The sequence below is a fragment of the Oncorhynchus mykiss genome, chromosome 15, assembly GCF_013265735.2.
Source record: "Oncorhynchus mykiss isolate Arlee chromosome 15, USDA_OmykA_1.1, whole genome shotgun sequence".
NCBI classification, from domain to species: domain Eukaryota; kingdom Metazoa; phylum Chordata; class Actinopteri; order Salmoniformes; family Salmonidae; genus Oncorhynchus; species Oncorhynchus mykiss.
In genome coordinates this window covers 74,653,209-74,797,387 of record NC_048579.1, presented here as the reverse complement: position 1 = coordinate 74,797,387, position 144,179 = coordinate 74,653,209, and the positions used below count along the sequence as shown (strand labels likewise).

At 46.1% G+C, this 144,179-nt stretch overlaps 3 protein-coding genes across 12 annotated transcripts in view; 1 reads left to right on the top strand and 2 right to left on the bottom strand.

Annotated features, from left to right (window-relative positions):
* LOC110514334 (E3 ubiquitin-protein ligase Mdm2-like) overlaps positions 1 to 22,941 on the top strand; it is a 23,167-nt gene extending 226 nt beyond the window's left edge. Inside the window, exons 1-11 of one of the 2 annotated variants that reach the window (XM_036945384.1) lie at positions 1,246 to 1,454; positions 1,576 to 1,665; positions 1,770 to 1,844; positions 4,507 to 4,640; positions 7,595 to 7,644; positions 7,846 to 7,904; positions 12,173 to 12,242; positions 14,893 to 15,056; positions 15,992 to 16,147; positions 16,407 to 16,478; positions 21,926 to 22,941. In XM_036945384.1, coding sequence (XP_036801279.1) covers positions 1,588 to 1,665; positions 1,770 to 1,844; positions 4,507 to 4,640; positions 7,595 to 7,644; positions 7,846 to 7,904; positions 12,173 to 12,242; positions 14,893 to 15,056; positions 15,992 to 16,147; positions 16,407 to 16,478; positions 21,926 to 22,528 — 1,461 coding nt within the window. In that variant the 5' untranslated portion in view covers positions 1,246 to 1,454; positions 1,576 to 1,587 and the 3' untranslated portion in view covers positions 22,529 to 22,941. Of the gene's footprint in view, positions 1 to 1,245; positions 1,455 to 1,575; positions 1,666 to 1,769; positions 1,845 to 4,506; positions 4,641 to 7,594; positions 7,645 to 7,845; positions 7,905 to 12,172; positions 12,243 to 14,892; positions 15,057 to 15,991; positions 16,148 to 16,406; positions 16,479 to 21,925 lie in introns of those variants that run through there. The other variant, XM_036945385.1, reaches the window with a different exon arrangement.
* Positions 22,942 to 26,949: 4,008 nt separating this feature from the next.
* On the bottom strand, positions 26,950 to 50,710 carry LOC118938858 (NLR family CARD domain-containing protein 3-like). 8 transcript variants are annotated; one of them, XM_036945375.1, is made up of 12 exons: positions 50,572 to 50,691; positions 49,251 to 49,334; positions 49,023 to 49,076; positions 45,902 to 46,140; positions 43,339 to 45,139; positions 42,394 to 42,567; positions 41,601 to 41,774; positions 41,309 to 41,479; positions 38,512 to 38,682; positions 31,769 to 31,942; positions 31,090 to 31,136; positions 26,950 to 28,365 (listed from the first exon to the last, which is right to left on the bottom strand). In XM_036945375.1, exons 2-12 carry the CDS (start codon positions 49,259 to 49,261, stop codon positions 27,791 to 27,793), a joined length of 3,591 nt encoding a protein of 1,196 aa, XP_036801270.1. In that variant the 5' UTR covers positions 49,262 to 49,334; positions 50,572 to 50,691; the 3' UTR covers positions 26,950 to 27,790. The 8 variants fall into 8 exon arrangements, with proteins under 8 accessions (XP_036801270.1, XP_036801271.1, XP_036801272.1 ...); XM_036945376.1 differs by lacking the exon at positions 50,572 to 50,691 and adding an exon at positions 49,785 to 49,925; XM_036945377.1 differs by lacking the exon at positions 49,251 to 49,334 and having other exon boundaries at positions 50,572 to 50,710.
* A 3,195-nt stretch (positions 50,711 to 53,905) lies between these two features.
* Positions 53,906 to 140,239, bottom strand: LOC110517153 (carboxypeptidase M). 2 transcript variants are annotated; one of them, XM_036945382.1, is made up of 9 exons: positions 139,975 to 140,234; positions 139,393 to 139,579; positions 116,012 to 116,109; positions 101,431 to 101,600; positions 72,389 to 72,576; positions 67,445 to 67,615; positions 65,096 to 65,248; positions 60,085 to 60,233; positions 53,906 to 56,899 (listed from the first exon to the last, which is right to left on the bottom strand). In XM_036945382.1, exons 2-9 carry the CDS (start codon positions 139,553 to 139,555, stop codon positions 56,645 to 56,647), a joined length of 1,347 nt encoding a protein of 448 aa, XP_036801277.1. In that variant the 5' UTR covers positions 139,556 to 139,579; positions 139,975 to 140,234; the 3' UTR covers positions 53,906 to 56,644. The 2 variants fall into 2 exon arrangements, with proteins under 2 accessions (XP_036801277.1, XP_036801278.1); XM_036945383.1 differs by lacking the exon at positions 65,096 to 65,248 and having other exon boundaries at positions 139,975 to 140,239.
* Between the last annotated feature and the right edge of the window lie 3,940 nt (positions 140,240 to 144,179).

Sequence of the window (144,179 nt, the reverse complement as noted above, 5' to 3'; positions counted from 1 at the left end):
AATAACTTTAACCGTGTGTTATTTTGACATGTAATTTGTACAACCACTTTATTTTATAGCTAACGTTTGAATAGCATTAGCCACATGCTACAAGGCCTCTCATCCTCGTGTTTTCCTGTTGGCTAAAACGGGAAACCACTAGTAAGGAGTTCACGTTGAATAGCTAGACGTCGACACATAGTAACGAAGTTGTTGTGGTAGCTAGTAGTACGGCGACTAAACATGTAATGTAATGTTAACCTAGCAAGAGTGTCGTCAAAAAAAACGTTTGTTTTTCTATCTGGTGGTGTCGTAGTTACCCATCTAAATACAAAATCAAAATACACATGAAGATGCCTCAAAAAAAGTGCTGCCTGGGTCAGCGACTTGCCAGTCAACGTCCGGACTATAGTAGTTCCTCGCTCAACAGTTTTATTTTTGGCGTAACGTTAGTGGTTGTCACACATGTATTGTAAATACCACACATTGAATATAGCTAGATATAGCTAGCTACATTTGACTGTAACGTTGATGTTATTAATAAGTTATCAGATATACTAACTTGTCAATATTGCACACTGGTCTACTTTTACTGGCTTGCAGAGTCCCACAACTGGGTCGTGGGTCTTTCCAAGCTGTTTGTCTTCATTTTGTTTTGACAGATTGATAGGAAACTATCCCATTTGGTTTGGTTGCAATAAAAGGATGAGGATTGAAGTGTAGGTAACGTTACTTTTCGCAGGTCAGTTTCTTTCATGCGATTGAATAACATTGATGGGTATCTGCAACAGAGAAACTAATCTCAACATGACCAAATGTTAGATCAGATAAAACATTATCAGTGAGTCCAGATGTCAAACCCCTCTTAATGTTAGTGACTAATCGTTACTTTGGCTTTAATCCCATACTTTGTAATTTCATATCCACGGTGGTAACGTTAATATCCAGTGGCAACCAGCTTTCATGTCCAATATTTCAGCTGTCAACTTGCATGGCTCTTCCTTTGTTTGGAAAAGCAATAGCTAAGGGAGTCAGTTAAGACGAGACACCCTTCCTCCAACCCTGCCCATGTCAGTCAAACAGCTGATTATTACACAATGCAGAGCTGTAGTAAACTGGGACATGCCCGGGCATATCCAACTCTAGCGGCTAGCTCAGCACTAAGGGTGGAGGCGGATGCACAGACGCAGGGTGACCGCTAGGTGTGCTCGTCATATGCTAAAACATGTTACGTGAGGTTAGTTATCTAGTTTCAACCATACGGCGGCTGCGCCCAATAGCATCCTGGCGTTAACAGCCGGAGCAGTGCTAGTCCTGACATGTCTCTCTGTGCCTATTTAAATCCGGGGGAGACGGGGAAGTGGTTCCTAACGCTACCAGCCGAGCTGAAGCACTTTATGTACAGAATATGAAGGGTGTATTATAGAGGGGGTGTATCAAGAACATCTCATTAGTACTTCTATTTATTTATTTAGGTAAACTTGTTTTTGTCTTCCGAAGCTTTACCTTGACATTGTATGTAATTGTATACTTTTATAAGGCGTTTGCATGTTCACTTGGAAATGAAAATGTATTTTACCTCCTACTCTTCGACAGGTGAGAGACAGAATGGCAGAGAATTGTGAGAGAATGTCAGAATGGCATAGAAGCAGTTCCCAAATAAATACCTTGGACAATGAGAAACTTGTAAGTATCAATCTCTGTCTCTCTGTCACACTGTTTAAGTCAGTCATTTGTTTACAGTTACATAGAATGTAAAAAATAATGTTTTATGTGCTATATTTCCACAGGTACGACCTAAAGAGAAACTGCGCGTGTTATTGCAGCAGGCAGGTGCAGACAAAGACGTTTTCACCATGAAAGAGGTAAGAAGTGACCTGACAGCTTATATCCTGCTGGCTTAACTTTAGTTAATCAAGATATTGTTCCAGGAAGCAGACAGAGGAAACCTTTTTAAGATCCTCAATAGACATTATCTCACAGACTTTTCAGTTTCTGTAATTATTTTCTAGTCTCACATTTTTTTTTTTTAAATAAAGTTTTTTTTTTCCACATTTAAATATTTAATGTGGTGAATTTCCAATTGCAGTATATCTTAGAGTTTACTCCTAGAATAGTGGATATTAGTTCCTAAGGGGGGGGAAACTCACTCTTAATTTGTCGTTAGCAGCCAAACTACTGGCATATAGATTGTGTAGGTGTTTCTGGATTATTCTCTGCATTGCTGGATTTAAACACTAGTTTCACTATTGATTGTCACTTTCATAAACTAAGCACTGCATACGGTAGATGCTGTCACATACTAGAATGGCTTTTGACTTGGTTCTATTGTTTTCCCATTGATATGCTGTTTTACCTACTCTCGTTGATTGAACTGATTGTAGTGTCTACTGAGCTAGAATACAACTGCACTGTCATTTAAGAGCTATGATTGGCTAGCAGGCAGGCCACCTTGGTTTGAGGACACGTCACACAGCTTTGATGAGACACGTCAGAGAGGGGGGGGGGGGGGGGGGGGTCTGTCTGTGTGAGAGTCTGAGTCATAGAGAGAGACTGGTGATTATCTTAGTTAGAATGTTAGAACTGGTGATTATCTTAGTTAGAATGTTAGAACTGGTGATTATCTTAGTTAGAATGTTAGAACTGGTGATTATCTTAGTTAGAATGTTAGAACTGGTGATTATCTTAGTTAGAATGTTAGAACTGGTGATTATCTTAGTTAGAATGTTAGAACTGGTGATTATCTTAGTTAGAATGTTAGAACTGGTGATTATCTTAGTTAGAATGTTAGAATGTTCAGTCACCTCTTGACCTCTACTCTGACTCACTGGGGTTCTAACGGACCTCTGGAATGTCTAACTAGTCTGGGACTCCGTGTTTGGCTCCTTCCTCTCTGTTGTTCATCAGAGAGACAGAGTTATCTCAGAGAGAGGGAGGCGCTCCTCTGATGCTTTAGTTTATAGAGTGTATGGGAGTTCTGAACTTTTTACTGGTCCACATTGATTGCTGGAAAATGTGTTTACAGTCTGTGTAATCTGCTTTTATGATAAGGAACTGATGTCTTCATGCCAGTGATCAGTCTATCACAATAGCCTCCTGTCAACTAGAGAAGTATATTGGGTGGAGTCCTATACTTCTACCCAGTGCAGTGATCATGTGTCTATCAGTTGCCTGTCTAAATTGTGACCCAGAATATTCTGGATCAGTATGGGATGAGTTGTATCACCTAGACTGAGACAGGACAGTCTGGATCAGTATATGGAGGGTATCAACTAGACTGAGACAGGACTGTCTGGATCAGTATATGGAGGGAGGGTATCAACTAGACTGAGACAGGACTGTCTGGATCAGTATATGGAGGGTATCAACTAGACTGAGACAGGACAGTCTGGATCAGTATATGGAGGGAGGGTATCAACTAGACTGAGACAGGACTGTCTGGATCAGTATATGGAGGGAGGGTATCAACTAGACTGAGACAGGACTGTCTGGATCAGTATATGGAGGGAGGGTATCAACTAGACTGAGACAGGACTGTCTGTATCAGTATATGGAGGGAGGGTATCAACTAGACTGAGACAGGACTGTCTGGATCAGTATATGGAGGGTATCAACTAGACTGAGACAGGACTGTCTGGATCAGTATATGGAGGGTATCAACTAGACTGAGACAGGACTGTCTGGATCAGTATATGGAGGGAGGGTATCAACTAGACTGAGACAGGACTGTCTGGATCAGTATATGGAGGGAGGGTATCAACTAGACTGAGACAGGACAGTCTGGATCAGTATATGGAGGGAGGGTATCAACTAGACTGAGACAGGACTGTCTGGATCAGTATATGGAGGGTATCAACTAGACTGAGACAGAACTATTGTTGGTACAGTCTTATCCTGAGATATTCCCAGGCTTCTCCTCTTGACCCCTGCCTGTACCCCCTGTTACTCTCTCTCTCCTCTTGACCCCTGCCTGTACCCCCTGTTACTCTTTCTCTCCTCTTGACCCCTGCCTGTACCCCCTGTTACTCTCTCTCTCTTCTTGACCCCTGCCTGTATCCCCTGTTACTCTCTCTCTCCTCTTGACCCCATGCCTGTATCCCCTGTTACTCTCTCTCTCCTCTTGACCCCTGCCTGTATCCTGTTTCTCTCTCTCTCCTCTTGACCCCTGCCTGTACCCCCTGTTACTCTCTCTCCTCTTGACCCCTGCCTGTACCCCCTGTTACTCTCTCTCTCTTCTTGACCCCTGCCTGTATCCCCTGTTACTCTTTCTCTCCTCTTGACCCCATGCCTGTATCCCCTGTTACTCTCTCTCTCCTCTTGACCCCTGCCTGTATCCTGTTTCTCTCTCTCTCCTCTTGACCCCTGCCTGTACCCCCTGTTACTCTCTCTCCTCTTGACCCCTGCCTGTACCCCCTGTTACTCTCTCTCTCTCCTTGACCCCAGCCTGTATCCCGTTACTCTCTCTCTCTCTCGTGTGTGATGTGCTGTGGTGTTGACCTCTGACCCCTGTGCTGTCTAATTTGTCAGGTGATATTCTACCTGGGCCAGTACATCATGAAGAAACAGCTTTATGACATGAAGCAGCAACACATAGTGCACTGTGCTGACGACCCCCTGGGGGCTGTACTGGGAGTGGACAGCTTCTCTGTTAAAGAACCCCGGTGAGGACACACACACACACTGCACGGTGTGGACATCTTCTCCATCAAAGAGCCGCGCACACACACTCGCACAATAACACACACAGCTTGGGACGGACAATAAACCCCCAACACACACCCTGTTTGCTCGGCTAACATGCAGGCCTCTAATACAGTCCCTCTACACAGTCTCTAATACAGTCCCTCTACACAGACTCTAATACAGTCCCTCTACACAGCATCTAATACAGTCCCTCTACACAGTCTCTAATACAGTCCCTCTACACAGACTCTAATACAGTCCCTCTACACAGCATCTAATACAGTCCCTCTACACAGTCTCTAATACAGTCCCTCTACACAGTCTCTAATACAGTCCCTCTACACAGACTCTAATACAGTCCCTCTACACAGCCTCTAATACAGTCCCTCTACACAGCCTCTAATACAGTCCCTCTACACAGACTCTAATACAGCTCCTCTACACAGACTCTAATACAGTCCCTCTACACAGCCTCTAATACAGTCCCTCTACACAGCCTCTAATACAGTCCCTCTACACAGACTCTAATACAGTCCCTCTACACAGACTCTAATACAGTCCCTCTACACAGCCTCTAATACAGTCCCTCTACACAGACTCTAATACAGTCCCTCTACACAGACTCTAATACAGTCCCTCTACACAGTCTCTAATACAGTCCCTCTACACAGTCTCTAATACAGTCCCTCTACACAGACTATAATACAGTCCCTCTACACAGCCTCTAATACAGTCCCTCTACACAGACTCTAATACAGTCCCTCTACACAGACTCTAATACAGTCCCTCTACACAGACTCTAATGCAGTCCCTCTACACAGTCTCTAATACAGTCCCTCTACACAGTCTCTAATACAGTCCCTCTACACAGACTCTAATACAGTCCCTCTACACAGACTCTAATACAGTCCCTCTACACAGCATCTAATGCAGTCCCTCTACACAGACTCTAATACAGTCCCTCTACACAGCATCTAATACAGTCCCTCTACACAGCATCTAATACAGTCCCTCTACACAGTCTCTAATACAGTCCCTCTACACAGTCTCTAATACAGTCCCTCTACACAGCCTCTAATACAGTCCCTCTACACAGACTCTAATACAGTCCCTCTACACAGCATCTAATACAGTCCCTCTACACAGCCTCTAATACAGTCCCTCTACACAGCCTCTAATACAGTCCCTCTACACAGACTCTAATACAGCTCCTCTACACAGACTCTAATACAGTCCCTCTACACAGCCTCTAATACAGTCCCTCTACACAGCCTCTAATACAGTCCCTCTACACAGACTCTAATACAGTCCCTCTACACAGACTCTAATACAGTCCCTCTACACAGACTCTAATACAGTCCCTCTACACAGCCTCTAATACAGTCCCTCTACACAGACTCTAATACAGTCCCTCTACACAGACTCTAATACAGTCCCTCTACACAGTCTCTAATACAGTCCCTCTACACAGTCTCTAATACAGTCCCTCTACACAGACTATAATACAGTCCCTCTACACAGCCTCTAATACAGTCCCTCTACACAGACTCTAATACAGTCCCTCTACACAGACTCTAATACAGTCCCTCTACACAGACTCTAATGCAGTCCCTCTACACAGTCTCTAATACAGTCCCTCTACACAGACTCTAATACAGTCCCTCTACACAGACTCTAATACAGTCCCTCTACACAGCATCTAATGCAGTCCCTCTACACAGACTCTAATACAGTCCCTCTACACAGCATCTAATACAGTCCCTCTACACAGCATCTAATACAGTCCCTCTACACAGTCTCTAATACAGTCCCTCTACACAGTCTCTAATACAGTCCCTCTACACAGCCTCTAATACAGTCCCTCTACACAGACTCTAATACAGTCCCTCTACACAGACTCTAATACAGTCCCTCTACACAGACTCTAATACAGTCCCTCTACACAGACTCTAATACAGTCCCTCTACACAGACTCTAATACAGTCCCTCTACACAGCATATAATACAGTCCCTCTACACAGCATCTAATACAGTCCCTCTACACAGTCTCTAATACAGTCCCTCTACACAGCCTCTAATACAGTCCCTTCTACACTGTCTCTAATACAGCTCCTCTACACAGATGCTAATACAGCTCCTCTGGTTCTCTAAGACATAATATGGCCTCTAACTTCTAATACAGACTCTGGCCTCTAATACATACTCTGGCCTCTAACACAGCTCCTCTGGTCCTCTAATACAGCTCCTCTGGTCCTCTAATACAGCTCCTCTGGTCCTCTAATACAGACTCTGGCCTCTAATACAGACTCTGGCCTCTAATACAGCTGCTCTGGCCCCCTAATACAGCTCCTCTGGCCTCTAATACAGACTCTGGCCTCTAATACAGCTACTCTGGTCCTCTAATACAGCTCCCCTGGCCTCTAATACAGACTCTGGTCCTCTAATACACGTCCTCTAATACAGACTCTGGTCCTCTAATACAGACTCTGGCCTCTAACCTCTAATACAGACTCTGGTCCTCTAATACAGCTCCTCTGGTCCTCTAATACAGCTCCTCTGGTCCTCTAATACAGCTCCTCTGGTCCTCTAATACAGACTCTGGTTCTCTAATACACATCCTCTAATACAGACTCTGGTCCTCTAATACAGACTCTGGCCTCTAACCTCTAATACAGACTCTGGTCCTCTAATAAAGACTCTGGTCCTCTAATACAGACTCTGTCCTCTAATGCATCTCCTCTAACCTCTAATACAGCCACTTAATATGCTGTCACCTGTTGCATGTGTTGGCTCAGATGTGTACTGATGATTCAAAAATAAGTTACTGATGTGAGCAGCCTTCTGTTTGCTAAACAAATCAGAGAAGTCTGATAGTGAAACCGTTTCACTATGCTAACGTTAGCCTTGTGTGTGTTTTTTTGTTCTTTTTCAGAGTTCTCTTCGCTATGATCACACAAAATCTCCTAGCAGTGAAAAATCAAGGTGCTTTTAACTTTTCTTTCGTCACTTCTATTGTCCTGTAGTTTCTAGTTGATATACATCTCTCTTTTTGAAAAAAAAAAAAACATTTGTACGCTATGCAGTTCAACGTTGCGTAATGTATTGGGCTGATAAGACAAGTGAGGAAGTCTAGTCTATTCTGATTTTTAAAATGTAGATGTTTCTATTTTTTTTCCTTTTTAGAATCCCAATCTGTCTTCACGGAACCCAGGAGCCAGAGTGAACCGGATAGAGGGCCTAAGGTAAGAAGACCTCATAAGAAAGAGCATCTATTCATTGTATTTCTATGGTAGACACATTCAACTAAATGAAGGGAGGTGGGAAACAAGAGCATGTGATTGGTTGAAACATTCCAGTTGGGGGGGGGGGGGGGGGGGGGGGGGGCATTGCTATAATGTTGCCGTACTAGATGGCAGCTGTTTTACAAGCTAGAGCACTCAACTTTGCTATTTTGTAATTCTTTAGTCGTAATTATAAAAATAAATTCCCATGAATTGTTTCCGCTGTAATTTATTACAGCCTTTTGAACATCAGTTCCGGCTTCAACTCATCTGTCCTGGGCTCTTTCTGTAAATCCAACTCATCTGCCCCGGGCTCTTTCTGTAAATCCAACACATCTGCCCTGGGCTCTTTCTGTAAATCCAACTCATCTGTCCTGGTCTCTTTCTGTAAATCCAACTCATCTGCCCTGGGCTCTTTCTGTAAATCCAACTCATCTGTCCTGGGCTCTTTCTGTAAATCCAACTCATCTGTCCTGGTCTCTTTCTGTAAATCCAACACATCTGCCCTGGGCTCTTTCTGTAAATCCAACTCATCTGCCCCGGGCTCTTTCTGTAAATCCAACACATCTGCCCTGGGCTCTTTCTGTAAATCCAACTCATCTGTCCTGGGCTCTTTCTGTAAATCCAACTCATCTGTCCTGGTCTCTTTCTGTAAATCCAACTCATCTGTCCTGGTCTCTTTCTGTAAATCCAACTCATCTGTCCTGGTCTCTTTCTGTAAATCCAACTCATCTGTCCTGGGCTCTTTCTGTAAATCCAACTCATCTGCCCTGGTCTCTTTCTGTAAATCCAACTCATCTGTCCTGGTCTCTTTCTGTAAATCCAACTCATCTGTCCTGGTCTCTTTCTGTAAATCCAACTCATCTGTCCTGGGCTCTTTCTGTAAATCCAACTCATCTGTCCTGGTCTCTTTCTGTAAATCCAACTCATCTGTCCTGGGCTCTTTCTGTAAATCCAACTCATCTGTCCTGGGCTCTTTCTGTAAATCCAACTCATCTGCCCTGGGCTCTTTCTGTAAATCCAACTCATCTGCCCTGGGCTCTTTCTGTAAATCCAACTCATCTGCCCCGGGCTCTTTCTGTAAATCCAACTCATCTGCCCTGGGCTCTTTCTGTAAATCCAACTCATCTGTCCTGGTCTCTTTCTGTAAATCCAACTCATCTGTCCTGGGCTCTTTCTGTAAATCCAACTCATCTGCCCTGGGCTCTTTCTGTAAATCCAACTCATCTGCCCTGGGCTCTTTCTGTAAATCCAACTCATCTGCCCTGGGCTCTTTCTGTAAATCCAACCCAATTTTACAGGCTGCCCCTTGAGAGAACTTTTGGGTTTGGCTTTTGTAGCCCCTAGTGTTTAACCAGGGCTGGGATAATGTGAATGTTGCATTGACTATACAGTGTAGCTGGTACTGTCTGATACTTGTGAGATCTGTTTAGGACAGTTTGGTACTGTCTGATACTTGTGAGATCTGTTTAGGACCGTTTGGTACTGTCTGATACTTGTGAGATCTGTTTAGGACAGTTTGGTACTGTCTGATACTTGTGAGATCTGTTTAGGACAATTTGGTACTGTCTGATACTTGTGAGATCTGTTTAGGACAGTTTGGTACTGTCTGATACTTGTGAGATCTGTTTAGGACAATTTGGTACTGTCTGATACTTGTGAGATCTGTTTAGGACAGTTTGGTACTGTCTGATACTTGTGAGATCTGTTTAGGACCGTTTGGTACTGTCTGATACTTGTGAGATCTGTTTAGGACAGTTTGGTACGGTCTGATACTTGTGAGATCTGTTTAGGACAGTTTGATACTTGTGAGATCTGTTTAGGACAGTTTGGTACGGTCTGATACTTGTGAGATCTGTTTGTGGTGGAACGCGTGAAAAGTGCATGTACTTTCAGAGTAGTTTGTCGAGCTCGTCATAGGTGGGCTGGTAGCTACTGGTCGCTGGCTATCGACCTATTGGAGAGCACTGCCCTAGAGCCACTCCAAACTGCACACCGCCCCAACCGATGTTCCCTCTGGGTTTTTTTTATCACTGAGCAAATCTCAGGTCTGATGAGCACAAACTTGAACGTTGTGACAATCCTGTTCCTACTGGATAACTTATTTGTATTGCTTTTAATCTTTTTAATGAATTTATCTTATTAACACTTTGTTCTAGCTAGCTATTTGTGTAGGTAGCTATCAAGTAAACGCAATGACGCTTACTGTAAACATTGAGGCATGCACCTGCTTTAAGTTACAGTTTTAACAGTGGCCAAGTAGGCTACTGTGTCTGTTTGATCCTAATGTAGTCCTACCTGAGTGGCCTACCATCAAAAACAATGGAGAAAATTCATCCCATAACATTTTAATATGGAAATAGCTGTTATATCTTTCAGCGGACAGTAGCAGCCAATGTTGTAGTGTTCAACGTAGACCTACATTTCATGAGACTTTTGAATAGAAAAAACCATGCAGGGCTTGACCTTTAACCTGTTTATCCATTTGTCCTTCAGACAAATGAGGTGACTGAATATTGTGTTTGATGCAAGAAACCACTTCACAAAATAAAATGCATTATTATTCCTATACCATTTACTACAGAGAATCAGATACATTATACTACCCTCTGCCTATTGGCTACTTAGCTTATTCAAACCTGTCTCAAAATACAACACTGCCCCTTTAAGACAAAAAAAACAAACAGATTTTTACCTGACTGGCTTTTTGAAATATGTCTAGAAATGTACACGTTTTGTGCTCTTGTAGGAAGCTATCACTCCCCTAATGCTGACTACTAATGATCTATAACTGGGCTAATAACTGACTAACTAGAAAATAATATGAACAAATGTGCACAGGTCGGTCTCGCTTGGATCTCAAAACAAGCGCATCTACTCACGACCGCTCATGCTGTAAACACAGTCCAGTTCATCTACTCACGACCGCTCATGCTGTAAACACAGTCCAGTTCATCTACTCACGACCGCTCATGCTGTAAACACAGTCCAGTTCATCTACTCACGACCGCTCATGCTGTAAACACAGTCCAGTTCATCTACTCACGACCGCTCATGCTGTGAACACAGTCCAGTTCATCTACTCACGACCGCTCATGCTGTGAACACAGTCCAGTTCATCTACTCACGACCGCTCATGCTGTGAACACAGTCCAGTTCATCTACTCACGACCGCTCATGCTGTGAACACAGTCCAGTTCATCTACTCACGACCGCTCATGCTGTAAACACAGTCCAGTTCATCTACTCACGACCGCTCATGCTGTAAACACAGTCCAGTTCATCTACTCACGACCGCTCATGCTGTAAACACAGTCCAGTTCATCTACTCACGACCGCTCATGCTGTAAACACAGTCCAGTTCATCTACTCACGACCGCTCATGCTGTAAACACAGTCCAGTGAATGGCACAGATCCATATATGGCAATGGTCTATTTGCATATAGGCCTACTGCAGCTCTGATTGGTTATGGCTCACCGGCCTGAGTCGTGCCTGTCAATGCAACTAGAATCCTACTCATTCTGACCACTTTCTAATTTTCCACTTCTCTTTGGCAGTTGTAAATAAACAAATAGGAATGATTAGTAGCATTTTTAAAAATGTAGACTATTTAACAAAAGTAATTGCGAGCACATTAAGATGTTTTGATGGTATTTCAGTCTGCTCAACAGACGTTTCTCACGTCTTTCAATTCTGTATTTCACCACTGCTTTCCCGTAGTTAAACCACGTAAGAGAGCAGCCGAAGTCTTCTGGAAACCTTGGTTTACAACCCGTCTCAAAAATTGTTGTATAGCGGGGTGGGCCACCGTTGCTAAATGAATATAGGGGGAAACACTTCTCCATCACACTCCATTTTAAAGAGTTACAAACAGACTTGTAAATCAAATCTAATTTTATTGGTCACATACACATATTTAGCAGATGTTATTGCGAGTGTAGTGAAAAATGCTTTGTGATCAAACTAATTGCCTAGCTCTGGGTCACAGACATAAACATACTCGACCTCAAGTTGAACCAACTTTAGTTTTTGTTGCAGAGGGATGTTTATACTGGCACGTGTTCCAAAGACTGTCTCCCTTGGAGCTTCTGATGCGGGTTTTTTTCCTGTGATGTCATTTTAAGTGGTAGCTGTGCCTGAGTGAGTTTTATAGACAGACCCCCCTCGGTGTCCTGGTTCACTGGTTGATTTCTCTTAACGGTTCCTTCTGTTTAATCTGTTTTACAGGAGACGGACTCAGACTGTCATTCATCATCTACCTCAGAACGCAGGAGGAGAAGGAGGAGTAGTGACCCTGGTGAGTGTCTGCCTGTCTGTCTGCCTGCCTCTCTCGGTCTGTCTACCTCTCTGCCTGCCTGCCTTCCCCTCTGTCTGCCTTCCCCTCTGTCTGCCTGCTTCTCTGTCTGCCTGTCTGCCTGCCTCTCTGTCTGCCTGCCTGCCTCTGTCTGCCTGCCTGCCTGCCTCTGTCTGCCTGCCTGCCTGCCTCTGTCTGCCTGCCTGCCTGCCTCTGTCTGCCTGCCTGCCTGCCTCTCTGTCTGCCTGCCCCTCTGTCTGTCTGTCTGCCTGCCCCTCTGTCTGTCTGTCTGCCTGCCCCTCTGTCTGTCTGTCTGCCTGCCCCTCTGTCTGTCTGCCCGCCCCTCTGTCTGTCTGCCTGCCCCTGTCTGTCTGCCTCTCTGTCTGCCTGCCCCTGTCTGTCTGCCTGTCTCTCTGTCTGTTGTTGTAGTACTCCAGCAGTGTGTACATAAACCTACACCTACTAACTACACCAGTCCTGCTCATGTGGATCTGTGCTGTACCTTTTCTCCTGGATAAATACTGTCATGTCAGGCCTCATGGCTTCATGTGTTGCACAGTCAAGTCTGTTGGGGAAGCAAAGACCGAGTTCTGGAATGATTAGAACCCCAGTCCCTTCTAATGGTTCCGTAGGAACACTCTGGTCTGGAGGCTGTGGAGAATGCATCAAAGCATAGAACCCCAGTCCCTTCTAATGGTTCCGTAGGAACACTCTGGTCTGGAGGCTGTGGAGAATGCATCAAAGCATAGAACCCCAGTCCCTTCTAATGGTTCCGTAGGAACACTCTGGTCTGGAGGCTGGGGAGAATGCATCAAAGCATAGAACCCCAGTCCCTTCTAATGGTTCCGTAGGAACACTCTGGTCTGGAGGCTGTGGAGAATGCATCAAAGCATAGAACCCCAGTCCCTTCTAATGGTTCCGTAGGAACACTCTGGTCTGGAGGCTGTGGAGAATGCATCAAAGCATAGAACCCCAGTCCCTTCTAATGGTTCCGTAGGAACACTCTGGTCTGGAGGCTGGGGAGAATGCATCAAAGCATAGAACCCCAGTCCCTTCTAATGGTTCCGTAGGAACACTCTGGTCTGGAGGCTGGGGAGAATGCATCAAAGAATAGAACCCCAGTCCCTTCTAATGGTTCCGTAGGAACACTCTGGTCTGGAGGCTGTGGAGAATGCATCAAAGCATAGAACCCCAGTCCCTTCTAATGGTTCCGTAGGAACACTCTGGTCTGGAGGCTGTGGAGAATGCATCAAAGAATAGAACCCCAGTCCCTTCTAATGGTTCCGTAGGAACACTCTGGTCTGGAGGCTGGGGAGAATGTATCAAAGAATAGAACCCCAGTCCCTTCTAATGGTTCCGTAGGAACACTCTGGTCTGGAGGCTGTGGAGAATGCATCAAAGCATAGAACCCCAGTCCCTTCTAATGGTTCCGTAGGAACACTCTGGTCTGGAGGCTGGGGAGAATGTATCAAAGAATAGAACCCCAGTCCCTTCTAATGGTTCCGTAGGAACACTCTGGTCTGGAGGCTGTGGAGAATGAATCTAAGCATAGAACCCCAGTCCCTTCTAATGGTTCCGTAGGAACACTCTGGTCTGGAGGCTGTGGAGAATGCATCAAAGCATAGAACCCCAGTCCCTTCTAATGGTTCTGTAGGAACACTCTGGTCTGGAGGCTGGGGAGAATGTATCAAAGCATAGAACCCCAGTCCCTTCTAATGGTTCTGTAGGAACACTCTGGTCTGGAGGCTGGGGAGAATGCATCAAAGAATAGAACCCCAGTCCCTTCTAATGGTTCCGTAGGAACACTCTGGTCTGGAGGCTGTGGAGAATGCATCAAAGCATAGAACCCCAGTCCCTTCTAATGGTTCTGTAGGAACACTCTGGTCTGGAGGCTGGGGAGAATGCATCAAAGAATAGAACCCCAGTCCCTTCTAATGGTTCCGTAGGAACACTCTGGTCTGGAGGCTGTGGAGAATGCATCAAAGCATAGAACCCCAGTCCCTTCTAATGGTTCTGTAGGAACACTCTGGTCTGGAGGCTGTGGAGAATGCATCAATGAATAGAACCCCAGTCCCTTCTAATGGTTCCGTAGGAACACTCTGGTCTGGAGGCTGTGGAGAATGCATCTAAGCATAGAACCCCAGTCCCTTCTAATGGTTCCGTAGGAACACTCTGGTCTGGAGGCTGTGGAGAATGTTTTCAGATGACTTCTCTTCACAATGAGTCTCTTCAGGCCCAAAAAAGCAGCCTGCCGGCCTCCACACACACACACAGACACCACAAAGACGCGCCTGTTCCCTGTTTCCTAACGGACCAGGGGAGAATCCACAACAGTCCTAGTCTTCATGGATTGAAACTGACCATTTTTTAAAGGACTGTGGTTTTATTGCTCTTAGCTACTGGTCGTACCTCAGGGCCCAGTACCCAACATACGGCTGGCTGGCTATAAACAAATCCTCCATGTCTTGTGAACATCACATATTCATTGTCATCAAGGGAGAAACAGCTTTGTTGAAGACTTGTCCGTATTGTTTCTATATGTGATCGGATGCACAATATGCTTCTCTAGTTTACCGTCGGAGGAGAAATGGCTTATTGGAAATAAATTGTTAAAAGTAAAACCACTGCTCAGACCCTCTCTGTTCTATTCCAGAGGGGACGTCGTCGACACAAGAGGAGGACGGGTGTGAGTCCAGGAAGAGACATAGGTCAGACAGCTTGTCTCTGACCTTTGATGACAGCATGTCCTGGTATGTGATTGGAGGCCTGAGACGAGACCGGAGGAGCAGCGAGTCTTCAGTCTCACACAGTAACGCTGTGAGTAGCCTCCTGTAACTCTGTGGGGGAGCCTCCCGTGACTCTGTGGGGGAGCCTCCCGTAACTCTGTGGGTCAGCCTCCTGTGACTCTGTGGGTCAGCCTCCTGTGACTCTGTGGGTCAGCCTCCTGTAACTCTGTGGGTCAGCCTCCTGTAACTCTGTGGGGGAGCCTCCTGTGACTCTGTGGGTCAGCCTCCTGTAACTCTGTGGGGGAGCCTCCTGTGACTCTGTGGGGGATCCTCCTGTAACTCTGTGTGGGATCCTCCTGTAACTCTGTGGGGGAGCCTCCTGTAACTCTGTGGGGGGATCCTCCTGTGACTCTGTGGGGGGATCCTCCTGTGACTGTGGGGGAGCCTCCTGTAACACTGTGGGGGAGCCTCCTGTAACTCTGTGGGGGAGCCTCCTGTAACTGTGGGGGAGCCTCCTGTAACTCTATGGGGGAGCCTCCTGTAACTCTGTGGGGGAGCCTCCTGTAACTGTGGGGGAGCCTCCTGTAACTCTGTGGGGGAGCCTCCTGTGACTCTGTTGGGGATCCTCCTGTAACTCTGTGTGGGATCCTCCTGTAACTCTGTGTGGGATCCTCCTGTAACTCTGTGGGGGAGCCTCCTGTAACTCTGTGGGGGAGCCTCCTGTAACTCTGTGGGGGAGCCTACTGCAGTACAACTATTTACCCTGTCAGACTGTAGTTCCACCAATCCTAAATAAAAGGAGGGTGAGATCCTAAACTGGGCTACAACATTATGCAGATGAAGGAATGGGATTATTAATTCCTACACATTCAGACGAAATGTTTCACATCTAGTGTGTGACATCGGTTTGTTCAGTACTTTAGATTCTGAGTAAAAAAAAATGATGACTGTAATTTGTGAATCTTATCGGCAGCAGTGTAAGTCCCATGTTACTGAGCTCTCTCTCTCTCTCGTCTCTCTCAACAGGAAGTAGGTTCATTGGTCAGTGACGCGGGTGACGATGTTCTGAGCCAGGATCTGGGCTCAGACTCTGATAACTTCAGCGTGGAGTTTGAGGTGGAGTCCATCGACTCGGACGCCTACAGCGATCCCGAAGAGGCTTCAGTGTCTGGAGAGGACGAGGTCTCGGCTCACTGTCTTTTCAACTGTGTGTGTGTGTGTTTCCGCTGCATTTATTTAGCTGTGGTGCACCACCACACCAACATAAAGCGGACCTTTTCGATGGTTCTAAAATTATCACCGGGGGGGGGCATGCTCCCGGACCCCCCGAGGAAACATTGGTGTGTGTGTGTGTGTGTGTGTCATTTCAAACAGCTCCCTCTAGTGTCCTGGGGTCAAACAGCAGCGGTTGACTCCCTGTGTGTCTGTCGTTCTCTCACAGGTGTATGAAGTCACCATCTTCGAGGCAGAGGACGAGGACTCGTTCGATGACGACACTGAAATCACGGAAGCAGTACGTTTCATATTACCCATAATGGTGCCTGTGGTCTAATCTAGCGGTGGTGTCTGTGGTCTAATCTAGCGGTGGTGTCTGGTCTAATCTAGCGGTGGTGTCTGGTCTAATCTAGTGGTGGTGTCTGGTCTAATCTAGCGGTGGTGTCTGGTCTAATCTAGCGGTGGTGCCTGTGGTCTAATCTAGCGGTGGTGCCTGTGGTCTAATCTAGCGGTGGTGTCTGTGGTCTAATCTAGCGGTGGTGTCTGTGGTCTAATCTAGCGGTGGTGTCTGTGGTCTAATCTAGCGGTGGTGTCTGTGGTCTAATCTAGCGGTGGTGCCTGTGGTCTAATCTAGCGGTGGTGTCTGGTCTAATCTAGCGGTGGTGCCTGTGGTCTAATCTAGCGGTGGTGTCTGTGGTCTAATCTAGCGGTTTTGTCTAATCTAGCAATGGTGCCTGTGGTCTAATCTAGCGGTGTTGTCTAATCTAGCGGTGTTGTCTAATCTAGCAATGGTGCCTGTGGTCTAATCTAACGGTGTTGCCTGTGGTCTAATCTAGCGGTGGTGTCTGTGGTCTAATCTAGTGGTGCTGTGGTCTAATCTAGCGGTGGTGTCTGTGGTCTAATCTAGCGGTGGTGTCTGTGGTCTAATCTAACGGTGTTGCCTGTGGTCTAATCTAGTGGTGTGGTCTAATCTAGCGGTGGTGTCTGGTCTAATCTAACGGTGGTGTCTGTGGTCTAATCTAGCGGTGGTGTCTGGTCTAATCTAGCGGTGGTGTCTGGTCTAATCTAGTGGTGGTGTCTGGTCTAATCTAGCGGTGGTGTCTGGTCTAATCTAGCGGTGGTGCCTGTGGTCTAATCTAGCGGTGGTGCCTGTGGTCTAATCTAGCGGTGGTGTCTGTGGTCTAATCTAGCGGTGGTGTCTGTGGTCTAATCTAGCGGTGGTGTCTGTGGTCTAATCTAGCGGTGGTGCCTGTGGTCTAATCTAGCGGTGGTGTCTGGTCTAATCTAGCGGTGGTGCCTGTGGTCTAATCTAGCGGTGGTGTCTGTGGTCTAATCTAGCGGTTTTGTCTAATCTAGCAATGGTGCCTGTGGTCTAATCTAGCGGTGTTGTCTAATCTAGCGGTGTTGTCTAATCTAGCAATGGTGCCTGTGGTCTAATCTAACGGTGTTGCCTGTGGTCTAATCTAGCGGTGGTGTCTGTGGTCTAATCTAGTGGTGCTGTGGTCTAATCTAGCGGTGGTGTCTGTGGTCTAATCTAGCGGTGGTGTCTGTGGTCTAATCTAACGGTGTTGCCTGTGGTCTAATCTAGTGGTGTGGTCTAATCTAGCGGTGGTGTCTGGTCTAATCTAACGGTGGTGTCTGTGGTCTAATCTAGCGGTGTGGTCTAATCTAGCGGTGGTGTCTGTGGTCTAATCTAGCGGTGGTGTCTGTGGTCTAATCTAGTGGTGCTGTGGTCTAATCTAGCGGTGGTGTCTGTGGTCTAATCTAGCGGTGGTGTCTGTGGTCTAATCTAGCGGTGGTGTCTGTGGTCTAATCTAGTGGTGCTGTGGTCTAATCTAACGGTGGTGTCTAATCTAGCGGTGGTGCCTGTGGTCTAATCTAGCGGTGGTGTCTGTGGTCTAATCTAACGGTGTTGCCTGTGGTCTAATCTAGCGGTGGTGTCTGTGGTCTAATCTAGCGGTGGTGTCTGTGGTCTAATCTAGTGGTGGTGTCTGGTCTAATCTAGTGGTGCTGTGGTCTAATCTAACGGTGATGTCTAATCTAGCGGTGGTGCCTGTGGTCTAATCTAGCGGTGGTGCCTGTGGTCTAATCTAGCGGTGGTGCATGTGGTCTAATCTAGCGGTGGTGCCTGTGGTCTAATCTAGAGGTGGTGTCTGTGGTCTAATCTAGCGGTGGTGTCTGTGGTCTAATCTAGTGGTGGTGTCTGGTCTAATCTAGTGGTGCTGTGGTCTAATCTAGTGGTGCTGTGGTCTAATCTAGTGGTGTTGTCTAATCTAGCGGTTGTGCCTGTAGTCTAATCTAGCGGTGGTGCCTGTGGTCTAATCTAGAGGTGGTGTCTGTGGTCTAATCTAGCGGTGGTGCCTGTGGTCTAATCTAGCGGTGGTGCCTGTGGTCTAATCTAGAGGTGGTGTCTGTGGTCTAATCTAGCGGTGGTGTCTGTGGTCTAATCTAGCGGTGGTGCCTGTGGTCTAATCTAGAGGTGGTGCCTGTGGTCTAATCTAGCGGTGGTGTCTGTGGTCTAATCTAGCGGTGGTGCCTGTGGTCTAATCTAGCGGTGGTGTCTGTGGTCTAATCTAGCGGTGGTGTCTGTGGTCTAATCTAACGGTGATGTCTAATCTAGCGGTGGTGCCTGTGGTCTAATCTAGCGGTGGTGCCTGTGGTCTAATCTAGTGGTGGTGTCTGTGGTCTAATCTAGCGGTGGTGCCTGTGGTCTAATCTAGTGGTGGTGTCTAATCTAGCGGTGGTGTCTGGTCTAATCTAACGGTGGTGTCTGTGGTCTAATCTAGCGGTGTGGTCTAATCTAGCGGTGGTGTCTGTGGTCTAATCTAGCGGTGGTGTCTGTGGTCTAATCTAGTGGTGCTGTGGTCTAATCTAGCGGTGGTGTCTGTGGTCTAATCTAGCGGTGGTGTCTGTGGTCTAATCTAGCGGTGGTGTCTGTGGTCTAATCTAGTGGTGCTGTGGTCTAATCTAACGGTGGTGTCTAATCTAGCGGTGGTGCCTGTGGTCTAATCTAGCGGTGGTGTCTGTGGTCTAATCTAACGGTGTTGCCTGTGGTCTAATCTAGCGGTGGTGTCTGTGGTCTAATCTAGCGGTGGTGTCTGTGGTCTAATCTAGTGGTGGTGTCTGGTCTAATCTAGTGGTGCTGTGGTCTAATCTAACGGTGATGTCTAATCTAGCGGTGGTGCCTGTGGTCTAATCTAGCGGTGGTGCCTGTGGTCTAATCTAGCGGTGGTGCATGTGGTCTAATCTAGCGGTGGTGCCTGTGGTCTAATCTAGAGGTGGTGTCTGTGGTCTAATCTAGCGGTGGTGTCTGTGGTCTAATCTAGTGGTGGTGTCTGGTCTAATCTAGTGGTGCTGTGGTCTAATCTAGTGGTGCTGTGGTCTAATCTAGTGGTGTTGTCTAATCTAGCGGTTGTGCCTGTAGTCTAATCTAGCGGTGGTGCCTGTGGTCTAATCTAGAGGTGGTGTCTGTGGTCTAATCTAGCGGTGGTGCCTGTGGTCTAATCTAGCGGTGGTGCCTGTGGTCTAATCTAGAGGTGGTGTCTGTGGTCTAATCTAGCGGTGGTGTCTGTGGTCTAATCTAGCGGTGGTGCCTGTGGTCTAATCTAGAGGTGGTGCCTGTGGTCTAATCTAGCGGTGGTGTCTGTGGTCTAATCTAGCGGTGGTGCCTGTGGTCTAATCTAGCGGTGGTGTCTGTGGTCTAATCTAGCGGTGGTGTCTGTGGTCTAATCTAACGGTGATGTCTAATCTAGCGGTGGTGCCTGTGGTCTAATCTAGCGGTGGTGCCTGTGGTCTAATCTAGTGGTGGTGTCTGTGGTCTAATCTAGCGGTGGTGCCTGTGGTCTAATCTAGTGGTGGTGTCTGGTCTAATCTAGTGGTGCTGTGGTCTAATCTAGCGGTGCTGTGGTCTAATCTAGCGGTGCTGTGGTCTAATCTAGCGGTGGTGCCTGTGGTCTAATCTAGCGGTGGTGTCGTGGTCTAATCTAGCGGTGGTGTCTGTGGTCTAATCTAGCGGTGGTGTCTGTGGTCTAATCTAGCGGTGGTGCCTGTGGTCTAATCTAGCGGTGGTGCCTGTGGTCTAATCTAGAGGTGGTGTCTGTGGTCTAATCTAGCGGTGGTGTCTGTGGTCTAATCTAGCGGTGGTGCCTGTGGTCTAATCTAGAGGTGGTGCCTGTGGTCTAATCTAGCGGTGGTGTCTGTGGTCTAATCTAGCGGTGGTGCCTGTGGGCTAATCTAACGGTGATGTCTAATCTAGCGGTGGTGCCTGTGGTCTAATCTAGCGGTGGTGCCTGTGGTCTAATCTAGCGGTGGTGCCTGTGGTCTAATCTAGCGGTGGTGTCTGTGGTCTAATCTAGCGGTGGTGTCTGTGGTCTAATCTAGCGGTGGTGTCTGTGGTCTAATCTAGTGGTGCTGTGGTCTAATCTAGTGGTGCTGTGGTCTAATCTAGTGCTGGTGTGGTCTAATCTAGTGGTGCTGTGGTCTAATCTAGTGGTGCTGTGGTCTAATCTAGCGGTGGTGCCTGTGGTCTAATCTAGCGGTGGTGTCGTGGTCTAATCTAGCGGTGGTGTCTGTGGTCTAATCTAGCGGTGGTGTCGTGGTCTAATCTAGCGGTGGTGTCTGTGGTCTAATCTAGCGGTGGTGTCTGTGGTCTAATCTAGCGGTGGTGTCTGTGGTCTAATCTAGCGGTGGTGTCTGTGGTCTAATCTAGCGGTGGTGTCTGTGGTCTAATCTAGCGGTGGTGTCTGTGGTCTAATCTAGCGGTGGTGTCTGTGGTCTAATCTAGCGGTGGTGTCTGTGGTCTAATCTAGCGGTGGTGTCTGTGGTCTAATCTAGTGGTGCTGTGGTCTAATCTAGTGGTGCTGTGGTCTAATCTAGTGCTGGTGTGGTCTAATCTAGTGGTGCTGTGGTCTAATCTAGTGGTGCTGTGGTCTAATCTAGTGCTGGTGTGGTCTAATCTAGCGATGGTGTGGTCTAATCTAGTGGTGGTGTCTGTGGTCTAATCTAGTGGTGCTGTGGTCTAATCTAGTGGTGCTGTGGTCTAATCTAGTGGTGGTGTCTGTGGTCTAATCTAGTGGTGGTGTCTGTGGTCTAATCTAGTGGTGTCTGTGGTCTAATCTAGTGGTGTCTGTGGTCTAATCTAGTGGTGTCTGTGGTCTAATCTAGTGGTGTCTGTGGTCTAATCTAGTGGTGTCTGTGGTCTAATCTAGCGGTGGTGTCTGTGGTCTAATCTAGCGGTGGTGTCTGTGGTCTAATCTAGTGGTGCTGTGGTCTAATCTAGTGGTGCTGTGGTCTAATCTAGTGCTGGTGTGGTCTAATCTAGTGGTGCTGTGGTCTAATCTAGTGGTGCTGTGGTCTAATCTAGTGCTGGTGTGGTCTAATCTAGCGATGGTGTGGTCTAATCTAGTGGTGGTGTCTGTGGTCTAATCTAGTGGTGCTGTGGTCTAATCTAGTGGTGCTGTGGTCTAATCTAGCGATGGTGTGGTCTAATCTAGTGGTGGTGTCTGTGGTCTAATCTAGTGGTGTCTGTGGTCTAATCTAGTGGTGTCTGTGGTCTAATCTAGTGGTGTCTGTGGTCTAATCTAGTGGTGCTGTGGTCTAATCTAGCGATGGTGTGGTCTAATCTAGTGGTGTCTGTGGTCTAATCTAGTGGTGCTGTGGTCTAATCTAGCGATGGTGTGGTCTAATCTAGTGCTGGTGTGGTCTAATCTAGCGATGGTGTGGTCTAATCTAGTGGTGTTGTTTCAGGACTACTGGAAGTGCTCAAAGTGTGAGGAGTTGAACCCTCCCCTCCCCCGAAACTGCAACCGCTGCTGGACGCTAAGAATGGACTGGTTTCCCGATTCTGACAGCAACTCTGCTGCCCCCAACCTCAAACCCTTACCCCCCAAGCCTACCCCAGCCCCGACAGAGCCTGACGAGACCGAAGGTCTGGATGTCCCAGACGGGAAGAGAGCCAGGTCGCCCCTTCCCCTCCTCAAAGACTCCCAGGAATTGATGTCCGTCTCTGGCCCCGATTCCCAAGACTCGGCCTGCTCCTCCCAGCCCTCCACCTCTTCTTCGAACTCCAACGGCGTGGGCTCAGGCTCGTCCTCTAGCGCCCCCTTCAGTCAAGAAGTGATGGCACCAGACTTGGAGCGTTTCAACAGCCTGGAGGCTCACCTCCCCGCCAGCTGCCTGGAGCCCTGCGTCATCTGTCAGACCAGGCCCAAGAACGGCTGTATCGTACACGGACGCACAGGGCACCTCATGGCCTGTTACACCTGCGCCAGGAAACTGAAGAAGAGGAACAAGCTGTGTCCCGTCTGCAGGCAGCCGATCCAGTCTGTCGTCTTAATTTATCTCAGCTGAGGACGGCTATCGGCTAGACTGTGCATTCCAAATAAGCAGTCTATTCCCTTATGTAAGTGCACTACTCTCAACCATGGTCTCAATAGGACTCTGGTCTAACGTAGTGCACTATATAGGGAGTAGGGTGTAACCCTTAGCTACACAACTCCCTGTTCCTCAAAAACAACTTCAATCCTAAATGAATAAATAATATGTTTTAATTTTGTTTATTTGGAAGTGATTTTATTTATGAACAAGAGTTTGTTGACTCTTATTAAACAAGGTGCCTGTTGTTGTTGTTATTGTTGTGTTGATTTGGGATTGATTTATAGTGTTCAGTCAAATAGCCTTTCTAGTTTTTCAAATGGATCAAATTCTCTTAGTGGTGAAATATTCAATATATTTTATTAAATAAAGAATGTCTAGCAAATTAACAGAGATGTACATTTGGTTTTTCTTAGTTTATTTTCACCTCGTCTTCCCTCTATTCTACACAGATGATAGTGTTTTATATAATTGTATCGATAATGACATGGGGTTTAAACTACGTGAAAGTCAAATGTCTCAATAAAGTTCACCGGTAGAAAGAGACGTTTGTTGTTGACTCTGTCGACAAGAGAGCGAGTGGGTAGTGGTTGCCAGGGGGACGACTTTTCATTTAAATCTTCAGGAAACATGTCTCAACCTGTCCTCTCGTCTAGCCCCATCCATATCTATTGCCCCTGGTGACAACTTGCCCCCCCCCCCAGTCACTATGGTAACCTATTCCTGTTTCTAGTGCACAACTATAAACCAGGGCCCATGGGGAGCCATTTGGGTCACAAGATGACACTAAAACACTGCTCCTTTCTCAAGTCTCAACCCAGGCAAGACGACTAACTGAAGTTTGTAACATTTAAGGCTGTTTATGCCATTGGAGTGCCAAATAGACATTTAAGGCTGTTATTCCATTGGAGTGCCGAAGAGACATTTTGAACAATATTAAACCCAGGTTTTGATTTATATGGGCTAACATGTATTTTGGTTTGCTGTGATTCTAGTTCTTTTGGTAGTTAAACCTTCCCCTACCTGACAAGCCTCCAATCTAGTACTAAACCTTCCCCCACCTGACAAGCCTCCAATCTAGTACTAAACCTTCCCCCACCTGACAAGCCTCCAATCTAGTACTAAACCTTCCCCTACCTGACAAGCCTCCAATCTAGTACTAAACCTTCCCCTACCTGACAAGCCACCAATCTAGTACTAAACCTTCCCCTACCTGACAAGCCTCCAATCTAGTACTAAACCTTCCCCCACCTGACAAGCCTCCAATCTAGTACTAAACCTTCCCCTACCTGACAAGCCTCCAATCTAGTACTAAACCTTCCCCTACCTGACAAGCCACCAATCTAGTACTAAACCTTCCCCTACCTGACAAGCCTCCAATCTAGTACTAAACCTTCCCCTACCTGACAAGCCTATAATCTAGTACTAAACCTTCCCCTACCTGACAAGCCTCCAATCTAGTACTAAACCTTCCCCTACCTGACAAGCCTCCAATCTAGTACTAAACCTTCCCCCACCTGACAAGCCTCCAATCTAGTACTAAACCTTCCGCCACCTGACAAGCCTCCAATCTAGTACTAAACCTTCCCCCACCTGACAAGCCTCCAATCTAGTACTAAACCTTCCCCCACCTGACAAGCCTCCAATCTAGTACTAAACCTTCCCCCACCTGACAAGCCTCCAATCTAGTACTAAACCTTCCCCCACCTGACAAGCCTCCAATCTAGTACTAAACCTTCTGCCACCTGACAAGCCTCCAATCTAGTACTAAACCTTCCCCCACCTGACAAGCCTCCAATCTAGTACTAAACCTTCCCCCACCTGACAAGCCTCCAATCTAGTACTAAACCTTCCCCTACCTGACAAGCCTCCAATCTAGTACTTCTAGCTATAATGGATTTCCCCTCCACAGTGATCTTAGTCTGGGTTGTCATGGTTTCCCCTTCACAGTGATCTTAGTCTGGGTTGTCATGGCTTTCCCCTCCACAGTGATCTTAGTGTTGGTTGTCATGGCTTTCCCCTCCACAGTGATCTTAGTGTTGGTTGTCATGGCTTTCCCCTCCACAGTGATCTTAGTCTGGGTTGTCATGGCATTCCCCTTCACAGTGATCTTAGTCTGGGTTGTCATGGCATTCCCCTTCACAGTGATCTTAGTCTGGGTTGTCATGGCATTCCCCTTCACAGTGATCTTAGTCTGGGTTGTCATGGCATTCCCCTTCACAGTGATCTTAGTCTGGGTTGTCATGGCTTTCCCCTTCACAGTGATCTTAGTCTGGGTTGTCATGTCTTTCCCCTTCACAGTGATCTTAGTCTGGGTTGTCATGGCTTTCCCCTTCACAGTGATCTTAGTCTGGGTTGTCATGGCATTCCCCTTCACAGTGATCTTAGTCTGGGTTGTCATGGCTTTCCCCTCCACAGTGATCTTTGTGTTGGCTGTGAGAAGTATTAAATGTGTCCTGTTCTACTAGTGCTGAGGAATCCCAGGATTTGTTATCTCATATTAAAGACATGTATTTATGGCAACGTCATCACTTCTTCTTCTTAAATCATTGCAGAATCAGTAACTGTCTAGTTCTCCCTGAAGAAGGTGCCTCCCCCTGCTGGTAAAAAGGTGCAATTACATTGTTCAGAATCATCATCCATCCACCAACACATACACCTGGTTCAAGCAAGGTAAATAACTTGCATAGAGACGTTATATTCAACTCCCCTTGGTAACATTTGAATTGGTCCACATTGCAGTTATTCCTTACTTACCACTAAAAAACGAAATGATAAACATCAGAAAATAATTCCTGGCCCAAGGGACATCCGCTGAACAGAACATTAGGAACATCTTCCCATTATTGAGTTGCAAACCTTTTTTTGCCTTCAGAACAGCCTCAGTTTGTCGTGACGTGGACTCCACGAGGTGTCGGAACACGGGCCGGCATCCCTGTGCAACATGATCATTCCAATGCTTCACACAGTTGTCAAGTTGGCTGGATGTCCTTTTGGGTGGGTGGACCATTCCTGGCACCTACTACCGTACTCCGTTTAAAGATGTCGTCTTTCCCCATTCACCCATTGAATGGTACACAATCCATGGTTTCAGTTGTCTCAAGGCTTAAAAATCCTTAACATGTCACTAGGCTACCTGCCTCTAACCATTAGGCTACCCTGCCTCTAACCACTAGGCTACCCTGCCTCTAACCACTAGGCTACCCTGCCTCTAACCACTAGGCTACCCTGCCTCTAACCACTAGGCTACCCTGCCTCTAACCGCTAGGCTACCCTGCCTCTAACCGCTAGACTACCCTGCCTCTAACCGCTAGGCCACCCTGTCTCTAACCGCTAGGCCACCCTGCCTCTAACCGCTAGGCTACCCTGCCTCTAACCGCTAGGCTACCCTGCCTCTAACCGCTAGGCCACCTGCCTCTAACCGCTAGGCCACCCTGCCTCTAACCGCTAGGCCACCCTGCCTCTAACCACTAGGCTACCCTGCCTCTAACCACTAGGCTACCCTGCCTCTAACCGCTAGGCTACCCTGCCTCTAACCGCTAGGCTACCCTGCCTCTAACCGCTAGGCTACCCTGCCTCTAACCGCTAGGCTACCCTGCCTCTAACCGCTAGGCTACCCTGCCTCTAACCGCTAGGCTACCCTGCCTCTAACCGCTAGGCTACCCTGCCTCTAACCGCTAGGCTACCCTGCCTCTAACCGCTAGGCTACCCTGCCTCTAACCGCTAGGCTACCCTGCCTCTAACCGCTAGGCTACCCTGCCTCTAACCGCTAGGCCACCTGCCTCTAACCGCTAGGCCACCTGCCTCTAACCGCTAGGCCACCTGCCTCTAACCGCTAGGCCACCCTGCCTCTAACCACTAGGCTACCCTGCCTCTAACCACTAGGCTACCCTGCCTCTAACCACTAGGCTACCCTGCCTCTAACCACTAGGCTACCCTGCCTCCAACCGCTAGGCCACCCTGCCTCTAACCGCTAGGCTACCCTGCCTCTAACCACTAGACTACCCTGCCTCTAACCACTAGGCTACCCTGCCTCTAACCGCTAGGCTACGCTGCCTCTAACCACTAGGCTACCCTGCCTCCAACCGCTAGGCCACCCTGCCTCTAACCGCTAGGCTACCCTGCCTCTAACCACTAGACTACCCTGCCTCTAACCACTAGGCTACCCTGCCTCTAACCACTAGGCTACCCTGCCTCTAACCACTAGGCTACCCTGCCTCTAACCGCTAGGCTACGCTTCCTCTAACCACTAGACTACCTGCCTCTAACCACTAGGCTACGCTGCCTCCCCATCTAACATTATACCTTTGTGTAACGGGCTAGTCCATAAACAACCTGTGATATATTATTATATCTACATTTCATTTGTAATTACAGGAACAAAAGTGAAGAAACTTTGGCCAAACTTCAGTTTTATTGCATTTATTCAAATACCATTTAAAACAATTCAAACTCTTTATTCCATCGTCTTCATTTCACACAGGTCAAATCTGTGACATGTCATTTTGATTGGCTGACAGCCGTGATATATCAGACATTATAAACTGGGTGGTTGGAGCCCTGAATGCTGATTGGCTGACAGCCGTGATATATCAGACATTATAAACCGGGTGGTTGGAGCCCTGAATGCTTATTGGCTGACAGCCGTGATATATCAGACATTATAAACCGGGTGGTTGGAGCCCTGAATGCTTATTGGCTGACAGCCGTGATATATCAGACATTATAAACCGGGTGGTTGGAGCCCTGAACGCTGATTGGCTGACAGCCGTGATATATCAGACATTATAAACCGGGTGGTTGGAGCCCTGAACGCTGATTGGCTGACAGCCGTGATATATCAGACATTATAAACTGGGTGGTTGGAGCCCTGAATGCTGATTGGCTGACAACCGTGATATATCAGACCGGGTATGACAAAAACATGTATTTTTACAGCTCCAATTACATTAGTAACCCGTTTATAATAGCAATAAGGCACCTTTAGGGGGTTTGTGGTAATATGGCCAAGACAGGATTGAATGGCCAATATGACCACCTAGAATCAATACTAACTATCTATTTTACAACTGATACTACATCTAAATGATGTGTGGGAATAGGGGAATTATCAATGACTTAACACGCCATTTAAACCAGTCAAATCGCAGATTTCCCAGGGAGCCGTTTTCTAATTAAGCAATAAGGCCCGGGTGCTGTGATTACACGGCGTCTCCTTACTACCGAACAGGACCGCGATTAGAGGGAAACATCACGTTGTGTTTTTGACACAGGGGCCACCACCTGACACAGGGACACTGAGGAGTGACACCAAACAAACAGCCCTGGGTAGAGGGGCTCGGTAAATGTGGTGTAGAACGTGTGCAGGTGAGTCAGTGTATCAGAACAGACCTTGTAGAAAGACATCGTGCCGGCTGGCCAGTCCAGATACAGTCCTACTCTGTTGGACGGGGGGGAGGAGGGGGAAGGTATGGTAGTGAGCTTACTATTGATCCAGGCCATGTAACGGTCATCACAACAGACCAGACACCAGGCTTTGTCACTAGGTCCAAGCCCACTATCATCACCCCTTCCTGACCGATTGATTCCTTTATATGTCACACCGATATGAGCTCCTCTCCCACTCCACTCTACCTCCCAGTAACAGCGCCCTGACAGACCCTCTGTACACAGCACCTGGTCGAAATCCTGAAATCTCTCCGGGTGATCCGGATACGGCTGCTCCTCTGTCCTCCATGTCACCGTTCTGTTCTCCTCAGACAGAGAGAGGTTTCTGCTTGCTGTGTTCGGGTCCAGTGAGAGCACACAGCCATCTGATGGGGGAAACCAGAACACAAATTACAAATCATCATCATATCACGATGATAATGTTTCTAGGTGTTAAAGAGCCCCATCAGAATGATAATGTTTCTAGGTATTAAAGAGCCCCATCAGAATGATAATGTTTCTAGGTGTTAAAGAGCCCCATCAGAATGATAATGTTTCTAGGTATTAAGGAGCCCCATCAGAATGATAATGTTTCTAGGTGTTAAAGAGCCCCATCAGAATGATGTTTCTAGGTGTTAAAGAGCCCCATCAGAATGATAATGTTTCTAGGTATTAAAGAGCCCCATCAGAATGATAATGTTTCTAGGTATTAAAGAGCCCCATCAGAATGATAATGTTTCTAGGTGTTAGAGCCCCATCAGAATGATAATGTTTCTAGATATTAAAGAGAACCATCAGAATGATAATGTTTCTAGGTATTAAAGAGCCCCATCAGAATGATAATGTTTCTAGGTGTTAAAGAGCCCCATCAGAATGATAATGTTTCTAGGTATTAAAGAGCCCCATCAGAATGATAATGTTTCTAGATATTAAAGAGAACCATCAGAATGATAATGTTTCTAGGTATTAAAGAGCCCCATCAGAATGATAATGTTTATAGGTATTAAAGCGCCCCATCAGAATGATAATGTTTCTAGGTGTTAAAGAGCCCCATCAGAATGATAATGTTTCTAGGTGTTAAAGAGCCCCATCAGAATTATAATGTTTCTAGGTGTTAAAGAGCCCCATCAGAATGATAATGTTTCTAGGTGTTAAAGAGCCCCATCAGAATGATAATGTTTCTAGGTGTTAGAGCCCCATCAGAATGATAATGTTTCTAGATATTAAAGAACACCATCAGAATGATAATGTTTCTAGGTATTAAAGAGAACCATCAGAATGATAATGTTTCTAGGTATTAAAGAGCCCCATCAGAATGATAATGTTTATAGGTATTAAAGCGCCCCATCAGAATGATAATGTTTCTAGGTGTTAAAGAGCCCCATCAGAATGATAATGTTTCTAGGTGTTAAAGAGCCCCATCAGAATTATAATGTTTCTAGGTGTTAAAGAGCCCCATCAGAATGATAATGTTTCTAGGTGTTAAAGAGCCCCATCAGAATGATAATGTTTCTAGGTGTTAGAGCCCCATCAGAATGATAATGTTTCTAGATATTAAAGAACACCATCAGAATGATAATGTTTCTAGGTATTAAAGAGCCCCATCAGAATGATAATGTTTCTAGGTGTTAAAGAGCCCCATCAGAATGATAATGTTTCTAGGTGTTAAAGAGCCCCATCAGAATGATAATGTTTTTAGGTATTAAAGAGCCCCATCAGAATGATAATGTTTCTAGGTATTAAAGACCCCCATCAGAATGATAATGTTTCTAGGTGTTAAAGAGCCCCATCAGAATGATAATGTTTCTAGGTATTAAAGAGACCCATCAGAATGATAATGTTTCTAGGTATTAAAGACCCCCATCGGAATGATAATGTTTCTAGGTGTTAAAGAGCCCCATCAGAATGATAATGTTTCTAGGTATTAAAGAGCCCCATCAGAATGATAATGTTTCTAGGTATTAAAGAGCCCCATCAGAATGATAATGTTTCTAGATGTTAAAGAGCACCATCAGAATGATAATGTTTCTAGGTATTAAAGAGCCCCATCAGAATGATAATGTTTCTAGGTATTAAAGAGCCCCATCAGAATGATAATGTTTCTAGGTATTAAAAGACCCCCATCAGAATGATAATGTTTCTAGGTGTTAAAGAGCCCCACCAGAATGATAATGTTTCTAGGTATTAAAGAGCCCCATCAGAATGATAATGTTTCTAGGTGTTAAAGAGCCCCATCAGAATGATAATGTTTCTAGGTATTAAAGAGCCCCATCAGAATGATAATGTTTCTAGGTATTAAAGAGCCCCATCAGAATGATAATGTTTCTAGGTATTAAAGAGCCCCATCAGAATGATAATGTTTCTAGGTGTTAAAGAGCCCCATCAGAATGATGTTTCTAGGTATTAAAGAGCCCCATCAGAATGATAATGTTTCTAGGTGTTAAAGAGCCCCATCAGAATGATGTTTCTAGGTATTAAAGAGCCCCATCAGAATGATAATGTTTCTAGATATTAAAGAGCCCCATCAGAATGATAATGTTTCTAGGTATTAAAGAGCCCCATCAGAATGATAATGTTTCTAGGTATTAAAGAGCCCCATCAGAATGATAATGTTTCTAGATATTAAAGAGCCCCATCAGAATGATAATGTTTCTAGGTATTAAAGAGCCCCATCAGAATGATAATGTTTCTAGATATTAAAGAGCCCCATCACAATGATAATGTTTCTAGGTATTAAAGAGCCCCATCAGAATGATAATGTTTTGTTTCTAGGTATTAAAGAGCCCCATCAGAATGATAATGTTTCTAGGTGTTAAAGAGCCCCATCAGAATGATAATGTTTCTAGATGTTAAAGAGCCCCATCAGAATGATAATGCTTCTAGGTGTTAAAGAGCCAAGGGAAAAGGTAAAGTCAGATTTGTTGAATGATCATGTGTTATACTGTATGATCATCACCTCATAACACCCCAATCAATAATCCCAACAGAGCGAGGTCCTGTTAGTGTAACCACACACACACACACACACACACACACACAAACGATCTTTCTTCGAGTCCACTTGAAATAAGACTAACAGGATTTGTTTCTTCTCAGCAGTCAACACTCACATTTTCTAAGCCCATGTTTTATTGTGTACTGTCCTCCATGTTCCACACTGTAGGGGGTAAGAAGAACAGACAGGCAACGTCCACACAAGGTCACCACATCACACCGTCCAGGTCGTGGTAAGTATGTTTGGCTTACAGTACATGTAATTAGCATAACTAACCTGATAGGTCAGAAACATGTATTTAGCATAACTAACCTGATAGGTCAGAAACATGTATTTATCATAACTAACCTGATAGGTCAGAAACATGTATTTATCATAACTAACCTGATAGGTCAGAAACATGTATTTATCATAACTAACCTGATAGGTCAGAAACATGTATTACAGTACGCATACATTAGCATAACTAACCTGATAGGTCAGAAACATGTATTACAGTACGCATACATTAGCATAACTAACCTGATAAGTCAGAAACATGTAATTATCATGTACCGTACGACATGTTTCTGAGCCATCAGGTTAGTTATGCTAATTTATGTGTACTGTAAGACGTGTTTCTGACCTATCAGGTTAGTTATGCTAATTTATGTGTACTGTAAGACGTGTTTCTGACCTATCAGGTTAGTTATGCTAATTTATGTGTACTGTAAGACATAACTATAACCTGATAGGTCAGAAACATGTCTTACAGTATGTCACTCAACATGGACTGACATAAACCCTCTACGTACTTGAGTTTCTCCAGTCTGCAGTGTGGATCCTCCAGTCCAGCAGAGAGCAGTCTGACTCCCGAGTCTCCTGGGTGATTGTAGCTCAGATCCAGCTCTCTCAGGTGTGAAGGGTTTGACTTCAGAGCTGAGACCAGAGAAGCACAGCCCTCCTCTGTGACTTCACAGAATGCCAACCTGCAGAGAGTTTTAACATGATTCTAAAAACACACAGCTATTCTATGGTGGTGAACATAGACTGGCTGTTGTATCCATGTGTACATGTATTCATAATATCATTACTGTGGTGTTATTTGCATAATATCCGCAATACAGCATCTGATTGGGAAGCACTGGCCTATGGCCAATCAGATGTTGTTTTGATGTTTGGCCATATGCCAGTGGCTCCCAAACTTCAATACGCCATCTGATTGGCCATATGCCAGTGGCTCCCAAACTTCAATACGGCATCTGATTGGCCATATGCCAGTGGCTCCCAAACTTCAATACGGCATCTGATTGGCCATATGCCAGTGGCTCCCAAACTTCAATACGGCATCTGATTGGCCATATGCCAGTGGCTCCCAAACTTCAATACGGCATCTGATTGGCCATATGCCAGTGGCTCCCAAACTTCAATACGGCATCTGATTGGCCATATGCCAGTGGTTCCCAAACTTCAACACGGCATCTGATTGGCCATATGCCAGTGGCTCCCAAACTTCAATATGGCATCTGATTGGCCATATGCCAGTGGTTCCCAAACTTCAATACAGCATCTGATTGGCCATATGCCAGTGGTTCCCAAACTTGGGGGTCGGGGGATGGGGTCCCCCTGATAAAATGTGTCATGTTTAAAACTGAATGTTCGTTCTCTTCAGATGGTTCTAGAATTCAACCTGTGAGTGTCACAATGCCCTCATGGCTTTCAGGACCTACATTTAAAGACCGAGCGCAGTCACAATTCTTTGTTTCAGATCATATTGTACAACAGAGGTGTTTGATATCACATCGTACAACAGCCGATTTAAACTAAGAGTGTGAAACTGTGGAGAAAAAAAACGTGATCCGTGTTATTTCCTGATTGGTTGGTTGGTTGAAAATACAATGTACAACTGAACCCTTCTGATCAGCAGGTTGGCATGGGCAGGAGTTTGGGCTTTCCATTGTGACATCACCATGCGGGTAAAAATTGGTTAATAGGACCAATAACAAAAGAGAGTTTCTAAAAACCTCCCTGCCAATCACGGCGCTGTCATGTCATCGTTAATGTGTTGGCATGGGCGGGAGTTTGGGCTTTCCATTGTGACATCACCATGCGGGTAAAAATTGGTTAATAGGACCAATAACAAAAGAGAGTTTCTAAAAACCTCCCTGCCAATCACGGCGCCGTCATGTCATCGTTAATGTGTTGGCATGGGCGGGAGTTTGGGCTTTCCATTGTGACATCACCATGCGGGTAAAAATTGGTTAATAGGACCAATAACAAAAGAGAGTTTCTAAAAACCTCCCTGCCAATCACGGCGCCGTCATGTCATCGTTAATGTGTTGGCATGGGCGGGAGTTTGGGCTTTCCATTGTGACATCACCATGCGGGTAAAAATTGGTTAATAGGACCAATAACAAAAGAGAGTTTCTAAAAACCTCCCTGCCAATCACGGCGCCGTCATGTCATCGTTAATGTGTTGGCATGGGCGGGAGTTTGGGCTTTCCATTGTGACATCACCATGCGGGTAAAAATTGGTTAATAGGACCAATAACAAAAGAGAGTTTCTAAAAACCTCCCTGCCAATCACGGCGCCGTCATGTCATCGTTAATGTGTTGGCATGGGCGGGAGTTTGGGCTTTCCATTGTGACATCACCATGCGGGTAAAAATTGGTTAATAGGACCAATAACAAAAGAGAGTTTCTAAAAACCTCTCTGCCAATCACGGCGCCGTCATGTCATCGTTAATGTGTTGGCATGGGCGGGAGTTTGGGCTTTCCATTGTGACATCACCATGCGGGTAAAAATTGGTTAATAGGACCAATAACAAAAGAGAGTTTCTAAAAACCTCCCTGCCAATCACGGCGCCGTCATGTCATCGTTAATGTGTTGGCATGGGCGGGAGTTTGGGCTTTCCATTGTGACATCACCATGCGGGTAAAAATTGGTTAATAGGACCAATAACAAAAGAGAGTTTCTAAAAACCTCCCTGCCAATCACGGCGCCGTCATGTCATCGTTAATGTGTTGGCATGGGCGGGAGTTTGGGCTTTCCATTGTGACATCACCATGCGGGTAAAAATTGGTTAATAGGACCAATAACAAAAGAGAGTTTCTAAAAACCTCCCTGCCAATCACGGCGCCGTCATGTCATCGTTAATGTGTTGGCATGGGCGGGAGTTTGGGCTTTCCATTGTGACATCACCATGCGGGTAAAAATTGGTTAATAGGACCAATAACAAAAGAGAGTTTCTAAAAACCTCCCTGCCAATCACGGCGCCGTCATGTCATCGTTAATGTGTTGGCATGGGCGGGAGTTTGGGCTTTCCATTGTGACATCACCATGCGGGTAAAAATTGGTTAATAGGACCAATAACAAAAGAGAGTTTCTAAAAACCTCCCTGCCAATCACGGCGCCGTCATGTCATCGTTAATGTGTTGGCATGGGCGGGAGTTTGGGCTTTCCATTGTGACATCACCATGCGGGTAAAAATTGGTTAATAGGACCAATAACAAAAGAGAGTTTCTAAAAACCTCTCTGCCAATCACGGCGCCGTCATGTCATCGTTAATGTGTTGGCATGGGCGGGAGTTTGGGCTTTCCATTGTGACATCACCATGCGGGTAAAAATTGGTTAATAGGACCAATAACAAAAGAGAGTTTCTAAAAACCTCCCTGCCAATCACGGCGCTGTCATGTCATCGTTAATGTGTTGGCATGGGCGGGAGTTTGGGCTTTCCATTGTGACATCACCATGCGGGTAAAAATTGGTTAATAGGACCAATAACAAAAGAGAGTTTCTAAAAATCTCCCTGCCAATCACGGCGCCGTCATGTCATCGTTAATGTGTTGGCATGGGCGGGAGTTTGGGCTTTCCATTGTGACATCACCATGCGGGTAAAAATTGGTTAATAGGACCAATAACAAAAGAGAGTTTCTAAAAACCTCCCTGCCAATCACGGCGCCGTCATGTCATCGTTAATGTGTTGGCATGGGCGGGAGTTTGGGCTTTCCATTGTGACATCACCATGCGGGTAAAAATTGGTTAATAGGACCAATAACAAAAGAGAGTTTCTAAAAACCTCCCTGCCAATCACGGCGCTGTCATGTCATCGTTAATGTGTTGGCATGGGCGGGAGTTTGGGCTTTCCATTGTGACATCACCATGCGGGTAAAAATTGGTTAATAGGACCAATAACAAAAGAGAGTTTCTAAAAACCTCCCTGCCAATCACGGCGCCGTCATGTCATCGTTAATGTGTTGGCATGGGCGGGAGTTTGGGCTTTCCATTGTGACATCACCATGCGGGTAAAAATTGGTTAATAGGACCAATAACAAAAGAGAGTTTCTAAAAACCTCTCTGCCAATCACGGCGCCGTCATGTCATCGTTAATGTGTTGGCATGGGCGGGAGTTTGGGCTTTCCATTGTGACATCACCATGCGGGTAAAAATTGGTTAATAGGACCAATAACAAAAGAGAGTTTCTAAAAACCTCCCTGCCAATCACGGCGCTGTCATGTCATCGTTAATGTGTTGGCATGGGCGGGAGTTTGGGCTTTCCATTGTGACATCACCATGCGGGTAAAAATTGGTTAATAGGACCAATAACAAAAGAGAGTTTCTAAAAATCTCCCTGCCAATCACGGCGCCGTCATGTCATCGTTAATGTGTTGGCATGGGCGGGAGTTTGGGCTTTCCATTGTGACATCACCATGCGGGTAAAAATTGGTTAATAGGACCAATAACAAAAGAGAGTTTCTAAAAACCTCCCTGCCAATCACGGCGCCGTCATGTCATCGTTAATGTGTTGGCATGGGCGGGAGTTTGGGCTTTCCATTGTGACATCACCATGCGGGTAAAAATTGGTTAATAGGACCAATAACAAAAGAGAGTTTCTAAAAACCTCCCTGCCAATCACGGCGCTGTCATGTCATCGTTAATGTGTTGGCATGGGCGGGAGTTTGGGCTTTCCATTGTGACATCACCATGCGGGTAAAAATTGGTTAATAGGACCAATAACAAAAGAGAGTTTCTAAAAACCTCCCTGCCAATCACGGCGCCGTCATGTCATCGTTAATGTGTTGGCATGGGCGGGAGTTTGGGCTTTCCATTGTGACATCACCATGCGGGTAAAAATTGGTTAATAGGACCAATAACAAAAGAGAGTTTCTAAAAACCTCCCTGCCAATCACGGCGCCGTCATGTCATCGTTAATGTGTTGGCATGGGCGGGAGTTTGGGCTTTCCATTGTGACATCACCATGCGGGTAAAAATTGGTTAATAGGACCAATAACAAAAGAGAGTTTCTAAAAACCTCTCTGCCAATCACGGCGCCGTCATGTCATCGTTAATGTGTTGGCATGGGCGGGAGTTTGGGCTTTCCATTGTGACATCACCATGCGGGTAAAAATTGGTTAATAGGACCAATAACAAAAGAGAGTTTCTAAAAACCTCTCTGCCAATCACGGCGCCGTCATGTCATCGTTAATGTGTTGGCATGGGCGGGAGTTTGGGCTTTCCATTGTGACATCACCATGCGGGTAAAAATTGGTTAATAGGACCAATAACAAAAGAGAGTTTCTAAAAACCTCTCTGCCAATCACGGCGCCGTCATGTCATCGTTAATGTGTTGGCATGGGCGGGAGTTTGGGCTTTCCATTGTGACATCACCATGCGGGTAAAAATTGGTTAATAGGACCAATAACAAAAGAGAGTTTCTAAAAACCTCCCTGCCAATCACGGCGCCGTCATGTCATCGTTAATGTGTTGGCATGGGCGGGAGTTTGGGCTTTCCATTGTGACATCACCATGCGGGTAAAAATTGGTTACTAGGACCAATAACAAAAGAGAGTTTCTAAAAACCTCCCTGCCAATCACGGCGCCGTCATGTCATCGTTAATGTGTTGGCATGGGCGGGAGTTTGGGCTTTCCATTGTGACATCACCATGCGGGTAAAAATTGGTTAATAGGACCAATAACAAAAGAGAGTTTCTAAAAACCTCCCTGCCAATCACGGCGCCGTCATGTCATCGTTAATGTGTTGGCATGGGCGGGAGTTTGGGCTTTCCATTGTGACATCACCATGCGGGTAAAAATTGGTTAATAGGACCAATAACAAAAGAGAGTTTCTAAAAACCTCTCTGCCAATCACGGCGCCGTCATGTCATCGTTAATGTGTTGGCATGGGCGGGAGTTTGGGCTTTCCATTGTGACATCACCATGCGGGTAAAAATTGGTTAATAGGACCAATAACAAAAGAGAGTTTCTAAAAACCTCCCTGCCAATCACGGCGCCGTCATGTCATCGTTAATGTGTTGGCATGGGCGGGAGTTTGGGCTTTCCATTGTGACATCACCATGCGGGTAAAAATTGGTTAATAGGACCAATAACAAAAGAGAGTTTCTAAAAACCTCCCTGCCAATCACGGCGCCGTCATGTCATCGTTAATGTGTTGGCATGGGCGGGAGTTTGGGCTTTCCATTGTGACATCACCATGCGGGTAAAAATTGGTTAATAGGACCAATAACAAAAGAGAGTTTCTAAAAACCTCCCTGCCAATCACGGCGCCGTCATCGTTAATGTGTTGGCATGGGCGGGAGTTTGGGCTTTCCATTGTGACATCACCATGCGGGTAAAAATTGGTTAATAGGACCAATAACAAAAGAGAGTTTCTAAAAACCTCCCTGCCGATCACGGCGCCGTCATGTCATCGTTAATGTGTTGGCATGGGCGGGAGTTTGGGCTTTCCATTGTGACATCACCATGCGGGTAAAAATTGGTTAATAGGACCAATAACAAAAGAGAGTTTCTAAAAACCTCCCTGCCAATCACGGCGCCGTCATGTCATCGTTAATGTGTTGGCATGGGCGGGAGTTTGGGCTTTCCATTGTGACATCACCATGCGGGTAAAAATTGGTTAATAGGACCAATAACAAAAGAGAGTTTCTAAAAACCTCCCTGCCAATCACAGCGCCGTCATCGTTAATGTGTTGGCATGGGCGGGAGTTTGGGCTTTCCATTGTGACATCACCATGCGGGTAAAAATTGGTTAATAGGACCAATAACAAAAGAGAGTTTCTAAAAATCTCCCTGCCGATCACGGCGCCGTCATGTCATCGTTAATGTGTTGGCATGGGCGGGAGTTTGGGCTTTCCATTGTGACATCACCATGCGGGTAAAAATTGGTTAATAGGACCAATAACAAAAGAGAGTTTCTAAAAACCTCCCTGCCAATCACGGCGCCGTCATGTCATCGTTAATGCGTCGCTCTCCTTTTGTTGCTCGTAATGTGAAGACAGGTCAAGTCAACGTGGCCTTCGTCAAGCTACACCATTCATAGTTATTGGACTCACATACAGACAAACTAGATCGCCACAACGATTACAATATTTGATATGAAATTATCACAGCGTTGCTTGTAAAAACGAAATTAAAAATAGAGTTTAAAAAGTAACAGCTCCATAAGTGTCAGTCAAGACACAGTCAGATTTATATCTGAGTTTGTTCATTAACAAACAGATGTGGGGAACTGTTATCACCTAAATACAGAGGAAAACTGACCTCAGAATCTCCAGTTTACATGGTGAATCCCCCCGTCCAGCAAAGAGCAGCTTCACTCCTGAATCCAGCAGGTCATTGTTACTCAGATCCAGCTCTCTCAGGTGTGAGGAGGAACTGAGAGCCGAGGCCAACACTTCACAAGATGCTTCCGTGAGTTTACAGCCAGAGAGACTGCAGATACAGAGGCAATACATTTCCTCTGAGTTTCACAGCAGTTGATGGTAAATTACAAACTCTGAAGATAAAACCTGTTGGATTACTGAAAACAAAGTCATTCAACCGGCAAACGAGCCTTTTACACTTTGTAGAATGTCTTTCATGTCGTTATTACAGATGTCCTGATCACTCCGTCGTCGTAGAGAATGTTCCCGCACGGCAGGAAATGGAAACTTGTAATGAATTCAAGGTTTTAAAAAGGCTTTTAAAGTGTGTATCTTCCACTTTAAAACATCAGACTTGATTTGCCCTAACGAAGATTTTAAAAAGTATCAAGCCCTACAAAAACATCCATTAATTATAATCCACATAATCATTTCCTGTTTCTGTAGGGAAAAACATTTGCGGTGAGAAGTTGGTCAAATTAAGACAGTACATCTGTATGTGTTGGGATCGCTTGAGGGACATCGACTTGAGTGAATATGACTGCAGTGTTACCTAGGGAATATGAATGCAGTGTTGCCTAGGGAATATGAATGCAGTGTTGCCTAGGGAATATGACTGCAGTGTTGCCTAGGGAATATGAATGCAGTGTTGCCTAGGGAATATGAATGCAGTGTTACCTAGGGAATATGAATGCAGTGTTACCTAGGGAATATGACTGCAGTGTTACCTAGGGAATATGACTGCAGTGTTGCCTAGGGAATATGACTGCAGTGTTACCTAGGGAATATGACTGCAGTGTTACCTAGGGAATATGACTGCAGTGTTACCTAGGGAATATGACTGCAGTGTTACCTAGGGAATATGAATGCAGTGTTGCCTAGGGAATATGACTGCAGTGTTACCTAGGGAATATGACTGCAGTGTTACCTAGGGAATATGACTGCAGTGTTACCTAGGGAATATGACTGCAGTGTTACCTAGGGAATATGACTGCAGTGTTGCCTAGGGAATATGAATGCAGTGTTGCCTAGGGAATATGACTGCAGTGTTGCCTAGGGAATATGACTGCAGTGTTACCTAGGGAATATGAATGCAGTGTTACCTAGGGAATATGACTGCAGTGTTACCTAGGGAATATGAATGCAGTGTTGCCTAGGGAATATGACTGCAGTGTTACCTAGGGAATATGAATGCAGTGTTGCCTAGGGAATATGACTGCAGTGTTACCTAGGGAATATGAATGCAGTGTTGCCTAGGGAATATGAATGCAGTGTTACCTAGGGAATATGACTGCAGTGTTACCTAGGGAATATGACTGCAGTGTTGCCTAGGGAATATGACTGCAGTGTTGCCTAGGGAATATGACTGCAGTGTTACCTAGGGAATATGAATGCAGTGTTACCTAGGGAATATGAATGCAGTGTTACCTAGGGAATATGACTGCAGTGTTGCCTAGGGAATATGACTGCAGTGTTGCCTAGGGAATATGAATGCAGTGTTGCCTAGGGAATATGACTGCCGTGTTGTCTAGGGAATATGACTGCAGTGTTACCTAGGGAATATGACTGCAGTGTTACCTAGGGAATATGACTGCGGTGTTACCTAGGGAATATGGCTGCGGTGTTACCTAGGGAATATGACTGCAGTGTTACCTAGGGAATATGAATGCAGTGTTGCCTAGGGAATATGACTGCAGTGTTACCTAGGGAATATGAATGCAGTGTTGCCTAGGGAATATGAATGCAGTGTTGCCTAGGGAATATGACTGCAGTGTTACCTAGGGAATATGAATGCAGTGTTGCCTAGGGAATATGAATGCAGTGTTACCTAGGGAATATGACTGCAGTGTTACCTAGGGAATATGAATGCAGTGTTGCCTAGGGAATATGAATGCAGTGTTGCCTAGGGAATATGACTGCAGTGTTACCTAGGGAATATGACTGCAGTGTTGCCTAGGGAATATGACTGCAGTGTTACCTAGGGAATATGACTGCAGTGTTGCCTAGGGAATATGACTGCAGTGTTACCTAGGGAATATGAATGCAGTGTTACCTAGGGAATATGAATGCAGTGTTACCTAGGGAATATGACTGCAGTGTTGCCTAGGGAATATGACTGCAGTGTTGCCTAGGGAATATGAATGCAGTGTTGCCTAGGGAATATGACTGCAGTGTTACCTAGGGAATATGACTGCAGTGTTACCTAGGGAATATGAATGCAGTGTTGCCTAGGGAATATGACTGCAGTGTTGCCTAGGGAATATCATTGTTTTCAAGTGAGGTACACTGCATTTTCTAGTGTCCATTTGGGGTCATGTGCAGACAGAGTTTGGTCCTACACCCTGTCATATGCTAATGAGGCCCTGTGGGAACCTTTTTTTAAATGTGATTTCTAAGGATCCTCACTTAGCTGCTTGCTACCTCGTATGTTGCTTGTAAATGTGAAGACACGTCAAATCAACAAATCAACATGCCTTTATAAAGTTAAAACTATTCATAGTTTTCGGACTCACGTTTTACCAAACTAGATTGAACAACAATTACAATATTTGTCAAAAATGTCCAAGTTTAAAAAGGACCAGCTTCATAAGTGTCAGTCAAGAGACAGTGAGGTGTTGGATATATTGAGTTTAATGCCGAGTTTGTTAACAAACAGATGTGGGGAACTGTTATCACCTAAATACAGGAAAACTGACCTCAGAATCTCCAGTTTACATGGTGAATCCCCCCGTCCAGCAAAGAGCAGCTTCACTCCTGAATCCAGCAGGTCATTGTTACTCAGATCCAGCTCTCTCAGGTGTGAGGAGGAACTGAGAGCCGAGGCCAACACTTCACAAGATGCTTCCGTGAGTTTACAGCCAGAGAGACTGCAGATACAGAGGCAATACATTTCCTCTGAGTTTCACAGCAGTTGATGGTAAATTACAAACTCTGAAGATAAAACCTGTTGGATTACTGAAAACAAAGTCATTCAACCGTATTACTGACCTTAGGATCTCCAGTCTCCAGAATGAATCTTCTAATCCAGGAGAGACATGTTGCACCATTGAGTCTCCTAGATGATTGTCACTCAGGTCCAGCTCTCTCAGGTGGTTGGGGTTTGACCTCAGAGCTGAGACCAGGGCAGCACAGCCTTCTTCTGTAACTCCACAGCCTGATAGCCTGCAGGGTCATTCCATATGAAAATCAATCAATATAGCCTGCAGGGTCATTCCATATGAAAATCAATCAATATAGCCATTTTATTTTACCTTTATTTAACCAGGCAAGTCAGTTAAGAACAAATTCTTATTTTCAATGACGGCCTAGGAACAGTGGGTTAACTGCCTGTTCAGGGGCAGAACGACAGATTTGTACCTTGTCAGCTCAGGGGTTTGAACTTGCAAACTTCCGGTTACTAGTCCAACGCTCTAACCACTAGGCTACCCTGCCGCCCCAGCCTGCAGGGTCATTCCATATGAAAATCAATCAATATAGCCTGCAGGGTCATTCCATATGAAAATCAATCAAAATAGCCTGCAGGGTCATTCCATATGAAATCAATCAAAATTGGCTGTTTTTTGTCCTCTACCTTTTACTTGAACAAAAATGTCCAATCATGTACAGTACACCTGTTAGAGACCCATTTTAGACGCCCCCCCCCCCCCCCATTCTAACATGAGACACCCATATCCTCTCATCACTGATAAAGATGGAACATTGATTTTGATACCATTCTACATCTTATAAACAGTTTTCTCAAACTGTGGATCACTTATTGAACAAGAAGTGGGGTACTGACTTCAGAGTCTCCAGTTTACAGTGGGGATTCCCCAGTCCAGCAGAGAGTAGCTTCACTCCTGAATCGTTCAGGTCATTGTTACTCATGTCCAGCTCTCTCAGGTTTGAGGGGTTTGAGCTGAGAGCAGAGACCAACAGTTCACACGATGCTTCTATGAGTTGACAGTCAGCAAGTCTGCAAATACAGAGCGGATACATGAGAGAGAGGTTGTATTAATGTTAGTGTAAGTTTAGCTTTCCCTGCTAGTGTAAACCTGTGTTACTTTGAATGTCATAGTGAAGTTGATAATACCAGTATGGAGCTATAGTAAAATTGTGCGCCGGCCCTTTAAGGTTTGTCTGTTGTCAAACAGTTGGCACCAGTTCTTAATTATACTATGGCTGGTCCTGTATCAGGCACGTCCTCTGTCAGGCGCGCGTCCTCTGTCAGGCGCGCGTCCTCTGTCAGGCGCGCGTCCTCTGTCAGGCGCGCGTCCTCTGTCCTCTGTCAGGCGCGCGTCCTCTGTCAGGCGCGCGTCCTCTGTCAGGCGCGTCCTGTTTTACTTACAGAATAATTCATGTGAGATGTTTTGTGACCCTGTTTGGAGTTACTGTTTAGTAATATGGAACTCTGTTACTAAGTTAATTGTGGACACCTGTGCATTTATACCCTATACCTTTCTGGACAGGGACCCAGCTATATTTGTCCTGTATCAGACGTGTCTCCTTTCTGGACAGGGATCCAGATATATTTGAGTATCTACAGTAACATGTACACGATCACCTGTCACAAGTACAGGTGTGCACCATGAATACACGACTCAATACTTTTTATGATCAATTTCTATTTAAAAAAAAAAAAATGCTTTTGTTTATTATTTGAAAAGAAAATCTAGTCAGCCAGTGAAAGATACTGCTATACTTACCAGGATAGTGTGATGTGAGTGATATTTCCCAGAATACTTACAGAGCCTTCCTGCAGACTCTCACAGCTGGGAGCAGTCTCCTACGACCCTCCTGCGAGGTCTTGTATTTCTTCAGGTCAAACGCCTCCAGAACCTCGTCTGATATCTGCAGCATGTAGGCCAACGCTGAACAGTACGTAAGAGGCAGGTTTTTGGATCTTTTCTCTGACCTCGTGTATTTCTCGATTTCCTGCTGTACCGAATGGGTTTTCATCTCTATCAGACAGTGGAAGAGATTGATGCACCTCTCGGGGGACATGTCGGCATTCTGCATCATCTTCAGGGAACGGATTGTTTTCTTGACGCTCTCTGGACTGCTTTCTGTCTGTGTCACCAGACCTCGTAGGAGTTTCTGATTGGCTGCCAGTGACATGCCATGAAGGAAGCGGACGACAAGGTCCAGGTGTCCAGTCTTACTCTCCAAGGCTTTATTCGCGGTACTCTTCAGCAGCTCATGTAAGGTTATCTCTTCAGACGTGACTCTAGTCGCCTGGAGGAAAGGCTTCAGTTCATCCATGTTCTTGGTTGTGTAACAATGGTACACGTAGACAGCGGAGAGAAACTCCTGAACGCTCAGATGAACAAAGCAGTACACCACTCTCTGAAACAACACAGACTCTTCTTTAAAGACTTGTGTGCACACGCCCGAGTACACCGAGGCTTCTTTGACATCAATGCCACACTCTTTCAGGTCTTCTTCATAGAACACGAGATTTCCCTTCTCCAGATGTTCAAACGCCAGCTTCCCCAGCTTCAGAAGAGCTTCCTTATCAGACTCCAGGAGCTCCTGTTGATCCATTTCGTCTTTTCCAGGACACTTCTGGTTCTTCGGGCTGGTGTGAATGAGCACGAAGTGTGTGAACGTCTCAGTCAGAGTCTTGGGCATCTCTCGTCTCTCGTCTGTCCTCGACATGTGTTCAAGGACGGTTGCAGAAATCCAACAGAAAACTGGCATGTGACACATGACGTGGAGGCTCCTTGATGTCTTTATGTGGAAGATGATTCTGTTGGCCAGGTCCTCATCATCACGGAATCTTTTCCTGAAGTACTCCTCCTTCTGTTGGTCGTTGAACCCTCGTACCTCTGTCACCTGGTCGACACACTCAGAGGGGATCTGATTGGTTGCTGCTGGTCGGGAGGTTATCCAGAGGAGAGCCGAGGGAAGCAGATTCCCCCTGATGAGGTTTGTCAGCAGAACATCTACAGACGATGTCTGTGTGACATCAGACATCATTTTGTTGCACTGAAAATCCAATGGAATTCTGCTTTCATCCAACCCATCCAAGATGAACATAGCTTTACAGGCAGCGAGTTTCTCTGCATTGACTATATCTAGTTCTGGGTGGAAGTCATGGAGAAGTCTCAGAAGACTGTACTGGAGATCTTTGACCAAGTTCAGCTCCCGGAAAGGAAGCACAAATATGATCTCCACATCTTGGTTTGCCTTCCCTTCAGCCCAGTCGAGGATGAACGTCTGCACAGAGACTGTTTTTCCGATGCCAGCGATGCCCTTCGTCAGCACAGTTCTGATGCTTCTCTCCTGGCCAGCTAAGGGTTTAAAGAGGTCATTGCAGTGGATTGCCGTGTCACGCGAGGTCGGTGTCCTGCATGCCGTCTCTAGCTGCCACATCTCATGTTCATCGTTAAGCCCTTCACTCTCTCCCTCTGTGATGTACAGCTCTGTGTAAATCCTGTTGAGGGAGGTTTGACTCCCTGCTTTTACCAGGCCTTCTATCACACATTCATACCTCCTCTTCAGACTGTCTTTGTGGTTTACTATAGCTCTCTGCAGGCTGACATCCACTGAAAGAGAAGAATAGAATTTGTTGAGAATTTTCATGTGTATCTCGCCTTGCCACATTCACTTGTAATTCCTGTGTATCTCGCCTTGCCACATTCACTTGTAATTCCTGTGTATCTCGCCTTGCCACATTCACTTGTATTCCTGTGTATCTCGCCTTGCCACATTCACTTGTATTCCTGTGTATCTCGCCTTGCCACGTGCTGGAAGACTAGAAGCTCTAACATTTGAAAATACAAAAGGGCCGAGTGTACAAAACATTAAGAACACCTGCTCTTTCCATGACATAGACTGACCAGGTGAATCCAGAAAGATATGATCCCTTATTGATGTCACCTGTTAAATCCACTTCAAATCAGTGTAGACGAAGGGGAGGAGACGGGTTAAAGAAAGATTTTTAAGACTTGAGACAGTTGAGACATGGATTGTGTATGTGTGCCATTCAGAGGGTGAAGGGGCAAGACAAAAGATTGAAGTGCCTTTGAAAAGGAAGTGGTAATAGTTGCCAGGTGCACCAGTTTGTGTCAAGAACTGCAAAGCTGCTGGGTTTTTTCACACTCAACAGTTTCCCGTGTGTGTCAGGAATGGTCCACCACCCAAAGGACATCCAGCCAACTTGACACAACTGTGAGAAGCATTGGAGTCAACATAGACCAGCATCCCTGCTGAACGCTTTCTACACCTTGTAAAAGCCCAATATTTTGTCCAGTCAGTGTACATGGTTTGGTCCAATGAAACATGAGCTTAATGAGCAAAAGTCTTACTGTTTTCAGAGCCTCTCGCTTCATCGTTGGGTTCAGCCCGTTGCAGTAGAACTGGACGTGTCCTGAACCTCTTTCTACACCGAGGACAGCCATAGTGTCCTGACGGAGCAGGCTGCTCCCAGTGTCTGGTGATGCACCGTCTGCAGAACCTGTGTCCACAGGTGATAGAGACCGGATCTGTCAGCACCTGCTCACACACTGCACACCTGGACTGATCCTCTGACAGAGGAGACCATCCACTACACACACACACACACACACACACACACACACACACACACACACACACACACACACACACACACACACACACACACGTAGATGTTAATACTGCTACTTGTGCAGAAACAGAGAAAATATAGGACATAACTCCACATAATTCTACTCCACACACACACACACACACACACACACAGACCACTGCTGTGTTATTCGTACTTCTCTCTCTCTGCTCAGACTATTCATTTTATTACCTGTAGATAGGCAGCACAGTGCATTCTACATAGTGTATTTCATAGTACTCTGTATATCATTCTACATAGTGTATTTCATAGTACTCTGTATATCTTTCTACATAGTGTATTTCATAGTACTCTGTATATATTTCTATAAAGTGTATTTCATAGTACTCTGTATATCTTTCTACATAGTGTATTTCATAGTACTCTGTATATAATTCTACATAGTGTATTTCATAGTACTCTGTATATCATTCTACATAGTATATTTCATAGTACTCTGTATATCTTTCTACATAGTATATTTCATAGTACTCTGTATATCATTCTACATAGTGTATTTCATAGTACTCTGTATATCATTCAACATAGTGTATTTCATAGTACTCTGTATATCATTCTACATAGTGTATTTTATAGTACTCTGTATATCATTCAACACATCTTCGTGCTTTATTACTATTTGATTGTCCATTTATCCACAGTGTTTGACTGTCTAGTTATCCAGTGTTTGACTGTCTATTCATCCAGTGTTTGACTGTCTATTCATCCACAGTGTTTGACTGTCTATTCATCCACAGTGTTTGACTGTCTATTTGTCGACACAGTGTTTGACTGTCTATTTGTCGACACAGTGTTTGACTGTCTATTTGTCGACACAGTGTTTGACTGTCTATTTGTCGACACAGTGTTTGACTGTCTATTTGTCGACACAGTGTTTGACTGTCTATTTGTCAGCACAGTGTTTGACTGTCTATTTGTCGACACAGTGTTTGACTGTCTATTTGTCGACACAGTGTTTGACTGTCTATTTGTCGACACAGTGTTTGACTGTCTATTTATCCACACAGTGTTTGACTGTCTATTTATCCACACAGTGTTTGACTGTCTATTTATCCACACAGTGTTTGACTGTCTATTTATCCACACAGTGTTTGACTGTCTATTTATCCACACAGTGTTTGACTGTCTATTTATCCACAGTGTTTGACTGTCTATTTATCCAGTGTTTGACTGTCTATTTATCCACAGTGTTTGACTGTCTATTTATCCACAGTGTTTGTTTTTACCTCCTTACTGACTTATTGTTCCAATATTATTAGTATTATTGATCACAGTTGAGAGGAAGCATTTCATTGTACTGTTTACACCCTGCTATATTCTGTACACACACACACACACACACACACACACACACACACACACACACACACACACAGTACTGTGAAGTTGAAAGTTTGATTGTAATAGTTCAGAAAGTTCAGTAATGTTTGTAGTCATACTGTGTGTGAATCAGGACATAGTAGTAGTAGTAGTAGTAGCAGTAGTAGTGGTTGTAGTAGTAGTAGTAGTAGTAGCAGTAGTAGTAGTAGTAGTAGTAGCAGTAGTAGTGGTTGTAGTAGTAGTAGTAGTGGTTGTAGTAGTAGTAGTAGTAGCAGTAGTGGTTGTAGTAGTTGTAGTGGTTGTAGTAGTGGTAGTGGTTGTAGTAGTAGTAGTAGTAGCAGTAGTGGTTGTAGTAGTTGTAGTGGTTGTAGTAGTAGTACTAGTAGTGGTTGTAGTAGTAGTAGTGGTTGTAGTAGTAGCAGTAGAAGTAGTAGTGGTAGTGGTAGTAGTAGTACTAGTAGTGGTTGTAGTAGTAGTACTAGTAGTAGTAGTAGTAGTAGTGGTTGTAGTAGTAGCAGTTGTAGTAGTAGCAGTAGTAGCGGTTGTAGTAGTAGCAGTAGTGGTTGTTGTAGTAGTACTAGTAGTAGTAGTAGTAGTAGTGGTTGTAGTAGTAGCAGTTGTAGTAGTAGCAGTAGTAGCGGTTGTAGTAGTACTAGTAGTGGTTGTAGTAGTAGTACTAGTAGTAGTAGTAGTAGTAGTGGTTGTAGTAGTAGCAGTTGTAGTAGTAGCAGTAGTAGCGGTTGTAGTAGTAGCAGTAGTGGTTGTTGTAGTAGTAGCAGTAGTGGTAGTAGTGGTTGTTGTAGTAGTAGCAGTAGTGGTTGTAGTAGTTGTAGTGGTTGTAGTAGTGGTAGTGGTTGTAGTAGTAGTAGTAGTAGCAGTAGTGGTTGTAGTAGTTGTAGTGGTTGTAGTAGTAGTACTAGTAGTGGTTGTAGTAGTAGTAGTGGTTGTAGTAGTAGCAGTAGAAGTAGTAGTGGTAGTGGTAGTAGTAGTACTAGTAGTGGTTGTAGTAGTAGTACTAGTAGTAGTAGTAGTAGTAGTAGTGGTTGTAGTAGTAGCAGTTGTAGTAGTAGCAGTAGTAGCGGTTGTAGTAGTAGCAGTAGTGGTTGTTGTAGTAGTACTAGTAGTAGTAGTAGTAGTAGTGGTTGTAGTAGTAGCAGTTGTAGTAGTAGCAGTAGTAGCGGTTGTAGTAGTACTAGTAGTGGTTGTAGTAGTAGTACTAGTAGTAGTAGTAGTAGTAGTGGTTGTAGTAGTAGCAGTTGTAGTAGTAGCAGTAGTAGCGGTTGTAGTAGTAGCAGTAGTGGTTGTTGTAGTAGTAGCAGTAGTGGTAGTAGTGGTTGTTGTAGTAGTAGCAGTAGTGGTAGTAGTGGTTGTTGTAGTAGTAGCAGTAGTAGTGGTGGTGCCAGTGATTTTGGCCCAGGGATGTTTGTAGTCACACAGTATCGAACATGAGGTCTCATTTACTCGTAGTTCAGATATGGAAGGAAAAATGTTCATCTTACCTGTTAGCTTCCGTGTCAAGTTCCCCCGAGTGACTCATTTTAGAGCACTGACCCCTAAACAGAGATCCAGCATAGTGGTTAACACAGTGACAGCTCAATATTGAATGAGAATTCTTCTCTATTATTCATAACGTTCTCTTAGAAATCAAACATTTACTAAACTGACACATCCAAATAGTCTGGTGATTTAAATCACGTGTACATGTAGTCATGACTGCTAATTATCACCTCTTCTCCATTCCTGCCAGGATTGAATTGGATCCGCGGTAACCTCGGTGTTTAGGCGGTGTCAGAGGTGTAGCTGCTTTGTAGCTGTCAAATCAACAAGCGTCTCCACATGTTATACCTATCGCCGGCATTGTCATTGGATGTGCAGAGTTGCATTTATATAAATCCCACGCAATCCGTTTTTCAAGTTCAAACACTGTCGTCCGTGATGTAATCTACACCTCGATTAGGCTGATATAAATACTTATTGTTAAGTTTAACAACAACAACATTTTTTTTTAACGAGAGTCATTTCTATATAGCCTACACTTTCTTGTTCTGAACTTCTAACGCAGGATGGGTGAGTTCTCTCGTTTCTGGGTTGGGCAAAATCTGGGAATTCTATATCCGGTCTAACGCGTGTGCAATGGTCCAGCTGTTCTATATCCGGTCTAAAGCGTGTAGTATGGTCCATTTGTAGCATGGTCCATTTGTGGTATGGTCTTTTCTCAACAGAAATGTCGTAAACCAAGCGCAAGACCTGTCGTAACGTACCTCGGTTCGAATCCGAGAAGGGGGAAAAGCAGCAATATCTACAGCCTGGCACTCTGAAGTCAACCCGGGCTGGTCTTGGTTATTCTAGCTCGACTTCCGTTTCCACTGCCGCAATATTATTAACAATGTCATGCTGTTAGCTTCGCTAATGTTGAAATGGTAGAAAATCCTTTGGCTACAACTAGAAAGATGTTGCAGAAATATCCCTCTGGTGCGGATGAGTTAACCAACCTGAACTGGAATCAACGTGAAGATGATCAGCTTTAGAAAACCCCTGAGTAGATCTAGTGCTTCGTAGGATAGCCCTCTGGTCTTACTGGAGCTAATAATAACTCATCACGGTGTCTTTAAACCATTCATCTCCTTCTATCGTGTTGCTTTGTTCAACAGGTCACGTTATGCTATTAAGGAATTGTAGGGGAATAAAATGACGTAGCATCAGCCTAATAATAACACTGTTAAGAAAAGTATGGTCAATGGTTTCATACTAAATAACACGAAGCAGGAGCTTATTGTCATTTAAAAAAAACGACAATATATAGAGATGAACAAATTGTAAAATAACCATGATGTAGAAATATATGAACAATATGTTTTTGAACTTGACTCGTCCATGAGCGACTACTGCCATTTTGTATGACTGAACTGCACCTGTCCCAGGTGAAATAGACTGTTAAGGTCTGAGTGTTTGTCATGCACTTTACTAAAATAACACCATACACATACACATTTCCCTACAATAATTTCATTTCCCTACATTTACAATAATCTCTGGCAGAATTCTTACCGTGTAGCCTGAATTCACAACCAGAACATGTCAAGACATTGAGATATTTCCTTCCCGATGACGAGTGCTCAGTATCTATGTTCTAGATACAGTTGATCTTTGAATACAATCATATCTGGCCAAAGTCCAGTGACTCAACACCATAGTATAGCATAAACCTAACAGGTGTTTAACCTGTGGGCAGAAAAAGCCATGGTGCACTATGAAATAGTTAATAATTAAGGATGGATACAGTTTCAACATATTTCTAACTGTAAAGTGTATACCCAACGACCACTGAACATTTCAGCTAATGTAACAATGTAAAGAAATTCTAAGAATCATATGAACACTCATGTTCTTGTTAATAAATATGACTAGACAATATCTATTACATTCTGATTGGTTAATGTTGGGACTAGACAATATATATTACATTCTGATTGGTTAATGTTGGGACTAGACAATATATATTACATTCTGACTGGCTAATGCTGGGACTAGACAATAGATATTACATTCTGATTGGTTAATGTTGGGACTAGACAATAGTTATTAATGTTGGGACTAGACAATAGATATTACATTCTGACTGGTTAATTTTGGGACTAGACAATAGATATTACATTCTGACTGGTTAATGTTGTGACTCCCTCCAGGTATTATCCCTCCAGGTATTAACCCTCCAGGTATTGTCCCTCCAGGTATTAACCCTCCAGGTATTATGCCTCCAGGTATTACCCCTCCAGGTATTACCCCTCCAGGTATTATCCCTCCAGGTATTGGCCCTCCAGGTATTAACCCTCCAGGTATTATGCCTCCAGGTATTACCCCTCCAGGTATTACCCCTCCAGGTATTATCCCTCCAGGTATTATCCCTCCAGGTATTGTCCCACCAGGTATTACCCCTCCAGGTATTATCCCTCCAGGTATTATCCCTCCAGGTATTACCCCTCCAGGTATTACCCCTCCAGGTATTGTTCCTCCAGGTATTGTCCCTCCAGGTATTGTCCCTCCAGGTATTACCCCTCCAGGTATTACCCCTCCAGGTATTGTCCCTCCAGGTATTACCCCTCCAGGTATTACCCCTCCAGGTATTGTCCCTCCAGGTATTACCCCTCCAGGTATTGTCCCTCCAGGTATTACCCCTCCAGGTATTACCCCTCCAGGTATTACCCCTCCAGGTATTGTCCCTCCAGGTATTGTCCCTCCAAATATTATCCCTCCAGGTATTATCCCTCCAGGTATTATCCCTCCAGGTATTGTCCCTCCAGGTATTGTCCCTCCAGGTATTGAATGTTTCTCCCATCGATCGGGTTCCTGCCTATAAATATCTGGGCATTTGGATTGACACAGATTTAACATTTAAATCCCTGTCGAAACCGGGAGAACCATGAGGCGGTGTACAATTGACCCAGCGTCTTCCGGGTTAGGGGAGGGTTTGGCCCAGCGTCGTCCGGGTTAGGGGAGGGTTTGGCCCAGCGTCGTCCGGGTTAGGGGAGGGTTTGGCCCAGCGTCGTCCGGGTTAGGGGAGGGTTTGGCCCAGCGTCGTCCGGGTTAGGGGAGGGTTTGGCCCAGCGTCGTCCGGGTTAGAGGAGGGTTTGGCCCAGTGTCATCCGGGTTAGAGGAGGGTTTGGCCCAGCGTCGTCCTGGTTAGGGGAGGGTTTGGCCCAGCGTCGTCCGGGTTAGGGGAGGGTTTGGCCCAGCGTCGTCCGGGTTAGGGGAGGGTTTGGCCCAGCGTCGTCCGGGTTAGGGGAGGGTTTGGTCCAGTGTCGTCCTGGTTAGGGGAGGGTTTGGCCCAGCGTCGTCCGGGTTAGGGGAGGGTTTGGCCTGGCTGGGATATCCTTGTCCTATCGCGCTCTAGCGACTCCTTGTGGCAACCAGGCGCATGCACGCTGACTTCCGTCGTCAGCCGTACAGTCAAAGATGTTCTCATCTATCTGTAGTACAGTGTTTCCTCCGACACATTGGTGCGGCTGGCTTCCGGGTTAAGCGAGCAGTGTGTCAAGAAGCAGTGCGCCTTGGCGGGATCGTGTTTCGGAGGAAGCATGGCTCTCGACGTTGCAGTGATGGGACAAGACTGTTACAGATGTTGACTACGGTGACACCATTTACCAGAATGCATCAGTCACTACTCTTAAACCTTTGGATTCAGTCTAACATAGTGCCATTGGTTTTATCACAGGTGACAGTTTTAATTCTCATCATTACATCCTGTATCTAAAGGTTGTCTGTTCCTCATTAAAGTCCCGTAGATCACTTCCTACCCATCACTACATCCTGTATCTGGTCCTCATTAAAGTCCCGTAGATCACTTCCTACTCATCACTACATCCTGTATCTAAAGGTTGTCTGGTCCTCATTAAAGTCCCGTAGATCACTTCCTACTCATCACTACATCCTGTATCTAAAGGTTGTCTGGTCCTCATTAAAGTCCCGTAGATCACTTCCTACTCATCACTACATCCTGTATCTAAAGGTTGTCTGGTCCTCATTAAAGTCCCGTAGATCACTTCCTACTCATCACTACATCCTGTATCTGGTCCTCATTGAAGTCCAGTAGATCACTTCGTACTCATCACTACATCCTGTATCTAAAAGTTGTCTGGTCCTCATTAAAGTCCAGTAGATCACTTCCTACTCATCACTACATCCTGTATCTGGTCCTCATTAAAGTCCAGTAGATCACTTCCTACTCATCACTACATCCTGTATCTGGTCCTCATTAAAGTCCAGTAGATCACTTCCTACTCATCACTACATCCTGTATCTAAAAGTTGTCTGGTCCTCATTAAAGTCCCGTAGATCACTTCCTACTCATCACTACATCCTGTATCTAAAGGTTGTCTGGTCCCCATTAAAGTCCCGTAGATCACTTCCTACTCATCACTACATCCTGTATCTGGTCCTCATTAAAGTCCCGTAGATCACTTCCTACTCATCACTACATCCTGTATCTAAAGGTTGTCTGGTCCTCATTAAAGTCCCGTAGATCACTTCCTACTCATCACTACATCCTGTATCTAAAGGTTGTCTGGTCCTCATTAAAGTCCCGTAGATCACTTCCTACTCATCACTACATCCTGTATCTAAAGGTTGTCTGGTCCTCATTAAAGTCCCGTAGATCACTTCCTTATTCACTTTTTTGTTTGGTTTATAAACCTCTACTATACATGGTTGGTTAACTCTTTGGAGGTTCCTCGGGTCGCCACCGAATCAGGGAGAATCCGCTTTTAAGTTTTAATGTGCCTCACTGCTGGAACAATTAGCAGAACGAATAATGATTGGATATTCTGGTGCAGTTTAGTGTTTTGGGGACCTAGTCGCTGAGGAAAGGAACGTTGTTGTGCTTTTAAAAAAAAACATTTTATTAGACATTGTATTGATTACTGTTTGGTTTCACATCGTTTAAAAAAATTGTTGTAGTACTGTAAATCAGGGCACCCTGGGGGATGAGACCCTGGTCTCATTGGTTTTCCCCTGAATAAATTAATAAATAAATAAAATGACAGATCTGGGTTTATGGTGGTGTGTGGGGTCTGGCTGGTTGCCCAGGCGACTGACGACAGTAGACCTATCCCTGACCTGCAGATCTTTAGGCATAGTGGAGACAGGACTCCACCTGCTGGTAAAAAAAGCTCATAACTATTATCAGAATCTTCATCCGTCCACTTCCCATCATCACCTCTCAAGCAAGGTTAATGTGTAGTGTCATGATTTAAGCTACTGATATTGAAGGCGTAACCCGGGACTCGATCCCGGGTCCAGCGACTATCAAGCCAACACATGAATCGCTACATTATATCGGTTAACTTTGACACAACACCTTAAGACATAGCCCACACATGAACAATGTAACCACAGACGTGGATGGGAAAAAAAGACTGGTCCTGAAACATAAATTGACAGATTTAATCATCATCAAGGCACAACAATCATTGTCAGCTGAAAGGTCAAAAGGTCAGTTGATAGATGAGGTAGAACAACACGAGAGGCATCTATGTGGACAATATCGTCTCTGTCCCAAATGGCACCCAATCTATTCCCTATATAGTGCACTACTTTTAACCAGGGCCTATAGGGTTTTGGTAAAATGTAGTGCACTAGGTAGGGAATAGGGTGGCATTTATGGGTCTACCATCCATCATTACCCACAATGCTTCAGGAAGGTTCTGTTTTTGACAATAACTATAGTGATACAGTCTCCAGTCCACCAGTACAGGTATTGTGATAGTCTCCAGTCCACCAGTACAGGTATTGTGATACAGTCCACGAGTACAGGTATTGTGATAGTCTCCAGTCCACTAGTACAGGTATTGTGATACAGTCTGGAGAGAGGATATGTTTCAATTAATGTTCTACCTAGGAATATAGTGTTCTGTGCTTTCTGTGCTGTGCAGTGTGTTCTCTGCTGTCTGTGCTGTGTGTTCTCTGCTGTCTGTGCAGTGTGTTCTCTGCTGTCTGTGCTGTGTGTTCTCTGCTGTCTGTGCAGTGTGTTCTCTGCTGTCTGTGCTGTGCAGTGTGTTCCCTGCTGTCTGTGCTGTGCAGTGTGTTCCCTGCTGTCTGTGCTGTGCAGTGTGTTCCCTGTTGTCTGTGCTGTGCAGTGTGTTCCCTGCTGTCTGTGCAGTGTGTTCTCTGCTGTCTGTGCAGTGTGTTCTCTGCTGTCTGTGCAGTGAGTTCTCTGCTGTCTGTGCAGTGAATTCTCTGCTGTCTGTGCAGTGAGTTCCCTGCTGTCTGTGCAGTGTGTTCTCTGCTGTCTGTGCAGTGAGTTCCCTGCTGTCTGTGCAGTGTGTTCTCTGCTGTCTGTGCAGTGTGTTCTCTGCTGTCTGTGCAGTGAGTTCCCTGCTGTCTGTGCAGTGTGTTCTCTGCTGTCTGTGCAGTGAGTTCTCTGCTGTCTGTGCAGTGTGTTTCCTGCTGTCTGTGCAGTGTGTTCTCTGCTGTCTGTGCGGTGTGTTCTCTGCTGTCTGTGCTGTGCAGTGTGTTCCCTGCTGTCTGTGCTGTGCAGTGTGTTCTCTGCTGTCTGTGCTGTGCAGTGTGTTCTCTGCTGTCTGTGAAGTGAGCTCAGGCAGGTCGTCTCTGTGCTAAGCAGTGAGCTCAGGCAGGTCGTCTCTGTGCTGTGCAGTGAGCTCAGGCAGGTCGTCTCTGTGCTGTGGAGTGAGCTCAGGCAGGTCGTCTCTGTGCTGTGGAGTGAGCTCAGGCAGGTCGTCTCTGTGCTGTGCAGTGAGCTCAGGCAGGTCGTCTCTGTGCTGTGGAGTGAGCTCAGGCAGGTCGTCTCTGTGCTGTGGAGTGAGCTCAGGCAGGTCGTCTCTGTGCTGTGGAGTGAGCTCAGGCAGGTCGTCTCTGTCTAAAAGTCTTGTCATGTTTGCAGGTAGAGGTGTGATTCCAGGTGTTTGCAGGTGGACTGGTAGGATCTTAGAGGCACTTCTAGACCTTCTCAACACCCCTCCATCCCTTACCCCTTGTCCTTCTCAACACCCCTCCATCCCTTACCCCCTGTCCTTCTCAACACCCCTCCATCCCTTCCTTACCCCCTGTCCTTCTCAACACCCCTCCATCCCTTACCCCCTGTCCTTCTCAACACCCCTCCATCCCTTACCCCCTGTCCTTCTCAACACCCCTCCATCCCTTACTTACCCCCTGTCCTTCTCAACACTCCTCCATCCCTTACCCCTTGTCCTCAACAACACCCTTCCTTACCCCTTGACTATAGTCTCTTCTTCTCAGCTTTGCATGGCAGATTGCTGGCATGGCAGATTGCTGGCATGGCAGATTGCTGGCTGGCAGTAATTGCTTTCTTTCAGCACAATATTTTTTTTAAACTAAAAAAGCATCAATACAAAACATTACATTTTTAAAAACACAAAATGGCTCACGTGTTTGTGCAAGGTAGAGCAATGCAAAGTGTTACAATAAAATATATATAGGATTGTCTTTGTTTGTACAAAAATACTGAAGAAGAAAAAAGAGAGAATGTCTCTGGACTGGGAGTCAGCCAGTCTGTCTGTCTCCATGGATACGTCCCACATGGCATCCTATCCCCTATATAGTGCACTACTCTAATAAGGTTCCATTTGGGACGTGGCCCGTCTCTCGGTCACAGTAACATGGTATCCCGGAGAACCAGGAGAACCAGGAGGATGGTGACGCCCGAGGGGCCCAGGCTGGGAGAGTGGCCACCCAGGGGCCTCCAGACCTGGGGTGGGGTGCAGGACTGGGTGGGGCGGCTGGGGCCTGGGGTGGCGGCTGCGGACCTCTGCAGCTGGAAGTTGTGGACGAGGGCCGAGAATGAGTCGGGACCGTACGGGACCGTCAACGTCTCTGTCAACACCTGGTGGCCCGGGAACGTCACCTGGCGATCACATCGATCCATTAGTTCATGTATTGATCAATTATTACAATGTTGAGTAAACTTCACACACAGGCAAATATGTCAATCACATTGATTGATTGATTCATACCCAGTTGTATACCAACTAAATATACAGTATTGTAGTGTAGATTGATTCATTCCCAGATGTATACCAACTAAATATACAGCATTGTACTGTAGATTGATTCATTCCCAGATGTGTACTAACTAAAGATACAGCATTGTACTGTAGATTGATTCACACTCAGCTGTATACTAACTAAAGATACAGTATTGTACTGTAGATTGATTCATACCCAGCTGTATACCAACTAAAGATACAGTATTGTACTGTAGATTGATTCATACCCAGCTGTATACCAACTAAAGAGTATTGTAGTGTAGATTGATTCACACTCAGCTGTATACCAACTAAAGATACAGTATTGTACTGTAGATTGATTCATACCCAGCTGTATACTAACTAAAGAGTATTGTACTGGAGATCAAGTGTCTATTCCGTCTGAACAGATGGGATGAATATAATAAAAGGATAAAACATTTTTATTCTCATGGTTTCACAATATCTCTGTTGTTGTTAAATGTTCTGGTGCTTTCTCTGAGCCGCCTGTCGGAGGAACGGTTGTTATCTGTCCGTTGATCAGATGTTTACTGGAGACTGTGGGAGATGTGGGACCTCATACGTGCTACTGCACCACACCACCCGGGAGGACCACCCACGTGGCTTTGTATGAGCTGGCTCAAAATAAAAACACTGAGAAACATTAATTGAGCCCGTGTCCAAAACGGCACCCTATTCCCTATATAGAGTGCACTACTTTTTGACTTAGAGCCCCTAGGATTGTCTCACTCTAGACTGTGTCCTAAACAGCACCCTAATCCATATATAGTGCACTACTTTTGACCAAAGCCCCATGTCCTCTCCATGCCACTTAGAGACAGTTGACCCTCCACCCTCTTTGGTTGATTTGAGAGCAGTTAAATAATTCCTATCGCTCCCAGTCTAATCTCAGTGTTGTATTTAGGGAGGGGGGGAGAGGGAGGAGGAGGGGGGGTCAAACAGCAAACATGCATCCAACAAGTTTGTAGAGTCACAAGTTTGATGAAGTCACTGCTTGCTAGGAATATGGGACCAAATACTCCACTTTTGACTACTTTAATACACATAGGAGGTACATTTGTCCAAATGCTTATGAGACAGGCAGTTAACCCACTGTTCCTAGGCAGTTAACCCACTGCTCCTAGGCAGTTAACCCCACTGTTCCTAGGCAGTTAACCCACTGTTCCTAGGCAGTTAACCCACTGCTCCTAGGCAGTTAACCCCACTGTTCCTAGGCAGTTAACCCACTGCTCCTAGGCAGTTAACCCACTGTTCCTAGGCAGTTAACCCACTGCTCCTAGGCAGTTAACCCACTGTTCCTAGGCAGTTAACCCACTGCTCCTAGGCAGTTAACCCCACTGTTCCTAGGCAGTTAACCCACTGTTCCTAGGCAGTTAACCCCACTGTTCCTAGGCAGTTAACCCACTGTTCCTAGGCAGTTAACCCACTGTTCCTAGGCAGTTAACCCACTGTTCCTAGGCCAGTTAACCCACTGTTCCTAGGCAGTTAACCCACTGTTCCTAGGCAGTTAACCCACTGTTCCTAGGCAGTTAACCCACTGTTCCTAGACCAGTTAACCCACTGTTCCTAGGCAGTTAACCCACTGTTCCTAGGCAGTTAACCCACTGTTCCTAGGCAGTTAACCCACTGTTCCTAGGCCAGTTAACCCACTGTTCCTAGGCAGTTAACCCACTGTTCCTAGGCAGTTAACCCACTGTTCCTAGACCAGTTAACCCCACTGTTCCTAGGCAGTTAACCCACTGTTCCAAGGCAGTTAACCCACTGTTCCTAGGCCGTCAATGTAAATAAGAATTTGTTCTTAACTCACTTGCCTAGTTAAATAAAGATTAAATAGATTTTTAAAAAGACCTTCAGAAGAAACATTAAAGCAGAGCCCTATAAAATCCATTATTATTATTTATTAAAATATAAATGGGATTTTCTAAAATCCACAACAATGTTTAAACCACATCAGGAGACCACTTTTGAGGTCTGGGAAATGTTTAGAAAATGTTCAGTTTTGGGGTATCGTTCCCCTTTAATTCCCCTGTGCACCCCAACGAGGCTGCTGTTTAGTGGTGTTTTTCTAGCACACGTGTGATGGTAGAGTTGGCTAAACAAATGACCCACCGGACTGAATCAAATAATCATGATATAATTCTGCCAGGAAGGCAATAGGCTACTTTGTAGTTAACATTTTAATTGAGAAGGGTTTTTTTGGGAAAGCCTTTCCATCTACCAGAAGACTGTTGTCATTTTATTAGCATCATCGCTAACAGCTACACCGAGTGGTAGACGGGAACATACACAGACGGGGGAATTCTCAATGCCGGTTCAGAAACTTGAAAGAAATACGAATCACTGACGCATTCTGTTCACGTCTTATTATAAACTTGGTCAAATTAATACATTTAGTTGATTTCCTACTATATTCCATATATTTTTGAATTAGTGTTGAATTCCGTGTTATTGTCTAGATTCCGTGACTCAGCGTTCTTCGCATCACAGGTTTTTAAATCGGACCCTAAATAAAAAAGTGCTTTCATTTCTAAAAGTTAAAACAAATATGTATGAAAATACCGTCAAATAAAAAGGTGACATTTTGTACATTCGCCTCATATGAAATATTTTTATTTCAAATCCAAAATGTTGGGAGTAATAGAGCCAAATTAAAAGTTTTAGCTTCACTGTCCAAATAAATAACTACCACCCAGATACACAGACCGGTCCCAAATGACACCCTATTTCATATATATATAGGAAATAGGGTGTCATTTGTGGAATAGGGCTCTGGTCAAAAGTAGTGCACTACATAGGAAATAGGGTGCCATTTGAGACAGCAGCAGTAGTTGAATAAACCTACATTATCAGTACTACCACCAGAGGGTGCTGTCTCACCCTAAAGGTGTAGTTGCCTGGCAGCAGCAGTAGTTGAATAAACCCTAAACTATCAGTACTACCACCAGAGGGTGCTGTCTCACCCTAAAGGTGTAGTTGCCTGGCAGCAGCAGTAGTTGAATAAACCCTAAACTATCAGTACTACCACCAGATGGTGCTGTCTCACCCTAAAGGTGTAGTTGCCTGGCAGCAGCAGTCTGTAGTATTCTCCATGGCGGTCGGTTCTGAAGGGACAGAGGTTCTGTCTCCCCTCCACCTCCACCAGAGCATTCTGTAATGGGTTTCCCTCCGCGTCCAACACCTGCCCTTTCACACCTAGAGACACACACACACACACACACACACACACACACACACACACACACACACACACACACACACACACACACACACACACACACACACACACACACACACACACAGCAGGACGGAAGGAGAGAAAGACAATCAACACCAACCAAGCCAATTGGTTCTTCATTTAGCAACGGTCATCCAAATTGTTAAAAAGGTTTTAAAAAAACATTGTAATAAATAGAACAGTTGAACAACGAATGAAATTCCTCCAAAACTCCATCAGGTATCGACTGGATTATAAAGCACATAAAACATTTTACTCGAACAGTTTACTGGGATTTTGGTACTCAATATGTCAAATTTCACTTTTATTTTCTTAGAATTCACTCATATGCACATTTTGTAATGGTATCTGGTATTTAAAACAATATGTGTTAAAATAAAGAAAAGTATATATGCCTCATTTGCATAAACACACAAGGTAATTTGCATATGCGAATAAATGAACCTAGGTGGAACTGGCCTGCAACCACCAAACACTAGCTCTGTCTAGGCCTACCTGCTCGGTCTCGACAGCCTCATTCATTACTGTTGTCGAGTTCTGTTGCATAATTCAACATGTTGCGTCACTAGCAGGATAGCCTCAGATTAAAGATCAACAGGCTTGGCTCTAGATCACATCTATCTAAACAGACATGATATCACTATCATCGCAGTGTTCATTTTCAGGAAGTTGCTTTCATTTCAGCGCATCTAATTTGTAAACATAAAAAAAAACGACAGGAACAAGCAAAGGGTATGAAAGATTCACAGGAGTAAAATGAAATTAATCAATCCAGCGAGATTTAAATGTCAAGTGGATTTCGACCCCTCCCCCTCACACTCAGGAAATAGTTCCTCAGGTGGGCGTAGCTTGCGCGCTGCTACTCAATTGTCCGGCTGTTAGTTAGACGATATCCCATTAACTATTCAGAAAAGGGCGGAGTTTCCTCCTTCTTAACTTTACTGGAATGAATGAACCCTTCGTCGCCCTATTCTGTGTTTACCTCGACACAACACAGGAGAACAGTCAGTCTATTCTGTGTTTACCTCGACACAACACAGGAGAACAGTCACCCTATTCTGTGTTTACCTCGACACAACACAGGAGAACAGTCACCCTATTCTGTGTTTACCTCGACACAAGACAGGAGAACAGTCACCCTATTCTGTGTTTACCTCGACACAAGACAGGAGAACAGTCACCCTATTTTGTGTTTACCTCGACACAACACAGGAGAACAGTCAGACTATTCTGTGTTTACCTCGACACAACACAGGAGAACAGTCAGTCTATTCTGTGTTTACCTCGACACAACACAGGAGAACAGTCACCCTATTCTGTGTTTACCTCGACACAACACAGGAGAACAGTCACCCTATTCTGTGTTTACCTCGACACAACACAGGAGAACAGTCAGACTATTCTGTGTTTACCTCGACACAACACAGGAGAACAGTCAGTCTATTCTGTGTTTACCTCGACACAACACAGGAGAACAGTCAGTCTATTCTGTGTTTACCTCGACACAACACAGGAGAACAGTCACCCTATTCTGTGTTTACCTCGACACAACACAGGAGAACAGTCACCCTATTCTGTGTTTACCTCGACACAACACAGGAGAACAGTCACCCTATTCTGTGTTTACCTCGACACAACACAGGAGAACAGTCAGACTATTCTGTGTTTACCTCGACACAACACAGGAGAACAGTCAGTCTATTCTGTGTTTACCTCGACACAACACAGGAGAACAGTCAGTCTATTCTGTGTTTACCTCGACACAACACAGGAGAACAGTCAGTCTATTCTGTGTTTACCTCGACACAACACAGGAGAACAGTCACCCTATTCTGTGTTTACCTCGACACAACACAGGAGAACAGTCACCCTATTCTGTGTTTACCTCGACACAACACAGGAGAACAGTCACCCTATTCTGTGTTTACCTCGACACAACACAGGAGAACAGTCACCCTATTCTGTGTTTACCTCGACACAACACAGGAGAACAGTCAGTCTATTCTGTGTTTACCTCGACACAACACAGGAGAACAGTCAGACTATTCTAGAAAAGCTTTTGACTGGACTACAGGGGGAGCTTCTGTTGGTTAATTAATATGATCTTTTAGCCAGGGTCACATTACAGTGGTGATTGTTGTGATGTCAGTTGAGGCACCAAGCATCACACGGACTCTCCCCGTGCATCCTAAATGGCACCCTATTCCCTATATAGTGCACTACTTTACACCGTGATGACTGACCTGGACCAGGAGTCATCCCAGGGTAGAAGACCATGATGACTGACCTGGACCAGGAGTCATCCCAGGGTAGACCGTGATGACTGACCTGGACCAGGAGTCGTCCCAGGGTAGAAGACCGTGATGACTGACCCGGACCAGGAGTCATCCCAGGGTAGACCGTGATGACTGACCCGGACCAGGAGTCATCCCAGGGTAGAAGACCGTGATGACTGACCTGGACCAGGAGTCATCCCAGGGTAGACCGTGATGACTGACCTGGACCAGGAGTCATCCCAGGGTAGACCGTGATGACTGACCTGGACCAGGAGTCATCCCAGGGTAGACCGTGATGACTGACCCGGACCAGGAGTCATCTCAGGGTAGACCGTGATGACTGACCCGGACCAGGAGTCATCCCAAGGTAGACCGTGATGACTGACCCAAACCAGGAGTCATCCCAGGGTAGAATACCGTGATGACTGACCTGGACCAGGAGTCATCCCAGGGTAGACCGTGATGACTGACCTGGACCAGGAGTCATCCCAGGGTAGACCGTGATGACTGACCCGGACCAGGAGTCATCCCAGGGTAGACCGTGATGACTGACCCGGACCAGGAGTCATCTCAGGGTAGACCGTGATGACTGACCCGGACCAGGAGTCATCCCAAGGTAGACCGTGATGACTGACCCGGACCAGGAGTCATCCCAGGGTAGAATACCGTGATGACTGACCCGGACCAGGAGTCATCCCAAGGTAGACCGTGATGACTGACCCGGACCAGGAGTCATCCCAGGGTAGAATACCGTGATGACTGACCTGGACCAGGAGTCATCCCAGGGTAGACCATGATGACTGACCTGGACCAGGAGTCATCCCAGGGTAGACCGTGATGACTGACCTGGACCAGGAGTCATCCCAGGGTAGACCATTGTTGTGAGATCTGATCTGGAGATCTATTTTAGTGCCTGGGGGCTTTTCAGCATGTGACATAACATTGGGATTTTTTTTAACAGAATTATTTTAAGCTTACATTCAATATCCACATATCTTGAATGAATCGTTTAACCTTACCGATTCTTACCTAAATGAATCATTCTACCATTGAAATGATCAAGCCACCACTTGGTAGTGAAACACTGTACAGAAGTATTGATTGATTTGATTGCATTTACGATAGACAGCGTGGTACTAACCCAGGACAGACAGCGTGGTACTAACCCACGATAGACAGCGTGGTACTGACCCACGATAGACAGCGTGGTACTAACCCGCGACAGACAGCTTGGTACTAACCCACGACAGAGACAGCGTGGTACTAACCCAGGACAGACAGCGTGGTACTAACCCACGATAGACAGCGTGGTACTGACCCACGATAGACAACGTGGTATTAACCCGTGACAGACAACGTGGTACTAACCCGCGACAGACAGCTTGGTACTAACCCACGACAGAGACAGCGTGGTACTAACCCACGACAGACAGCGTGGTACTAACCCACAACAGACAGCGTGGTACTAACCCACGACAGACCGTGGTACTAACCCACGATAGACAGCGTGGTACTAACCCACGATAGACAGCGTGGTACTAACCCACGACAGACAGCGTGGTACTAACCCACGATAGACAACGTGGTACTAACCCACGATAGACAGCGTGGTACTAACCCACGATAGACAGCGTGGTACTAACCCACGATAGACAGCGTGGTACTAACCCACGATAGACAGCGTTGGACTAACCCACGATAGACAGCGTGGTACTAACCCACGATAGACAGCGTGGTACTAACCCACGATAGACAGCGTGGTACTAACCCACGACAGACAGCGTGGTACTAACCCACGATAGACAGAGTGGTACTAACCCACGATAGACAGCGTGGTACTAACCCACGATAGACAGCGTGGTACTAACCCACGATAGACAGAGTGGTACTAACCCACGATAGACAGAGTGGTACTAACCCACGATAGACAGCGTGGTACTAACCCACGATAGACAGCGTGGTACTAACCCACGATAGTCAGCATGGTACTGACCCGTGACAGACAGCGTGGTACTAACCCACGATAGACAGTGTGGTACTAACCCACGATAGACAGTGTGGTACTAACCCACGACAGACAGCGTGGTACTAACCCACGATAGACAGCGTGGTACTAACCCACGATAGACAATGTGGTACTAACCCGTGACAGACAGCTTGGTACTAACCCACGATAGACAGCGTGGTACTAACCCACGATAGACAGCGTGGTACTAACCCACGATAGACAGCGTGGTACTAACCCACGATAGACAGCGTGGTACTAAACTGCGATAGACAGCGTGGTACTAACCCACGACAGACAGTGTGGTATTAACCCATGACAGACAGCGTGGTACTAACCCACGATAGACAGCGTGGTACTAAACTGCGATAGACAGCGTGGTACTAAACTGCGATAGACAGCGTGGTACTAACCCACGATAGACAGCGTGGTACTAAACTGCGATAGACAGCGTGGTACTAAACTGCGACAGACAGCGTGGTACTAACCCACGATAGACAGCGTGGTACTAACCCACGATAGACAGCGTGGTACTGACCCAGATGGACCTGTTGCATGTATGCCAGCAGCGCGGCCCGGTTGGCGTCCCAGAGCCCAGGCAGATCACTCTCTGGAGGGTATTTACAACAGGACAGCTCCAAGGTGATCTCTAGACACTGGCCCCACACGTAGTTATAGTCCTGCATCCCTCCTAGGAAATAGGAAACAGATAGAAAAACATGAAACTGAGCCAGACAAGAGCCATAATGGTGCTCGTCACTGCACCAGTCACTGTAGTCTATTAGACCAGTATCCTAGGAAACGGATAGAAAAACATGAAACTGAGCCAGACTAGAGCCATGATGGTGCTCGTCACTGTAGTCTATTAGATCAGTATCCTAGGAAACAGATAGAAAAACATGAAACTGAGCCAGACTAGAGCCATAATGGTGCTCGTCACTGTAGTCTATTAGACCAGTATCCTAGGAAACAGATAGAAAAACATGAAACTGAGCCAGACTAGAGCCATAATGGTGCTCGTCGCTGCACCAGTCACTGTAGTCTATTAGACCAGTATCCTAGGAAACGGAGAGAAAAACATGAAACTGAGCCAGACTAGAGCCATAATGGTGCTCGTCACTGCACCAGTCACTGTAGTCTATTAGACCAGTATCCTAGGAAACGGACAGAAAAACATGAAACTGAGCCAGACTAGAGCCATAATGGTGCTCGTCACTGCACCAGTCACTGTAGTCTATTAGACCAGTATCCTAGGAAACGGACAGAAAAACATGAAACTGAGCCAGACTAGAGCCATAATGGTGCTCGTCACTGCACCAGTCACTGTAGTCTATTAGACCAGTATCCTAGGAAACGGACAGAAAAACATGAAACTGAGCCAGACTAGAGCCATAATGGTGCTCGTCACTGCACCAGTCACTGTAGTCTATTAGACCAGTATCCTAGGAAACGGATAGAAAAACATGAAACTGAGCCAGACTAGAGCCATAATGGTGCTCGTCACTGCACCAGTCACTGTAGTCTATTAGACCAGTATCCTAGGAAACGGACAGAAAAACATGAAACTGAGCCAGACTAGAGCCATAATGGTGCTCGTCACTGCACCAGTCACTGTAGTCTATTAGATCAGTATCCTAGGAAACAGATAGAAAAACATGAAACTGAGCCAGACTAGAGCCATGATGGTGCTCGTCACTGTAGTCTATTAGATCAGTATCCTAGGAAACAGATAGAAAAACATGAAACTGAGCCAGACTAGAGCCATGATGGTGCTCGTCACTGCACCAGTCACTGTAGTCTATTAGACCAGTATCCTAGGAAACGGATAGAAAAACATGAAACTGAGCCAGACTAGAGCCATAATGGTGCTCGTCACTGTAGTCTATTAGACCAGTATCCTAGGAAACGGACAGAAAAACATGAAACTGAGCCAGACAAGAGCCATAATGGTGCTCGTCACTGCACCAGTCACTGTAGTCTATTAGACCAGTATCCTAGGAAACGGACAGAAAAACATGAAACTGAGCCAGACTAGAGCCATAATGGTGCTCGTCACTGCACCAGTCACTGTAGTCTATTAGACCAGTATCCTAGGAAACAGATAGAAAAACATGAAACTGAGCCAGACTAGAGCCATAATGGTGCTCGTCACTGCACCAGTCACTGTAGTCTATTAGACCAGTATCCTAGGAAACGGAGAGAAAAACATGAAACTGAGCCAGACTAGAGCCATAATGGTGCTCGTCACTGCACCAGTCACTGTAGTCTATTAGACCAGTATCCTAGGAAACGGAGAGAAAAACATGAAACTGAGCCAGACCAGAGCCATAATGGTGCTCGTCGCTGCACCAGTCACTGTAGTCTATTAGACCAGTATCCTAGGAAACGGATAGAAAAACATGAAACTGAGCCAGACTAGAGCCATAATGGTGCTCGTCACTGTAGTCTATTAGACCAGTTTCTATAGGGTGGGACAGGGACATAATGACTGAATGGACATGTGCAGTTCTATATGTATTCTACACTGAGATGATGCGGAACACACCGGAACATTTACATAAATCTCCCATTGACATCAATGATCGGATGTCTTATCAACTCTGCTAAATCTTAACCCAATATCTCCAGGGTTGATGACAACACGGACAAGTTGACCCAGCGAAAGGTCATGGACGGACGGACAGTCGTGGTCAAAAGTTTTGAGAATGACACAAATATTCATTTTCACAACACGACTGTACACGTGACCTCTAGTATTAGTACTGTAGCGAATTAGTCCCGTGGTTTGAACTTTGAACCCGGGGGAGGGGGGGGGAGCTTGCGACTATCAACCCAACACCCTTAACTATTACCCCAGATCTGTAAACTGATAGATTTACTGACTGACCTGGTAGAGGGTACCAGTAGTAGCCGTTGGTGATGCCCTCCTTAAAGTCCTTGGAGTCGTAACAGTGGTCTCCCTTGTGCATCTGGCTGTGGGTGTAGGAGTAGGTCTTAGCCAGCTGGATCAACACGTCGTTGTCGGGGGCAACACTGGATCCACTCTGCAGCTCACTACCTGTGTGACAACACAACACGTCAACCTGTTCCCTATATAGTACACTACTATAGACCAGAGCCCTATTCCCTATATAGTACACTACTATAGACCAGAGCCCTATTCCCTATATAGTGAACTACTATAGACCAGAGCCCTATTCCCTATATAGTGAACTACTATAGACCAGAGCCCTATTCCCTATATAGTGAACTACTATAGACCAGAGCCCTATTCCCTATATAGTACACTACTTTAGACCAGAGCCCTATTCCCTATATAGTACACTACTTTAGACCAGAGCCCTATTCTATAGTACACTACTTTAGACCAGAGCCCTATTCCCTATATAGTTCACAACTATAGACCAGAGCCCTATTCCCTATATAGTACACTACTATAGACCAGAGCCCTATTCCCTATATAGTGAACTACTATAGACCAGAGCCCTATTCCCTATATAGTGCACTACTATAGACCAGAGCCCTATTCCCTATATAGTGCACTACTTTAGACCAGAGCCCTATTCCCTATATAGTACACTACTTTAGACCAGAGCCCTATTCCCTATATAGTACACAACTAGACCAGAGCCCTATTCCCTATATAGTTCACTACTATAGACCAGGAACCTATTCCCTATATAGTACACTACTTTAGACCAGAGCCCTATTCCCTATATAGTACACTACTTTAGACCAGAGCCCTATTCCCTATATAGTACACTACTTTAGACCAGAGCCCTATTCCCTATATAGTGAACTACTATAGACCAGAGCCCTATTCCCTATATAGTGCACTACTTTAGACCAGAGCCCTATTCCCTATATAGTACACTACTTTAGACCAGAGCCCTATTCCCTATATAGTGCACTACTTTAGACCAGAGCCCTATTCCCTATATAGTACACTACTTTAGACCAGAGCCCTATTCCCTATATAGTACACTACTTTAGGCCAGAGCCCTATTCCCTATATAGTACACTACTTTAGACCAGAGCCGTATTCCCTATATAGTGCACTACTTTAGACCAGAGCCCTATTCCCTATATAGTACACTACTTTAGACCAGAGCCCTAGTCCCTATATAGTACACTACTTTAGACCAGAGCCCTATTCCCTATATAGTACACTACTTTAGACCAGAGCCCTATTCCCTATATAGTACACTACTGTAGACCAGAGCCCTATTCCCTATATAGTGAACTACTATAGACCAGAGCCCTATTCCCTATATAGTGCACTACTATAGACCAGAGCCCTATTCCCTATTAAGTGCACTACTTTAGACCAGAGCCCTATTCCCTATATAGTACACTACTTTAGACCAGAGCCCTATTCCCTATATAGTACACAACTAGACCAGAGCCCTATTCCCTATATAGTTCACTACTATAGACCAGGAACCTATTCCCTATATAGTACACTACTTTAGACCAGAGCCCTATTCCCTATATAGTACACTACTTTAGACCAGAGCCCTATTCTATAGTACACTACTTTAGACCAGAGCCCTATTCCCTATATAGTTCACAACTATAGACCAGAGCCCTATTCCCTATATAGTACACTACTATAGACCAGAGCCCTATTCCCTATATAGTGAACTACTATAGACCAGAGCCCTATTCCCTATATAGTGCACTACTTTAGACCAGAGCCCTATTCCCTATATAGTACACTACTTTAGACCAGAGCCCTATTCCCTATATAGTGCACTACTTTAGACCAGAGCCCTATTCCCTATATAGTACACTACTTTAGACCAGAGCCCTATTCCCTATATAGTACACTACTTTAGGCCAGAGCCCTATTCCCTATATAGTACACTACTTTAGACCAGAGCCGTATTCCCTATATAGTGCACTACTTTAGACCAGAGCCCTATTCCCTATATAGTACACTACTTTAGACCAGAGCCCTAGTCCCTATATAGTACACTACTTTAGACCAGAGCCCTATTCCCTATATAGTACACTACTTTAGACCAGAGCCGTATTCCCTATATAGTACACTACTGTAGACCAGAGCCCTATTCCCTATATAGTGAACTACTATAGACCAGAGCCCTATTCCCTATATAGTGCACTACTATAGACCAGAGCCCTATTCCCTATTAAGTGCACTACTTTAGACCAGAGCCCTATTCCCTATATAGTACACTACTTTAGACCAGAGCCCTATTCCCTATATAGTACACTACTTTAGACCAAAGCCCTATTCCCTATATAGTACACTACTTTAGACCAGAGCCCTAGTCCCTATATAGTACACTACTTTAGACCAGAGCCCTATTCTATAGTACACTACTTTAGACCAGAGCCCTATTCCCTATATAGTTCACAACTATAGACCAGAGCCCTATTCCCTATATAGTACACTACTATAGACCAGAGCCCTATTCCCTATATAGTGAACTACTATAGACCAGAGCCTTATTCCCTATATAGTGCACTACTATAGACCAGAGCCCTATTCCCTATATAGTGCACTACTTTAGACCAGAGCCCTATTCCCTATATAGTACACTACTTTAGACCAGAGCCCTATTCCCTATATAGTACACAACTAGACCAGAGCCCTATTCCCTATATAGTTCACTACTATAGACCAGGAACCTATTCCCTATATAGTACACTACTTTAGACCAGAGCCCTATTCCCTATATAGTACACTACTTTAGACCAGAGCCCTATTCTATAGTACACTACTTTAGACCAGAGCCCTATTCCCTATATAGTTCACTACTTTAGACCAGAGCCCTATTCCCTATATAGTACACTACTATAGACCAGAGCCCTATTCCCTATATAGTGAACTACTATAGACCAGAGCCCTATTCCCTATATAGTGCACTACTATAGACCAGAGCCCTATTCCCTATATAGTGCACTACTTTAGACCAGAGCCCTATTCCCTATATAGTACACTACTTTAGACCAGAGCCCTATTCCCTATATAGTACACAACTAGACCAGAGCCGTATTCCCGATATAGTGCACTACTATAGACCAGAGCCCTATTCCCTATATAGTACACTACTTTAGACCAGAGCCCTATTCCCTATATAGTACACTACTTTAGACCAGAGCCCTATTCCCTATATAGTACACTACTTTAGACCAGAGCCGTATTCCCTATATAGTACACTACTTTAGACCAGAGCCCTATTCCCTATATAGTACACTACTTTAGGCCAGAGCCCTATTCCCTATATAGTGCACTACTTTAGACCAGAGCCCTATTCCCTATATAGTACACTACTTTAGACCAGAGCCCTATTCCCTATATAGTACACAACTAGACCAGAGCCCTATTCCCTATATAGTTCACTACTATAGACCAGGAACCTATTCCCTATATAGTACACTACTTTAGACCAGAGCCCTATTCCCTATATAGTACACTACTTTAGACCAGAGCCCTATTCTATAGTACACTACTTTAGACCAGAGCCCTATTCCCTATATAGTTCACAACTATAGACCAGAGCCCTATTCCCTATATAGTACACTACTATAGACCAGAGCCCTATTCCCTATATAGTGAACTACTATAGACCAGGAACCTATTCCCTATATAGTGCACTACTATAGACCAGAGCCCTATTCCCTATATAGTACACTACTTTAGACCAGAGCCCTATTCCCTATATAGTGAACTACTATAGACCAGGAACCTATTCCCTATATAGTGCACTACTTTAGACCAGAGTCCTATTCCCTATATAGTGCACTACTTTAGACCAGAGCCCTATTCCCTATATAGTACACTACTTTAGACCTGGGCTATTTGGGACACAATGGAGACATAACCAATATTGATGTGATTGACTGATTGGTTGATCTATTGATCTCTTGACAGGGACACCTGTTGTTTCTTTGTAGTCATTTTAGTAGTCTCTATATTAGACACCTGTTGATTCTCTACTCTGTAGTCATTCTAGTAGTCTCTATATTAGACACCTGTTGATTCTCTACTCTGTAGTCATTCTAGTAGTCTCTATATTAGACACCCGTTGTTACTCTGTAGTCATTCTAGTAGTCTCTATATTAGACAACTGTTGTTACTCTACTCTGTAGTCATTCTAGTAGTCTCTATATTAGACACCTGTTGTTACTCTACTCTGTAGTCATTCTAGTAGTCTCTATATTAGACAACTGTTGTTACTCTACTCTGTAGTCATTCTAGTAGTCTCTATATTAGACAACTGTTGTTACTCTGTAGTCAGTCTAGCAGTCTCTATATTAGACAACTGTTGTTACTCTGTAGTCATTCTAGTAGTCTCTATATTAGACAACTGTTGTTACTCTACTCTGTAGTCATTCTAGTAGTCTCTATATTAGACAACTGTTGTTACTCTGTAGTCATTCTAGTAGTCTCTATATTAGACACCTGTTGTTACTCTGTAGTCATTCTAGTAGTCTCTATATTAGACACCTGTTGTTACTCTGTAGTCATTCTAGTAGTCTCTATATTAGACACCTGTTGTTACTCTGTAGTCATTCTAGTAGTCTCTATATTAGACACCTGTTGATTCTCTACTCTGTAGTCATTCTAGTAGTCTCTATATTGGGATATATATATATATATTGGGGTGGCAGGGTAGCCTAGTGGTTAGAGCGTTGGACTAGTAACCGAAAGGTTGCAAGTTCATATCCCCAAGCTGACAAGGTACAAATCTGTCGTTCTCATTGAAAATAAGAATTTGTTCTTAACTGACTTTCCTAGTTAAAATAAAAATAAAATAAATAAATTGGGATCACTCAGTCTCTCTCTCTCTCTCTCAAGTACCTCCATTGCTGTTGTCGTAGGGGTAGCTGGCCACCACAGCCCCACCGTGCAGGTTGGCCGACAGGACGAAGCTCTCAGTCTTCAGCCAGTCCATAATGGCTCTCACCTCCATCTCTCTCATTCCACTCTCCTTCTTAGAGAAGGCATCTGGGAAGTTCCTGTTCAGATCGATGCCGTTCTTATTGAACCTGTCAGGTGACAAAATACAGAATATTAAGTTCACTAGGTACCGACCAAATAAAATACAATTTTATTTGTCACATGCGCCGAATACAACAGGTGTAGGTAGACCTTAGTGAAATGCTGAATACAACAGGTGTAGGGAAACCTTAGTGAAATGCTGAATACAACAGGTGTAGTAGACCTTACAGTGAAATGCTGAATACAACAGGTGTAGGTAGACCTCACAGTGAAATGCTGAATACAACAGGTGTAGGTAGACCTTAGTGAAATGCTGAATACAACAGGTGTAGGGAAACCTTAGTGAAATGCTGAATACAACAGGTGTAGTAGACCTCACAGTGAAATGCTGAATACAACAGGTGTAGGTAGACCTCACAGTGAAATGCTGAATACAACAGGTGTAGTAGACCTCACAGTGAAATGCTGAATACAACAGGTGTAGTAGACCTCACAGTGAAATGCTGAATACAACATGTGTAGGTAGACCTTAGTGAAATGCTGAATACAACAGGTGTAGGTAGACCTCACAGTGAAATGCTGAATACAACAGGTGTAGTAGACCTTACAGTGAAATGCTGAATACAACAGGTGTAGGTAGACCTCACAGTGAAATGCTGAATACAACAGGTGTAGGTAGACCTTACAGTGAAATGCTGAATACAACAGGTGTAGGTAGACCTCACAGTGAAATGCTGAATACAACAGGTGTAGGTAGACCTTAGTGAAATGCTGAATACAACAGGTGTAGTAGACCTCACAGTGAAAGGCTGAATACAACAGGTGTAGTAGACCTCACAGTGAAATGCTGAATACAACAGGTGTAGGTAGACCTCACAGTGAAATGCTGAATACAACAGGTGTAGGTAGACCTTACAGTGAAATGCTGAATACAACAGGTGTAGTAGACCTTACAGTGAAATGCTGAATACAACAGGTGTAGGTAGACCTTACAGTGAAATGCTGAATACAACAGGTGTAGTAGACCTTACAGTGAAATGCTGAATACAACAGGTGTAGGTAGACCTTACAGTGAAATGCTGAATACAACAGGTGTAGTAGACCTTACAGTGAAATGCTGAATACAACAGGTGTAGGTAGACCTTACAGTGAAATGATGAATACAACAGGTGTAGGTAGACCTCACAGTGAAATGCTGAATACAACAGCTGTAGTAGACCTTACAGTGAAATGCTGAATACAACAGGTGTAGTAGACCTTACAGTGAAATGCTGAATACAACAGGTGTAGTAGACCTCACAGTGAAATGCTTCCTTACAAGCCCTTAACCAAAGAAAATACCAACAACAAAAAATAAGAGACAAGAATAACAAATAATTAAATAGCAGCAGTAAATGACAATAGTGGGGCGAAATACAGGGGGTATACGGTACAGAGTCAATGTGGAGGCTAAATACAGGGTATTACGGTACAGAGTCAATGCGGAGGTTATATACAGGGGGTACCGATACAGAGTCAATGTGGAGGCTATATACAGGGGGTACCGGTACAGAGTCAATGTGGAGGCTATATACAGGGTATTACGGTACAGAGTCAATGTGGAGGCTATATACAGGGGGTACCGGTACAGAGTCAATGTGGAGGCTATATACAGGGTATTACGGTAAAGAGTCAATGTGGAGGTTATATACAGGGGGTACCGGTACAGAGTCAATGTGGAGACTATATACAGGGGGTACCGGTACAGAGTCAATGTGGAGGCTATATACAGGGTATTACGGTACAGAGTCAATGTGGAGGCTATATACAGGGGGTACCGATACAGAGTCAATGTGGAGGTTATATACAGGGTATTACGGTACAGAGTCAATGTGGAGGTTATATACAGGGGGTACCGGTACAGAGTCAATGTGGAGGCTATATACAGGGTATTACGGTACAGAGTCAATGTGGAGGTTATATACAGGGGGTACCGATACAGAGTCAATGTGGAGGCTATATACAGGGTATTACGGTACAGAGTCAATGTGGAGGTTATATACAGGGGGTACCGGTACAGAGTCAATGTGGAGGCTATATACAGGGGGTACCGATACAGAGTCAATGTGGAGGCTATATACAGGGTATTACGGTACAGAGTCTATGTGGAGGTTATATACAGGGGGTACCGGTACAGAGTCAATGTGGAGGCTATATGCAGGAGGTACCGGTACAGAGTCAATGTGGAGGCTATATACAGGAGGTACCGGTACAGAGTCAGTGTGCGGGGGCACTGGTATTGAGGTAATATGTACATGTAGGTAGAGTTATTAAAGTAACTATGCATAGATAATAACAGAGAGTAGCAGCAGTTTAAAATGGGGGGGAGGGGGCAATGCAAATAGGCTGGGTAGTCATTTGATTAGCTGTTCAGTAGTCTTATGGCTTGGGGGTAGAAGCTATTAAGGGGCCTCTTGGACCTAGACTTGGCGCTCAGGTACCACTTGCTGTAGCAGAGAGAACAGTCTATGACTAGGGTGGCTGGAGTCTGACAATTTGTAGGGCCTTCCTCTGCCATCGCCTGGTATAGAGGTCCTGGATGGCAGGAAGCTTGGCCCCGGTGATGTACTGGACCGTATGCACTACCCTCTGTAGTGCCTTGCGGTCGGAGGCCGAGCTGTTGCCATACCAGGCAGTGATGGTGCAGCTGTAGAACCTTTTGAGGATCTGAGGACTCATGCCAAATCTTTTTAGTCTCCTGAGGGGGAGTAGATTTTGTCGTGCCCTCTTCACGACTGTCTTGGTGTGCTTGGACCGTGTTAGTTTGTTGGTGATGTGGACGCCAAGGAACTTGAAACTCTCAACCTCCTCCACTGCAGCTCGTCGATGAGAATGGAGGCGTGCTCTGTCCTCCTTTTCCTGTAGTCCACAATCATCTCCTTTGTCTTGATCACGTTGAGGGAGAGGTTGTTGTCCAGGCACCACACGGCCAGGTCTCTGACCTCCTCCCTATAGGCTGTCTCATAGCTGTTGGTGATCCGGCCTACCACTGTTGTGTCATCAGCAAACTTAATGATGGTGTTGGAGTCGTGCCTGGCCGTGCAGTCATGAGTGAACAGGGAGTACAGAAGGGGACTGAGCACGCACCCCTGAGGGGCTCCAGTGTTGAGGACCAGCGTGGCGGATGTGTCTGTTACCTACCCTTACCACCTGGGGGTGGCCCGTCAGGAAGTCCAGGATCCAGTTGCAGAGGGAGGTGTTTAGTCACAGGGTCCTTATCTTAGTGATGAGCTTTGAGGGCACTATGGTGTTGAACGCTGAGCTGTAGTCAATCAATAGCATTCTCACATAGGTGTTCCTTTTGTCCAGGTGGAAAAGGGCAGTGTGAAGTGCAATAGAGATTGCATCATCTGTGGATCTGTTGGTGCGGTATGCAAATTGGAGTGGGTCTAGGTTTTTCTGGGATAATGGTGTTGATGTGAGCCATGACCAGCCTTTCAAAGCATTTCATGGCTACAGACGTGAGTGCTACGGGTCGGTAGTCATTAAGGCAGGTTACCTTGGTGTTCTTGGGCACAGGGACTATGGTGGTCTGCTTGAAACATGTTGGTATTACAGACTCAGACAGGGAGAGGTTAAAATAGTCAGTGAAGACACTTGCCAGTTGGTCAGCGCATGCTCGGAGTACACGTCCTGGTAATCCATCTGGCCCAGCGGCCTTGTGAATGTTGACCTGTTTAAAGGTCTTTACTCACATCGGCTGCGGAGAGCATGATCACACAGTCATCCGGAACAGCTGATGCTCTCATGCATGTTACTTGCCTCGAAGCGAGCATAGAAGTTATTTAGCTTGTCTGGTAGGATTGTGTCACCGGGTAGCTCTCGGCTGTGCTTCCCTTTGTAGTCTGTAATAGTTTGCAGGCCCTGCCACATCCGATGAGTATCAGAGCCGGTGTAGTACGATTCAATCTTAGTCCTGTATTGATGCTTTGCCTGTTTGATGGTTCGTCGCAGGGCATAGCGGGATTTCCTATAAGCTTCTGGGTTAGAGTCCCGCTCCTTGAAAGCGGCAGCTCTACCCTTTAGCCCAGTGCGAATGTTGCCTGTAAATCCATGGTTTCTGGACAGGGTATGTACGTATAGTCACTGTGGGGACGACGTCCTCGATGACCTTTTTGATGAAGCCAGTAACTGATGTGGTGTGCTCCTCAATGTCATTGGAAGAATCCAGTCTGTGATAGCAAAACAGTCCTGTAGTTTAGCATCTGCTTCATCTGACCACTTTTTTATAGACTGAGTCACTGGTGCTTCCTGCTTTAATTTTTGCTTGTAAGCAGGATAGAATTATGGTCAGATTTACCAAATGGAGGGCGAGGGAAAGCTTTGTACGTGTCTCTGTGTGTGGAGTAAAGGTGGTCAAGAATTGTTTTCCCTCTGGTTGCACATTTAACATGCTGATAGAAATTAGGTAAAACTGATTTAAGTTTCCCTGCATTAAAGTCCCCGGCCACTAGGAGCGCCGCCTCTGGATGAGCGGTTTCCTGTTTGCTTATGGCGGAATACAGCTCATTGAGTGTGGTTTTAGTGTCAGCATCGGCCTGTGGTGGTATGTAGACAGCTACGAAAAATACAGATGAAAACTCTCACGGTAGATAGTGTGGTCTATAGCTTATCATGAGATACTCTACCTCAGGCGAGCAAAACCTCGAGACGTCCTTAGATATCGTGCACCAACTGTTGTTTACGTAAATGCATAGGCCCCGGCCGCGTTTCTTAAAAGAGGCTGCTGTCCTGTCCTGACGATAGAGTGTATAACCCGCCAGCTGTATGTTAATGCCTTCGTTCAGACATGGATCTCGTTAAGGGTTATATCGTTTCAGAGTTGGAATGTTTTAGTTCAAGTTCAGGTTTATCCCCCCCCCCCCCCCCCCCCCCCCACGCAGAGTTATCAGTATGAGATCCATGGGGCATGGTTTATCCCCCCCACAGAGTCATCAGTATAAGATCCACGGGGCATGGTTTATTCCCCCCCACAGAGCCAACACACCTCTCTTTCTCTCTCTCTCGCCCTCTCTTTGCTCTGCGAAGACTTTCAGAGCACTGATATCCCATTCAGTGTGATCAGACCATTCCTTATTTAAAAACAGTCATTGGTCCATTCATAAGATTCAGGCAGAGAGCTCGAATTGAAATTCTGTGGTCGCTGTTTACCCAGTGGCATCCTGCCGCATTGAAAGATGACGAGCGAGGATACGAAACAGTCACTCACCGTACAGACTAAGGTGGCCCTATACCAAACAGGTCACTCACCGTACAGACTAAGGTGGCCCTATACCAAACAGGTCACTCACCGTACAGACTAAGGTGGACCTATACCAAACAGGTCACTCACCGTACAGACTAAGGTGGACCTATACCAAACAGTCACTCACCGTACAGACTAAGGTGGACCTATACCAAACAGTCACTCACCGTACAGACTAAGGTGGCCCTATACCAAACAGTCATTCACCGTACCGACTAAGGTGGCCCTATACCAAACAGTCACTCACCGTACCGACTAAGGTGGACCTATACCAAACAGTCACTCACCGTACAGACTAAGGTGGATCTATACCAAACAGGTCACTCACCGTACAGACTAAGGTGGCCCTATACCAAACAGTCACTCACCGTACAGACTAAGGTGGACCTATACCAAACAGTCACTCACCGTAAAGACTAAGGTGGATCTATACCAAACAGGTCACTCACCGTACAGACTAAGGTGGCCCAATACCAAACAGTCACTCACCGTAAAGACTAAGGTGGACCTATACCAAACAGTCACTCATTGTACAGACTAAGGTGGACCTATACCAAACAGTCACTCATTGTACAGACTAAGGTGGACCTATACCAAACAGTCACTCACCGCACAGACTAAGGTGGACCTATACCAAACCACTGTCATGCTACTGTTCTCTCTCTCTCTCTGCTCTGTGATGACATTCACAGTGACTTAAGACCTCCAACACCATCCAGTAACATCGTTCGAGCGTCTTCAGGTCTTAGTGAGGAGATACATAAATCAAATGTCGGTCCCATTCATGAGGTTCAGGACCAGTCGCGGCCTTGATTCAAATTCCTACTGTTTATCTCTGCGTCCCAAATAACACACTATTCCCTATATAGTGCACTACTGTTGACCAGTGCATGGCCACTATATAGGAAAATGTGACGCTGTGAGTCGAGAAGCAGGTGAAAACGTTGAATAGAACAACAAACGAGACAGCGTTAAAGGGGAGGTATAGGTATTAACACAGGGACAATACTGACTGAGGAATGAACGTAAGAGAGGGACAGATAAAGGGGAGGTAATTTGGTCCAGGTGTGAATCATGATGATCTACAGGTGTGAATCATGGTGATCTACAGGTGTGAATCATGATGATCTACAGGTGTGAATCATGATGATCTACAGGTGTGAATCATGATGATCTACAGGTGTGAATCATGATGATCTATAGGTGTGAATCTTGATGATCTACAGGTGTGCGTAATGATGATCTACAGGTGTGCGTAATGATGATCTACAGGTGTGAATCATGATGATCTACAGGTGTGAATCATGATGATCTACAGGTGTGAATCATGATGATCTACAGGTGTGATTAATAATGATCTACAGGTGTGAATCATGATGATCTACAGGTATGAATCATAATGATCTACAGGTGTGAATCATGATGATCCACAGGTGTGAATCATGATGATCTACAGGTGTGCGTAATGATGAGTACCATGTGTGCGTAATGATGAGTGCCAGGTGTGCGTAATGATGAGTGCCAGGTGTGCGTAATGATGAGTGCCAGGTGTACGTAATGATGAGTGCCAGGTGGGCGTAATGATGAGTGCCAGGTATACGTAATGATGAGTTCCAGGTGTGAATCATGATGATCTACAGATGTAAATCATGATGATCTACAGGTGTGAATCATGATGATCTACAGGTGTGAATCATGATGATCTATAGGTGTGAATCTTGATGATCTACAGGTGTGCGTAATGATGATCTACAGGTGTGCGTAATGATGATCTACAGGTGTGAATCATGATGATCTACAGGTGTGAATCATGATGATCTACAGGTGTGAATCATGATGATCTACAGGTGTGATTAATAATGATCTACAGGTGTGAATCATGATGATCTACAGGTATGAATCATAATGATCTACAGGTGTGAGTCATGATGATCCACAGGTGTGAATCATGATGATCTACAGGTGTGCGTAATGATGAGTACCATGTGTGCGTAATGATGAGTGCCAGGTGTGCGTAATGATGAGTGCCAGGTGTGCGTAATGATGAGTGCCAGGTGTACGTAATGATGAGTGCCAGGTGTGCGTAATGATGAGTGCCAGGTATACGTAATGATGAGTGCCAGGTGTGAATCATGATGATCTACAGGGGTGCGTAATGATGAGTGCCAGGTATACGTAATGATGAGTGCCAGGTGTGAATCATGATGATCTACAGGTGTGCGTAATGATGATCTACAGGTGTGCGTAATGATGATCTACAGGTGTGAATCATGATGATCTACAGGTGTGCGTAATGATGATCTACAGGTGTGCGTAATGATGATCTACAGGTGTGCGTAATGATGATCTACAGGTGTGAATCATGATGATCTACAGGTGTGCGTAATGATGATCTACATGTGTGCGTAATGATGATCTACAGGTGTGCGTAATGATGATCTACAGGTGTGAATATTGATGATCTACAGGTGTGCGTAATGATGATCTACAGGTGTGCGTAATGATGATCTACAGGTGTGCGTAATAATGATCTACAGGTGTGCGTAATGATGATCAACAGGTGTGCGTAATGATGATCTACAGGTGTGCGTAATGATGATCTACAGGTCTGCGTAATGATGATCTACAGGTGTGCGTAATGAAGAATCCAAGGACCAGTGGTTAGTAATCAGGCGACGTCAAACGCCGGAGGGGAGGAGCAGGAGGTGTCGACGTGGCAGGAATAGGGGGCCATTTGTGACACAAGCCAGGGGTAAAAGGAGAAGGAAGGAGGCTCAGAGCGGAGGAGGAGGAGGAAGTGCCAGGATGTTTGCTGAACTCGTCAATGCGTGACCGGGGCGGGATGTGTGGGGCATTAGGTAAACATTATAAGGCTATCTCAACCCCCCCCTTCCCCTTTACTCCACATCTCCCCAGAGCACAGAGAGCTCTTTATCCCCCCTCTGCCTCTCAAGGAGGGGAACACAGCTCGGCTACAGTCAAGAGAAGAAGAAGACATTGCAGTCTGATTCACTCCCAGGCCGTGTCTCTACATCAGGGAAGAAGAAGACATGATTCACTCCCAGGCCGTGTCTCTACATCAGGGAAGAAGAAGACATGATTCACTCCCAGGCCGTGTCTCTACATCAGGGAAGAAGAAGACATGATTCACTCCCAGGCCGTGTCTCTACATCAGGGAAGAAGAAGACATGATTCACTCCCAGGCCGTGTCTCTACATCAGGGAAGAAGAAGACATGATTCACTCCCAGGCCGTGTCTCTACATCAGGGAAGAAGAAGACATGATTCACTCCCAGGCCGTGTCTCTACATCAGGGAAGAAGAAGACATGATTCACTCCCAGGCCGTGTCTCTACATCAGGGAAGAAGAAGACATGATTCACTCCCAGGCCGTGTCTCTACATCAGGGAAGAAGAAGACATGATTCACTCCCAGGCCGTGTCTCTACATCAGGGAAGAAGAAGACATGATTCACTCCCAGGCCGTGTCTCTACATCAGGGAAGAAGAAGACATGATTCACTCCCAGGCCGTGTCTCTACATCAGGGAAGAAGAAGACATGATTCACTCCCAGGCCGTGTCTCTATATCAGGGAAGAAGAAGACATGATTCACTCCCAGGCCGTGTCTCTACATCAGGGAAGAAGAAGACATGATTCACTCCCAGGCCGTGTCTCTACATCAGGGAAGAAGAAGACATGATTCACTCCCAGGCCGTGTCTCTACATCAGGGCAGAAGAAGACATGATTCACTCCCAGGCCGTGTCTCTATATCAGGGAAGAAGAAGACATTATTCACTCCCAGGCCGTGTCTCTACATCAGGGAAGAAGAAGACATGATTCACTCCCAGGCCGTGTCTCTACATCAGGGAAGAAGAAGACATGATTCACTCCCAGGCCGTGTCTCTACATCAGGGAGCTTCAACTCTTTTTTGACCAGGGACCCCCTTCCAGGAAAACTGGCGACCCGGGGGCCCCCATCATACGTTAACAAAGTTATTATTATTTTTCTTCACATCTCGTCTTATCAGGTGAATGACAATGTTGTGGAGAATTAAATCAACATTATATAATGAATCTGTTTTGGTAGATAAGAGTTCAGGTGGACCTTGGCTTCAGCAAACGCTGGAAAGGAGGGGCGCTGGACAGCAATGAGAAAAACCATGAAAAAGGGCTGACCAAGAAACTGATTCAAGGCAGAAAGGAGTTGGAACTCAACAACAACAAAGATAATAATTCAGCTCACTTTATTCCATCGTTCAGGATGAGTATAGGTGACTGACTGTCTCTACGCTCTGACTGACTGTTTCTACGCTCTGACTGACTGTTTCTACGCTCTGACTGACTGTTTCTACGCTCTGACTGACTGTTTCTACGCTCTGACTGACTGTTTCTACGCTCTGACTGACTGTTTCTACGCTCTGACTGACTGTTTCTACGCTCTGACTGACTGTTTCTACGCTCTGACTGACTGTTTCTACGCTCTGACTGACTGTCTCTACGCTCTGACTGACTGTCTCTACGCTCTGACTGACTGTTTCTACGCTCTGACTGACTGTTTCTACGCTCTGACTGACTGTTTCTACGCTCTGACTGACTGTTTCTACGCTCTGACTGACTGTTTCTACGCTCTGACTGACTGTTTCTACGCTCTGACTGACTGTTTCTACGCTCTGACTGACTGTTTCTACGCTCTGACTGACTGTTTCTACGCTCTGACTGACTGTCTCTACGCTCTGACTGACTGTTTCTACGCTCTGACTGACTGTTTCTACGCTCTGACTGACTGTCTCTACGCTCTGACTGTCTCTACGCTCTGAAGAAGACGTCAGTCACCTGTACTCATTCTGAACACTCCTAAACTCTTAACATATTTGCTAGGAGCAGCTGTTTAAATGTGTTGGTAAACATTATGTCCAAGTCAAGAAAGTTTACCAGATGCACTTGTGTTTATCTAGTCAGTAACAATTGCCACTGCTTTCCTGGGAGTCGACGTTCAAATGGACAGTATATTGAGTAAAAACATTTACAGAGCTGCCTCAGGTGTAGCCTGGTTTATCTGTCTGGCCTGTGTGGCTGACTGCCTGGTTTATCTGTCTGGCCTGTGTGGCTGACTGCCTGGTTTATCGTTATGGCCGGTGTGACTGACTGCCTGGTTTAGCTGTCTGGCCGGTGTGGCTGACTGCCTGGTTTAGCTGTCTGGCCGGTGTGGCTGACTGCCTAGTTTATCTGTCTGGCCTGTGTGGCTGACTGCCTGGTATAGCTGTCTGGCCCGCGGCTGACTGCCTGGTATAGCTGTCTGGCCCGTGGCTGACTGCCTGGTATAGTTGTCTGGCCCGTGGCTGACTGCCTGGTATAGTTGTCTGGCCCGTGGCTGACTGCCTGGTATAGTTGTCTGGCCCGTGGCTGACTGCCTGGTATAGTTGTCTGGCCCGTGGCTGACTGCCTGGTATAGCTGTCTGGCCTGCTGCTGACTGCCTGGCATAGTTGTCTGGCCCGTGGCTGACTGCCTGGTATAGTTGTCTGGCCCGTGGCTGACTGCCTGGTATAGTTGTCTGGCCCGTGGCTGACTGCCTGGTATAGGTGTCTGGCCCGTGGCTGACTGCCTGGTATAGCTGTCTGGCCTGCTGCTGACTGCCTGGCATAGTTGTCTGGCCCGTGGCTGACTGCCTGGTATAGTTGTCTGGCCCGTGGCTGACTGCCTGGTATAGCTGTCTGGCCTGCTGCTGACTGCCTGGCATAGCCGTCTAACCCTTCCCTTCCAGAGGTTATTATAGCTGTCCCGGTCAGGCTGGAAGAGGCTGTAGGCTTGTCCCTGGCAGGCTGAGGTAGACTGAGAGAAACCCTGTAGCCTAATTCTGAATCATCTCCTGTACTTGTTTCACTACCTCTCAAGGAGGTAGTGCACTCATTCCTTATCCTCCAAGTGTACACTTGTTCACTACCCCTCAAGAATGTAAAAAGCATTGTCTTGGCATTAATATTAAGTCTAGTATGTTATTAATTCCTATTTCAACCCAATGCTCTTAAAAACACTTGATGGGGGACGGAACTAGTGCACACATGGGGAGAGGGGAGAGTCAGGATCTGGCCTCTGCAGCGGGTCAGCACAGGCTGCCTGACCTTTCAGCAAATGGCCAGTAGGAAATATCCCAGATTGTGCCCTTAACAGTGCTTAAAAACACAGCACGACCAGGTCTCTCTCACACACACGAGATCAGGTCTGTTTACCCCAGACCACAGAGAAATAAATGATCTCCTGCAGGAATTCCGATGAGCTTTAGATGTTTACAACTCTTTGATGTAGAGAGTTTGTGGTCTGCTAATGCTCGTCATCCACTACACAACAGACATCTTTATATCATCAACGCATCTTCAACAGCATCTTCATTACGGGGGGAGCTCACTACAATGGCTTTTAACTTCCAAGAATCAGAATTTAGTAAAAACATACGTATCTCTGGGTGGTCGAAGGTTTGAAAAACTTAACAGTTAAGAAACCAACAGGATGCCTGGTCAATTATTTCACTGTGTTTTAATGGTGCCATATCGCTTTGTGCAAACCAACAGGATGCCTGGTTAAATCTGTCACTGTGTTTTAACGGTACCATATTGCTGGCTGGATGCCTGGTTAAATCTTTCACTGTGTTTTAATGGTACCATATCGCTGGCTGCAAACCAACAGGATGCCTGGTTAAATCTTTCACTGTGTCTTAACGGTACCATACCGGTCACGCCCTGACCTTAGAGAGCCTTATTATTCTCTATGTTTGGTTAGGTCAGGGTGTGACTCGGGTGGGAAATTCTGTGTTTTCCATTTCTTTTGTTGGCCGGTTATTGGTTCCAAATCAGGGACAGCTGTCTATCGTTGTCTCTGATTGGGAATGATACTTAGGCAGCCTGTTTTCCACCTGAGTTTGTGGGATCTTGTTTTCTGTTTAGTTTCTGTAGCCTGACAGAATTGTGTGCTTTCGTTTTTTTTGTTTGAGTGTTTTTTGGAATATTAAAATCATGAACACTTTCCACGCTGCGCCTTGGTCTACTCATTATACCACCAACGAGAGCCGTTACAATACCACTCGCTGCAATCGTTTGTTTTCGGGGAACGCAAACAGTTTATGACTCTCGCAATACAGCTGATCCTCATTAGGCAATAAGAAGAAAACCACTTTCCTAATGGAAGACTGGACTCTTTCTGCTGTCTCCTTGTTTTACTGAAAACTTGACAGTATATATATCAGGAAAAAAAAACTCTATTGCCATTAAGAAATGTTGCCAGGAATTAGCCTCGATGTTGTACACAGGAAGTTGAGAATCATCCGCATCGACAATCACTACAGTGTGTCTGGATAGGGATACAAACACCCGTAGTAGTCTGTTGGAAATACTACCCAGCTGATCCTAAACCAGTCAGGTGGAATATTCCCATTGTCTTATTAGTATGTATAATCATAGCCAATCACATATGATAATAATGATGACATCATAATGTTGTTCTCTTTGTTACCACCGTCTAGTGTCCTATAGATTCTCAGTAACCTGTCCCCTCTATAGGACACTAGAGTCCTGCTCTATACAGTAGGGACCTGTCCCCTCTATAGTACACTAGAGTCCTGCTCTATACTGTAGGGACCTGTCCCCTCTATAGGACACTAGAGTCCTGCTCTATACTGTATACAGTAGGGACCTGTCCCCTCTAGTGATCTAGAGTCCTGCTCTATACTGTAGGGACCTGTCCCCTCTATAGGACACTAGAGTCCTGCTCTATACAGTAGAGACCTGTCCCCTCAATAGTGATCTAGAGTCCTGCTCTATACAGTAGGGACCTGTCCCCTCTATAGTACACTAGAGTCCTGCTCTATACTGTATACAGTAGGGACCTGTCCCCTCTAGTGATCTAGAGTCCTACTCTATACAGTAGGGAATAGGACCATGCCTCAGGACTACCTGGCATGATGACTGCTTGCTGTCCCCAGTCCACCTGGCTGTGCTGCTGCTCCAGTTTCAACTGTTCTGCCTGCGGCTATGGAACCCTAACCTGTTCACCGGATAGCCACCGTGCTTCTACACCTGCATTGCTTGCTGTTTGGGGTTTTAGGCTGGGTTTCTGTACAGCACTTTGAGATATCAGCTGATGTAAGAAGGGCTTTATAAATACACTTGATTTGAATAGGCTTCCATTTGGGAGGCACACAGAGATATATTAGAAGACATGAGGATGTTTCCTGTCTAGCTATGTGACATTTATAGTGTTTATAAAATACTATTCCGTCCACTCTCAGGGCAGAGAGAGACAGAGAGAGAGAGAGACAGAGAGAGAGAGAGAGAGAGACAGAGAGAGACAGAGAGAGACAGAGAGAGAGAGAGAGACAGACAGAGAGAGAGACAGAGAGAGACAGAGAGAGACAGAGAGAGACAGAGAGAGACAGAGAGAGAGAGAGAGACAGAGAGACAGAGAGAGAGAGAGACAGAGAGAGACAGAGAGAGAGAGAGAGACAGACAGAGAGAGACAGAGAGACAGACAGAGAGAGACAGAGAGAGAGAGAGAGAGAGAGAGAGAGAGAGAGATTGTCCCTTTTGTACTTATTTGCACATTTGACATTTGAAATTAATGTATTATTTTGGTACTTCTGTGAGTGTGTTTACTGTTAATCTTTGTTTATTTCACTTTTGTTTATTATCTACATACAGTATATGTTTCCCATGCCAATAAATCTCTTAAATTGAATTGAGAGAGAGAGAGAGAGGTATAGAGAGAGAGAGGTAGAGAGACAGAGGTAAAGAGAGAGAGAGGGGGGGTAGGTAAAGAGAAAGAGAGAGAGAGAGAGAACGTGGGCGAGAGACAGCGTCTCACTTTCAGTTACTATAAACAGATTCCTTAAAACAACCCAGGAATACTCCTTGAAGAGATGTTCCTGCAGTTGACCCCTGTTAAAACACTCCATGGTGCCCTCCATACCCCAGCAGCAGAGCTCATGGGTCCCCTGTCTGAGTGCCCTCTCTGGGGTGGCCATCACCGGTCCGGTGGGGGTACTATGGAGGGAGATGGATGGCCTGGTAAATGGACCGGGGCTGCGTACTGTTTATACCCAGACATAAACAGACCTGACAACACATAACATTGGTGATTTTAGGCAAGGGAGAGAGCAGGCCCGTCTGTCTGTCTCTGTCTGTGAAGTGAATGGGTATCCTCCAGGTGCTTGAGAGTCTTACCTTGCTCACTAACCCCCTCCCCAACCCTTCCTCACCCCTGCCCATATCCTCCTCACCCCCCAGCATCAGAGCCTCTCTGAGGTCATATCCTCCTCCATCCTCACCCCCAACCTTCTCCCCCAGCCTCAGAGCCTCTCTGAGGTGTTTCAACAGCTATAGTGTCGTGACTGTGGGAGGAGTAGGGCTGTCCCCGACCCAAAAAATAATAATATTGGTCGACCAAAAGTCGCCTGTTCTTTGGACCAATGGATTGGTCAAAATGTTTTTACGTGTATTGTTCCATACCTATGCATGTGAGCTTGTCTGATGCTTTAAGTGTACGGTTTGATGAAATATGACAAATGCCTCAAGAGGGTGCCAGAAATCTAGATAAACAAAAAAAACAACCTGACCCAACTATTCACCTCCTGCTCCTGCTGGCTCTCAGATTCTGCCGTTGCTGTAACATCAGCAACCTTTCTCATGTTGAATATATCTTACCACCTCTCCTCGTCTATGTGCCAGTTATGGTTTTATATTCACATTTCCGTGAAACAGTTTAATTGATAATAATCTCAAAATTATTTAGATCCAGCAGCATACCATCCTGCATACCACTGCTGGATTGCTTCTGAAGCTAAGCAGGGTTGGTCCTGGTCAGTCCCTGGATGGGAGACCAGATGCTGCTGGAAGTGGTGTTGGAGGGCCATTAGGAGGCACTCTCAGGGTGCTGTCTTTCAAATGGGATGTTAAATGGGTGTCCTGACTCTGAGGTCATTAAAGATCCCAGGGTAACTTATCGTAAGAGTAGGGGTGTTAATCCTGGTGTCGTGGCTAAATTCCCCAATCTGGCCCTCAAACCATCACGGTCACCTAATAATCCCCAGTTAACAATTGGCTCATTCATCCTCCTCCTCTCACCAACCTATTCCCCAGGTCGATGCAGCAAATGAGAATGTGTTCTCAGTCAACTTACCTGGTAAAATAATGAAAAAAATATATATATATATATATTAGTCATGTAGTTAATCAAAATTATAAAGCCTAAAAAGTAACTTCTATGTCAAAATAGTCTACACAAAGCCAACAAATAAAAACATTGCAGTACGCAGCTTGAAAATATCCTATAAAATCACATTGTTGCAGACAGGCCACGTGTAGCCAAACTTGAAACCTTGTATTAACTTGGGTCAGGCCAGAAGCTTGCACTTGCGAACTTGCAACATTGTGTAAAATATTCTGGGCCCTCAGAGAGAGAGTTTCCCCACCAGTGAGCTCGGGACAGACACAGCTGTAGACTATTTGCACAAGGGATAAGAAGCAATGCTTGACTTGGGCAGGAGCTCACCGGAGCTGAGTACTGACACCTCACACGTTCTACTGCTTGAGCTCCTGTTCTTCTTATAGAGTATTAGATCAGAAGTATTGAGGCGTTCCACCACCCAGAATGAGTACTGGAACCTATTTCAGTCCAAGTCAAGCACTGATAAGAAGTAAATCAGATAGGACTATCAGATTATTTTTTAGGAACTATTGTAATTCTCAATGGATGATTTGCTTGCTCTTTGGAGGTGAAGAAAACATTATTTTGAGAAGCTCCACAGGTCATTAGTGGTGGTGTGTTAAGCCAATCAGAAACACTATCAGATCTACCAAAGGGCACATTTACAGTGCCTTGCGAAAGTATTCGGCCCCCTTGAACTTTGCGACCTTTTGCCACATTTCAGGCTTCAAACATAAAGATATAAAACTGTATTTTTTTGTGAAGAATCAACAACAAGTGGGACACAATCATGAAGTAGAACGACATTTATTGGATATTTCAAACTTTTTTAACAAATAAAAAACTGAAAAATTGGGCGTGCAAAATGATTCAGCCCCTTTACTTTCAGTGCAGCAAACTCTCTCCAGAAGTTCAGTGAGGATCTCTGAATGATCCAATGTTGACCTAAATGACTAATGATGATAAATACAATCCACCTGTGTGTAATCAAGTCTCCGTATAAATGCACCTGCACTGTGATAGTCTCAGAGGTCCGTTAAAAGCGCAGAGAGCATCATGAAGAACAAGGAACACACCAGGCAGGTCCGAGATACTGTTGTGAAGAAGTTTAAAGCCGGATTTGGATACAAAAAGATTTCCCAAGCTTTAAACATCCCAAGGAGCACTGTGCAAGCGATAATATTGAAATGGAAGGAGTATCAGACCACTGCAAATCTACCAAGACCTGGCCGTCCCTCTAAACTTTCAGCTCATACAAGGAGAAGACTGATCAGAGATGCAGCCAAGAGGCCCATGATCACTCTGGATGAACTGCAGAGATCTACAGCTGAGGTGGGAGACTCTGTCCATAGGACAACAATCAGTCGTATATTGCACAAATCTGGCCTTTATGGAAGAGTGGCAAGAAGAAAGCCATTTCTTAAAGATATCCATAAAAAGTGTTGTTTAAAGTTTGCCACAAGCCACCTGGGAGACACACCAAACATGTGGAAGAAGGTGCTCTGGTCAGATGAAACCAAAATTGAACTTTTTGGCAACAATGCAAAACGTTATGTTTGGCGTAAAAGCAACACAGCTGAACACACCATCCCCACTGTCAAACATGGTGGTGGCAGCATCATGGTTTGGGCCTGCTTTTCTTCAGCAGGGACAGGGAAGATGGTTAAAATTGATGGGAAGATGGATGGAGCCAAATACAGGACCATTCTGGAAGAAAACCTGATGGAGTCTGCAAAAGACCTGAGACTGGGACGGAGATTTGTCTTCCAACAAGACAATGATCCAAAACATAAAGCAAAATCTACAATGGAATGGTTCAAAAATAAACATATCCAGGTGTTAGAATGGCCAAGTCAAAGTCCAGACCTGAATCCAATCGAGAATCTGTGGAAAGAACTGAAATCTGCTGTTCACAAATGCTCTCCATCCAACCTCACTGAGCTCGAGCTGTTTTGCAAGGAGGAATGGGAAAAAATTTCAGTCTCTCGATGTGCAAAACTGATAAAGAGAAACCCCAAGCGACTTACAGCTGTAATCGCAGCAAAAGGTGGCGCTACAAAGTATTAACTTAAGGGGGCTGAATAATTTTGCACGCCCAATTTTTCAGTTTTTGATTTGTTAAAAAAGTTTGAAATATCCAATAAATGTCGTTCCACTTCATGATTGTGTCCCACTTGTTGTTGATTCTTCACAAAAAAATACAGTTTTATATCTTTATGTTTGAAGCCTGAAATGTGGCAAAAGGTCGCAAAGTTCAAGGGGGCCGAATACTTTCGCAAGGCACTGTATATGCCTACATTTTTGCACAAGCCAGGTAGCCCATAGGTCTACTTCTGTGTGTAAATCAGGCCAGGTAGCCCATAGGTCTACTTCTGTGTGTAAATCAGGCCAGGTAGCCCATAGGCCTACTTCTATGTGTAAATCAGGCCAGGTAGCCTATAGGTCTACTTCTATGCGTAAATCAGGCCAGGTAGCCCATAGGTCTACTTCTATGCGTAAATCAGGCCAGGTAGCCCATAGGCCTACTTCTATGTGTAAATCAGGCCAGGTAGCCTATAGGTCTACTTCTATGTGTAAATCAGGCCAGGTAGCCCATAGGCCTACTTCTATGTGTAAATCAGGCCAGGTAGCCCATAGGCCTACTTCTATGTGTAAATCAGGCCAGGTAGCCCATAGGCCTACGTCTATGTGTAAATCAGGCCAGGTAGCCCATAGGTCTACTTCTATGTGTAAATCAGACCAGGTAGCCTATAGGTCTACTTCTATGTGTAAATCAGGCCAGGTAGCCTATAGGTCTACTTCTATGTGTAAATCAGACCAGGTAGCCTATAGGTCTACTTCTATGTGTAAATCAGGCCAGGTAGCCTATAGGCCTACTTCTATGTGTAAATCAGACCAGGTAGCCTATAGGTCTACTTCTATGTGTAAATCAGGCCAGGTAGCCCATAGGTCTACTTCTATGTGTAAATCAGGCCAGGTAGCCCATAGGTCTACTTCTATGTGTAAATCAGGCCAGGTAGCCCATAGGCCTACTTCTATGTGTAAATCAGGCCAGGTAGCCCATAGGCCTACGTCTATGTGTAAATCAGGCCAGGTAGCCCATAGGTCTACTTCTATGTGTAAATCAGGCCAGGTAGCCCATAGGTCTACTTCTATGTGTAAATCAGGCCAGGTAGCCCATAGGTCTACTTCTATGTGTAAATCAGGCCAGGTAGCCCATAGGTCTACTTCTATGCGTAAATCAGGCCAGGTAGCCCATAGGCCTACTTCTATGTGTAAATCAGGCCAGGTAGCCTATAGGTCTACTTCTATGTGTAAATCAGGCCAGGTAGCCCATAGACCTACTTCTATGTGTAAATCAGGCCAGGTAGCCTATAGGCCTACTTCTATGTGTAAATCAGGCCAGGTCCTTCCTCGACATTGACAGGAGCCCTCCAAAACAAAAGACAATGACAAAAAAATGTTTGTTTTTGTAAACTATTTCAAAAAGTATGAAATAAAAAGTTGCTTCTCACAAGTGTAGCATAGGTTGTGTGCTCAGCAAACAATCTGTCCAATCAGACAATGATAAAAACAAGAAAACTGAAATAATATTATAGAAATGCATTAACACAAGATTAGAAATGATATAAATGAATGGTAAATATACTACTGGTGATGTAAATGGGGGAATTGATATACACTAACAAATCAAAAACGCAAACAATTCACACCATAAAAGTTATGAAACAATGAACGTGTACAAATTGGCAGTAGAGAGCAGTGCATTCTGGAGAGAGGAGTGTACTGTGCATCTGGGCTGTGTGGTTAACCCGACGTCTGCACTGGTGGTACAACATTTACGTTGATACGGCCTCAGCAGAAGTCAGGGAAGTGAGTTTGTGTTGAAAATACACATTTCCCCTCAGATTACACAGACCCACAAATAATTTGAAAACAAATCTACATTTTGATAGACTCCCATATCTACTGGGTGAAATACCACAGTGTGCCCTCACAGCAGCAATATTTATGACCTGTTGCCACACGAAAAGGGCAACCAGTGAAGAACAAAAACCCCATTGTAAATACAACCCATATGTGTTGTTTCGTACTTTAACTATTTGCACGCCGCCTCAACACATGGAACTTGTGAGAGTAATGTTTACTGTTCACTTTTTACTGTTTATTTCACTTTTGTTTATTATTTTCACTTGCTTTGGCAATGTTAAACATGTTACCCATGCCAATAAAGACAGAGAGAGAGAGAGAGAGAGAGAGAGAGAGAGAGAGAGAGAGAGAGAGAGAGAGAGACAGAGAGAGAGAGAGAGAGACAGAGAGGGAGAGAGAGAGAGACAGAGAGACAGAGAGACAGAGAGACAGAGAGACAGAGAGAGAGACAGAGAGAGAGACAGAGAGAGAGACAGAGAGAGAGACAGAGAGAGACAGAGAGAGACAGAGAGAGAGACAGAGAGAGAGAGAGAGAGAGAGAGACAGAGAGAGAGAGAGAGAACAGCTATACCACAGACTAGAAGGGAGGTAACCTCCTGTAGCTATACCACAGACTAGAAGGGAGGTAACCTCCTGTAGCTATAACACAGACTAGAAGGGAGGTAACCTCCTGTAGCTATACCACAGACTAGAAGGGAGGTAACCTCCTGTAGTTATACCACAGACTAGAAGGGAGGTAACCTCCTGTAGCTATACCACAGACTAGAAGGGAGGTAACCTGCTGTAGTTATACCACAGACTAGAAGGGAGGTAACCTCCTGTAGTTATACCACAGACTAGAAGGGAGGTAACCTCCTGTAGCTATACCACAGACTAGAAGGGAGGTAACCTCCTGTAGTTATACCACAGACTAGAAGGGAGGTAACCTCCTGTAGTTATACCACAGACTAGAAGGGAGGTAACCTGCTGTAGCTATACCACAGACTAGAAGGGAGGTAACCTCCTGTAGCTATACCACAGACTAGAAGGGAGGTAACCTCCTGTAGTTATACCACAGACTAGAAGGGAGGTAACCTCCTGTAGCTATACCACAGACTAGAAGGGAGGTAACCTCCTGTAGTTATACCACAGACTAGAAGGGAGGTAACCTCCTGTAGTTATACCACAGACTAGAAGGGAGGTAACCTGCTGTAGCTATAACACAGACTAGAAGGGAGGTAACCTCCTGTAGTTATACCACAGACTATAAGGGAGGAAACCTCCTGTAGTTATACCACAGACTAGAAGGGAGGTAACCTCCTGTAGCTATACCACAGACTAGAAGGGAGGTAACCTCCTGTAGCTATACCACAGACTAGAAGGGAGGTAACCTCCTGTAGCTATACCACAGACTAGAAGGGAGGTAACCTCCTGTAGTTATACCACAGTAGTTTACGGTGCACCACCACTCTGTCAATCAGCTACGTCCCAAATGGAACTCTATTTCCTATGTAGTGCACTACTTTTGTCCAGAGCCCTATTGGTCTCTTTTTGTTATGTAGTGCACTACTTTTAACCAGGGCACTCTATCAAAAGTAGTGCACGATATAGGGAATAGGGTGCCATTTGGAATTAAACTCAGTGTGTAGAAAATAACTCTGTTGACCCAGACAGACAGACATATTGGGATCCAGATGTTATTGCGTAACAGAAGGGCAACTTGTGGAGGACTTGGTCTGGTCTGATCTGGTCTGAGGTGTGATGTTTCAACCCACTGTGGCCCAGTTGGAGCACGAGACGGGATGGGTCCGAGTTGGACGGAGGTGTTAATTAGAGACTTGGGCTTCAGAAGATGAAAAGCCTTAGAAAGGCCAAGGAACGGCATCTGTTTTAGTTGTATAAAAATAAAACTGCCCTCGTCAGATGTGGCAGAGTTGGACGGCAGTGTTGGAGACTTTAATAACTTTTCTTCAATGCTGAATAATATCAGTTGTAAAGAAGCATCCAGGAACACCATAATGAGCAGCGTCCAGGCCCAGAGCAGGCCCAGAGCAAGCCCAGAGCAGGCCCAGAGCAGGCCCAGAGCAGGCCCAGAGCAGCGTCCAGGCCACGAGCAGGTCCAGAGCAGCGTCCAGGCCACGAGCAGGCCCAGAGCAGTGTCCAGAGCAGGCCCAGAGCAGGCCCAGAGCAGGCCCAGAGCAGCGTCCAGGCCACGAGCAGGTCCAGAGCAGCGTCCATGCCACGAGCAGGTCCAGAGCAGCGTCCAGGCCACGAGCAGGCCCAGAGCAGGCCCAGAGCAGGCCCAGAGCAGCGTCCAGGCCACGAGCAGGTCCAGAGCAGCGTCCAGGCCACGAGCAGGCCCAGAGCAGCGTCCAGGCCACGAGCAGGCCCAGAGCAGGCCCAGAGCAGCGTCCAGGCCACGAGCAGGCCCAGAGCAGCGTCCAGGCCACGAGCAGGCCCAGAGCAGCGTCCAGGCCACGAGCAGGCCCAGAGCAGGCCCAGAGCAGGCCCAGAGCAGCGTCCAGGCCACGAGCAGGCCCAGAGCAGCGTCCAGGCCACGAGCAGGCCCAGAGCAGGCCCAGAGCAGCGTCCAGGCCACGAGCAGGCCCAGAGCAGCGTCCAGAGCAGCGTCCAGGCCACGAGCAGGCCCAGAGCAGGCCCAGAGCAGCGTCCAGAGCAGCGTCCGGGCCACGAGCAGGCCCAGAGCAGGCCCAGAGCAGCGTCCAGAGCAGCGTCCAGGCCACGAGCAGGCCCAGAGCAGGCCCAGAGCAGCGTCCAGGCCACGAGCAGGCCCAGAGCAGCGTCCAGAGCAGCGTCCAGGCCACGAGCAGGCCCAGAGCAGCGTCCAGAGCAGCGTCCAGGCCACGAGCAGGCCCAGAGCAGGCCCAGAGCAGCGTCCAGGCCACGAGCAGGCCCAGAGCAGGCCCAGAGCAGGCCCAGAGCAGCGTCCAGGCCACGAGCAGGCCCAGAGCAGGCCCAGAGCAGCGTCCAGAGCAGCGTCCAGGCCACGAGCAGGCCCAGAGCAGCGTCCAGAGCAGCGTCCAGGCCACGAGCAGGCCCAGAGCAGGCCCAGAGCAGCGTCCAGAGCAGCGTCCAGGCCCAGAGCAGGCCACGAGCAGCGTCCAGGCCACAAGCAGCGTCCAGGCCACGAGCAGCGTCCAGGCCACGAGCAGCGTCCAGGCCACGAGCAGCGTCCAGGCCACGAGCAGGCCCAGAGCAGGCCCAGAGCAGCGTCCAGAGCAGCGTCCAGGCCCAGAGCAGCGTCCAGAGCAGCGTCCAGGCCACGAGCAGCGTCCAGGCCACGAGCAGCGTCCAGGCCACGAGCAGCGTCCAGGCCACGAGCAGCGTCAAGGCCACGAGCAGCGTCAAGGCCCAGAGCAGCGTCCAGGCCCAGAGCAGGCCCAGAGCAGCGTCCAGGCCACGAGCAGCGTCCAGGCCACGAGCAGCGTCCAGGCCCAGAGCAGCGTCCAGGCCCAGAGCAGCGTCCAGGCCCAGAGCAGCGTCCAGGCCACGAGCAGCGTCCAGGCCACGAGCAGCGTCCAGGCCACGAGCAGCGTCCAGGCCACGAGCAGCTTCCAGGCCACGAGCAGCGTCCAGGCCACGAGCAGCGTCCAGGCCACGAGCAGCGTCCAGGCCCAGAGCAGCTTCCAGGCCCAGAGCAGCTTCCAGGCCCAGAGCAGGCCACGAGCAGCGTCCAGGCCCAGAGCAGCGTCCAGGCCACGAGCAGCGTCCAGGCCACGAGCAGCGTCCAGGCCCAGAGCAGCGTCCAGGCCACGAGCAGCGTCCAGGCCACGAGCAGCGTCCAGGCCACGAGCAGCGTCCAGGCCACGAGCAGCGTCCAGGCCCAGAGCAGCGTCCAGGCCACGAGCAGCGTCCAGGCCACGAGCAGCGTCCAGGCCCAGAGCAGCTTCCAGGCCACGAGCAGCGTCCAGGCCCAGAGCAGGCCACGAGCAGCGTCCAGGCCCAGAGCAGCGTCCAGGCCACGAGCAGCGTCCAGGCCACGAGCAGCGTCCAGGCCCAGAGCAGCGTCCAGGCCCAGAGCAGCGTCCAGGCCCAGAGCAGGTCCAGGATATCAGTAAGGAAGAGGAGATGTGGTAGCTGAAGACTGGTACCCAGACTAACATTCCTCTCCTGTCATTTGCCAAAGACACTAGACATTCTCTCTTTAAATATGAACATTATATCATTAACGAGCTGGAGGAGATCAAAGGAATTGATCCTGATTCGATAACCCTCATAGCTATCCTCCAATCACAAAGGGTGATTGGCATTCTCTCAACCAGCTTCATACCACACCCCTTTGTGCCTTATTGCTTAGATCTATATGCGTGCCAGTGTGTGTATATGTGTAGAGTCTCTTGAAAACACAATCTATTCCTAGGGACTTCCTGCCACTTCCAAGAACCACAACCTCATCAAGAGACGTGTGTGTGTGTGTGTGTGTGCCTGTGTGTGTGTGCCTGTGTGTGTGTGCCTGTGTGTCTGTGCCTGTGTGTGTCTGTGTGTCTGTGACTGTGTGCGTGTGTGTGTGTGCCTGTGTGTGTGTGCCTGTGTGTGTGTGCCTGTGTGTGCGTGTGCGTGTGTGTAGGCTAAAGGAGATGTTCAGAAATGTTCCCATTTCCTCCTATGAGGCTGCGCTCCAAAGACTCTCCAGTTGAACACTGCTAATTACAGAGATGGAGTCAAGACCGGACCTACGTCCCAAAACGGCACCCTACTCCCTATGTAGTGCACTACTTTTGACCAGGGCCCATAGGGAATAGGGTTCCATTTTGGACCTAAACCAGAATTTTCCAGGCCCATCTCTGGCTAATTGGAGACTTCAGGAAGTCGTCCTGTTTCCAGACAGTCAAATAAAAGACTAAAGGGTCAGTATTGTGGTTGTGAGGCTTTGTTCCTGCCTCTGTATTTACAGTAAAACACGAGGGACAGCAAAGTTCCGGGTTACAGGCAGAGAGAAATGTACAAATGGTTCACTTCTATTGGGTCTTCTAAATAACCACCAATAAGCTCAGTGCAGACATATCAGATCTACCAATCAGGTCAGTGCAGACATATCAGATCTACCAATCAGCTCAGTGCAGACAGATCAGATCTACCAATCAGCTCAGTGCAGACATATCAGATCTACCAATCAGGTCAGTGCAGACATATCAGATCTACCAAACAGCTCAGTGCAGACATATCAGATCTACCAAACAGCTCAGTGCAGACAGATCAGATCTACCAAACAGCTCAGTGCAGACATATCAGATCTACCAAACAGCTCAGTGCAGACATATCAGATCTACCAAACAGCTCAGTGCAGACAGCTCAGACCTGCCACCAAAACAGGTCAGTGCAGACAGATATTTGATCTACCACAAAACAGGTTGTGTTCATTGCCAGTGGTTTCAGTTAAACTGATGACCACTGATCTAAGCCCTATTACAACAAAAACATGACGAGTCATTTAGTTCCAGGAAGTCATTTAGATCCAGGAAGTCATTTAGATCCAGGAAGTCATTGCCGTCATCTCCTCCAATCACTAAAACTTTGGAAACCCAACTTGATGCGTTATTGTAATTGTTGCTTAATAATATTTTTTTTCCCCCTGGAAGGGAGACGTCTCTGTTGTTCTAAGAACCATTCCCTGTTTCAAGTTGTTATGGTAACGAGTAGGTGAGAGTTTTTTTTTCCACTGTTTGGGGCTGGGATGACTGTGTCAGAGTCAGAGTGTGTGGGTGTCAGTGTCCTGTCCCATCCGGGGAGGAATCCACTGCCATGGGAATAACATCTGTGTGAGTCGATGTGAGTGTGTCACTGTTTGGGGCTGGGTGTGTGTGTGTGTGTCCTGTCCCATCCGGGGGGAATCCACTGCCAGGGAATGGGATCTGTGTGTGTGTGTGTGTGTGTGTGTGTGTGTGTATAAATGCAAGTGTTTGTTAGTGAAAGAGTGTTTGTGTGTCAGAGAGAAGAGAGACAGAGCGAGAGAGAGAGAGTCTGTTTTCAGGCCGTGGCTTCCTGCCACTCGCCCACATCAGAGTGTTGTGGGTGAGCGCTGTAGAGGTGTTGTGTCTACAAACATCTCAGATAAAACTCCAGGATCTGTTAATGGGTGTGTGTCACTGCCTCCCTTCCAAATGAAACCCTATTCCCTACAGTGCCTTGCGAAAGTATTCGGCCCCCTTGAACTTTGCGACCTTTTGCCACATTTCAGGCTTCAAACATAAAGATATAAAACTGTATTTTTTTGTGAAGAATCAACAACAAGTGGGACACAATCATGAAGTGGAACGACATTTATTGGATATTTCAAACTTTTATAACAAATCAAAAACTGAAAAATTGGGCGTGCAAAATTATTCAGCCCCCTTAAGTTAATACTTTGTAGCGCCACCTTTTGCTGCGATTACAGCTGTAAGTCGCTTGGGGTATGTCTCTATCAGTTTTGCACATCGAGAGACTGAAATTTTTTCCCATTCCTCCTTGCAAAACAGCTCGAGCTCAGTGAGGTTGGATGGAGAGCATTTGTGAACAGCAGTTTTCAGTTCTTTCCACAGATTCTCGATTGGATTCAGGTCTGGACTTTGACTTGGCCATTCTAACACCTGGATATGTTTATTTTTGAACCATTCCATTGTAGATTTTGCTTTATGTTTTGGATCATTGTCTTGTTGGAAGACAAATCTCCGTCCCAGTCTCAGGTCTTTTGCAGACTCCATCAGGTTTTCTTCCAGAATGGTCCTGTATTTGGCTCCATCCATCTTCCCATCAATTTTAACCATCTTCCCTGTCCCTGCTGAAGAAAAGCAGGCCCAAACCATGATGCTGCCACCAACATGTTTGACAGTGGGGATGGTGTGTTCAGCTGTGTTGCTTTTACGCCAAACATAATGTTTTGCATTGTTGCCAAAAAGTTCAATTTTGGTTTCATCTGACCAGAGCACCTTCTTCCACATGTTTGGTGTGTCTCCCAGGTGGCTTGTGGCAAACTTTAAACAACACTTTTTATGGATATCTTTAAGAAATGGCTTTCTTCTTGCCACTCTTCCATAAAGGCCAGATTTGTGCAATATACGAATGATTGTTGTCCTATGGACAGAGTCTCCCACCTCAGCTGTAGATCTCTGCAGTTCATCCAGAGTGATCATGGGCCTCTTGGCTGCATCTCTGATCAGTCTTCTCCTTGTATGAGCTGAAAGTTTAGAGGGACGGTCTTGGTAGATTTGCAGTGGTCTGATACTCCTTCCATTTCAATATTATCGCTTGCACAGTGCTCCTTGGGATGTTTAAAGCTTGGGAAATCTTTTTGTATCCAAATCCGGCTTTAAACTTCTTCACAACAGTATCTCGGGCCTGCCTGGTGTGTTCCTTGTTCTTCATGATGCTCTCTGCGCTTTTAACGGACCTCTGAGACTATCACAGTGCAGGTGCATTTATACGGAGACTTGATTACACACAGGTGGATTGTATTTATCATCATTAGTCATTTAGGTCAACATTGGATCATTCAGAGATCCTCACTGAACTTCTGGAGAGAGTTTGCTGCACTGAAAGTAAAGGGGCTGAATAATTTTGCACGCCCAATTTTTCAGTTTTTGATTTGTTCAAAAAGTTTGAAATATCCAATAAATGTCGTTCCACTTCATGATTGTGTCCCACTTGTTGTTGATTCTTCACAAAAAAATACAGTTTTATATCTTTATGTTTGAAGCCTGAAATGTGGCAAAAGGTCGCAAAGTTCAAGGGGGCCGAATACTTTCGCAAGGCACTGTATGTAGCGTGCCAACGGAACCCTATTCTCTATGTAGCAGATCACTTTTACCCAGGGGCCATTTGGGATGTACACTTTCACTGCCTTCGCTGGTGATTCACTGGGGTCTCAGTAACCATTCTGCTGTTTACACCCTGATTTGATTTGATTTGATTTGAACCATCCTATAGCTGTTCTGTTCTGGTCTACTGAGCAACACAACAGGCCAGACCTGCAGCCACTCCATCTACCCAGCCACTCCATCCATCCACCCCATCCACCCAGCCACTCCATCCACCCAGCCACTCCATCCACCCACCCACCCAGCCACTCCATCCACCCAGCCACTCCACCCACTCCATCCACCCAGCCACTCCACCCACCCAGCCACTCCATCCACCCACCCACCCAGCCACTCCATCCATCCAGCCACTCCATCCACCCACCCACCCAGCCACTCCATCCACCCACCCACTCCATCCACCCACCCACTACATCCACCCAGCCAGCCACTCCATCCACCCACCCAGCCACTCCATCCACCCACCCAGCCACTCCATCCACCCAGCCACCCCATCCACTCCATCCACCCAGCCACCCCATCCACCCACCCAGCCACCCCATCCACCCAGCCACCCACCCAGCCACCCCATCCACCCACCCAGCCACTCCATCCACCCACCCAGCCACTCCATCCACCCACCCAGCCACTCCATCCACCCACCCAGCCACTCCATCCACCCACCCAGCCACTCCATCCACCCACCCAGCCACTCCATCCACCCACCCAGCCACTCCATCCACCCACCCAGCCACTCCATCCACCCAGCCACCCAGCCACTCCATCCATCCAGTAATCCTCTAAAGTCTTACTGCCACAACTCTATCCAGACAGTAGAACTCAATTTGACCTGGGTCTCCTATAGAGTGCACTAGTTTTAACCATATCCCTATGGTGCACTATATAGGGAATAGGGTGTATTGGGTAACCCTATGGTGCACTATATAGGGAATAGGGTGTATTGGGTAACCCTATATATATTTTTGTATCTTTATTGGTGTGGTCTGGAGAAATGTAACCACTGTTAAATCCATGGACAGAGCTATAGATGCTGACCGACCCTCTAGGAGATCAACACGATACTGTGAAACCGACACTGAGGCACTTTGTCTGGATGAGTGGCACCACATAGTCGGACGGTCAGATGTATTCACTCAAACACACCTAAACACATTAGAAAGCTCTACAACACCAAGTCAGACTGGACCAAGGCTGTGAGTTGGTTTTGAAGTTACTGTACAGTGTCAGAAGGGACAGATGGATCTTATTGACTTTAAGAGACAACCCATGATGTCCCTCCATCCACGGTGACTAAGACACAACCCATGATGTCCCTCCATCCACGGTGACTAAGACACAACCCATGATGTCCCTCCATCCACGGTGACTAAGACAACCCATGATGTCCCTCCATCCACGGTGACTAAGACACAACCCATGATGCCCCTCCATCCACGGTGACTAAGACAACCCATGATGTCCCTCCATCCACGGTGACTAAGACACAACCCATGATGTTCCTCTATCCACGGTGACTAAGAGACAACCCACGATGTCCCTCCATCCACGGTGACTAAGACAACCCATGATGTCCCTCCATCCACAGTGACTAAGACACAACCCATGATGCCCCTCCATCCACGGTGACTAAGATACAACCCATGATGTCCCTCCATCCACGGTGACTAAGACTCAACCCATGATGTCCCTCACTATCTCACCTCCCCTGGGAGTACATGCAGTCTCTGCTGGAGGACTCGAAGCCGTCTGGGTTCATGGAAACCAGGATGTGGACGCGGGTGCTGTTCAGGAGGCGGGTCACCAGCGGGTCGCTAAGGTAACCACGGGTCAGGTGATCGATCAGCTGGAGCAGGAGAACTCTGCCCACCACCTAAAAAAAAGAGATGCATTGATACAGTTACAACCATAGAGATCCTATTGACTTAGTAGAGGGCCATGTCATAAACCCTCAAAGTTCCAGAACGGGAAGAAAATAAAAAGGCATGCGATATCGGAAATTCTATGATAGAATTATAGTCAACCTAAAATATTGTCATATAATTCTAAATACATTTTATACAGGAAGAAAATAAAAAGGCATGCGATATCGGAAATTCTATAATAGAATTATAGTCAACCTAAAACATTGTCATATAATTCTAAATACATTTTATACGGGAAGGTAATAAAAAGGCATGCGATATTGGAAATTCTATGATAGAATTATAGTCAACCTAAAATATTGTCATATAATTATAAATACATTTTATACAGGTTTTATACCAATTGTCTGTATAATTAGTCTATAAAAATATATGTAAACAGACTGTAAAAGTAGACAATCTGACCTTTAAATGCTGTGATAAGATTCTAGTGTTCTAATTCAATGGTTACAACAGTGTTGTAGGTATATGGTATACTTTATGTCGTCTCAGAAAATGTATTCAACGAACCCTGGACACAATGAAAGAGACACTGTCAGAACGTCCGTCTGCTGATCGACTGCAGATAAAACACTGAATAAACAGACACTGTCAGAATGTCAGAGACCATGAACCCACATTCTACTGTCTGAGACCCCCCCCCACCCCCCACTACTGGTGAATCCACATTCTACTGTCTGAGACCCCCCCCCCCACCCCCCACTACTGGTGAATCCACATTCTACTGTCTGAGACCCCCCCCCCCCCCCCCCCCCCCCCCACTACTGGTGAACCCACATTCTACTGTCTGAGACCTCCCCCCCCACTACTGGTGAATCCACATTCTACTGTCTGAGACCCCCCCCCCCCACCCCCCCCACTACTGGTGAACCCACATTCTACTGTCTGAGAACTTCCCCCCCACCCACTACTGGTGAACCCACATTCTACTGTCTGAGAACTTCCCCCCCACCCACTACTGGTGAACCCACATTCTACTGTCTGAGACCCCCCCCCCACCACCACCACCACTATTGGTGAACCCACATTCTACTGTCTGAGACCCCCCCCACTACTGGTGAACTCACATTCTACTGTCTGAGACCCCTCCCCCCCCACTACTGGTGAACCCACATTCTACTGTCTGAGACCTTCCCCCCGACCACTACTGGTGAACCCACATTCTACTGTCTGAGACCCCCCCCCCCCCACACTACTGGTGAACCCACATTCTACTGTCTGAGACCCCCCCCCCCTGGCGCCCTCAACCCCCTGGCGCCGCCCTCAACCCCCTGACGCTGCCTGACAACATATTTGAACTGTTCAAGCCCTCAAGATAGATGGGGCAAACTTCAAAACAGAGAAACAGGGTGTACTGGACTGTGATATAACAGTATAACATGCATGATAAGAGCCAAGAGAAACTCATTAGAAGACAGCTGAGATGTGAATAGTTTGGTTCAAGGTTAATAGCATTGGATCAAGGTTAAAAATGCTAAGACATTGTGGATGGACCACCATTACTGGAAGCTCTGTATGTGTGATTGAAGAGGAGTCATCAACGTTTTAGAGGGTTTCGTTTGCTAAGTCCCATGTCACGTCTCTATATTCAAATGAGTCTATAAGTCAAATGATTCTGTGCCAAACATGTCAGTTTTGGGGGCAGTGTCACCTGGTTTGAAGAGGCTGAATAACATTTGAAGAAAGGAGCACGATTAGTTTATTTCTACTCAATCTGCCGAGGAGAAGGAAAGTAGTTCACCTACTGGTCCAAAGATCAAACACACAGAATGGTTAACTCCCGTTAGTAATGATTGTCACAAATAGAAAACCCTGGCTAGAACTCCAGAGCTTCCGGAACTAGAATCAGGGGAGCTAACGGAATTCATATGGTTCCATCCCTAAGCAACAGCACATTGTAGTTCCATTGAGTCTCCGTCCACTGAGCACTGTGGTATTCTAGAATGCTCCATTCTATTCAGGCTACAACAGTGGAGCACGGCTAGCCCTGAGGCCTAGTCTTCTGAATGGATAGTCAGAGAGAAAAAAATGAATGAGTGTGTGTGTGTGTGTGTGTGTGTGTACCCGTCAGAGCAGCAGAACATGTCCTGTGTGCCCCCAGGTGAAGTAGAGGCAGTGTGACATCGCCGTGACATCGCTCTGCTACATCCCAGCTGGGGGGAAATGAGAGGAAAGGCCTCATCTGGTATCTCTTAACCATGTCCATTCAGCTTAGAGGAAGGAGCTACAGTAATATTACATCCTATTCCCTATACAGGGCACTACTTTACAGTAGAGCCCAGGGTCCTGGTCAGTAGTGCCCTACATAGTGGATAGGGTGCTATTTGTGACGGTCCTTAAGGCTGCTCCCGGGGACTGACTGACTACTGATCTATGCTGGGATTTGGAAGTCTAGTTATAGTGAAGCCTGGAGGGGATGGAGGAGGGGGGTTTAGGTCCCTCAGTCCCAAGTGCTGGTCCAGTCAGAGAGCAGGAGTAGTGCTGGTCCAGTCAGAGAGCAGGAGTAGTGCTGGTCCAGTCAGAGAGCAGGAGTAGTGCTGGTCCAGTCAGAGAGCAGGAGTAATGCTGGTCCAGTCAGAGAGCAGGAGTAATGCTGGTCCAGTCAGAGAGCAGGAGTAGTGCTGGTCCAGTCAGAGAGCAGGAGTAGTGCTGGCCCAGTCAGAGAGGAGGAGTAGTGCTGGTCCAGTCAGAGAGCAGGAGTAGTGCTGGCCCAGTCAGAGAGGAGGAGTAGTGCTGGTCCAGTCAGAGAGCAGGAGTAGTGCTGGTCCTGTCTGATAGGAGGAGTAGTGCTGGCCCTGTCTGATAGGAGGAGTAGTGCTGGCCCTGTCTGATAGGAGGAGTAGTGCTGGCCCTGTCTGATAGGAGGAGTAGTGCTGGCCATGTCTGATAGGAGGAGTAGTGCTGGCCCTGTCTGATAGGAGGAGTAGTGCTGGCCCTGTCTGATAGGAGGAGTAGTGCTGGCCCTGTCTGATAGGAGGAGTAGTGCTGGCCCTGTCTGATAGGAGGAGTAGTGCTGGCCCTGTCTGATAGGAGGAGTAGTGCTGGCCCTGTCTGATAGGAGGAGTAGTGCTGGCCCCGTCTGATAGGAGGAGTAATGCTGGCCCCGTCTGATAGGACGAGTAATGCTGGCCCCGAATGCTGGCCCTGTCTGACTGTAGGAGTAGTGCTGGCCCTGTCTGATAGGAGGAGTAGTGCTGGCCCTGTCTGATAGGAGGAGTAGTGCTGGCCCTGTCTGATAGGAGGAGTAATGCTGGCCCCGTCTGATAGGAGGAGTAGTGCTGGCCCCGTCTGATAGGAGGAGTAATGCTGGCCCTGTCTGATAGGAGGAGTAGTGCTGGCCCTGTCTGATAGGAGGAGTAATGCTGACCCTGTCTGATAGGAGGAGTAATGCTGGCCCCGTCTGATAGGAGGAGTAGTGCTGGCCCCGTCTGATAGGAGGAGTAGTGCTGGCCCCGTCTGATAGGAGGAGTAGTGCTGGCCCAGTCAGAGAGCAGGAGTAATGCTGGCCCCGTCTGATAGGAGGAGTAATGCTGGCCCTGTCTGATAGGAGGAGTAATGCTGGCCCTGTCTGATAGGACGAATAATGCTGGCCCTGTCTGATAGGAGGAGTAATGCTGGCCCCGTCTGATAGGAGGAGTAATGCTGGCCCTGTCTGATAGGAGGAGTAATGCTGGCCCTGTCTGATAGGAGGAGTAGTGGGAGAGGAGAGGATTGGAGAGTGTTACATTACAGATGTGGTGTGAGTCCCAAATCAGACCCTATGTAATGCATTCATTTTTACAAGACCCCTGTCAGAAATAGTGTACTACATAGGGAATAGAGCGCCATTTGGGACAGAGCCGTGCTGTACCCCTTCAGGGGTAGTTCAGCTGTCAGGTGTACAACATTGGACTCTAGAAACAGAAGCATACCCACCACCCCTCCCCTAAACTGTTGACAGCCCTAGGGTGGCTCTAACCACACCTACCCTAAACTGTTGACAACCCTAGGGTGGCTAACCACCCCTCCCCTAAATTGTTGACAACCCTAGGGTGGCTAACCACCCCTCCCCTAAACTGTTGACAGCCCTAGGGTGGCTCTAACCACCCCTCCCCTAAACTGTTGACAACCCTAGGGTGGCTCTAACCACCCCTCCCCTAAACTGTTGACAACCCTAGGGTGGCTCTAACCACCCCTCCCCTAAACTGTTGACAACCCTAAGGTGGCTCTAACCACCCCTCCCCTAAACTGTTGACAGCCCTAGGGTGGCTCTAACCACCCCTCCCCTAAACTGTTGACAGCCCTAGGGTGGCTCTAACCACCCCTCCCCTAAACTGTTGACAGCCCTAGGGTGGCTCTAACCACCCCTCCCCTAAACTGTTCACAGCCCTAGGGTGGCTAACCACCCCTCCCCTAAACTGTTGACAACCCTAGGGTGGCTAACCACCCCTCCCCTAAACTGTTGACAGCCCTAGGGTGGCTCTAACCACCCCTCCCCTAAACTGTTGACAACCCTAGGGTGGCTCTAACCACCCCTCCCCTAAACTGTTGACAACCCTAGGGTGGCTCTAACCACCCCTCCCCTAAACTGTTGACAGCCCTAGGGTGGCTCTAACCACCCCTCCCCTAAACTGTTGACAGCCCTAGTGTGGCTCTAACCACACAACCACCCCTCCCCTAAACTGTTGACAGCCCTAGGGTGGCTAACCACCCCTCCCCTAAACTGTTGACAGCCCTAGGGTGGCTCTAACCACCCCTCCCCTAAACTGTTGACAGCCCTAGGGTGGCTCTAACCACCCCTCCCCTAAACTGTTGACAGCCCTAGGGTGGCTAACCACCCCTCCCCTAAACTGTTGACAGCCCTAGGGTGGCTAACCACCCCTCCCCTAAACTGTTGACAACCCTAGGGTGGCTCTAACCACCCCTCCCCTAAACTGTTGACAACCCTAGGGTGGCTCTAACCACCCCTCCCCTAAACTGTTGACAACCCTAGGGTGGCTCTAACCACACCTACCCTAAACTGTTGACAACCCTAGGGTGGCTCTAACCACACCTACCCTAAACTGTTGACAACCCTAGGGTGGCTCTAACCACACCTACCCTAAACTGTTGACAACCCTAGGGTGGCTCTAACCACACCTACCCTAAACTGTTGACAACCCTAGGGTGGCTCTAACCACACCTACCCTAAACTGTTGACAACCCTAGGGTGGCTCTAACCACACCTACCCTAAACTGTTGACAACCCTAGGGTGGCTCTAACCACACCTACCCTAAACTGTTGACAACCCTAGGGTGGCTCTAACCACACCTCCCCTAAACTGTTGACAACCCTAGGGTGGCTCTAACCACACCTCCCCTAAACTGTTGACAACCCTAGGGTGGCTCTAACCACACCTACCCTAAACTGTTGACAACCCTAGGGTGGCTCTAACCACACCTACCCTAAACTGTTGACAACCCTAGGGTGGCTCTAACCACACCTACCCTAAACTGTTGACAACCCTAGGGTGGCTCTAACCACCCCTCCCCTAAACTGTTGACAACCCTAGGGTGGCTCTAACCACACCTCCCCTAAACTGTTGACAACCCTAGGGTGGCTCTAACCACACCTACCCTAAACTGTTGACAACCCTAGGGTGGCTCTAACCACCCCTCCCCTAAACTGTTGACAACCCTAGGGTGGCTCTAACCACCCCTCCCCTAAACTGTTGACAACCCTAGGGTGGCTCTAACCACACCTCCCCTAAACTGTTGACAACCCTAGGGTGGCTCTAACCACCCCTCCCCTAAACTGTTGACAACCCTAGGGTGGCTCTAACCACACCTACCCTAAACTGTTGACAACCCTAGGGTGGCTCTAACCACCCCTCCCCTAAACTGTTGACAACCCTAGGGTGGCTCTAACCACCCCTCCCCTAAACTGTTGACAACCCTAGGGTGGCTAACCACCCCTCCCCTAAACTGTTGACAACCCTAGGGTGGCTCTAACCACACAGCCACGCTCCTCTCCTCATAAAACCATCAGAAGCCAAGCAGCGCCGACTCTCCTCATAAAACCATCAGAAGCCAAGCAGCGCCGACTCTCCTCATAAAACCATCAGAAGCCAAGCAGCGCCGACTCTCCTCATAAAACCATCAGAAGCCAAGCAGCGCCGACTCTCCTCATAAAACCATCAGAAACCAAGCAGCGCCGACTCTCCTCATAACACCATCAGAAACCAAGCAGCGCCGACTCGCCTCATAAAACCATCAGAAGCCAAGCAGCGCCGACTCTCCTCATAAAACCATCAGAAGCCAAGCAGCGCCGACTCTCCTCATAAAACCATCAGAAGCCAAGCAGCGCCGACACTCCTCATAAAACCATCAGAAGCCAAGCAGCGCCGACTCGCCTCATAAAACCATCAGAAACCAAGCCAAGCAGCGCCGACTCTCCTCATAAAACCATCAGAAACCAAGCAGCGCCGACTCTCCTCATAAAACCATCAGAAACCAAGCAGCGCCGACTCTCCTCATAAAACCATCAGAAACCAAGCAGCGCCGACTCTCCTCATAAAACCATCAGAAACCAAGCAGCGCCGACTCTCCTCATAAAACCATCAGAAACCAAGCAGCGCCGACTCTCCTCATAAAACCATCAGAAGCCAAGCAGCGCCGACTCTCCTCATAAAACCATCAGAAACCAAGCAGCGCCGACTCTCCTCATAAAACCATCAGAAACCAAGCAGCGCCGACTCGCCTCATAAAACCATCAGAAGCCAAGCAGCGCCGACTCTCCTCATAAAACCATCAGAAACCAAGCAGCGCCGACTCTCCTCATAAAACCATCAGAAACCAAGCAGCGCCGACTCGCCTCATAAAACCATCAGAAACCAAGCAGCGCCGACTCTCCTCATAAAACCATCAGAAGCCAAGCAGCGCCGACTCTCCTCATAAAACCATCAGAAACCAAGCAGCGCCGACTCTCCTCATAAAACCATCAGAAATCAAACCAAGCAGCGCCGACTCTCCTCATAAAACCATCAGAAATCAAACCAAGCAGCGCCGACTCTCCTCATAAAACCATCAGAAATCAAACCAAGCAGCGCCGACTCTCCTCATAAAACCATCAGAAACCAAGCAGCGCCGACTCTCCTCATAAAGTTGCAAAGTTGAGAGTAAAAATAGAAACACTACTACTACTACTGAGAGAGAGAGAATATTCACAGCAGTGTTTATACCTCGCTAACAGCTCGTTCTAACAGCCGTGTTTTTCCCTCAGCCAGCCAGAAGCGACATCATTTAAGACAGAAGTAAAATGGTCAAATGGAGGTGGAAATGTGTCTACTGGCTTCATGCGTCCCAAATAGCACACTATTCCCTATGTAGTGCACTTCTTTTGATAGGGATCAGGTAAAAAAATTTAATAATAATAGTGCACTATAAAAGAGAAATAGGGTGCCATTTGTTTTTGGTTTAAATTTAGTTCTAGGCCCTCTCCTCCTCTCTCTATAAACCAAGTCACTCTGCTCCCTCATATGGTCTCTCCCATCACTGCTATGAGGATGACACTCAGCTACTCTTCTCCTTCTGACACCCAGGTGTCGACAGGTATCTCTGCGTGCCAGACAGACATCTCAGCTTGGATGTCGGCCCACTACCTCAAGGTCAACAACACGGAGCTGCTCTTCCTCCCGGGGGAAGCGCCTGTTCGGTCCAAGACCTCTCCATCCCGGTTGACAACTCCACGGCGTCCCCCTTCCAGAGCATAAACAACCTTAGCGTGACCCTGGACAACACCCAGTCAACCTCTGCAAACATCAAAGCAGCGACTCGCTCCTTCAGGTTCAGTATGACCCTTCTTCCACCACTAGCTGTCTTGGGGCCTCTCAGTCTACTACTACCACTAGCTGTCTTGGGGCCTCTCAGTCTACCACCACCACCACTAGCTGTCTTGGGGCCTCAGTCTACTACTACTTCCACCACTAGCTGTCTTGGGGCCTCTCAGTCTACTACTACCACCACCACTAGCTGTCTTGGGGCCTCTCAGTCTACTACTACTACCACCACTAGCTGTCTTGGGGCCTCTCAGTCTACTACTACCACCACCACTAGCTGTCTTGGGGCCTCTCAGTCTACTACTACTACCACTAGCTGTCTTGGGGCCTCTCAGTCTACTACCACCACTAGCTGTCTTGGGGCCTCTCAGTCTACTACTACTACCACTAGCTGTCTTGGGGCCTCTCAGTCTACTACCACCACTAGCTGTCTTGGGGCCTCTCAGTCTACTACCACCACTAGCTGTCTTGGGGCCTCTCAGTCTACTACTACCACTAGCTGTCTTGGGGCCTCTCAGTCTACTACCACCACTAGCTGTCTTGGGGCCTCAGTCTACTACTACCACTAGCTGTCTTGGGGCCTCTCAGTCTACTACCACCACTAGCTGTCTTGGGGCCTCAGTCTACTACTACTACCACCACCACTAGCTGTCTTGGGGCCTCTCAGTCTACTACCACCACTAGCTGTCTTGGGGCCTCAGTCTACTACCACCACCACTAGCTGTCTTGGGGCCTCAGTCTACCACCACCACTAGCTGTCTTGGGGCCTCAGTCTACTACCACCACCACCACTAGCTGTCTTGGGGCCTCAGTCTACTACCACCACCACTAGCTGTCTTGGGGCCTCAGTCTACTACTACCACCACCACTAGCTGTCTTGGGGCCTCTCAGTCTACTACCACCACCACTAGCTGTCTTGGGGCCTCAGTCTACTACTACTACCACCACTAGCTGTCTTGGGGCCTCTCAGTCTACTACCACCACTAGCTGTCTTGGGGCCTCAGTCTACTACCACCACCACTAGCTGTCTTGGGGCCTCAGTCTACCACCACCACTAGCTGTCTTGGGGCCTCAGTCTACTACCACCACCACTAGCTGTCTTGGGGCCTCAGTCTACTACCACCACCACTAGCTGTCTTGGGGCCTCAGTCTACTACTACCACCACCACTAGCTGTCTTGGGGCCTCAGTCTACTACCACCACCACTAGCTGTCTTGGGGCCTCAGTCTACTACTACTACCACCACTAGCTGTCTTGGGGCCTCAGTCTACTACCACCACCACCACTAGCTGTCTTGGGGCCTCTCAGTCTACTACCACCACCACTAGCTGTCTTGGGGCCTCAGTCTACTACCACCACCACTAGCTGTCTTGGGGCCTCTCAGTCTACTACCACCACCACTAGCTGTCTTGGGGCCTCAGTCTACTACCACCACCACTAGCTGTCTTGGGGCCTCTCAGTCTACTACCACCACCACTAGCTGTCTTGGGGCCTCAGTCTACTACCACCACCACTAGCTGTCTTGGGGCCTCAGTCTACTACCACCACCACTAGCTGTCTTGGGGCCTCAGTCTACTACCACCACCACCACTAGCTGTCTTGGGGCCTCAGTCTACTACCACCACCACTAGCTGTCTTGGGGCCTCAGTCTACTACCACCACCACTAGCTGTCTTGGGGCCTCAGTCTACTACTACCACCACCACTAGCTGTCTTGGGGCCTCAGTCTACTACTACCACCACCACTAGCTGTCTTGGGGCCTCAGTCTACTACTACCACCACCACTAGCTGTCTTGGGGCCTCTCAGTCTACCACCACCACTAGCTGTCTTGGGGCCTCAGTCTACTACTACTACCACCACCACTAGCTGTCTTGGGGCCTCAGTCTACTACCACCACCACTAGCTGTCTTGGGGCCTCTCAGTCTACCACCACCACTAGCTGTCTTGGGCCTCTCAGTCTACTACTACCACCACCACTAGCTGTCTTGGGGCCTCTGTCTACTACCACCACCGCCACTAGCTGTCTTGGGGCCTCTCAGTCTACCACCACCACTAGCTGTCTTGGGGCCTCAGTCTACTACTACCACCACCACTAGCTGTCTTGGGGCCTCTCAGTCTACCACCACCACTAGCTGTCTTGGGGCCTCTGTCTACTACCACCACCGCCACTAGCTGTCTTGGGGCCTCTCAGTCTACTACTACCACCACCACTAGCTGTCTTGGGGCCTCTCAGTCTACTACTACCACCACCACTAGCTGTCTTGGGGCCTCTCAGTCTACTACTACCACCACCACTAGCTGTCTTGGGGCCTCTCAGTCTACCACCACCACCACTACCACTACTAGCTGTCTTGGGGCCTCTCAGTCTACTACTACCATCACCACCACCACCACCACCACTAGCTGTCTTGGGGCCTCTCAGTCTACTACTACCACCACTACCTGTCTTGGGGCCTCTCAGTCTACTACTACCATCACCACCACCACCACCACTAGCTGTCTTGGGGCCTCAGTCTACTACTACCACCACCATCACTAGCTGTCTTGGGGCCTCTCAGTCTACTACCACCACCACTAGCTGTCTTGGGGCCTCAGTCTACTACTACTACCACCACTAGCTGTCTTGGGGCCTCAGTCTACTACCACCACCACCACTAGCTGTCCTGGGGCCTCTCAGTCTACTACCACCACCACTAGCTGTCTTGGGGCCTCAGTCTACTACTACCACCACCACTAGCTGTCTTGGGGCCTCAGTCTACTACTACCACCACCACTAGCTGTCTTGGGGCCTCAGTCTACTACCACCACCACTAGCTGTCTTGGGGCCTCAGTCTACTACCACCACCACCACTAGCTGTCTTGGGGCCTCAGTCTACTACTACCACCACCACTAGCTGTCTTGGGGCCTCAGTCTACTACCACCACCACCACTAGCTGTCTTGGGGCCTCTCAGTCTACTACCACCACCACTAGCTGTCTTGGGGCCTCAGTCTACTACCACCACCACTAGCTGTCTTGGGGCCTCTCAGTCTACTACCACCACCACTATCTGTCTTGGGGCCTCTCAGTCTACTACCACCACCACTAGCTGTCTTGGGGCCTCTCAGTCTACTACCACCACCACTAGCTGTCTTGGGGCCTCAGTCTACTACTACCACCACCACTAGCTGTCTTGGGGCCACTCAGTCTACTACAACCATCACCACCACTAGCTGTCTTGGGGCCTCTCAGTCTACTACTACCATCACCACCACCACCACTAGCTGTCTTGGGGCCTCTCAGTCTACTACTACCATCACCACCACTAGCTGTCTTGGGGCCTCTCAGTCTACTACTACCATCACCACCACCACCACTACTAGCTGTCTTGGGGCCTCTCAGTCTACTACTACCACCACCACCACCACTAGCTGTCTTGGGGCCTCTCAGTCTGAGTCATAGTACCGTTAGCTGTCTTAGGGCCTTTAAGTCTTCTAGCAGCAGACTCCTCAGAGTCACGTCTATTTACAGTAAGTCTTATTTCCACTTATTACACACCCTCCATTTTGTCACAAGTCCATTCCATCTCACTAAAGTAGGGGTCAACCATTTCTATCTGCAGGCGTCGTGGTGTGGGTGCAGGCTTTTGTCCCAACCAAGCAGTAACACACCTGACCTGATTTAACTAATCAGTCTTAAAGGGATATGTCGGCATTTTAGCAACGAGGCCCTTTGTCTACTTCCCCAGAGTCAGATGAACTTGTCGATGTCCAGTATTAAAGAAGTTCGATGTAGGTTCGCTAGCAACTGCACTAGCGCTAGCTAGCAACTGCACTCGTTAGCAACTTGCTTCAAACTACACGCTGAGACAAATTTTATCCACAAGTTCATCTGACTCTGGGGAAAGTAGATAAAAAGGGCCTCAATGCCAAAATCCCGAAATATCCCTTTAATTAAAAGACTAGGATAAGCCAATAATCTGAACGAGGTGTGTTACTGCTGGGCTGGATCACAGACGTACACCCATATTGTCTCTTTGCAGGCTAAGATCGGCCATCACTGTTCTGAAGGGAGCTTCTGACTGGGCGTTCAACAGGTGGAACTGCAGGATGGCGCAACAGAGTTAAAAACGGTTCATTCCCTTCCAACTGACACATTTCAAGATGGCGTCTTTCAAGCTGACAAACAGGAAACCTGTACATACCTTTTACAACCCTTTCCTGCAATCAAATGACCACATTGTCCTCTAGACTACCGAGAACATCATTCATATTTTTCATAATTCATAAACAATTTTATTAAAATGTCGAAAATCTGGTGTTTCTATTTCAAGCAGTTGTGTTATATTTCAGTCTTCTGTGATGTATATAAAGTGTAATATTAGGAAGCAAACTCAAAATGTAATACATTTCAACTCTGTATCTGACATGGTACAAGTGTCTTCTTCTTTAAGGCCATATCCATGTGTGAGGTGTACACTTTAGTGTTTCAGACTACCCAGAATCCCTCTGTGACCCTGTCTTATTGAACCCTTTTCTACATTGTAGAATAATAGTGAAGACATCAAAACTATGAAATAACACAAGATAGTTGAGAGAATGCCAAGAATGTGCAAAGCTGTCAAGGCAAAGAGTAGCTACTTTGAAGAATCTGGAACAAAAAAAATGATATATTTTGATTTGTTTAATCAAAATGTATTTCAGATTCTTCAAAGTAGCTACTCTTTGCCTTGACAGCTTTGCACATTCTTGGCATTCTCTCAACTATCTTGTGTTATTTCATAGTCTCGATGTCTTCACTATTATTCTACAATGTAGAAAACTGTAAAAAATAAAGAAAAACCCTTGAATGAGTAGGTGTTCTAGAACCCTTGAATGAGTAGGTGTTCTAGAACCCTTGAATGAGTAGGTGTTCTAGAACCCTTGAATGAGTAGGTGTTCTAGAACCCTTGAATGAGTAGGTGTGACCAAACTTGACAGGTACTGTATTCTAAAATTGACCGTAAAATCACATTTGTCCCTATAGGGACAATGAAGTAAATTATGAACACGTTTTAGTTTAAAAAAAAAACATGATACGTTGTTTTTTATCTTATTACTAATAAAGCCTGTTAGTGATTGTTTACTACAGTAATGCTGAAGAGCAGCTTTCTCTCCCTCTCTGTGCGTATCTGCTGTGCGTATCTGCTGTGCGTTGGCCGGAGTCTTCTCAACCTCATTCCTCTTCATCAGATTTCCCAGTCTGAGAGTAGAGTGGTGTCGCTATCTCCTGCAAAGAGGGTTTAATTCAGACCCCTGGAGGAGGACTGGGACTTACAATGGAGCCCCGGGGGAAACCAGACCGGAGGAGACCCGAGGGAACCAGACAGGAGGAGAACCTAGGGAACCAGACAGGAGGAGAACCTAGGGAACCAGAGTGGAGGAGACCCGAGGGAACCAGAGTGGAGGAACGGAGGGTGATAGGGAGGGGATGGGAGAAAGACTAGAGATCAAGAAGGGGGGGGGGGGCAGTGTGAAAAGAGCCCCTCTTCAACCTCCTCCTGCTGGGGTCACAGCCAGCTGCTCCTCCTCTGTGGCCCTCCAGGCCCCAGAGCCCTCAGCTTCTACAACTCTTTGTGGTCCCAGCCCCCGCCCTCTCTTTCCCACAGGCCACGGACTGAAGGACGGGGACACACACACACGGCATGTCCCTCCAGACATAACGAGGAAACATCTCTATTTAAGGACCTCTCCATCCATCTCCACACAACCCTAACCACACAGTGTGTGAGTCTGCAGCAGTCCACCCCTGCTTCCACATTTAGCAAGGCCAAAGGAAAGAGGAGGACATGCAAGGCTGAGTTGTTTTTGTTTGATATGAGAGGGAGGCCCCCTCGTCTACATTCATTTGATTTCCTGTTTGGTAAAGCAAGAGTAAACCACTGACTAGTATCATCTCTATAACCTCTCCCCTCTGGGGGGGGGGGGGGGGGGGCTTTAGTGAACAGTATGATCTCTCTCCTCTGGGGGGGGGGGGCTTTAGTGAACAGTATGATCTCTCTCCTCTGGGGGGAGTATCAGTATCATCTCTATATCCTCTCTCCTCTGGTGGTGGTGGGTGGGTGGGGTGGGGGGGGGGCTTTAGAGAACAGTATCACCTCTATATCCTCTCTCCTCTGGTGGGTGGCTGGGGGTGGAGGGGGTTTAGTGAACAGGAATGGTGATGGCTTGGACCTGGATTGGACAGCTGACTAGGAACACATTTATTAAATGACTTAATGCTACTACGCCAAATATCTTCTGTCTGTGTGTGTCTCTGTGTGTGTGTCTCTGTGTGTGTGTCTGTGTGTGTCTGTGTCTCTGTGTGTGTCTGTGTATCTGTGTGTGTATCTGTGTGTGTCTCTGTGTGTGTCTGTGTATCTGTGTGTGTCTCTGTGTGTGTGTCTGTGTCTCTGTGTGTGTCTGTGTGTGTGTGTGTCTCTGTGTGTGTGTGTCTCTGTGTGTGTCTGTGTATCTGTGTGTGTCTGTGTATCTGTGTGTGTCTGTGTGTGTATCTGTGTGTGTCTGTGTATCTGTGTGTGTCGGCGCTTCCATGATGAGCTTACCTCATTTCCATGCATATTCCCAACATATTTGAATTCAGGAATTCCCATCCGGTGCTCAGCCGGATTCTTTCCCAGAATGAGCACCCAGAGGTCTCTCCCTGCCAACAAACAACAGCACCATTATACAGAGGAATCACCAAGATATTTACTCATCAAATCAATTCAACCTTGTGCGCCAGTGTGTTCGTGGGACGGCCTGTTTTTTTCCCCACCAGCCCCTAGAGCAGGACAGAACATTATTCAAAGAGTGTTTTTGATTTCGTGGACTGGCACCTGGCAACTCAATGTCAGCTCACAGCTCCCTCTCCTCCCCTTCTCCTCTGCCCCCTCTCCTCCGCCCCCCCCCCCCCCCCCCCCCAACGTCTCAATAACCTCAAATAGTGTTCAATAGGAAGAGAATGAAACTCCCTCTATCCCAGCTCAACCAATCCAACGCTTTTACATTTTGTGGGCTATACAGTGAAGGAATGTGCACTTCAGGAGGTAGTATAGATTATTGTCCTGTATGAGAGAGACTTCCTGTGTTCCAGTATTTGTCAGAGGGATGTCAGAGCTCTACCACACAACACGTCTGAACCTGCTCCGTGGCCAGTACGTCAGGCAGCAGTGAGTAATCCTCAAGACGAGCTGCTTCTGGCCGCAGGATAGAAACTCTGTTCCCCTTTCATCATAACAACTAGAGTAGCAGACTACAGGATAGAAACTCTGTTCCCCTTTCATCACAACAACAACTAGAGTAGCAGACTACAGGATAGAAACGCTGTTCTCCTTTCATCACAACAACTACTAGAGTAGCAGACTACAGGATAGAAACTCTGTTCTCCTTTCATCACAACAACTAGAGTAGCAGACTACAGGATAGAAACGCTGTTCTCCTTTTATCGTAACAACTAGAGTAGCAGACTACAGGATAGAAACTCTGTTCTCCTTTCATCACAACAACTACTAGAGTAGCAGACTACAGGATAGAAACTATGTTCTCCTTTCATCATAACAACTATAGTAACAGACTACAGGATAGAAACGCTGTTCTCCTTTCATCACAACAACTACTAGAGTAGCAGACTACAGGATAGAAACTCTGTTCTCCTTTCATCATAACAACTAGAGTAGCAGACTACAGGATAGAAACTATGTTCTCCTTTCATCATAACAACTATAGTAACAGACTACAGGATAGAAACGCTGTTCTCCTTTCATCACAACAACTACTAGAGTAGCAGACTACAGGATAGAAACTCTGTTCTCCTTTCATCACAACAACTACTAGAGTAGCAGACTACAGGATAGAAACTCTGTTCTCCTTTCATCATAACAACTATAGTAACAGACTACAGGATAGAAACGCTGTTCTTCTTTCATCACAACAACTACTAGAGTAGCAGACTACAGGATAGAAACTCTGTTCTCCTTTCATCACAACAACAACTAGAGTAGCAGACTACAGGATAGAAACTCTGTTCTCCTTTCATCACAACAACTACTAGAGTAGCAGACTACAGGATAGAAACTCTGTTCATCATAACAACTATAGTAACAGACTACAGGATAGAAACTCTGTTCATCATAACAACTATAGTAACAGACTACAGGATAGAAGCTCTGTTCATCATAACAACTAGAGTAGCAGACTACAGGATAGAAACTCTGTTCTCCTTTCATCACAACTAGAGTAGCAGACTACAGGATAGAAACGCTGTTCTCCTTTCATCATAACAACTAGAGTAGCAGACTACAGGATAGAAACGCTGTTCTCCTTTCATCATAACAACTATAGTAGCAGACTACAGGATAGAAACGCTGTTCTCCTTTCATCATAACAACTAGAGTAGCAGACTACAGGATAGAAACTGTTCTCCTTTCATCATAACAACAACTAGAGTAGCAGACTACAGGATAGAGACTCTGTTCCCCTTTCATCGTAACTAGTGGGTTTGTTTACCCTCTTATGGCTCTAAGACAAGTCTATAATGGAACCAATTGCTCCACACAAATCACACACTTGCATGCAAGCACACCCACCCACCCCTCCACCCCACTTAAACTTCTGACCAATTATGTCTGAAAGGTTGAACATAGAAGCCTGTCATCTCAGCACAGCTGTTTCTGTCCAGGAGCTTAAAGACGAAACCCCTCAGTGTCTACCGGACACAAAGACGCACGGGAGGGGTCAAGTAGGAAGGGGAGGGGGGGCAGCAGTAGAGGAATGATCAGAGAGGGAGTCAGCGGAGGAGCGGGACGAGGCAGGTGGTGTACTAGATTTAAAACAGTAATTAGCCAAGAGTCTCTCACCTCGAGCGGCACGGGGGTCACCAGAAGATTAGGAGGGAGGTTAAATTAACGGGCCGGCCCAAGACGGGCGACAGGCCTTGAAACACGATGACCTCACAATCTGCCAGAGATTTAGCGCAGGCAGGGAGCCAGGCAGGTACACAGACGGCCTAAAGATACTGTACGCTACTTTATAGTGGAACTGACAGTGTTTAGCAACAGGAAATCGTATTAAAATCTCACACACCAGGAAGAATGACACTTAAAAATAAATTGACAATGAGCACTTAGATTTGGTCATTTTCACAGTTTCATAAATTCATGTTCAATGTTTGTGAATGACGTAGAAGACATTTATGATTCTACAGCAATAAACAGGGAAAGTTGCCGGGCATTTGGACAATTAATAGACACTGCAGTAAATAAAACCCTGATAAAAACACGGTCTTGTCCTGGACCGGAGTCTACGCAGACCGGCGCAGCAGAGCCAATCAGAGATACAGTAGACCTTTATGCAAACAAGCCATTTGTACACAGGCCTGGCATCATTCCCTTTGAACTGGACTGTGTGTTTACAGGCACTTTGAACTGGACTGTGTGTTTACAGGAAGTAGGGCCTGTCAGTCACTATGAACTGGACTGTGTGTTTACAGGAAGTAGGGCCTGTCAGTCACTATGAACTGGACTGTGTGTTTACAGGAAGTAGCAACAGTACGACTTTAGAGAATTAGAAGGCATTGGCCAAAAGCCACAAAATACACCTGAATGGATTTCTGCAAATATGTAAATGTAACAGTATAACTTTAGACCGTCCCCTCGCCCATACCCGGGCGCGAACCAGGGACCCTCTGCACACATCAACAACAGACACCTCTCGAAGCATCGTTACCCATCGCTCCACAAAAGCTGCGGCCCTTGCAGAGCAAGGGGAACCACTACTTCAAGGTCTCAGAGCAAGTGACGTCACCGATTGAAACGCTATTTAGCACGCACCACCGCTAACTAAGCTAGCCGTTTCACATCCGTTACCTCAGCACCACCCGCTAACTAAGCTAGCCTTTTCACATCCGTTACCTCAGCACCACACGCTAACACTAAGCTAGCCGTTTCACATCCGTTACCTCAGCACCACCCGCTAACTAAGCTAGCCGTTTCACATCCGTTACATGAATACCAGGGGAGTCCTCTTACATTTGGGAACTTTACAGTCCTGTTGATCAAACAACCATGAAAGAGAAAAGGTAGGATCTCTCTCCCCCCTCAGTTACACACATCAACAAGATCAATAACTAAACGCAGAACAAGAGAAGAACATCACCGGGGGGCCAAACTACCTGCCCTCCAGGACACCTACACCACCCGATGTCACAGGGAAGGCCATAGAGATCATCAAGGACAACAGCCACCCGATGTCACAGGGAAGGCCATAGAGATCATCAAGGACAACAGCCACCCCGAGCCACTGCCTGTTCACCCCGCTATCATCCAGAAGGCCGAGGTCAGGTACAGGTGCATCAAAGCTGTGGGACCGAGAGACTGAAAAAAAACAGCTTCTATCTCAAGGCCATCAGACTGTTAAACAGCCACCACTAACATTGAGTGGCTGCTGCCAGCACACTGACTTGTCCAAAAATATTGAGTCATTGCGAATGGGTGGAGGAAGTGTAACAGTTGTTGAAGTACTATGTGAATTTCACCAGGTTCATATATCAATATGTTGTGTTGATTTGTTATGCATGCCTGCATCCTGGGAGAAGGGGAGTGTGTACTTACGTTTTGCCCGGCGTGCTCGTGCTCAAATCATTTTGATGCACTGAGAGAGGTAGGCACGCTTTTTCTGTCTTCAGAAAAGTTTGATTCTTTTAAGTACAAAGTCATACACACAATGTTTTGTTCATGAATAATGATGTATATTTAGAGGTTACTCATAAATGGATGGTATTGTTAAGATGCACTTGTAATTGTACTTTTTAGGATGATATCAATATTCTGAATTCAACATGTGGTTAATAGCTAGCTAAGGTATTAGCAGGCTATTGTATGTGTGAACGATGGCTAGCTCCTCGAATGATCCCAGTCCCTCCTATTGTGCATCTGTTGTAGAAAGAGGCGACGATTCTCAGAACAGATGTGCTCTACAAATGTTTTATTTCCTTTTGGATGCAGGTATGTGGTTTTATCAATGTAAAATATGTTATGTATAATAAGGAGAGAGTGTATTAATTTTTGTATTCAAAATCATTTTGATGCACTGAGAGAGAAAGAGGCGACGATTCTCAGAACAGATGTGCTCTACAAATGTTTTATTTCCTTTTGGATGCAGATGCAAGATGCAGAGAGTCAGTTCTGCTTGATTAAAACTACCTGATCTCCAAAGTCCACGTTTATGGTCTCTATCAACCACACACAACGCAGAGTTACAGCGGTGTAGTATAGCACCGGCTACATTGGTGCCGTGACCCGGATTCATCGTTGATCGACGTCAGCTCAATCACCGCGGCGCTGCTGCTCTAGAGACTAAAAATATCATTGAGGTACTCTTGCCGCCTTGTGGCAGAAATCGGAACTACAGTTTTTTTTTTTTTTTTTTCTGACAACGATGTATTGAGAGCGCTGTTTATCGTTAACCAACATAGAAGTGTGTTCATCAACAGACATTTTAACGTAACTTTAGTGGCATGGCATCTTATAATGGTGATGAACCCAAATTCACTGCTGGGAGGGGGAGGTTTTTCTCATACTCTGATCAAACCCCGGTAAAGTGTGTAGGTGCAGGAGGTTCCCCCATGTTTTGCTCCACAAAAAAATTGGATGAAAGCCCTTCATCTAGTGTTAATCCAAATGCCCCTGTAGATGGTCTAGCTGAGCTGGTCACTCAGCTAGCCCGGGAAATAGGGAGCTCCATTAGGGAAGAACTACAGAGTGGCAGGTCCAGTACTTATGAGCCACCAGTAAGTACAGAAAAGATAAGTGATCATCATTCAGACTCAGTAGGATATGTAGATCTCAGTCAAATTAAGTTCATCATGCAATCAGACATAAAGGAACCTCCTACATATAGAGGAGATGGTACAGACAAATGCTCCATTCATGAATGGGAGGAGTTGATGAGAATATACTTGAGGAGAAAGGGTTGTCTTGTTGGGGAACAATCAGATGAGTTGATTAGTCGATTATCTGGCAAAGCAAGAGACATGGTAAAGATAAATTTACGCAATGAGACAACAGTTGATCCTACAGAGAAGCCAGAGATTGTATTTGACATTCTGAAACAGAATTTCAGTGAATTGGCCTATTCGTGCATGCCCTTGGCTGATTTTTACAATACTAAACCTGTACCCGGAGAGGCTGTTATGGAGTACTGGGTTCGATTGAACAAGGCTGTAGATGTCGCTGACGAGGGCCTTAAGAGACAAGGACAGAAGATTGACAGCTCCAACTCTGATGTCGTTAGGATGTTTGTAACATACTGCCCTGACCCCAAACTGGCAGCAGTATTCCAATACAAGTCTGCTGAGAAATGGACTGCGAGTGAAGTACAGGAGAGAATCTATGAACATGAACGCCGCAGGAAGGCCACCATGTGTCAATCTACCGCTGTATCCTCAAAGCAAGTAACAGTACATCCCCAGATAACTCCATGTGAAGGCGGGGTCAATGCTGGTACGTGCAGTGACACTTCTCTCACATCAAGCGCCAAACAAGATGGGCAGAGTGCAAGTATCGAGAGACTCATTCACCTGCTTGAACGTACCTTAGAGAAGAGCATACCACCCGTTATGGTTTCACAGACACAGGCCAAGGCACCATCTTTCCCCACCCAGCCCTTCAGGCGTAGGGAATGCAGGGTTTGTGGCTCAACAGATCACTCCACTGTGATGCACTGTAGACATGAGAACCTGTGCCTCCTGTGCTTTTCCCCAGATCATTGGAAGTCAAATTGTCCTAAACCGGGGGAACGCTATGCCAATCCCGGTGGTGAAAGACGCCCACCACAACAGCAGAGAAACTCACCACCACAGCAGCAACCGTTAAACTGACACGCCCACAGGTGAAGGGGGGAAATGTGGGTGTTCAACTGTCTACCCCCAAGAAAGAATTTGATGATCTTGAGAAAACGTATGAGATTTTGTGCTCTGATGCGAAAGAAGGAGAGAAAATTGTTATGTTAGGTTCACAAGAAGTTGAGGCTTTTTCAGATTTGTTTTACACCTCTGTGTCTGTACATGGGAAAGTGCAGCTTAAGGGCATGCTTGACACTGGGTCTATGGCCTGTACATTAAGTGAACATGCGGAGCAGAGACTTTTGGAAGCAGGTGCCCTTCCTCAGCATTATCAGCCTCCCACAGAGTTAGTATTAGTGGGGTGTGGGGGGAAGAAGACCTCAACAAAGTGTTTCTATGATTTGGAGATGCAAATCTATGGGATTGATGTTAAAGTGCCCACTCTAGTTGTTCCTGGACAGCGTGATGATCTCATCCTGGGATCGAATGTCATTAAGCATCTATTGCATGAGATGAAAGGCACGGATGAATACTGGAAGCTCGTCAACAACATGGATGGCCAGACCCACTCACCAGAGGGTGAGCAGTTTCTGCAGATGATGACAAGTGTCACAAGATGGAAGGGACAGCAAGTCGATGGCAAGATTGGGACAGTGAAGCTCACTCAAGCTGTGACTCTTTCGCCCAAGACTGAACACTTAGTTTGGGGTAAACTTCCTAAAAATGTGGCATTGTCTCCAGGCAGCACTGTAATAGTCGAACCTACCAGGTCAAAGGTCATGCCCAGAAACATACTCGTGGGTAGAGTTATTACACCCATGTGGGGAGATGGCTGGGTGCCTTTAAAGGTAGTAAACTGTTCTGACAAACATCTCACCCTAAGACGTAACATGAAGTTGGCAGATGTGTCTACATGCTTGGCTGTTGAGGATGCAACAATATTTCAGGGCCTTCATGAGGTGAGGAAAACCCCAATGGAACAGAAGCAGGATGACAATGGCTGCCACAATCTGAAACAAAGACTGTCTGATCTAGGATTAGTAGACATTGACATTGATGGATGCCAGGTAGCTGACCAGTGGAAGGAAAAGCTTGTGAATACCATCACAAAATATGAAGACATCTTCTCAAGACATAATCTGGACTGCGGAGAAGCCAGGGGTTATGTTCACCGTATCCACCTGGTTGATGACAGACCCTTCCGGCTACCATACAGAAGAGTTCCGCCTGCTCATTACCTGAAGCTGAGGAAGGTATTGACAGATATGGAAGAAGTAGGTCTTATACGCAAGTCAGTTAGTGAGTATGCCTCCCCTTTAGTCATGGTATGGAAGAAAGACGGGAGTCTGAGGTTATGCACTGACTTCAGGTGGATGAATGCACGAACGGTGAAGGACGCTCATCCCCTTCCTCATCAAGCAGATTGCCTCGCAGCCCTTGGTGGCAGTGCATTTTTCAGCACCATGGACTTGACCTCAGGATTTTATAACATTCCAGTTCACGAAGAGGACAAGAAGTACACAGCCTTTACCACACCAATGGGACTTTATGAGTACAATCGCATGCCACAAGGTCTGTGTAACAGCCCGGCCTCTTTCATGAGAATGATGTTGAGTATATTTGGGGACCTAAACTTCTCAAATCTCCTTTGTTACTTAGATGACTTGTTGGTCTTTGCACCCACCGAGGAACAGGCTCTACAGCGACTTGAAGTTGTGTTTAGCCGTCTAAGAGCCAACAATCTCAAGCTAGCACCCAAAAAATGCCACTTTCTACGAAGAACAGTGAAATTCCTCGGACATATCATTAAAGAGGACGGTGTGTCAGTGGATCCTGAGAAGGTGGAGGCCATTGCCAAGATGAGCCAAGCTCAGCTGATGGAGGCAGATGGATGCACTCCCTCTGCTCGGAGGCTGAAATCCTTCTTGGGTATGGTATTATATTACCAGCACTTCATTCCTGACTGTTCTGCTATAGCCAGACCTTTGTTTGCACTCACTGGGGGTCAAAAGAGAAGAGGAAGAGATGGGAAGAAGGGCAACAGTGGGATTTTCCGGAAGCTGACGCTATCGGATTGGACTGAGGAGTGTGTCGTTGCATTCCAGAAGCTGAAGGATGCTCTTTTGAATTGTGTCATGCTAGCTCACCCTGATTTCGAGAGGCCGTTCATTCTCTTCACTGACGCTTCCTTGGATGGTCTTGGGGCTGTGCTTTGCCAAGTACCTGAAGGTGAAGATAAGGCAAGGCCCATAGCATTTGCGAGCAAGACACTGAGTAAGTCGCAGAGAAGGTACCCGGCACACAGACTTGAATTTCTAGCACTGAAATGGAGTGTGTGTGAGAAATTCAGTCACTGGCTTAAGGGGCACGAGTTCACTGTCTGGACAGATAGTAACCCGTTAACGTACATCATGACAAAACCCAAGCTGGACGCTTGCGAGCAAAGATGGGTTGCCAAGCTGGCACCGTACAACTTTGATTTGAAGCGTATCCCAGGCAGCAAGAACACAGTAGCAGATGCACTGAGCCGCGATCCCTTTGCAGTGACTGTCGCGCAGAGACTGATGAGGGAGTCCTACCTAGCACTTCTGTCTGAGGCTGTTGGGACACTGAATGATGATGTCCAAGATGCCTTCCGTTGGGCTTCTTATCCCCAGGAGATAACCTCTTTGACCACTGCTGAAGTGAAGGCCATATGTCAGCTCCATATTGACTGGGAATGTTCAATGGAGATGCAAGCAATCCAGCTTGGTTCCAACACCCAACGGCTGCTTTCTCCTGGTATTGACACTTTGCCTGAACTCTCGCACGAGGAACTTCGAGATTTCCAGCTGCAAGACTCTGTGACTTCCAAGGTCATCCCTTTCGTCTTCAATAAGAAACGGCCCACCAGACGAGATCGATACAGTGTTTCTTCTAAAGTGTTGTTGCTGATGAAACAGTGGGATCGCTTGATCCTAAGAGAGGGAGTTCTGTATCGTGTCATTAAGGAGAGTCACACAAACCGGAGAAGGTTCCAGTATGTCTTGCCAGAGGTGTTGAGACTCAAAGCGATGACTGGCATTCACGACCTTGCAGGACATCAAGGCCAAGCTAGAACTCTAGCTCTGGCCAGGCAGAGATTTTTCTGGCCGGCAATGGAGAGAGACATCAAGGAGTATGTGCGCTGCTGCCAGAGATGCGTTCTAGCAAAGACACCAGAGCCAGCGGCTAGAGCCCCGTTAGAGAGCATCAAAACTTGCTCTCCCATGGAGTTGGTGTGTTTGGATTTTTGGACAGCGGAAGACAGTAAGAAGAACTCAGTTGATGTTCTGGTGGTGACTGACCACTTCACTAAACTTGCCCATGCATGGCCATGCAGAAACCAGACAGCCAAGCAAGTAGCTCGTAAACTGTGGGATCATGTCTTCTGTGTCTACGGCTTTGCATCAAGGATCCATACTGATCAAGGCGCAAATTTTGAGAGTGAGCTAATAGCAGAACTGCTTAAGCTCTCCGGTGTCCAAAAGTCCAGAACCACAGCATATCACCCAATGGGGAATGGAGAAACTGAACGCTTCAACAGGACTTTAGGTAGCATGCTCAGGAGTCTGCCCTTGAAAACCAAAGAACATTGGCCTGAACAAATCCAGTCATTAACATTTGCCTACAATGCCACTGTTCACGAGACTACGGGCTATGCTCCATTCTTTCTCATGTTTGGTAGAGTCCCTCGGCTACCAGTGGATGTTATGTTCCGCAATGTTTTGGATGACTCCAGTGTTGTGGATTGCAACAAGTATGTCGAGACTCTGATCACTGGGCTGAAGGAAGCTATGAGTGTTGCCCAAAGGCACACTGACAAGCAACAGAGACGACAAGGTCGGGAGTATGACAAGCGGGTTAAAGGCATCGGTTTGTCCATGGGGGATCGTGTCCTCATCGCCAACAAGGGTGAAAGGGGCCGCCGCAAGTTGGCTGACAAGTGGAACCCCGAGATTTTCACAGTGACTTCAGTCAATCCACAAACTCACACGTACATAATCCAAGATCGTTATGGCAGAGAGAAAGTGGTTCACAGGAATCTACTGCTGCAGGTGAATTTCCTGCCATTTGAAATTGATGATTCAGTACACTTCAATGACAGTGATGCTGCAGGGCCTTCAATCAATGTAGATGCAGGAGAGGCCACCCACTCCGGCGATGGACTGGACAGGGAAGACATGGAGGACTCTGGGGAGGAAAGTGCATCCTGGCTGGCGGAGGATTCAAGCGATTACTCCGAACTCTGGACATCGGATGGAAAGTCAGACCCAGAAGAACCTTGTTTTCTTGAGGAAAATGACCGGGGAAGCACCTCTGAGATTCTGGAGCTGATTCCTTCAAACTCACCTCTGATCAATGATCTAAGGCCAGAGCCACCGTTAGTTACTATGGCCCCTAGCCCAGTGGCAGGTCGCACAAGGGCGGGGAGGGTAGTTAAACCAGTAAAGAGACTAATAGAGTCAACCCACCAGAAGGTGTAAGTTTAACATAGTACAGAGATGATTTAGTACAGGATTTTTTTTTTAAGGCTAAGAATGTAGATATAGTGTAAGAGGCACTATGCATCTAGGGGCAGTTGAAGGCCTGACCAACTTTCGCTTGCCCTGAACCCTATGGGTAGCTTTGAGCTGAATTCAGAATTAAGCCTTGAGCTTGGTAGGTTATTTTGTTGTTTTACAAGGTTGGTGAAATTCAGGAGGGGTGAATGTAACAGTTGTTGAAGTACTATGTGAATTTCACCAGGTTCATATATCAATATGTTGTGTTGATTTGTTATGCATGCCTGCATCCTGGGAGAAGGGGAGTGTGTACTTACGTTTTGCCCGGCGTGCTCGTGCTCAAATCATTTTGATGCACTGAGAGAGGTAGGCACGCTTTTTCTGTCTTCAGAAAAGTTTGATTCTTTTAAGTACAAAGTCATACACACAATGTTTTGTTCATGAATAATGATGTATATTTAGAGGTTACTCATAAATGGATGGTATTGTTAAGATGCACTTGTAATTGTACTTTTTAGGATGATATCAATATTCTGAATTCAACATGTGGTTAATAGCTAGCTAAGGTATTAGCAGGCTATTGTATGTGTGAACGATGGCTAGCTCCTCGAATGATCCCAGTCCCTCCTATTGTGCATCTGTTGTAGAAAGAGGCGACGATTCTCAGAACAGATGTGCTCTACAAATGTTTTATTTCCTTTTGGATGCAGGTATGTGGTTTTATCAATGTAAAATATGTTATGTATAATAAGGAGAGAGTGTATTAATTTTTGTATTCAAAATCATTTTGATGCACTGAGAGAGAAAGAGGCGACGATTCTCAGAACAGATGTGCTCTACAAATGTTTTATTTCCTTTTGGATGCAGATGCAAGATGCAGAGAGTCAGTTCTGCTTGATTAAAACTACCTGATCTCCAAAGTCCACGTTTATGGTCTCTATCAACCACACACAACGCAGAGTTACAGCGGTGTAGTATAGCACCGGCTACAGAAGCAAACAATGTACCAGGCTAGGCGTGATCTACAACCTGAAAACAATGTACCAGGCTAGGTGTGATCTACAACCTGAAAACAATGTACCAGGCTAGGTGTGATCTACAACCTGAAAACAATGTACCAGGCTAGGTGTGATCTACAACCTGAAAACAATGTACCAGGCTAGGTGTGATCTACAACCTGAAAACAATGTACCAGGCTAGGAGTGATCTACAACCTGAAAACAATGTACCAGGCTAGGTGTGATCTACAACCTGAAAACAATGTACCAGGCTAGGAGTGATCTATAACCTGAAAACAATGTACCAGGCTAGGTGTGATCTACAACCTGAAAACAATGTACCAGGCTAGGTGTGATCTACAACCTGAAAACAATGTACCAGGCTAGGTGTGATCTACAACCTGAAAACAATGTTTGTTGGACAACGAGAAATGTATTGGTGAATGATGTCAGAATAGAACTTCATCCATCTATTCTGCCAACAATGTCTTACTGCCGGTCGGTCATGGAATTCTGAGTAAAATATATATATATATATTAAACTGTTTATGAAGTTGGTTTTGTAGTATGATGGTCTGTTTCACATCTGCAAAGTAGTTAAAACGCTGATAGATACTGCCTAAACACACGCTACTTAAAATACTGCCTGAACACACGCTACTTAAAATACTGCCTGAACACACGCTACTTAAAGATACTGCCTAAACACACGCTACTTAAAATACTGCCTAAACACACGCTACTTAAAATACTGCCTGAACACACGCTACTTAAAATACTGCCTAAACACACGCTACTTAAAATACTGCCTAAACACACGCTACTTAAAATACTGCCTAAACACACGCTACTTAAAATACTGCCTAAACACACGCTACTTAAAATACTGCCTAAACACACGCTACTTAAAATACTGCCTAAACACACGCTACTTAAAATACTGCCTAAACACACGCTACTTAAAATACTGCCTGAACACACGCTACTTAAAATACTGCCTAAACACACGCTACTTAAAATACTGCCTAAACACACGCTACTTAAAATACTGCCTGAACATGCTACTTAAAGATACTGCCTAAACACACGCTACTTAAAGATACTGCCTGAACATGCTACTTAACGGTACTGCCTGAACACACGCTACTTAAAGATACTGCCTAAACATGCTACTTAAAGATACTGCCTGAACATGCTACTTAAAGATACTGCCTGAACACATGCTACTTAAAGATACTGCCTGAACATGCTACTTAAAGATACTGCCTGAACGCGCTACTTAAAATACTGCCTGAACATGCTACTTAAAGATACTGCCTAAACATGCTACTTAAAGATACTGCCTAAACATGCTACTTAAAGATACTGCCTGAACATGCTACTTAAAGATACTGCCTAAACACACGCTACTTAAAGATACTGCCTAAACACGCTACTTAAAGATACTGCCTAAACACACGCTACTTAAAGATACTGCCCGAACACACGCTACTTAAAGATACTGCCCGAACACGCTACTTAAAGATACTGCCTAAACACACGCTACTTAAAGATACTGCCTGAACATGCTACTTAAAGATACTGCCCGAACATGCTACTTAAAGATACTGCCTAAACACACGCTACTTAAAGATACTGCCCGAACACGCTACTTAAAGATACTGCCTAAACACACGCTACTTAAAGATACTGCCTAAACACACGCTACTTAAAGATACTGCCCGAACACGCTACTTAAAGATACTGCCTAAACACACGCTACTTAAAGATACTGCCTAAACACACGCTACTTAAAGATACTGCCTAAACACACGCTACTTAAAGATACTGCCTAAACACACGCTACTTAAAGATACTGCCTAAACACACGCTACTTAAAGATACTGCCTAAACACACGCTACTTAAAGATACTGCCTAAACACACGCTACTTAAAGATACTGCCTAAACACACGCTACTTAAAGATACTGCCTAAACACACGCTACTTAAAGATACTGCCTAAACACGCTACTTAAAGATACTGCCCGAACACGCTACTTAAAGATACTGCCTAGTGCTTAACGGTACTGCCTAAACACGCTACTTAAAGATACTGCCCGAACACGCTACTTAAAGATACTGCCTAAACACGCTACTTAAAGATACTGCCCGAACACACTACTTAAAGATACTGCCTGAACACGCTACTTAAAGATACTGCCTAAACACACGCTACTTAAAGATACTGCCTGAACACACTACTTAAAGATACTGCCTAAACACATGCTACTTATAGATACTGCCTAAACACACGCTACTTAAAGATACTGCCTGAACACACGCTACTTAAAGATACTGCCTGAACATGCTACTTAACGGTACTGCCTAGTGCTTAACGGTACTGCCTAGTGCTTAACGGTACTGCTTAAATACCTCTCCACAGGTGCAAGACAAACTACAGATGTAGGACCTTCATTTGATCACTCTTGTTGCTGGGAATTTTCCTGCAAACTTGTAGTGTATTTTAGTTTTTATAAAGGCTTCTACAGTTTGTAATTTCCACTTTGAAGTTTCAGACTTGATTTGCCCTCACGAAAAATGTATCAACCCCCTTCCAAAAAAATACATTATAATCCACATTTCCTGTTGCTGCAGGATCATTTTCCTGCTGTAGCAAACTGACTCAAATTAAGATCCTACTCCGTCTGTATCATTCACACTCTAGGATATCAGCAAGGGTGGCTGTATTTAAAATGGCTGGCTGAAGAAGTTTTACATCGGAGGGTATGGTCTTAGCCTGTGTCCCAAATGGCACGTTATTCCTCATAGGGCTCTGGTCATTAGTAGGGCACTATATAGGCAATGGAATAGGGTACAATTTGGGAGTCATCTTCACAGTGTTGTAGGACTTCTGTCCTCTCTTCACCTGCTTTACTTTAAACCATTAAGGCCTCAGGATCCGTACGGCTCCAATCTAAAGTTAATTCCTCCCAGGTTCTAATCAATTAAAAGTGAATGGCTGAGCACAGACAGATGCCATCACAGGGTTCTATAGTCTGAGAAGACAGACCAGACCAGAAACAAACAGACAGATGCCATCACAGGGTTCTATAGTCTGAGAAGACAGACCAGAAACAAACAGACAGATGCCATCACAGGGTTCTATAGTCTGAGAAGACAGACCAGAAACAAACAGACAGATGCCATCACAGGGTTCTATAGTCTGAGAAGACAGACCAGAAGCAAACAGACAGATGCCATCACTGGGTTCTATAGTCTGAGAAGACAGACCAGACCAGAAACGAACAAACAGATGCCATCACAGGGTTCTAATTGTCTGGTCCGTCTTTTCAGCTCTCGAGTGACGCAACTGTCTAGCCACTGCATCTCAGTGCAGGGTCTGTAGTGATGCTAGAGGCATCACTACAGACCCTGGTTCGATCCTGGGCTGTATCACAACTGGCCGTGATCTGGTGTCCTATAGGGCGGCGCACAATTGGCCCAGCGTTGTCCGGGTTAGAGGAGGGGTTTGGTCGGGGTAGTCTGTCAATGTCAAATAAGAACACATTCTTAACTGACTTGCCAAGGTAAATAAAAAAAGGTTAAATAAATAAATGTAAATCAGAAACAAACAGACCGATGCCATCAAAAGGTCCTATAGTCTGGTCTGTCTTCTCAGAAACACAAGGTCCTATAGTCTGGTCTGTCTTCTCAGAAACACAAGGTCCTAGAGTCTGGTCTGTCTTCTCAGAAACACAAGGTCCTAGAGTCTGGTCTGTCTTCTCAGAAACACAAGGTCCTAGAGTCTGGTCTGTCTTCTCAGAAACACAAGGTCCTATAGTCTGGTCTGTCTTCTCAGAAACACAAGGTCCTAGAGTCTGGTCTGTCTTCTCAGAAACACAAGGTCCTATAGTCTGGTCTGTCTTCTCAGAAACACAAGGTCCTATAGTCTGGTCTGTCTTCTCAGAAACACAAGGTCCTATAGTCTGGTCTGTCTTCTCAGAAACACAAGGTCCTAGAGTCTGGTCTGTCTTCTCAGAAACACAAGGTCCTAGAGTCTGGTCTGTCTTCTCAGAAACACAAGGTCCTATAGTCTGGTCTGTCTTCTCAGAAACACAAGGTCCTATAGTCTGGTCTGTCTTCTCAGAAACACAAGGTCCTATAGTCTGGTCTGTCTTCTCAGAAACACAAGGTCCTAGAGTCTGGTCTGTCTTCTCAGAAACACAAGGTCCTATAGTCTGGTCTGTCTTCTCAGAAACACAAGGTCCTAGAGTCTGGTCTGTCTTCTCAGAAACACAAGGTCCTATAGTCTGGTCTGTCTTCTCAGAATCAAAAGGTCCTAGAGTCTGGTATGTCTTCTCAGAAACACAAGGTCCTATAGTCTGGTCTGTCTTCTCAGAAACACAAGGTCCTAGAGTCTGGTCTGTCTTCTCAGAAACACAAGGTCCTAGAGTCTGGTCTGTCTTCTCAGAAACACAAGGTCCTAGAGTCTGGTCTGTCTTCTCAGAAACACAAGGTCCTATAGTCTGGTCTGTCTTCTCAGAAACACAAGGTCCTAGAGTCTGGTCTGTCTTCTCAGAAACACAAGGTCCTATAGTCTGGTCTGTCTTCTCAGAAACACAAGGTCCTATAGTCTGGTCTGTCTTCTCAGAAACACAAGGTCCTATAGTCTGGTCTGTCTTCTCAGAAACACAAGGTCCTAGAGTCTGGTCTGTCTTCTCAGAAACACAAGGTCCTATAGTCTGGTCTGTCTTCTCAGAAACACAAGGTCCTATAGTCTGGTCTGTCTTCTCAGAAACACAAGGTCCTATAGTCTGGTCTGTCTTCTCAGAAACACAAGGTCCTAGAGTCTGGTCTGTCTTCTCAGAAACACAAGGTCCTATAGTCTGGTCTGTCTTCTCAGAAACACAAGGTCCTAGAGTCTGGTCTGTCTTCTCAGAAACACAAGGTCCTATAGTCTGGTCTGTCTTCTCAGAATCAAAAGGTCCTAGAGTCTGGTATGTCTTCTCAGAAACACAAGGTCCTAGAGTCTGGTCTGTCTTCTCAGAATCAAAAAGTCCTAGAGTCTGGTCTGTCTTCTCAGAAACACAAGGTCCTATAGTCAGTCTGGTCTGTCTTCTCAGAAACACAAGGTCCTAGAATCTGGTCTGTCTTCTCAGAAACACAAGGTCCTATAGTCTGGTCTGTCTTCTCAGAAACACAAGGTCCTAGAGTCTGGTCTGTCTTCTCAGAATCAAAAGGTCCTAGAGTCTGGTCTGTCTTCTCAGAAACACAAGGTCCTATAGTCAGTCTGGTCTGTCTTCTCAGAAACACAAGGTCCTATAGTCTGGTCTGTCTTCTCAGAAACACAAGGTCCTATAGTCTGGTCTGTCTTCTCAGAAACAAAAGGTCCTAGAGTCTGGTCTGTCTTCTCATAATCAAAAGGTCCTATAGTCTGGTCTGTCTTCTCAGAAACACAAGGTCCTATAGTCAGTCTGGTCTGTCTTCTCAGAAACACAAGGTCCTATAGTCTGGTCTGTCTTCTCAGAATCAAAAGGTCCTATAGTCTGGTCTGTCTTCTCAGAAACACAAGGTCCTATAGTCAGTCTGGTCTGTCTTCTCAGAAACACAAGGTCCTATAGTCTGGTCTGTCTTCTCAGAATCAAAAGGTCCTATAGTCTGGTCTGTCTTCTCAGAAACACAAGGTCCTAGAGTCTGGTCTGTCTTCTCAGAATCAAAAAGTCCTAGAGTCTGGTCTGTCTTCTCAGAAACACAAGGTCCTATAGTCAGTCTGGTCTGTCTTCTCAGAAACACAAGGTCCTATAGTCTGGTCTGTCTTCTCAGAAACAAAAGGTCCTAGAGTCTGGTCTGTCTTCTCAGAAACACAAGGTCCTATAGTCTGGTCTGTCTTCTCAGAAACACAAGGTCCTAGAGTCTGGTCTGTCTTCTCAGAAACACAAGGTCCTATAGTCTGGTCTGTCTTCTCAGAAACACAAGGTCCTAGAGTCTGGTCTGTCTTCTCAGAAACACAAGGTCCTATAGTCAGTCTGGTCTGTCTTCTCAGAAACACAAGGTCCTATAGTCTGGTCTGTCTTCTCAGAATCAAAAGGTCCTATAGTCTGGTCTGTCTTCTCAGAAACACAAGGTCCTATAGTCAGTCTGGTCTGTCTTCTCAGAAACACAAGGTCCTATAGTCTGGTCTGTCTTCTCAGAATCAAAAGGTCCTAGAGTCTGGTCTGTCTTCTCAGAAACAAAAGGTCCTATAGTCTGGTCTGTCTTCTCAGAAACACAAGGTCCTATAGTCTGGTCTGTCTTCTCAGAAACACAAGGTCCTATAGTCTGGTCTGTCTTCTCAGAAACACAAGGTCCTATAGTCTGGTCTGTCTTCTCAGAAACAAAAGGTCCTAGAGTCTGGTCTGTCTTCTCAGAAACAAAAGGGAACAGGGACCGAGTCAGGAAGCAGCAGCGAGTCAACTATGCTAATAACATAGGGTACGTCCCAAATAGGACCCTATTCCCTACATAGGTCAAATGTAGTGCACTAAGACATATGGGCCCTGGTCTAAAAGTAGTGCACTATATAGGGAATAGGGTGCCATTTTGGAAGCAAGCCCAGTTCCTGCTCCAGAGGTTGAGAGTCTCAATTTGCATCTGAATCTGACTGAAACGAGAGAGAGGGAGAGAGAGAAAGAGAGCTGGAAGAGGGTGCCTCAATGCCAGCTTTGTGTCCAGCCATGCAAAGCACAGACAGACAGAGTCGCAACAGAAATGCCACCAACTGGCAAGGCAACCCACGGAGATTGACAAGGAGATGTTTCAATCTCCCAACACAACAGAGTGAAGAACCGAACAGATACAATGAACTGTAAATCCAGGGGTTGTCTGCACCACCTCTCCCTCGACTCCAATTCCACCTCAATCGACTCCCATGTGTCACAGTCATTCCCAACAGTGATTGTTCTAGTTTAGTCCATCCCTCCTGTTTTCTCTCTGATTGAGTCTAAGGCAGGCCGGCCGACAGCAAGGACCTGACTAGAGAGGATGTCATTTTCAAATCAGAGATGAGAGAACACACAGTCCTTTTCTTTTCACACCCCGGGACCATCTTCCCTGCATGACAACGCTAGCTGAATAAACATCTCTCACACCGTCCGTCTCTGTGAGCCCCTAACTAAATGCATCTGTAACAAAATGGAACAGTAGTCACGACAACAGGATCTGTTGTCGTTGGGATAAAAAGGACTTGTGTTTTTTTCCCCCTTCCGACATCCGAGAGGGGTTGCTGGAGGAGGACATCACCACTACTGCTGGGTTCTCTCTCTAAAGTCACTGTAAAAATGTACTGCTCTGAGAGAACCGTCAGTCTCTGGAACTCCTACAACTATAAAAACACAAGAGGTTCATAGCTTGTTACAGTAAGGAAAGGTAAGATAACACAGCTGTATCCCCATTTAGGTAGGATTTATTGACAGCCTATTTGTTTAAACTCAGGGGGACGGCTAGATGTCATCAATTCATGTTGGACCGCGGCATTAAAACCACCTTCATTGTTTTAAAGTAACAAGAGACCGTTCTGTGTTCATGCTGCAGCAGCAGGGATCTGTGAGCCACATGACTGACCGTGTGTGTGTGTGTGTGTGTGTGTGAGAGAGAGAGACTACTCTGGTCGGCAGCAGCCTGCGTGACAGTCCTGAACCCCAGCCAAGATCCTTATCAAAACTGTTGTGTGTGCGAGTCCCAACTGGTACCCTATATAGTGCACAACTTTTGACCGGGGCATAGGGAATACAGTGCCATTTGGGACAAAGCCCGTACTGTATGTTACAAAATAGGGAGTTTCTCACCAGACAAGAAAGTGTCAGGCCTCTCTGATCCTGCCTCCTGAATCTACAACACCAACAGGTAGGCATCTCTCTTTACAACACCAACAGGCAGGGATATCTCCTGAATCTACACCACCAACAGACAGGGATATCTCCTGAATCTACAACACCAACAAACAGGGATATCTCCTGAATCGACACCACCAACAGGCAGGGATATCTCTTTACAACACCAACAGGGATATCTCCTGAATCTACAACACCAACAGGCAGGGATATCTCCTGAATCTACAACACCAACAGGCAGGGATATCTCCTGAATCTACACCACCAACAGACAGGGATATCTCCTGAATCGACACCACCAACAGGCAGGGATATCTCTTTACAACACCAACAGGGATATCTCCTGAATCTACAACACCAACAGGCAGGGATATCTCCTGAATCTACAACACCAACAGGCAGGGATATCTCCTGAATCTACAACACCAACAGGCAGGGATATCTCCTGAATCTACAACACCAACAGGCAGGGATATCTCCTGAATCTACAACACCAACATGCAGGGATATCTCCTGAATCTACAACACCAACAGGCAGGGATATCTCTTTACCTACAACACCAACAGGCAGGGATATCTCCTGAATCTACAACACCAACAGGCAGGGATATCTCCTGAATCTACACCACCAACAGGCAGGGATATCTCCTGAATCTACACCACCAACAGGCAGGGATATCTCCTGAATCTACAACACTGTGGCTGGGGGGGAACCACGCAGCACTGGGGGGGGGGGGGGTGAACCACGCAGCACTGGGGGGGGTGGGGGAGGGGGGAACCACGCAGCACTGGGGGGGGGGGGGGAACCACGCAGCACTGGGGGAGGGGGGGGAAACCCACGCAGCACTGGGGGAGGGGGGGGGGGAACACGCAGCACTGGGGGAGGGGGGGGAAACACGCAGCACTGGGGGAGGGGGGGGGGAAACACGCAGCACTGGGGGAGGGGGGGGAAACACGCAGCACTGGGGGAGGGGGGGGGGAAACACGCAGCACTGGGGGAGGGGGGGGGAACCACGCAGCACTGGGGGAGGGGGGGGGAAACCACGCAGCACTGGGGGAGGGGGGGGGGAAACCACGCAGCACTGGGGGAGGGGGGGGGGAAACCACGCAGCACTGGGGGAGGGGGGGGGAAACCACGCAGCACTGGGGGAGGGGGGGAAAACCACACAGCACGGGGAGCAGGAGGACTAGGTAGGACCGGCTGGTGGGAGGCTGGGAGCAGGAGGTAGGGCTGGCTGGTAGGAGGCTGGGAGCAGGAGGACGAGGTAGGTCCGGCTGGTGGGAGGCTGGGAGCAGGAGGACTAGGTAGGGCCGGCTGGTGGGAGGCTGGGAGCAGGAGGACGAGGTAGGGCTGGCTGGTGTGAGGCTGGGAGCAGGAGGACTTGGTAGGGCCGGCTGGTGGGAGGCTGGGAGCAGGAGGACGAGGTAGGGCTGGCTGGTGTGAGGCTGGGAGCAGGAGGACTACGTAGGGCAGGCTGGTGTGAGGCTGGGAGCAGGAGGACTAGGTAGGGCAGGCTGGTGGGAGGCTCAGAGCAGTGGTCAGGATGATATATTAATGGTCTGTTTAGGCTAGTCTTCACATCAGCCAGCTGCAGTCACTGGCTGGCAGGCAGGGACCCGGTTTACAAAGAGTCCTCTGATGAGAGGGGAAGATGGGTTCATAGGCTGAGACGGAATCAGTTACATCTGTATAACATGTAACGTCACAGCACAACACATTAGATCAACTGAAATGAAACCCTCACTCATGGTTGTACACAGAGCTGTGACTAACCCATTCCCCAAAATATTATATTACCCCCCCCCCCCACCCCCCCCCCCCCCCCCCCCTACATTTTAATTATCACTAAAACAGCAAAGAATCATTTTGTGAACTGTAAAGAACCATTGAAGAGTTTAGAGTCATTATGGTTCCACATAAAAATATTGAACAAATCTGTGTTTGCTTCATTTACTATCATCACAAAAATAAGATATTTTGCCGTAGCTAATTAAATGTATATTACGTGACTTTCCATGATGTTACCGGGTTACTACAAAACACAAGCTGCCATTAAGACCACATCGAAGTGAGAGGGGATATTACACTAACTTTTTACCTCAGATTGGTTATATTAGTATAAAAGTTTATACTCAACACGATGACACAAGATCAATTGCTTTAAAAGAAAAACAGATCAATATCTTTGGTTTTGTACTGTTAATTCATACCAATACACGGTTTTGAAAGTCAAACTGTCACTGTTGATATCCTATGGCGGGTCGTGATTAATTGAAATGGAACAAACAGAAAAAGTTGTTTGTTCCATTTTCCGTGAAGGCAGCCTCCTGAAATCAACATCTGGCATTCCAAAATATACATAGAAGCCTACTACTAAGGCTCATCTAACCAACCACATATAGGTTATTCCAGGTTATTCCACGTTTCCAACCTGGTCTCAGAACATTTCGTGTTATTCTGTTACGTAAAATATACATAGAAGCCTTCTACTAACGCTCATCTAACCAACCACGTATACGTTATTCCACGTTTCCAACCTGGTCTCAGAACATTTCGTATTATTCTGTTACGTAAAATATACATAGAAGCCTTCTACTAACGCTCATCTAACCAACCACGTATACGTTATTCCACGTTTCCAACCTGGTCTCAGAACATTTCGTATTATTCTGTTACGTAAAATATACATAGAAGCCTTCTACTAACGCTCATCTAACCAACCACGTATAGGTTATTCCACGTTTCCAACCTGGTCTCAGAACATTTCGTATTATTCTGTTACGCAAAATATACATAGAAGCCTCCTACTAACTCTCATCTAACCAACCATGTATACGTTATTCCACGTTTCCAACCTGGTCTCAGAACATTTCGTATTATTCCTGTTATGTAAATCTGAGATAGTCCATTTAGTATGATATGTTACGTTTCGTATGGTTACATAAGACAGATGGTTACTTAAAGCAAAAGAAGGTTGGATGGATGAGTGTATAACGGGGAACGTCTAGCAATCCAAACGTTGGGAGTTCAAATCTCATCACAGACAAGTTTTAGCTAATTAGCATATTTCTAATTAGCAACATTTACAAAATGTAGCTGACTTCTTCTGCTGGTTGTCCTCTAACCAGTGGTGTAAAAATATATCCAGTTGTGTCATGTGTTTTTGTGGTAGTTTCAACAGTTTCAACTCCCTAATCAATGAGTGACACTTGACAAAACAACAGGGTTTTTGGTGCATGTGCAGTTTATAAGGTACCCATAAAAAAAAAAGAATGTAAGTAATGTGATTACTATTGTTGCACATGTATGTGTAGAAAGTACATTTTATGTTTTCAGTATATCACGAACCGTTTATGCATATTGGTTATTGATTTGGACACTTGACATTGGGCATATCAATATGTCTGATCAACTGGAAGCAGCGACAGCATCATTTTCAAATGACATTTTAGGAACATAAAAATTGTCAACATTAATTTCCCTACGGTATTTTACTTAATCTGGTAAAAACTGCTGAAGGATTCACCAAAAAATGATGTGATTGATTTATTTTGATGATATACCAGAAGTCTCCAAAACGGGTGCCCTGCTTACAAAGAGCCCCCCAAAAAATCTTATCAAATTGGAAAATACCCTAGGCTCTATCTCACCTGGGACAAAATCTAGGCTCAACAGAGGTATATCAAAGAGTGAATTTCTATTTCCTATTTTACATTTTAAGACAACATCTTCTTACCTTCAACAGACTTTCCAATACTGTGCAGGTGTGTGAAGTCGAAGGTGTTGTTAACGTCCCGCAGGTATCTCTCCACCTCCACGGTGTTGTGATAACGGAACTCCAAACTGACACCGGACGACACCAACTTCCCGAGGTATAGGCAGAGCGCAAAAAGAAACATCGTCTCGTACGGGACAGTGACAACCTAACCCACAAAAACGAAGTTTAAGAAAAAAAATGTTAAGCGGATTTAAAATTAAATACAACACCGTCAAATATGAACCAAAAACTCACGAGGACATAGTAGCCACGCGCACAACTTCACACTGAAGTCAGCAATAACGTCAATGGACAGCGCCAGTGTGCAGTTAGTTACCTGGCGTTACGTTTCTCAATACACTAGGTTTAGCATTTTCTCTCAAATTATAGCCATCTAAATGACAACATGTTGCAAGCAATTCTTATTTTTTAGCCCGGAATAAAAACGTGCCTATAGAAGTGTAGACTGGCTATCAATAAACATGGCTAAAATACATAAAAAGATACTAAATTCACACAAAAAAAATGTTTATAGCCTATTCACATGACATTCTACATTACCTTATTACTAAATGTATATTTCCTGCAGCTCGCTGTGTGCGGACAACTTCTTCTGTGAAGACGTCTCTTGAAGTCACACCGCCGTCACGCTCGCCCGTCCGACCGCATTCACAACAACTGTTTAAAGTTCCCAATCGCCTGAATGGTTCTTAGTCGACAGATCAACCCTCCCCCCGACCACATTACACCGTCGGGTCCCCTGCCTGCCTGCACACCGCCCTGTATGGCATTATCACTATATTCACACACGGCCAAGTTTTTATACAGTAGCCAGCAGAGGCGAGGCGGAGCTAAACAGTTCTCAACTCAACATGATCTCACGGTTTTACCATTTTGACGTTTATCCACATTTGTCCCAACGGACAATTTGGAAGTGACTCCAAATGCAAATGTAGAAGTTGTCAAATTTTGAAGTTTTCAAATTTTGAAGTTAAGGTTAAGGTAAGTTTTAAGGTTTGATAGGGTTTAAAATAGGGTTTAATATGTATACAGTGCCTTGCGAAAGTATTCGGCCCCCTTGAACTTTGCGACCTTTTGCCACATTTCAGGCTTCAAACATAAAGATATAAAACTGTATTTTTTTGTGAAGAATCAACAACAAGTGGGACACAATCATGAAGTGGAACGACATTTATTGCATATTTCAAACTTTTTTAACAAATCAAAAACTGAAAAATTGGGCGTGCAAAAATATTCAGCCCCCTTAAGTTAATACTGTGTATAGCCACCTTTTGCTGTGATTACAGCTGTAAGTCGCTTGGGGTATGTCTTTATCAGTTTTGCACATCGAGAGACTGAAATTTTTTCCCATTCCTCCTTGCAAAACAGCTCGAGCTCAGTGAGGTTGGATGGAGAGCATTTGTGAACAGCAGTTTTCAGTTCTTTCCAAAGATTCTCGATTTGATTCAGGTCTGGACTTTGACTTGGCTATTCTAACACCTGGATATGTTTATTTTTGAACCATTCCATTGTAGATTTTGCTTTATGTTTTGGATCATTGTCTTGTTGGAAGACAAATCTCTGTCCCAGTCTCAGGTCTTTTGCAGACTCCATCAGGTTTTCTTCCAGAATGGTCCTGTATTTGGCTCCATCCATCTTCCCATCAATTTTAACCATCTTCCCTGTCCCTGCTGAAGAAAAGCAGGCCCAAACCATGATGCTGCCACCACCATGTTTGATAGTGGGGTTGGTGTGTTCAGCTGTGTTGCTTTTACGCCAAACATAACGTTTTGCACTGTTGCCAAAAAGTTCAATTTTGGTTTCATCTGACCAGAGCACCTTCTTCCACATGTTTGGTGTGTCTCCCAGGTGGCTTGTGGCAAACTTTAAACAACACTTTTTATGGATATCTTTAAGAAATGGCTTCCTTCTTGCCACTCTTCCATAAAGGCCAGATTGTTGTCCTATGGACAGAGTCTCCCACCTCAGCTGTAGATCTCTGCAGTTCATCCAGAGTGATCATGGGCCTCTTGGCTGCATCTCTGATCAGTCTTCTCCTTGTATGAGCTGAAAGTTTAGAGGGACGGACAGGTCTTGGTAGATTTGCAGTGGTCTGATACTCCTTCCATTTCAATATTATCGCTTGCACAGTGCTCCTTGGGATGTTTAAAGCTTGGGAAATCTTTTTGTATCCAAATCCGGCTTTAAACTTCTTCACAACAGTATCTCGGACCTGCCTGGTGTGTTCCTTGTTCTTCATGATGCTCTCTGCGCTTTTAACGGACCTCTGAGACTATCACAGTGCAGGTGCATTTATACAGAGACTTGATTACACACAGGTGGATTGTATTTATCATCATTAGTCATTTAGGTCAACATTGGATCATTCAGAGATCCTCACTGAACTTCTGGAGAGAGTTTGCTGCACTGAAAGTAAAGGGGCTGAATAATTTTGCACGCCCAATTTTTCAGTCTTTGATTTGTTAAAAAAGTTTGAAATATCCAATAAATGTCGTTCCACTTCATGATTGTGTCCCACTTGTTGTTGATTCTTCACAAAAAAAATACAGTTTTATATCTTTATGTTTGAAGCCTGAAATGTGGCAAAAGGTCGCAAAGTTCAAGGGGGCCGAATACTTTCGCAAGGCACTGTATATATATTTTAAAAAAAATTATGTACATATATTTATATATATACAAATAGTCTACCACTGCGAATAAGGTGCCATTTGGGAGACTAGAAGGTGGGATCCCTGTGGGCTTCACCTGCAGGTGTGTGATTTTGACACCACTACCTTTCTCTCCACGATAAGTTGCTGATCAACAGGCTACAGAACATGATTATCCAGATGACGTGCACTTACGAAATTAATAAACACACCTCTACATTATCTAGCCTACAACTACAAAAGCTTTATAGGTTAATTCTAACAAATTCTAGCAGACTTCATTTTTTATATATTTTTTTTATCCTATATTTTTATTCAGAGACACCAGGCAGGTTACCGTTGACCCAGGTTTATTAGACAAAAGCAATGAGTAGGGTAACATGCACACAGTAATGTGATTATTGTGGATAGTCTGATTAATATAATAGTTTGATTTAAACCGTTTTCATGCTTTGAAAAAATAACAACTCCCCTAATAATCTTGTTTCCATGGACACGTCTGAAATCAGGCTTCCCGATGGAACTCTGGTAAATGCAGAAAATAGCCAATCAAAATAACCGTTCTACCACAACGACCATGTTATTTATGGGGAAGCGTATTTGTTTCTGAGTTTGGACGTATGACGTTTGTATATGAAAACTACTTCTACTTTGCATACTTTTTGCATAATTTTTCTAAAGATTGACAACAACAACAAAAAATTACCCATTTGACAGGAGGGGATTTTTTGGTCAAACTTTCTTTATTGCAACAAATGATGATGGAAACTGTGTTTTTCTAAAAAAAAAAAAAGGATGATTGCCGAATCATTTTAAAGATAAGAGGGGCACTATAATGCTCCACTGTACATTTCATACTAAATGCCTACATCTTGCAATATAAATGTGTTCAACTATAACAATAATGTTTATTTGCAGAACACGGATTGTCCTGACTTTCAAGAATACCTGAATTGCTTCGATCTGCTATTCTGATTGGCTGGAAAGTTTTTGTCATTCCAATTATTTCAGATCTATACGTGTCCAAGTTTCACCATGGCGACCACAGAACTTGGCGACACGTGGGCACATGAGAATTATTAGAATATGGCAAATACTTGTCAATTATTGCATTCTATCAATGCTGGGATTTCGCGGGCTACCTTTGACATGAAACAGGGGTGGGAGGACATACAGGCTGTCGCCAATTTATTAATGCACAATTTGTCTAAATGCATTTTGGAAACACTTTAACCATTACATTTTTTACTCTGAACTGTTGGTTTTTAAGAAAAAGGTAATTTTTTTAGGTGTGATGTCATTACTTCCTGTTTTCATGACAAGGTAGTTCAATGGTGTGTATGTATGTACGTACATGTACTTACCTGGAGTGCCTGAGGGTGGCGCTGTTTACTAATTACTTTATGTGATCATCTGTACTTGCACTTGACCCATGACATCTGATAAACGTGGTTCTTCTACCCGCATTCCTGCCTCAGCAGGCTTATTATATTACATGGTGTCATATGTTAAAAAGTTATACAAGGACAGCTCAACATTACGAAACATGGAACAAATGAGACCACCAACTACTCTGGACCTAGAGGGAAATCTAGCCCAAATGAGACCACCAACTACTCTAAACCTAGAGGGAAATCTATCCCAACTGAGACCACCAACTACTCTGAACCTAGAGGGAAATCTAGCCCAACTGAGACCACCAACTACTCTGAAACTTGAGGGAAATCTAGTCCAAATGAGACCTCCAACTACTCTGAACCTAGAGGGAAATCTAGTCCAAATGAGACCACCAACTACTCTGAACCTAGAGGGAAATCTATCCCAAACGAGACCACCAACTACTCTGGACCTAGAGGGAAATCTATCCAAAATGAGACCACCAACTACTCTGAACCTAGAGGGAAATCTATCCCAAATGAGACCACCAACTACTCTGAACCTAGAGGGAAATCTATCCCAAATGAGACCACCAACTACTCTGGACCTAGAGGGAAATCTATCCAAAATGAGACCACCAACTACTCTGAACCTAGAGGGAAATCTATCCCAACTGAGACGACCAACTACTCTGGACCTAAAGGGAAATCTAGCCCAAAT

What these genes read in the sequence shown, in the direction of transcription:
- LOC110517153 (XM_036945382.1), bottom strand. Translation starts at nt 139,555, where the DNA reads ATGTTTCTTTTTGCGCTCTGCCTATACCTCGGGAAGTTGGTGTCGTCC. An exon ending in CTACGACAACAGCAATGGAG is followed by an intron (nt 67,616 to 72,388) that starts GTACTTGAGAGA and finishes GTTGTCACACAG; the next exon opens with GTAGTGAGCTGCAGAGTGGA. An exon ending in CAGGCAACTACACCTTTAGG is followed by an intron (nt 56,900 to 60,084) that starts GTGAGACAGCAC and finishes TGTGATCGCCAG; the next exon opens with GTGACGTTCCCGGGCCACCA.
- LOC118938858 (XM_036945375.1), bottom strand. An exon ending in AGCGAGAGGCTCTGAAAACA is followed by an intron (nt 45,140 to 45,901) that starts GTAAGACTTTTG and finishes CTTCTCTTTCAG; the next exon opens with TGGATGTCAGCCTGCAGAGA. An exon ending in TGCAGACTGGAGAAACTCAA is followed by an intron (nt 31,137 to 31,768) that starts GTACGTAGAGGG and finishes TACCCCCTACAG; the next exon opens with TGTGGAACATGGAGGACAGT.